General features: G+C 44.6%; 5 protein-coding genes, 2 long non-coding RNA genes and 1 pseudogene across 11 annotated transcripts; 5 read left to right on the plus strand and 3 right to left on the minus strand.

Annotated features, from left to right (window-relative positions):
* Positions 1-1,082: 1,082 nt before the first annotated feature.
* On the minus strand, positions 1,083-4,032 carry LOC308470262. Its single transcript, XR_013982314.1, has 3 exons — positions 3,826-4,032; positions 2,542-2,683; positions 1,083-1,704 (listed from the first exon to the last, which is right to left on the minus strand). It is a non-coding gene; the product is annotated as an uncharacterized lncRNA (long non-coding RNA).
* Positions 4,033-4,824: 792 nt separating this feature from the next.
* On the minus strand, positions 4,825-13,037 carry LOC308469559 (uncharacterized protein). Of its 4 annotated transcripts, none has more exons than XM_080992188.1 (5): positions 13,015-13,037; positions 10,396-10,573; positions 10,140-10,266; positions 8,784-8,867; positions 4,825-7,977 (listed from the first exon to the last, which is right to left on the minus strand). In XM_080992188.1, exons 2-5 carry the CDS (start codon positions 10,468-10,470, stop codon positions 6,359-6,361), a joined length of 1,905 nt encoding a protein of 634 aa, XP_080848314.1. In that variant the 5' UTR covers positions 10,471-10,573; positions 13,015-13,037; the 3' UTR covers positions 4,825-6,358. The 4 variants fall into 4 exon arrangements, with proteins under 4 accessions (XP_080848314.1, XP_080848315.1, XP_080848316.1 ...); XM_080992189.1 differs by lacking the exon at positions 13,015-13,037 and adding an exon at positions 11,022-11,097; XM_080992190.1 differs by lacking the exon at positions 13,015-13,037 and having other exon boundaries at positions 8,784-8,864; positions 10,396-10,793.
* A 7,224-nt stretch (positions 13,038-20,261) lies between these two features.
* On the minus strand, positions 20,262-20,486 carry LOC308470823. Its single transcript, XR_013982671.1, has 2 exons — positions 20,368-20,486; positions 20,262-20,326 (listed from the first exon to the last, which is right to left on the minus strand). It is a non-coding gene; the product is annotated as an uncharacterized lncRNA (long non-coding RNA).
* Positions 20,487-23,599: 3,113 nt separating this feature from the next.
* On the plus strand, positions 23,600-31,292 carry LOC308465587 (vomeronasal type-2 receptor 26-like; the record flags this gene model as incomplete). The annotated part of the gene is made up of 6 exons (XM_080985578.1): positions 23,600-23,808; positions 24,475-24,766; positions 25,487-26,275; positions 27,351-27,581; positions 28,329-28,455; positions 29,401-31,292. The coding sequence occupies 6 exons, from the start codon at positions 23,600-23,602 to the stop codon at positions 30,297-30,299; spliced, it is 2,547 nt and encodes an 848-aa protein (XP_080841704.1). The 3' UTR covers positions 30,300-31,292.
* Positions 31,293-35,918: 4,626 nt separating this feature from the next.
* On the plus strand, positions 35,919-45,252 carry LOC308465597 (vomeronasal type-2 receptor 26-like; the record flags this gene model as incomplete). Its single annotated transcript, XM_080985587.1, has 4 exons — positions 35,919-35,945; positions 39,247-39,477; positions 40,485-40,611; positions 44,354-45,252. 4 exons carry the CDS (start codon positions 35,919-35,921, stop codon positions 45,250-45,252), a joined length of 1,284 nt encoding a protein of 427 aa, XP_080841713.1.
* A 3,990-nt stretch (positions 45,253-49,242) lies between these two features.
* LOC308465605 (vomeronasal type-2 receptor 26-like) lies at positions 49,243-60,687 on the plus strand (annotated as a pseudogene). Its single transcript has 6 exons — positions 49,243-49,451; positions 50,096-50,387; positions 53,103-53,891; positions 57,179-57,404; positions 58,086-58,212; positions 59,789-60,687. The product of its transcript is annotated as a vomeronasal type-2 receptor 26-like (transcript).
* Positions 60,688-64,975: 4,288 nt separating this feature from the next.
* On the plus strand, positions 64,976-90,751 carry LOC308465607 (vomeronasal type-2 receptor 26-like; the record flags this gene model as incomplete). Its single annotated transcript, XM_080985622.1, has 6 exons — positions 64,976-65,184; positions 65,791-66,082; positions 81,499-82,287; positions 84,017-84,247; positions 85,001-85,127; positions 89,853-90,751. 6 exons carry the CDS (start codon positions 64,976-64,978, stop codon positions 90,749-90,751), a joined length of 2,547 nt encoding a protein of 848 aa, XP_080841748.1.
* Positions 90,752-92,624: 1,873 nt separating this feature from the next.
* On the plus strand, positions 92,625-103,704 carry LOC308465611 (vomeronasal type-2 receptor 26-like; the record flags this gene model as incomplete). The annotated part of the gene is made up of 7 exons (XM_080985629.1): positions 92,625-92,754; positions 93,729-93,906; positions 95,317-95,608; positions 97,055-97,843; positions 98,621-98,851; positions 99,596-99,722; positions 102,806-103,704. The coding sequence occupies 7 exons, from the start codon at positions 92,625-92,627 to the stop codon at positions 103,702-103,704; spliced, it is 2,646 nt and encodes an 881-aa protein (XP_080841755.1).
* Between the last annotated feature and the right edge of the window lie 20,308 nt (positions 103,705-124,012).

Consider the following 124,012-nt stretch of genomic DNA (forward strand, 5'->3'; position numbering starts at 1 on the left):
CCTTCCCGGCTAGCTTTTATAAGCCAGGATGGGCAAGGATCCAAGAGACAGGTGGTTGGTTTCACTCGTCCAAGCAGCCTGTCCACATCCTCGGAGGTAACAGATTGGAATTGATCCCACTCAACTTGACTAGACAGAACTCTAGCACTCTCCCGCCCCGGTCCTGCTCCCACGGTGGAGTCTACTTCTTCCCGAATCTGAGCGATTTTATCTGCAAAAAACTTTGCAAAATCATTGCGGGAGAACATGTGGCCCGTACTGGGCCCCGATGTTGCAGGTGGTTCTGCTAAATTGTGAACCACCTGGAAAAGTCTCCTGCTGCTGTTTTCTGCAGATGCAATAGAGGCGGTGAAGAAATTCTTCTTCGCCGTCGCTATCGCCACTTGGTAGGCTCGACGTTGAGCTCTAACCTGTGTCCGGTCAGATTCGGAATGAGTTATCCGCCACCGGCGCTCTAGCCGTCTCAACGATTGTTTCATTGCCCTCAGATCCGTGGAAAACCACGGGGCTGTCCGGGCTCCATGCAATCGGAGAGGGCGCTTCGGAGCCAAACAGTCAATAGCCCTGGTTAACTCCACATTCCAGCGGGCCACCAGGGAATCAGCTGAAAGGCCATCAACATGGGATAAAGCATCCCCTACCACTCTCTGGAAACCATTTGGATCCATTAAGTGGCGGGGGCGGACCATCCGAATTGGTCCCACCTCCCTGCAGAGGGGATGGGTCGCAGAGAAGTCCAGTTGCACCAGGAAGTGATCTGACCATGGCACTTCTTTCGTTTCGCTTTTACTTAGTGTCAGATCACCAACATCCATAGAGGTAAACACCAGGTCCAAGGCATGTCCACGGCTATGGGTTGGGCCAGACTTATTCAGGGACAGCCCCATGGATGCCATGCTTTCCACGAAGTCCCGAGCGGCCCCTTGTAAGGTCGTGTCGGCATGGATGTTAAAATCCCCTAGGACGACCAAGCTAGGTGTCTCCAGGAGAACATCTGCCACGACCTGAAGCAGCTCGGGCAGGGAATCCTTGGTGCAGCGGGGAGGGTATCCTCAAGACAGGATGGCCAAGTATCAGATGCCTGATTATCGTCTTTGAAAGCAACTACTCTATTCCCAACTTAAGAATGGAAAGAGAAATACCGGAGGACAAAAATGAGGTTTCAGAATGCTCTCAAGGCAAATCTAAAAAAATGCAGTATAAGCATAGAAAATTGGGAAACACTGGCCAGCGCGAACTCCAATTGGAGAATAACCTTTACCAAAGGCATTATGGACTTTGAAGAAGCACAAACTCAGGCCAAAAGGGAGAAACAAGCTAAGAGGAAAACACGTTTGGCAAACCCTCGCTGTGATTAACATCTCCTCGGAAACCTATGTCCCCACTGTGGAAGGATGTGTGGATCTAGAACTGAACTCCAGTGTCCCTTACGGACACACTGGTAAGATCATGTTCATGGAAGACAATCTTACTCGGCTACGAGGAATCGCCAAAGAAGAAGACACAACATGAATAAATGGCTCAAACAGGAGATTCACAACATTGAACAGCCAGGAGGAATAAAAATCTGCCCTTACCTAGAGAGGCCACCATCTCATAATTCTCCTCCATGACTTCCTTGTGCAGAGCTCGTTGGCCAGGATCCAGCAGAGCCCACTCCTCCTCCGTGAAAAACACAGCCACCTCCTCAAAGGTCAAGAGGGCCTGGAAGAAGAGGAGGAAGAAGACAGAGCTGCTCTTAGATCCCCATCATCCCCACTCAACACAGAGGGAAGCTGGGTGGTCCCATACAAGATGGGTGACACCTGGCTTGAGAGCAGTACATGTGAAAAGGATCTAGGAGTCTTGGTTGACCACAAACTTGACATGAGCCAACAGTGTGACGCGGCAGCTAAAAAAGCCAATGCAATTCTGGGCTGCATCAATAGGAGTATAGCATCTAGATCAAGGGAAGTAATAGTGCCACTGTATTCTGCTCTGGTCAAACCTCACCTGGAGTACTGTGTCCAGTTCTGGGCACCACAGTTCAAGAAGGACATTGACAAACTGGAACGTGTCCAGAGGAGGGTAACCAAAATGGTCAAAGGCCTGGAAACGATGCCTTATGAGGAATGACTAAGGGAGCTGGGCATGTTTAGCCTGGAGAAGAGGAGGTTAAGGGGTGATATGATAGCCATGTTCAAATATATAAAAGGATGTCACATAGAGGAGGGAGAAAGGTTGTTTTCTGCTGCTCCAGAGAAGCGGACACGGAGCAGTGGATCCAAACTACAAGAAAGAAGATTCCACCTAAACATTAGGAAGAACTTCCTGACAGTAAGAGCTGTTCGACAGTGGAATTTGCTGCCAAGGAGTGTGGTGGAGTCTCCTTCTTTGGAGGTCTTTAAGCAGAGGCTTGACAACCATATGTCAGGAGTGCTCTGATGGTGTTTCCTGCTTGGCAGGGGGCTGGACTCGATGGCCCTTGTGGTCTCTTCCAACTCTATGATTCTATGATCTGTGCCTCTTCCCTCCTCCCTGCTCCCGTTGCTCTTTCCCTACCTGAGGAAGCTGCATGGCTCCTCTTTCCACTCCACCTTTAAGAAGAGACAGTGCAAACGATGGTGCCCCTGAGGCCATTGCGCTGCCAGTTCTGCGACCCTCTCAGCTGTTGCCACGATGCACTTCAATGCAGGGAGCAGCTCTTTTAGGAGAACAATGAAGAAATAATAATAGTAATAATAATAAATTGAATTTATATACTGCCCTATACCTGGAGGTCTCAGGGCGGTGCACAGACAGATGGATTTAATTAGGGTGGGATACATTTACACAGATAGCATACCTGTTACAAACTGCAAATATTAATACCAATAAATTAATACAGTACTCATAAATTCTAATTACAAAGGCAGGAACTGACAGGAACTTTATAATACTGTAAGCTGCCTCAGTCTTTGGTTTGTAAAGTTATAGGATCAAATCCCAAACTCTTAATGAAGCTTTGCAGAAAGCATTACAGTCCCAAGAGGAAATCAGGAGAAGCCTCTCTTTGGAAAGAAAAAGCATGAAAAACTGTTCTCCCTTCTCCTTTCCCCAAGTCCAGCTGGGGAGGGGGCATTTCTTTAATTCCTCCAGTCTTTGCCTTGAACATATTTGAAGGGCTTCTCAGACCTTGATCAGTTTCAAATCCTGCCATCCATGGGCCCATTTCCCTTGCCAAGCAGGAGGAAAACTGACAGGTGCTTTTTCATGCTTCAGGAAATGAAAAATGTGCCTCTTCCCTCCAGTTTTGGGACACAAAAGCAGCACAGCAACCCCCACCCCCAACATGGGAAACCCAACAAGGCTCTTTCCTTTGTGCCAAAGCAACCTCAGCCGGCCAGACTAGGATTTCTGAAAGGGGAGCTGGGGGGGGGGGGAGAGGCAGACCGGCTCCCTGACGCAGGATGCTAAGGGAGGGGGTGTTCCAGGCTCAGTGTGAAGAAATACATAAAAATGGGTTAGGAGGCTGGGTCTAAGATGGGGGGGGGGGGGGAATGTCACCTGGTGACTTGCAGTGCATAGGTGCCAGCTCCCTGGGTCCCTGAGCACCCACCCATTTCCCCATGAAGGGGCCGGGCACCCATAAATTTCGGTGCCAGGGCCATGCATACTGAATGGCACCCACAGCCCCAGGGGTCCCACGGTCGTGGGGTGAAACTGGCACAACTGGTTCCGTGTCCCAGTCAGGTTGCATGGGGGGTGGGAGAACCCTTCTCTGGTTCGTCTCGGGAAGCAAAATGTCTCCCCCCCCCCGGAGTCTGGTTGATCTCTCCGCTTCCAAGAGGATCCCGCAATGCAAACCTTGTTTGGGGGAAGAGGACGCCCCCCCTTTTGCAGCCGATTGCAGACTGGCTCTCCTGGTTCCCAGAGGGAAAGGGGGGAGCCCTTCCTTGCTTTCACCCCCCCCTTCATCCTTCCCCCCTCCCTGCTGCCATGATTGTAGATTCAGGTGGAAGAAAAGCAAATTCTTCTCCCTCCCTGCACCCCAAATCACCCCCATCCGAAATGTTGCACCTTTTCCCTCCTCCTTTGCAGGCCTCCTTCTCTTCCGGGGGTGCGGATGGAGACCCCACCCCTCCAACATTAACTCTACCCCCCCGCCCTGCTCCGTCACTTCCTGCCTCTCTAGGAAGCGAGTTCGTTCACCCAGGGTGACCCCCCTCCCTGCAAGCAGAGACCTAGGAATGTAGTGGGAAGGGACTCTCCCCCCCCCCCATGCTTTGGATGCAGGAGGTCCCAGGTGCAATCCTGGCAGGCAAAGAGCACCCTGCTGGCATCAGTCTGTCTCGGGAGGCGATGGAGGAGGGGGCCTTTGGGGGTGAAGTCCAACTCTGGGCATCTTGCATCACCAGCTGTGGCCGCTTCATGTCATGGGCAAATGCTCAATGCCGGCAGAGGGAGGAGCAGCTCCAGATGAACTCTGCTTTTGGCCTCCTGTACTGCCTGCTCTTTCTACAGATTTCTGAAACATGGGCCAGTTATGGGGGAAGATTCCTCTCTCCGCAGGGAAATGACTCTCCTGAAATCACTGGCAATGCCCACATTCCCCTGTGCCATCTTCCCTCCGTATATTGTTTGTCCCCCTCAGCACCTCCTTTATTCCGACTGCCACCTGGGATTTTATCCCCTTTGCAGTTAATGTACCCATGAATGAGAAGAGAACGTAAAACAATGAATTTATAAAATATAAACAACGTAGGATATTTTAAAGATTACTTTCCAGTCTTTCTGTGTTTTCATTGTTCCTTTATTGCAACTATAAAAATGTGATTTATGCTGCTGTTCTAATAATAATAATAATAGTAATTTATTTATTTGTACCCCATCCATCTGGCTGGGTCCCCCCAGCCACTCTGGGCGGCTTCCAACAAAACACTAAAATAACCTATTAAACATTAAAAGCTTCCCTAAACAGGGCTGCCTTTAGATGTCTTCTAAAAGTTTGGTATTTTTCTCTTTGACATCTGGTGGGAGGGCGTTCCACAGGGCGGGCGCCACTACCGAGAAGGCCCTCTGCCTGGTTCACTGTAACTTGGCTTCTCGCAGTGAGGGAACCGCCAGAAGGCCCTCGGCGCTGGACCTCAGTGTCCAGGCATAAACTGGGAGTTGGACTAGAAGACCCTGGACTCCATTTAAACTCCACAGTTCTAGGATTCCAGAGCCAACCCTGCTTCCTAAACACCACTGTTGTGCTCTACTTTCCCCAACTCTGGATTCCCAATTCTCTCTGCCAAAGATCAAGTATCAGTGGATTCTCAGCCCACGTTCACACACAATGAGCCCTCGAGAGTCACATTCTGCACATCCCTAACAGTACATTGCATCTTTCATATACAGTGGTACCTGAGGTTAAGTACTTAATTCGTTCCGGAGGCCCGTTCTTAACCTGAAACTGTTCTTAACCTGAAGCACCACTTTAGCTAATGGGGCCTCCTGCTGCCACCACGCCGCCAGAGCACGATTTCTGTTCTCATCCTGAAGCAAAGTTCTTAACCTGAGGTACTATTTCTGGGTTAGCGGAGTCTGTAACCTGAAGCGTATGTAACCAGAGGCACCACTGTATGAGACATTACCTTCATGTATGTACAACTTTCCATACAAACATCAGAAAATCAAAATTACTCCATGCATTTACAATTGATTTTTCCTTATATGAGTTTGCTGATATGAGGGACAAAGTGAACTCTGTGGGGAAAACATGACATACTCTATAAAACTAAATGGGTTCTCCCCTGTAACACTATGTAAGTGCTTATTAAGAACTTCATTATAACTGAAATACTTTCCACACTCCTTCCATTTAAACAGTTGCTTCTCTGTGAGATCGTTGATGTCTTCTAAGAGATCCATTTCCATTGAAGCCCTTTCCACACTCTATACATTTAAATGGTTTCTCCCCTGTATTAGTTCATTGATGTCTTTTAAGAGCTCCATTCTGATTAAAGCACTTCCCACAATTCATACATTTAAATGGTTTTTTCCCTTTGTGAGTTCGTTGATGTGTAGTAAGGCTTGCACTCTGACTTAAGCTCTTTCCACATACCATACATCTAAATCAGGCATGTCCAAAGTCGGTTTATTCTGGCCCCTGTGGCAGTTTATTTCCTGGGATAAAATCCTAAAAAAACCTCAAAAACCTTGGGGAGAAATCCCGCCAAAAGCTCAACAATCTCAATCCTAAAAAAATAACTTTGGTCAGCCCCCACGCATATTCACTTCATCAAATCTGGCCCTCTTTGAAAAAAGTTTGGACACCCCTGATCTAAATGGTTTTCTCTGTGTGAATTCGTTGATATTAGATAAGTCTTCCATTTTTACTGAAGCTCTTTCAGTACTACAAACATTTAAAGGGCTTCTCCACTGTGTGAGATCGCTGGTGTCTTCTAAGAGTTCTACTATCACTGAAACCCTTCCCACAATCCATACATTTAAATGGTTTCTCTCCTGTATGAGTTCGTTGATGTGTTGCAAGAGCTCCACTATGACTGAAAGCCTTCCCACAAATACATTTAAATGGTTTCTCCCCTGTATGAGTTCGTTGATGTGTTGCAAGAGCTCCACTATGACTGAAAGCCTTCCCACAAATACATTTAAATGGTTTACTCCCGGTGTGACTTTGCTGGTGCACAGTGAGTCTTCCACTACAAATGAAGCTCTTTCCACACTCCAAACATTTATATGGTTTCTCCCCTGTATGAGTTCGTTGATGTAGAGTAAGGCTTCCACTGGTACTGAAGCACTTTCCACAAACAGTACATTTGTATGGTTTCTCACCTGTGTGAGTTCGTTGATGTCTAGTAAGTGTTCCATTGTGACTGAAACTCTGTCCACACTCTAAACATTTAAAGGGTGTCTCCCCTGTGTGAGTTCGTAGATGTATGGTCAGTTTTGAAGCTTCACTGAAGTTCTTTCCACACTCAATACATTTAAATGGTTTCTCCCCTGTATGAGTTCGTTGATGTGTTGCAAGAGCTCCACTATGACTGAAAGCCTTCCCGCAAATACATTTAAATGGTTTACTCCCGGTGTGACTTTGCTGGTGCACAGTGAGTCTTCCACTACAAATGAAGCTCTTTCCACACTCCAAACATTTATATGGTTTCTCCCCTGTATGAGTTCGTTGATGTAGAGTAAGGCTTCCACTGGCACTGAAGCACTTTCCACAAACAGTACATTTGTATGGTTTCTCACCTGTGTGAGTTCGTTGATGTCTAGTAAGTGTTCCATTGTGACTGAAACTCTGTCCACACTCTAAACATTTAAAGGGTTTCTCCCCTGTGTGAGTTCGTAGATGTATGGTCAGTTTTGAAGATTCACTGAAGTTCTTTCCACACTCAATACATTTAAATGGTTTCTCCCCTGTATGAGTTCGTTGATGTGTTGCAAGAGCTCCACTATGACTGAAAGCCTTCCCGCAAATACATTTAAATGGTTTACTCCCGGTGTGACTTTGCTGGTGTAGAGTGAGTTTCCCACTACGAATGAAGCTCTTTCCACACTCCAAACATTTATATGGTTTCTCCCCTGTGTGAGTCCGCTGATGATTTCTAAGCCCTCCACTCTCAGTGAAACTCTTTCCACAATCCATACATTTAAAGGGCTTCTCCCCTGTGTGAATTCGTTGATGTATAGCAAGTTTTCCACTCTCACTGAAGCTCTTTCCGCACTCCATACATTTAAAAGGTTTCTCCCCTGTGTGAGTTCGTAGATGTATAGTAAGGTGTGAACATTGTCTGAAGCTCTTTCCACACTGCATACATCTAAATGGTTTGTTCCCTGCGTGAATTTGTTTATGTACAGTAAGGTTTCCATTTTTACTGAAGCTCTTTCCGCATTCCATGCATTTAAAGGGTTTCTCTCCTGTGTTAGTTTGTAGATGGGTGCTAAGGTGTTCACTCACACTTAAGTACTTTGCAGATGGCCCTTCAATATTCTGATTGCCTCCTCCATCACCTGGTTTAAAGTGGGAGATAAGAAAATATTGCTAAGTATTTAAGGAAGAAGATCAAACCTATCCATTCTTAAGGAAATCAGCCCTGAGTGCTCACTGGAAGGACAGATCGTGAAGCTGAGGCTCCAATACTTTGGCCACCTTATGAGAAGAGAAGACTCCCTGGAAAAGACCCTGATGTAGGGAAATATTGATGGCACAAGGAGAGGGGACGACAGAGGACGAGATGGTTGGACAGTGTTCTCGAAGCTACGAACATGAGTTTGACCAAACTGCGGGACGCAGTGGAAGACAAGTATGCCTCGGACACGACTAAACAACTAAACAACAACAATTTAAGGAAATGAACAAGAGAACTTAACACACAGCAAGACCAATCAGCACATTCTCTTATTTTAACACTTCTAGCATACCTCCCTCTCCTATGTACTAAAGTTTCAGGAAAGGAAAGGAAATCTGAAAATAGCCTGAAGAACCCTTAGTATCCAGTTCTACCTTCAACTCCCATGTAGCACTGAACACCAAGAAAACCCTTCTATATACAGATGAGGCATCTATGGCCCATTCTTCATCTCCCCCCCCCCCCAAAGTGAAAATGCTTTGCGTCTGTATTGGGTTTTCTCCTTCCTCCCGGATCTGTAATATCTTGCTGATACATTCCAACCCACTGTATACATCACCTAAACCTGCACCAGGATGCTGGAAAAGATGGGCCCTCATTCTGATGCAAAAGGGCTCTTGTTATATCCCTACACACTGAAAGGAGACATACAAAGGTACAGCCTCACAGCAAAGTGGAAGTATGTACCTCTCAATTGGTCCAGGACAACATCCCTGTATTTTTCTGTTCCAAGCGAGGAGGTGAGCTCAGATCTGAATATTAGAGTCTCTGCTATGTGGAATAAGTAAAGCAGAAGCGTTGTTTATGTCATATGTGACTGTAAAAGTATCCAAAGTAACAATATTTTGTTACAGCAAAGTATCTGGTGGCCCATTAAAAGCTAATAATGACTTCCACCAGAAAACCTCTTTGTAGATTTTACAGAGGTTTTTGTGGGGAATTCATACCACAATATCAGCTTATGAAGAGTTTCCTACAGACAAAAGTACAGTGCTGTCAGGATTTACCATGCTCCTCTCATACCAAGAAGCGGCAAGCTGGCAGGTTTATTACTCTTAGATTTATTGAGTATTTACACAGTAGCTTCAGTCCGAGCCCTCGCAGCTCAGTCCTCTCCCAATGAGACAGTTGGACCCACTGGATGACACTGTTGACACCAGCAGGATATCCTCCACCGGTTGACCCACCTCCTGTTGGGCTGGCGTTGTGCCTCTCCTCTACTCTTCTGCCTACTCTGAGGAGACTCGGGGACAGCTGACCTTCCTCCTCCTCTTGAGCCGGATCTAACAGCGGCAGTTGCCCTGAAGCAGGCTCTGTCTGCCCTGTGCTGTCTTGGGAATTTATAGCCTGCATTCCAGGATGGGACAGACTTCCATCACTCTCAGTGTGAGCAGGATTCAAGCCTCTACCCTCCTTAGCCTGCCCAGCCTTCTTCCCTGGAGTCTACACAGTCTCACTCTGGGAAGGGACGTCCCTGAGAAGTATTGCTATACACGACTATCTTCAACATCAACTTCATTGGACTGGTCATGTTGTTCAGATGCCTGATTATTGCCTTCAAAACAACTATTCTATTGCCAACTTAAGAATGGAGCTTAAGAATGGACAACAAAAGAGGTTTCAAGATGGTCTCAAGGCAAATCTAAAAAAAAATGCAGTATAAGAACAGAAAATTGGGAAACACTGGCCAGTGAGTGCTCCGATTGGAAAATAACCTTTACCAAAGGCATCATGGACTTTGAAGAACCACAAACTCAGGCCAAAAGGGAGAAACAAGCTAAGAGGAAAGCATGTTTGGCAAACCCTCACCGTGATCAACTCCCACCTGGAAACCTATGTCCCCACTGCCAAAGGATGTGTGGATCCAGAATTGGACTCCACAGTCCCTTACGGACACACCGTTAAGATCATGTTCATGGAAGACAATCTTACTCGGCTACAAGGGGTCACCAAAGAGGAAGACACGGCATGAATAAATGGTTCAAACAGCAGATTCCCAACTTCAATGTCTAACAGCCAAGAGGGGGGAAAAAGTGCCCTTACCTAAAGAGGCCACCATCTCATAATTCTCCTCCATGACTTCCTTGTGCAGAGCTCTTTGGCCTGGATCCAGCAGAGCCCACTCCTCCTCCGTGAAAAACACAGCCACCTCCTCAAAGGTCAAGAGGGCCTGGAAGAAGAAGAGGAAGAAGACAGAGCTTCTCTTTGGTCCCCATCATCCCCACTCAACACAGAGGGAGGCTGGGTGGTCCCATCTGTGCCTCTTCCCTCCTCCCTGCTCCCGTTGCTCTTTCCCTACCTGAGGAAGCTGCCTGGCTCCTCTTTCCACTCCACCTTTAAGAAGAGGCCGTTCAGAGGGGGTCTCAGATGCCATTGCCTTGCCAGTGGAAAGGACGGAGGAGGAGGAGGCGTAAACTGGGCCACTTCTGGGACTCTCTCAGCTGTTGCCAAGATGCACTTCAAAGCAGGGAGCAGCTCTTTAAGGAGAACAATGCAGAAATTATTATTATTATTGACTGAATTTATGTACTGCCCTAGACTACGAGGTCTGAGAGTGATTCATAGAAAGGCAGATTTAATTAGGATGGGAGACATTTACACAGATAGCATTCCTTTTACAAATTACAAATACCAATTCTAAAAAATTAATACTCATAAATTCTAATTACAAATGCAAAATAGAAACACATATGAAAAATATATGAAATAGTTAGTGAAAGAAATGCACCATGTACCCCAAATTTGGGATTGTTAACAATTTTCATTGATTAAAATGCTGATTGGAGATATCAGGAACTCATCCTCTATGTTTTAATAGCTGTTCAGAAACTCATTGCTCAAAACTGGAAAGCTCTGGAACACTTGAGATTTTCACACCAGAAATAGAAAGTATTGAATCTTGGAGTAAGAACTGGAAAAACCTACTCCTTTCTACAGGAACTTTATAATACTATAAGCTGCCTCAGTCTTTAGGGGACATTCAGCTTCGGTTTGGAAAGTTCTAGGATCAAATCCAAAACTCTTAATGAAGCTTTGCAAAAACTCTTAATGAAGCATTATGGTCAGTAGCAGAGGTCGCTTTTCCTTTCCTCCAAACAGGCATCTAGGAAACCAGTTTCTGACCTTTTGATACATTTAGAATAAAGAAAGTAAGGGAAACTCCTAAATTATGGGCAGAATTTGCAGTCAGAGGAAAAGCAACACCTGGGGGGCACCAGGATGCAGAAGTTCCATCCAAGCGGAGCAGATGGAAATATGTAGAGCCCTCTATGCGCTAACATGGACTGTAGTTTAGGAGACAGAGATATGAAGTTCTGTGGCTTATGGCCCCCTAGTCCTTCCTCTTAGGAACCTGTGTCTGTGTGTGTGTGTGTGTGTGTGTGTGTGTCCCCTTTTATCTTCCCTACACTGTGAGGAAGGACAGGAGGAGAAATAATCAGGGGGTCCAAACTGGGCACAGGGCATCCCTCCTGAGCAGGGGGATGGGAGACAGGGTCTCCCTGGTGGAAGCCCAGCACCCGAACTGCAGGGTGAGAAACCTCAGACCCAGGGGCTGAATTGGCCCTCAAATCCTTTCTGTCTCTCTCTCTGGCCCTCAGGAATTTCCCCAGCACCACACCTTCTTTCCAACGCTTCCCAGCTGCCTCCTGATGTTTTTCTGTGGGGCTGGGAAAAATCCCTGGAAGGCAAGCAGCTCCTGGACAAAGCTCAGAGTCAGCCCCATAGCCCCACCAACTCTGTCCTCTGTCCCGCCCATCAATCTGGCTGTCATCCTGGCCCACCTTGCAGGGTTCTGGTGTGAGTATTGCCCAGGTGGTGGGTTTTAGATCACCTACAGTATTATAAAGGCCCTCCTGGCAACCTGGATGGGGACAAGGCAGGGAGGAGTGAGGCTGCCAGAACCAGCAGAGAAAGTCCCTCAGCACCTCTGCGCTGGGCCAATCCTGCAAGACAGGCCAGATCTCCCACCCCTGGGAGCTTTGATTCTCCTTCCCGACAAAGTCCCAAGAGGATATCTGGAGAAGCCTCTTTTTGGAAAGAAACAGCATTAAAAACTCATCCCCCTTCCTCTTTCCCCCAAGTCCAGCTGGAGAGGGGACATTTCTTTAATTCCTCCAATCCTTGCCTTGAAGCTGTTTAAAGGGCTCCTGAGACCTTGATTAGATTTAAATCCTGTCATCCATGGGCCCATTTCCCTTGCCAAGCAGGAGGGAAACTGACAAGGTGCTTTTTCATGCTTCAGGAAATGGAAAATGCGCCTCTTTTTGGGGCACAAAAGCAGCACAGCAAAGCCTCCCCCCCAACATGGGAAATCCAACAAGGCTCTTTCCTTTGTGCCAAAGCAACCTCAGCAGGCCAGACTAGGATTTCTGAAAGGGGAGCTGGGGGCCCTCCCCCTTCCTTCTCACATCAGCCTCCGGAGGCCGATTTTCCCTTGACAATGTCCACTTCTCACTCCTCCCACTCGAAATCTCTCCCACTCCAGAGGCGACTCTGTTCTCCAGCTGCTTCCCCTGCACCAAAGCAGACTCCCTCCCACCCTCCATATCTCCCCCCGCCCCATACAGGGATGCCAACTTGAATAAAATAGTGGGGGCAGCCCTCTCAAATATCTTATGGGGAGGGGAAAAGACCCCTCGGGCTCCTATGAGTTGGCTCCTATCCTTTCATGATCCCGACTGAGGCAGGGGGCGGCAGTTCAGGGTTCTGGGGTTCATCCTGCAAGGCAAACCTTGTTTGGGGGAGAGGCGCCCCACCCCCGCAGCCACTTGCAGAGGGAAAGGGGGAGCCCTTCCTTCTTTCACCCCCCTTCATCCTTCCCCCCTCCCTGCTGCCCTGTTTGTAGGTTCAGGGGGAGGGAAAGCAAATTCTTCTCCCTCCCTGCACCCCAAATCACCCCCCTCCCGAAATGTTGCACCTTTCCTCTCCTCCTTTGCAGGACTCCTTCTCTTCCGGGGATGTGCATTGGGACCCCACCCCTCCAACATTAACTCTACCCCCCCCCGCCTTCCTCCGTCACTTCCTGCCTCTCTAGGAAGCGAGTTCATTGACCGAGGGGGACGGGGGAGGGGCAGGAGATTGGCCCCCCTCCCTGCAAGCGGAGACCTAGAAATGTAATGGGAAGGGACCCCCCCCCCCAAGGAGCCCAATGTCCCTCAGCCTTTTTCTGACCATGCCCCCCCCCCCCCCGCTGGTAGAAAGGTAGCTGTTTAAATATTTTGCTTGTAAATAGAGCATGTTTTATTTATAAATCTACTGTGTTACTGGAAATTGGAGAGGGGGTTGAGACCTTGCCCCCCCCCCCCCATGAGGCAAAGTGTCTCCGTTGCACATTCCCAAATGTAACAGTTCATTGATAAATGTGTCTATGTACTGGCTCCATGGGAAAACCTTTAGAATTTCATATAAAATCACTCCGGTGATGCATTTACACTATTCCAACATTGTTCCAATCAGAAGGGAAAAGCCTACAAGAGGAGAAGTTTGGGATATAGCTAGAGACAGCCCTATCCCTTGTTGCAGGAACCGCCCCCCCCCCAATCATTCAGTTTGTACAAATTCGACATGCACACACAACATACACAACACTTCTGTTATAAATTAATAGAAAATCAACTGTACATCGGATTTACACCGGTCCACTTTTATTTTGCTCCATGAAGAAAGGACTATCAAAGGGGATGGGTTTGATACAGGACAGCCATTATCCCTTGAGCGTACCAACACGTACACAGGAGCCCTGCCCAGTTGTTATGCCAACCCTGATGGTCCTAGACAGAAGACCATCAAGGTCACAAAGAACTTGCATATAGGAGTGGATTCAGCACGGACTGGAACAAAGGACAATGATCAGCTCTTCCCTCTGGGGGCAGGAAACTGCAAATTCCCCTCTGTCACCTGGAAAGTACTCATGGGGAGGAGGAAAGGGGGAACCAGCCAGGTGGCAGGACACTCAGGTTACCACCACAACTCCTCCCTCAACCCCTCCTTTTTGTGATGTAGTTGTGATGTAGTTTTAGGGGTGTAGTTTTGGGGATTAGTAACTAATAAAAGTTGGGGTCTTATTTTGTTTAGGGCTTCCATCTTGCTTCATCTTGCAGTGGGTGGGAGTCCTGTCACAACAGTCTTAAATAAAGACCAAGCCTACTGGCTGCTGTTTTGCTCTGGTATTCCTAGCTGGTAGACAACTCTGGGGTTGCGCTCTCATCTTGCTCTATAGGCCGAAGGAGCTGGCATTTGTCCGCAGACAGCTTCTGGATCATGTGGCCAGCATGACTAAGCCGCTTCTGGCGAACCAGAGCAGTGCACGGAAACACCATTTACCTTCCCGCCGGAGTAGTACCTATTTAACTACTTGCACTTTGATGTGCTTTCAAACTGCTAGGTTGGCAGGAGCTGGGACCGAGCAACGGGAGCTCACCCCATCACGGGGATTTGAACCGCCAACCTTCTGATCGGCAAGCTCAGTGGTTTAGACCAAAGCGCCACCCGTGTCCCTTTAACCCCTGTCTACCCCTCCCCTTTTGTGACATGTGATGTAGCAATGATGTATCAATGATGCTGTACAAATTGTATTCTGGGATATGGTGGGAAACTTGTCACCCCATCCTCGGGGTTCAAAATTCCTCTTTGAACCTGTTGCGCAATAAACTTTGATCTTCAGCTACTTGCTCCAGTTGGTGGCTGGACTCCTTCCTTTATTCCACAGAGACCCGCAGGCTCTGCCTGACAAGCTGGGTGACTGAGCAGCCTCACACCTAGATTTTTCCATAACACTTACCTTGGTTTCACCTAAAGGGCGGGAGGTGGAGGTCAGGTGAGGGAGGGGGCAAGCCTGGTGCTCAGGTTTCTACCAGAAGACCCTTTCCCAATTTATGACACAGTTATGACAAATGTATGTTGTTTTACTAAGGGTGTTATGGGTAATTTGGGAAACTTATAAAAATGGGGAGCCATCCTTTGTTTGGGGCTTCTTTCTGCTTCTTCCCTTTGGTAGTTTGAAGTTTTGTTGCAACAATAAAGGTCAGGCCTACTGGCCGCTGTTTTCCTTCTATCTCTTGGCTGGAGCCTCTTCAATCTTAACCTTCATAGTAAAAGTTGAGTATTTCTAAGAGTATCAGCAGAGAGGGTCAAATTCTGTTTCCAGGAGTCATGCCTCAGCTCATCATCAGGCACCAGCACAACTCCAGATCTATCCCAGCCCATATTTACAGCATCTTTATGATCCCCACCTACGCAGAGCTCTTTCCCTTGCAAGATTTAATGTTTTGCTGTCTGCAGTGTTGCAAGGTAGATTTTCGAAAATCCCATATTCTGAAAGGTGCCACAAAACAGGTAAAATCCATCACACACAGTTTATTTTGCTGCCCATTTTATGCAAAAATATATTGTGGCCCCCTCTATTGAAGGAAGGAATCTATCGCGCAGACTCTACCTGGGTGTCCTTTCTGTTGAATAAGTGCAGGAGTGACGTTCTAGAGAATATGGCAAGATTTCTGAATGATGCCATGAAACTATGCCGCTATAGGTCCTAAGAGCCACCTGGGTATCTCACAATGCCAGGACAGTTTTATTCAATGGTATCTCATTTTTAACTTTTTTTTTTTAAAAAAAAACCAGTACTTTTCAAGAAGGTATGCTTACCCTCTCAGTTCTTTCTTATAGGCCAGAACTGCAAAGTCAATGTGGAGTCCACATGGCAGAAAGGGACACAAAACCCTTTCCAACAAAGACCCTTTTTCTGGTAGCACATTCTTAATTCTGGTAGCAGAAGCCTCAGTAATGGAATGTGGCTGTGATGCCACCATCAAGGATTCTTTAGATCACCTTTGGATCCTCTCCAATGTTACAATTCTATGGTCCTGTCTTCTTCTTAGGAAACGCAGGAACAATCCTTCATAGGCACGGCTAGCATTTAAAAAAACACTTTCTACAACATGCATGACTTGGAAACCAACCCTGATTTCTGAGAGAGAAAAATATCAAGTTCCTGCACACCCTGGCCGGCACTTTCTTGATCTCCTGCCCTCAGGCAGAAGACATAGAAGCATGATTAGTCGCACCAGCAGGGTAAAGAACAGCTTCTATCCGTGGGCTGTTAGGCTGCTGAATGAAAAGATAACAACAGGGCAACTGACTTTCGGGTTTGGTGGGTGTGCGTCGGTAAACGAGGGGAATTAAGACTAAGAGAGCTGAGTGGGGGCGTGCTCGTATAATCTCACTGTATACAAGTTGTACAAGTGACAATAAAGTATTTCAATTTCAATTATTTCAATTTTGTTGCACTACCCAAAGGCGTGGTGTTGGTGATAACACACACACACACACACACACACACACACACACACAGTGGTACCTCTAGTTACAAACACCTCAGGTTACAAACGCCTCAGGTTACAAACTCTTCTAACCTGGAAGAGTTACCTCGAGTTGAGAACTTTGTTCCAGGATGAGAATGGAAATCGTGTGCCAGCAGCGCAGCAGCAGCAAGAGGCCCCATTAGCGAAAGCACGCCTCTAGTTAAGAACAGTTCCAGGTTAAGAACGGACCTCCGGAATGAATTAAGTTCATAACTAGAGGTACAGTGGTGCCCCGCAAGACGAATGCCTCGCAAGACGGAAAACTCGCTAGATGAAAGAGTTTTCCATTTTGGAGATGCTTCGCAAAACGAATCTCCTATGGGCTTGCTTCGCAAGACGAAAATGTCCTGCGAGTTCCTGCGGGGTTTTCCCCCCTCCCCCCTTTTTCTAAGCCGCTAAGCCGCTTATCAGCTGATCCGATAAGCCGATAAGCAGCTAAAAGCCGCTAATAGCACTAATAGCGCTAATCCGCTAATCCGTCAATGGGCTTGCTTCGCAAGATGAAAAAACCGCTAGACAAAGAGAATCACAGAACGGATTCTTTTCGTCTTGCGAGGCACCACTGTACCACTATATATATATTCCGTATTTTTCGCCCTATAGGACGCACCGTCCCATAAGGCGCACCTAGTTTTTTTTGGGGGGGGGGGAAATAAAGGGGGGGGAATTATTTTTTTCCCCCCGGCACGGGGCTGGGGCGGGGGAAGCCCAAGCTTCCACCGACACCAGCCCCCAGAACAGGCAACTCTCCGCAAGCCGCGGGAGCCCAGCGCCAGGCTCCCATGGCTTGCAGAGAGCTGCGCAAAGCCCGAAGCCTGGGGGGTGCTGAGCTCAGCGCGCCCCCAGGCTTCGGGTGCAGGCAGCTCTCCACAAGCCATGGGAGAGCTGCACAACTTCCCACGGCTTGCGGATAGCTTCCTGAAGCCTGGAGAGTGAGAGGGGACAGTGCGCACCGACCCCTCTCGCTCTCCAGGCTTCAGCGAAAGCCTGCATTCACCCCATAGGACGCACCCACATTTCCCCTTCATTTTTGGAGGGGAAAAAGTGCGCCCTATAGGGCGAAAAATACGGTAACTATCTACACACACACACACACACACACACACACACACACTGCAAAGCAAATCCACAGCCCTCCCATAAGCGAAGGGAACTATGGTGGAGAGGTGGCAGCTGCAGAGCTCCTGTCTAGACCTTCCTGATTCTCTGACCACCTAATTCAAAAAGCCACTTCATAAGTGGGGACCTCCCCCTCAGCCCCAGCCCTACATCTTCCAAGAAGCAGCTTTGTCTCCCCTCCTGAAAGACCTACATTGGCTCCCAGTTCGTTTCCGAGCACAATTCAAAGTGTTGGTGCTGAGCTTTAAAGCCCTAAATGGCCTCGGTCCTGTATACCTGAAGGAGCCTCTCCACCCCCATCGTTCAGCCTGGACACTGAGATCCAGCACCGAGGGCCTTCTGGCAGTTCCCTCACTGCAAGAAGCAAGGTTACAGGGAACCAGGCAGACGGTCTTCTCGGTGCTGGCGCCCACCCTGTGGAACGCCCTCCCATCAGATGTCAAGGAAATAAACAACTACCTGACTTTTAGAAGACATCTGAAGGCAGCCCTGTTTAGGGAAGTTTTTAATGTTTGATGCTTTATTGTGTTTTTAATATTCTGTTGGGAGCTGCCCAGAGTGGCTGAGGAAACAGAAGAATAAATAATATCCATTCTGCCACCACATGGCAGCTTGCACCAAAGCTGCCGTGGGGGCAATTGCGGTGGGGAGGGGCAGGAAAGGGGCACTCTGCTTTTAGCTATAAGCAGCAGTAAGGAGAGGGGTGGGCACTTGCAACTGCCTTAGGTAAAGGTAAAGGTACCCCTGACTGTTAGGTCCAGTCGTGGACGACTCTGGAGTTGCAGTGCTTATCTTGCTTTATTGGCCGAGGGAGCCAACATTCGTCCACAGATAGCGAACCAAAGCAGTGCACGGAAACGCCATTTACCTTACTGCCAGAGAGGTATCTGTTTATCTTCTTGCACTTTGCTGTGCTTTTGAACTGCTAGGAGGGCAGGAGCTGGGACCGAACAACGGGAGCTCACCCCGTTGCGGGGATTTGAACCGCCAACCTTCTGATCGGCAAGCCCTAGGTTCAGTCAGTGGCGTAGCGTGGGGGGTGCAGGGGGGGCCGGCCGCACTGGGCGCAACATCTGGGGGGGGGCGCGCTTGCACTCGCAGCTCTCTGCCCCCTGCTAAAATCCACGGGTTAGGGGGCGCAAATTACTTGCCTTGCCCCGGGTGCTGACAACCCACGCTACGCCACTGGGTTCAGTGGTTTAGACCACAGTGCCACCCACGTCCCTCAATTGCAACTGTCTTAGGCGACAGCAATAAGAAGTAAGGTGCTGGGATTTTTTAAAAACCACTTTATTTTAAATTAGAAATGGAGAGAAGTGTGGGGAGGGTAGAAGAGGATTTCTAGACAAAGGAGAAATGACTGGGAAATGTGTGAGCCTAAGCCTCTTCTGGTGAACCAGAGCAGTGCACGGAAACACCATTTACCTTCCCGCTGGAGCAGTACCTATTTATCTACTTGCACTTAGCTGTGCTTTCAAACTGCTAAGTGGGCAGGAGCTGGGACCGAGCAACAGGAGCTCACACTGTCGTGGGGATTCAAACCGCCGACCTTCTGATTGGCAAGTCCTAGGCTCTGTGGTTTAACCCACAGCACCACCCATGTCCTGTAGATGGTGGTTAGCAAGTGTTTTATCTGGAGATAGTGTCATTGGGCATTTGTAGGTAATCTGTATTTGTCTCTTAAGATGGAATATGTATAAAATTCATCCTCTTCATTTATTCACTGGTCTAATGTTAATATACCCAAATTCATCCACCTCTTCCATACGACCATTTATTTCCCAATTTTTAAAGACGGGTTTCCCCATAAAGTCATTTTGTCGTGGGAGAAAAGGTCAAATATGTATTTTTTGGACATTTGGTGTCATATTGTTCAAACTGATGTTATTGTTTCAATAGCATCTTGAGAATTAATGTATTTAGACCCAAGTGCTGCCTGTCTTTCTAAAGGTGCTACTTAAGAATATTCCAACGTAGCCCAATTTGGACAGTTGTTTTCAGTTATGGGTCTTCAGAATTGTGTACCTGACAGAAAATATGCTTGATGATACAATTCTAAGTTTGGGATCCCAAATCCTCCTTCTTTTATCAGTATTTGCAATTTTTGCATAGATATTCTTGGAACCGAAGAGCTCCAAAGGTATTTTCTGAACAAAGATTCAATTTTGAGAAAGTATTTGCTCAGTATGTGAATTGGAATGCCTCTTAAGATCTAAACTAGTCTAGGTATTATGTTGATTTGAAGAGCATTGACTTTCCCCCAAAGGGTCAGGTTCAATGACTCCCACCTGTCGATGTCTATTGATACCTCATGATATATTTTGTTGATGTTTAATAACACAAGTCTCATGGTATTAATATATATAGGAATTTAATGTTGTCTTTGCAAATTTGAAATTGGTATTGTTTAAACGGTTGAACCAAAAAGTTATTTCCTATTAATATCAACTCCAATTTGGACCAGTTTATAGTGTATCCAGATATATTACCCAAAAATCTATATTTTGCATTAATTTTGGAACAGTACTGTGAGATTTTGTGATAAACAGAAGAATATCATCTGCAAACATTACCAATTTGTTTACAAGTGAGTTATGAATTACACCAAAGATTTCCTTATGCTGTCTAACAGTACATGCCAGGGGCTCCAAACAGATATTAATAATAATAATAATAATAATAATAATAATAATAATAATAATATCTTTATTGTCATTGCCCCCTCTCGGGGACAACAAAATTACTTGGCTGCTCCATCCACCCAGGTAGGGCACTCCAGACAAAATCAAAACAACTATAAAAACACTAATTAAAACAATACAGTATAATACAGCAAGGAAGATTAGATGACTTTCAAAGTCCAGGCTTCCCATTCAGGGCCGAGATCGCTCTGGGGAAGAAGCTGTTCTTAAGACGGCTCGTTCTTGTCTTCATCGTCCTGTATCTCCGTCCCGACGGCAGGACGAGACAGTGACCAGGATGCGATGGATCTTTTACTATGTCCAGTGCCTTCCTATGGCACCTTGTGGCATAAATCTGCTCTAAGGTGGAGAGTGGGCAGCCAACAATGCTCTCTGCTGCCTTAACAACTCTGCACAACCCGCCCCGAAAAGACTCAACATGGAGGCCAATTGGCCGAAATATTGGGAAATACTAGAGAAGGAAGGAGTCACTTGGAGATTGCAGAGTTTTGAGAAATTAAAGGAGAAATTGGATACACTACGCTCAGATTAGAGAGGTCTTTAAGCTAGACAAGAAAATAGGTTTCCAGGTGGAAAAATCGAAATTAGAAACTGAACTGTTAGAACCAAAAACTAAGGTACTCTCAAAAATGTATAACTTGCTGTTGAAATGGAATACGCAGGATGAAACTGTCAAATCAGCTATGATAAAATGGGCACAGGATATTGGGTATAACATTATGTTTGCTGACTGGGAAAAGTTATGGACCACCGGTGTGAGGTTCACGGCATGTAATGCCTTGAAAGAAAATATTATGAAAATGATATACAGGTGGTACATGACCCCAGTCAAGCTGGCAAAAATATATCATTTGCCTGACAATAAATGTTGGAAATGTAAGGAAACTGAAGGAACATTCTTTCACCTCTGGTGGACGTGCCCAAGGATCAAGGCCTTCTGGGAAATGATTTACAATGAGTTAAAAAAGGTATTTAAGTATACCTTCCTTAAGAAACCAGAGGCCTTCCTTCTGGGCATTGTAGGCCAAGGGGTGTTAAAGAAAGATAAAACTTTTTTTATGTATGCAACAACAGCAGCAAGAATACTCATCGCAAAGTATTGGAAGACCCAAGATTTACCCACACTGGAAGAATGGCAGATGCAACTGATAGAATACATGGAGTTGGCTGAAATGACCGGCAGTATTCGAGACCTGGGAGAAGAGATGGTGGAAGAGGACTGGAAAAAATTTAAGGACTATCTACAAAAACATTATAAGTTGTATGAATGCTAGGAGAATGCACGATTGAAAGAAACATGGCAGCAGTAATCTTATTGTAAGACATATGAAAATAAGTGAAAAGGACGTAATTTGAAGTAACACTATTGGAGATTTATATAACAAGAATGGAAGTAAGGTAATAAATTGCTGCATGTAACGATAAGATTGAGAACGCAGGGAAGGGAGATGTGAGGAAGTCTGAAGATTATGAAACTATGATTTGTGAACAACATTTACTTTAATCTGTATCTTTTTTTCTTTTCTATCTTTTCTTTACTCTAACTTTATTTTATATTCTTGTATGTTATATGGTGATGGTAACTTATATGTTTGGTGTTTTTTAAAAAAATTGCAATAAATATCTTATAAAAAAAAAACAACAACAACTCTGCACAACCCCAACCTGTCCCGGGTAGTACAGCTTCCGTACCACACACATAAGCCATAAGTGAGCACGCTCTCAGTGGCACAGTGATAGAAGGCAAGCAGCAGTTTCTGCGGAAGATGGTTTTTCCTTAGAATTCTCAAAAAGTACAGTCTCTGCTGTGCCTTCTTCACAAGCCCCCTTGTGTTGACACTCCAGGACAGATCCTCTTGTAATTCAATGCCCAAAAATCTGAACGTTGCTACCCTCTCCACACAGACCCCATCAATCAAAAGTGGCTGGACATTGCTCTTCTGTCTCCTGAAGTCCACCACAAGCTCCTTTGTCTTCCTTGTATTTATGAGCAAGTTGTTAGCTGTGCACCACTCTTGTCAGCCGCTCCACCTCATCTCTATAGTCCGTTTCACCCTCCCTTTCAGAGATGAGCCCAAAGCAAAGGCGAAAGTGGGCAGCCTTGCCTAGTACCTCTGGATAATGTGAAAGGTGCAGACATTATGCCGTTTGTCTTAACACTAGATGTAGGGAAGCAATATAATATGTTTATCCATTTTATAAAGACTAATGGAAAACCAAATTTTTGTAGTACTTTTTCTATATATAGTTTGTAGACCTTATCAAAAGTTATTTCTGCATCTAGAGATATTATAGCTAAAGCTTCACTGTTCCTGTTTAAATATATCAAATCCACTACCAGCCTGATGTTATCTGCAGCTTCTCTCATCTTTATAAAGTTTATTTATTAATCCTAATGAAATTTCAGATGGCCCCCCTGTTGAGGGTTTTGGACATTTGTTTTCAGAAAACTGTCTTGGTAAGTTTCTACATGTAAGATGAAACTCTGGCTGTGAAGCTGGATTGTTTGCACAGGTGCAAAGATAAGACACTGGTGCTGGCCCAACCACAGTTGCTGCCAGTTAGCTTCCAGACCCAATTCAAAGTCCTGGCTTTGACCTATAAAGCCTTAAACGTCTGAGGCCCACAATATCTCAGGACCACCTTTCAGTTTGATCCAACCTCAGGGCTTTTCTGATGTCAATCATGTTTTGCCAAAGTCACCTTTACCTTGATGATCTGTGGCAGCCTATTGAGTAAACATGTTTTCTCCTGCTCTGCACCTGCTCCTACAAAGTTTCAGGGGAGATCTTTCTTCCCTTTGCAATCATCAGAATCACAGTGATCTATTTTTATTCTTTCCTGAGTCCAACTAGCTCCCACCCCACTGCTTGAATATTGCCTTTGCAAGCAATAAGGTAAATATCGCAATTAAGGGCAGAAGGAAGATTTTTATTCCACTGTGCCTGAAAGGTTGGGTGTATAAAATATATATTGTGCCACAAAATCCTGGGGGCCAAGACATAGAGCAGGTGAAGTGAGAAGGTACATCTGTGTGATGCTGCCTTCTAGATCAGTAATTTAGACAGACTGGCTTTCCTGGAAGGGAACATCCTCAGCTTTGCCTGGAACAGGGAGCAGAGATGACAACCTCACACCTTCTTGATGCAGAATAGATGCTCCACTTCTGAACCATCACCCTTCAGCTCTGAGACCAGAGCTGGACACCACCCTGTATTTGTCAGTTCACTGCAATCCCTGATTTGCAATAATTTGGGGCATATTATGAGCAGCTAGTATTGGGTGGAACAGCTACAAGGAAAGTGTAGCAGGTAGACCCAGAATGATAACACTCCTCCTGTTGCTGCCTCTAGCAACCAACGAGGTGCAGCTGACGGGAAAATGCCCACTGAATCCAATCGAGGAACAAGTTTTGGCTGCAAATTTTTACCGCCTAGCAGACTACCTCATTAGTGGAGTCATATATCCAATATTCTTTCATGAACAATCTCCTTTCACCTTTTCCAGCACCCCTGTCAGCAGACTTGAGACGTAAGTAATGATGCATTGATGTAGTTCTGCTTCCTATCTACTCTCCATTTCCCGTAATACACTTGTTTTCTGATAAACTTCAAAATGTTAATTACATTACATTTCATTAATTTATTTAAAGAGTTCTTTGTTCTGTTCAATTAGTGAAAAACCATGTTTCAAAGTGTTTTATAATGAATTTTAAATAATTAGTAGTAGTTTTGACATGTACTGCTCTCCAAAGCATGACTTGTTTTCTAAAGGGTAGGAAGTGCTTTGGGATGTGTTTGAGTTGCAAGTTTTCTGTAATAAATAAAATGTGAACACAATTCTTTTCCCCCATGCACAACATATTCCATGCAACTTCAAATTATAAATGTCGACTTTGCTTCCCTTCACCCTCCTCCCTTGCAAAAATACTGCAGACACAGGTACAGGTAGACCTCTGTCTCACTTTGTTCTACCTCCTGGCCCTCAAGGGAGTTTTGGTAGGTCACCAGAAATGTGACTGATTTGTGTTATTATCTTCCCTCCCTTGCAAAGATACTACAGGTACAGGTATACCTCTGTCTCCCTTTGCTTTACTTCCTTGCCTCTTTTCCTACTTGCTTTGATTAATACAAAAAAGAATGTGACTTTCATTTTCACTGAATTAAGGATGACTATGTGACACACCTTTTTTCGCAGCTGGGTGGATAAGAAGAACTCACACATTATTTCCTTCTCCCTTGCTGTTCGGGATATTAATCATAACCCCAGCCTCTTACCCAACATCACCCTGGGCTACAGCATCTATGATACCTATTCTGAGGGAAGACTGACATCTGACTCCATGACAGACCTGCTTGCTGGTGGGAAAATCAACATTCCAAACTACAGCTGTGGGAAGCAGAAAAGGCTGCTAGTTGTTCTTGAAAAAAGTGAATTTGACATCTCCACACACATTGCAAGCATGTTGGGCATCTACAAGATCCCACAGGTAATCAATGGGTCCAAGTGAAACACACCTGGCAATATTAGCCACCTTGTTGTTGTTGTTTCTGCTGCCATCTGTCTGTCTTGAAAGACGATGGCGTGAGCCTCTGGGATGAAGTCAAACCACTGTGTAAGTAGTATCAAAGTGACCTCCACAGTGCACAAGCCTAGGCAGTGGGTACGGAGGTCCTGGGCTGCCCAGACAACAAGACCTCCCTCTCAGCCTCACCGCTGTGATCCAAAGGAAAGAAGAGCAATGCATTTGGCACAAGCTTGGCTGCAGGAGTTGCTGGAAGGAGGCAAACAAAGCACCACTCAGCTGACCTAGGATTTGTGCAGGGTTTACTCCTTAGACTTTTCTTCTCCCAGATGTTGGAGGGGATGAAAGGTTATGGAACTCCCTTGCAGTTGAGAACAGACAGGCCCCTTTCCTACTATCTTTCTAGGGCTTACTCAAAACTTTTATTTTATTGCAGCAGGCATTTTCATTTAAGTTTGGTTATAGTGTTTTACCTTTTTGATTGTTTTTTAAAGAATCTTTTTTAACTGGCTAGAGAATTTTGCCATTAATTGGTATAAGGATTGCTTGATTTTTAAAAAAATATTGTTTTACTTCCAAAAAAACAGTGATGTTTGCACTAAATCTGTCAGCATCCTTCACATAGACGTATCGGGTCTTAATCCTGAAACACAAGCCATCAATCTCTTTCCCTTTTCTCACCAGCTCAGTTATGGCTTTGCTCTTACTGATAAATTCCAGTCCCCTTTTGTCTACCGGATGGTCCCAAACCAAGAAATGCAGTACCAAGGCATGGTTCAACTCCTTCTACATTTCAGGTGGACGTGGGTCGGCCTCTTTGCTCCAGACAATGACAATGGAGAAAGGTTCCTGAGTACCTTGACACCTCTAATGAACAAAAGGGAAATTTGTGTTGCCTTCACACAAAGAGTACAACGAGAAACTTGGCTATGGATACCCCATGAAGCACCTGTCCTATGGAGACAAGTCAATGTATTTGTTTACTTTGCAGACTCTCAAAGTGGACTTTACATAATCATAGAGGTACAGTCCTTACTGGAAAGGATACAGACTGAGGGGAAAGTCTGGATAACCACACTTCTTCAGAACAAAATGTTGTTATGTGACATTGACTGCTTCCAGTATGCTCATGGCTCTTTGTCCTTTGTAGTGAAGACCAAAAAAAGGATGAAGAAGGACTATTATGGGCCAATGTCCTTGGCTAGTCAATGGTATTCAGAAGAAGCATTTGATTGTTCTTATTCCAGGCATGCCTTGTCTGTGAGGGGTATGACCAAATGCAGAGAGAAGGATAATGTGAAGATGCTGCCCCAGGAAGAGATTGAAAGAATCCAGTCCCAAGACAGCTATGTGAACTACTTGAGTATCCAAGCTGTGGCTCAGGCCTTCAATGCTGCATATTCATCCAGGTCAAAAAGGATGTCGATTGTGGGTGGAAGCAGTTGGGATCTTCAAAAGCTACAGCCATGGCAGGTAAGTCCTTTTCCTCTTGCAAACTGGAATTTGTTGTCCCTTCTCTGGAATCACCATGATAACACCATCAGAATCAGTCTTGAAATGAGTCAGAACATTGGTTGGTATTGTCTACATTGACTGATTGGCCGTTGACATTGTTTTCACCTGCTTACAGAAATCCATCAGAATTTCTACTACCCAGGTTCCCAGGGGAAGGGAATTCTACACGAGTTACAGGTGGAGCACAACAGAAATGGCCCATCAGTGTATGGGAAGTCAAGATCACAGATTCAGTGCAATGTTCCTGCAGACAGAATTATTTGCAGGCAGCAACTCATAGAGATGGAAGTGGAGCTCACTGAACCAATGCTCTGATTCAACAGTTATCTACTTCGTAGCAGCCTCCTACACTGCATAGTTTGGGAATCCACAAAAGGTCTAAACATGTAGAATCTAGATCTAATATGAATATTAGGAATTACTTTTCACAAAATGTAACAAAAACACTAGGATTAGACACTACCATATTACACTGTCATTAGACAGCAATACTCTTGAATGCTTTTGTCTTCCAATTATAACCACACTTCTGCGTTATACGTAGGGCTGCCTCTGAAAACTGTTCAGAAACTTCAGAAGATGCAGACTTCGACCATCATGTTGTTCACTGGGACAACACTGTCTGAGCATATTACACCAATCCTCGTCCAACCACACTGGCTGCCAATAAGTTTCCAGACTCAATTAAAAGTTCAACGTTGACCCTATAAAGCCTTAAATGGCTGAGGACCAAAATACCTTAAGGACCATCTCTCAGACCTTGATTTCATAATCTGAGACCCTGCTGCAGTGGCTCCCATTTTATCCCTCCAAATCAACCTTTCCTAATATATGTAACAATGTTGATTTTCATCACCCCCAAAATTTTTGAAGTTGATTGAGGGTGTCTAATAATCTAGAAGAGTCACATGGTTCCAAATGAGAAATACAGTGGTTCTTATTCAGAGAAGATCAGGATGCAGGGAGAACATGAAACCATGTTACATAATTCAGCCCTGCTAACTCATTGCTGGATTTTCCTCTGTCATTCTAGCTTCATCGTTTCTTGAAAGAAGTCCAGTTCTACTCTAATACTTCAGCTGATGGACAGTACTTGGATGAGAATGGGGCACTGGCCATTGGCTTCGATATCGTGAATTGGGTGCTGTTTCCTAATAACTCTCATGATAGAGTGAAAATTGGGAGAATAGAGAAACAAAAGTCCTCAGATCTGAAGTTCACCATTAACCCAGAAGCAATTGTGTGGCCCAAGCTATTTAAGAAGGTAGGGGGAAATGGATCTGTCATTTTATTAACTATGACATCTGCTATGCTGTAATAACATTTTGAATAGTACATATGAGGCTTCGTCTGCAATCTTGTGGGAGCTTTCCTAGAGCTAAGTCCCACTGAGTTTAATGGACCCTGCTCTTGAGTAAACATGTAAAAAATGTCAAAGTAAGTAGGAGACTTCCAAAACAGAGCAGAACACATTTCCCCAACTTGGTGCCCTCCAAATATTGTGGACTACATCTCCCATGCACCCCAGCCAGCATTGTGCAAAGATATCTGAGGGGCACCAGGTTGGGTAAGGATGGAGTATAGTAAGGTATTCCACTTCTGTTTGGGCATAGAGACATGATACACAAGCAAACTGGGCACCAAAGTCTACACTGGGTGCAGACTTTGGAAGCAACACCAATGACTCCGTTGGCAGATGTGATGGCAACAGAGGGAACACTTGTTTTATTGCTAATGTTCATATGATGGTTTATGCCATCCTCCTGTTTGTTGTTAACTGTGAGATATCAATGTCAAGGGGGTGGGTGAGGAAGCAGAAGCACCAAAATGGTTTCTCTGCCATGCAGATCTGCAAAATGTAACTGCCCAAAATATGATCTGTGGTCACTTGAGGTTATCGGAAGCAAATATCTCTTCTCTGGGATCCTTCCAAAATTCCATTAGCTGTGTCCAAAGGCATAAACACACCTACCACTTTCTCCTTAGTGCTCAATTTTCTCTTCATGCCTAGACCGTACCTCGATCAAGATGCACAGAAAGCTGTCTCCCTGGATATTCCAGAAAAGTTCAGGAAGGGAAGCCACCCTGCTGCTATGATTGTTCTCCCTGCTCAGAAGGGACCATCTCCACTCAGGAAGGTAGGAGAGGAACTTGGAGAAAATGGCCTTTGATGGGAAGATGGGACAAATATTTGAGCCACTGCAAACATGATATTAGTAATGGCTAGTTCTGTCATCTGTCAGGTGGGCACCATTGGCATTCCAAGAGAACAATGGAAGCATTGATGGTGGGTTCTGGCCAGTGGGATTCCCATGGGACCCCAGAAGCTGCATAGACAGAACAGCCCACCCACCCCCATGTGATCTCCAGCAACTAGTGTTCAAAGGCATTGAAAGGCCACCTCCAATGATGCAGGGAGGACATGTCAGTGATTCTGGTCCTGGGGTCTATCTTGGTGAGTGATGGAAAAGTGGGCAAGAGAGCCAGGGCGTATTGGGTTCACCAACTCAGTAGCCTGAGGAGGGTTGTTGTTCTGCCATGGAGTCAGGAAGCACTAGGGCCAGAGAGACCACCTGACTATTTCTGAGAGGTCCCAGCAGTTCAGGAATGGAGGCAGTGCCACACAATAATACTCCTCCGAGTTCCTTGGAGGAATCATGGAATTCTACTGAAATATGTGATTTTAGAAAGTATCATTCTAGCATCAGTATATTATAAAATAAGTTTAGGCTTAACACCTCTGTTTCTCAATATTCGAACATGACAAGTTGCCTTTATCAGTCAACCTATTGATCCATTTAACCCACGGTTGTCTAATCCCGGGTCCAGAATTTTTTCTGGCCTTTGCACTAGATCTAAATTTTCTAGGTGAAAAATAGCAGTTGGGTGCTACTGCCAACCTGTCAATCACCAAATGCAATAGTGATGCCAGCTGATTTCATGCTTTAAAGCCTTGATTGCCAGCACTTCAAAGAACAGTGTGGGCCTTTTTGAAAATCCTGTACGAGCAGCTCCCCAGCATTCAGACTATTGTAGGTTTGTGACTGATGTTAGTATACAGAAGTGTGTTTTTCTCTATGCAGATGCTGATGAATGCACCAAATGTCCAGAAGATCAGCATCCAAATGAGGATAGACAACAATGTGTCCCCAAAATATCTACCTTCCTTTCCTATGAAGAAAGTTTGGGGAGCCTCCTGGCTTCCCTTGCACTCTCCTTATCCTTAACCACAGGCTTTGTGTTAGGAATCTTCACTAAATACAAAGAAACTCCAATAGTCAAAGCCAACAACAGGGACCTCTCCTACATCCTCCTCATGTCTCTACTGCTCTCCTTTTTGTCCTCCTTCCTCTTCATTGGGAGGCCAAGGAACGTGACCTGCCTTCTCCGCCAAACAGCCTTCTGCATCATCTTCTCAGCTGCTGTCTCTTCTGTCTTGGCAAAAACCATCACAGTGGTCCTTGCCTTCCTGGCCACTAAGCCAGGGAACAAGGTGAGGAGATGGCTGGGGAAGAGTTTGGCCCACTCCATTGTCATTTCCTGCTCCAGTGTGCAAGTTCTCATCTGCACCATCTGGCTGGGGATCTCTCCTCCATTCCCAGACTTTGACCTCAGCTCTCAGCTTGGAGTAATCATTGTCCAATGCAATGAAGGCTCTGTTGCTATGTTTTACAGTTCTCTTGGCTACATGGGCTTCCTAGCTGCCATCTGCTTCACAATGGCTTTCTTAGCAAGGAATCTACCTGGGGCCTTCAATGAAGCCAAGCTGATCACCTTCAGCATGCTGGTCTTCTGCAGTGTTTGGGTGTCCTTTGTGCCCACCTACCTGAGCACCAAGGGGAAATTCATGGTAGCCGTGCAGATCTTCTCTATCTTGGCCTCCAGTGCTGGGCTCCTGGGCTGCATTTTCATTCCCAAATGCTACATTATTATATTGAGGCCTGATCTGAACATGAGGGAGCACCTGACAAGAAAAAAATAAACATGACGTTTGATCCTTAGCTCTAGGTATAGCATAAAATTGTACAGTTGGAAGTCCCAGCCAGAATCTCAACTGGAGTAAAACTGTTCATGACCCATAGCAGGATTTCATAAGCTGCTTAAGAAGTTGCAAACTGAATGGTTAAAGTACAAAAAGAACTTAGCTGAATTAGGAAGAAAGTGACTACGTAAGGGATATAGGTAAAAGGTATTATGGGGAATAACAACAACAACAACTGGGCAGCCATAATGTTGGGTGGAACTTGGCGCACCTGATTTTGAACTCCCTTTTGGATTTTTATGTTGTGAACTGCCCTGGGATCTTTGGCTGAAAGATGGTATACCAATGTAATAAACAACAACAATGACAACTTGGATGTGTAAGCTGCCTGGGCCTCATCGAATGCATCTCAATACTGGATATAAGGTTGACTGGGGGTTCAAAGGGCTGAATGTTGGTTGTTTATAATAGTTTTAGAAGTAATGGTGCAAAGAATAAGATGTAATCAAGATATTAAAGGCGTAAGAGTGGGACAGAGACAATATAAATTGAAAGCATTTGCAGATGATGTGGTGATTTCTGTGGAAGAACCAATAGAGTCAATCCCGAAAGTATTACAAGAGATAAAAAAATTTGGTGAGGTAGCAGGTCTTAAGATTAATAAAGATAAAACCAAACTCTTTGTTTAAAATATGAATGGTGAGAGTAAAGAAATAAAGAATACAAGATGTATCTGGAGATCGAGAGAAAGATTAAGCATTTAGGTGTTTGGGTAACAGCAACATTTGTAGAAAAACAACATCCCAGGAGCTTTCATTCTGGGAATTATAGGGACAGAAGTATCCAAACTGTACAGAAATTTATTCATGTATGCGACTACAGCAGCAAGAATGTTAATTGCCCAAAAATGGAAAGATGAAGTCCCAGCAAAAGAAGAATGAATACAAAAACCTATGGAATATGCAGAAATGGCAAACTTACCAGAAAAATAAGAAACCAAGATAACAACTTTTTATAAAAGAATCGGAAATGTTTTATTGAATATTTACAAACAAATTGTAAACAGATAAGAACATTGGCAGGGTAGTTATAATAACCTGCAGTTTCATAAGAGTGTATATTTAAAGTAGATGAAGAAATGAAGTTAATCTGGATAGGCAGAAAATATTGAAAATAAATGTAAGGAAGCACAGAAAGAGGGGAAATGACGTAAAGTTTTGAAATGTTAAAATGACCGTGAAATTAATGAAATGAATAAACCTGAATATCATAAATAAAATATATAAAAAAGAAAGTTTTTCCATATGCCTAGTCGGAATCTCCTTTCCTGCAACTTGAAGTCATTGGGTCGATTCCTACTTTCCAGGAGAAAACAAGCTTGCTCAAAATTAACAAATTGTAGAAATATGAAAAGCATAATTTTTTTTAAAAGAAAGAAAGAAAAAGAAAACTAGGTTGCTTTATCCTCCATGTGACAGCCCTTCAGATATTTGAAGATGGCTATCCTATCTCCTCCCAGTCTCCTCTCTCCCAGGCTAGACATACCTAGGTCCTTCAACCATTCCTCATAAGCAGGCACCCCCCAACTTGGCCCTCCAGATGTTTTGGGACTACAATTCCCATCATCCCTGACCACTGGTCCTGTTAGCTAGGGATGATGGGAGTTGTAGTCCAAGAACATCTGGAGGGCCGAGGTGGGGGGGGGGCTGCTCATAAGGCTTGGCTTCTAGACGCCTTGATCATCCTAGCTGACCTCCTCCTGCCATTGAGTAAATTGATATGTTATTGCTCTTCTGTTGGAGGTTGGAAAATAGCATGTAGGGGAAGTTCTGCTCTCATCTCTGGCTTGTGGGCTTCCCTTTGTGTCAACTGGTTGGCCATTGTGAGAACAGGATGCTGGACTTTGGCCTGATCCAACCTCAGGGCTCTTCTGATGTCAATCATGTTCTGCCCAACTCACCTTTACCCTTGATGATCTATGGCAGCCTATTGAGTAAACATGTTTTCTCCTGCTCTGCACCTGCTCCTATCAAGTGTCAGGGGAGATCTTTCTTCCCTTTACAATCATCAGAATCACAGTAATCTATTTTTATTCTTTCCTGAGTCCAAGTAGCCCCCCCCCCCCCGGAATATTGCCTTTGGGACCAATAAGGTAAATATCACAATTAAGGACAGTAGGAAGTTTTTTTATTCCACTCTGCCCGGAAGGTTGGATGTATAAAATATATATTGTGCCACAAAATCCTGGGGGCCAAGACACAGAGCAGGTGAAGTGAGAAGGTACATTTGTGTGATGCTGCCTTTTAGATCAGTAATTTTGACTGACTGGCTTTCCAGGAAGGGGACATCCTCACACTTGCCTGGACCAGGGAGCAGAGATTGCACCCTCTCACCACCTTGGTGCAAAAATAGATGCACCACCACTGAGCCATCATGTTTCAGCTCTGAGCCCAGAGCTGGACACATGCCTGTATTTGTTGATTCACTGCAATCTCTGATTTGCAAGAATTTGGAGATTATTATAAACAGCAGCTAGTGCTGGGTGGAACAGCTACAGTCATACCTCAGGTTGAGTGTTTTCAAGTTGCGTCCCGCAGTGACCCGGAAGTACCAGAAAAAGTTACTTCTGGGTTTTGCTGCTCGTGCATGTGCAGACGCTCAAAATGATGTCATGCATATGCGCAGAAGCGGCAAATTGTAACCCTTGCAGCACAGACGCACAGATGCGGGTTGCATTCTGCTCATGTTGCAAATGGGGCTCCGGAAAGGATCCCGTTCGCAAGCAGAGGTACCACTGTACAAGGAAATCGTAGCAGGTAGACCCAGAATGATAACACTTCTTCTGTTGCTGCCTCTTGCTACCAATGGGATGCAGCTGAGGGGAAAATGCCCACTGAATCCAATCAAGGAGCAAATATTGCCTGCAAATTTTTACTGGCTAGCAGACCACCTCATTGGTGGTGTCACATCTCCAAGGCTCTTTAATGATCAACCTCCTTTCACCTTTTCCAACACCCCCATCAGCAGACTAGAGATGTAAGTAATGATGCATTGATGTAGTTCTGCTTCCTATCTACTCTCCATTTCCTGTGATAAACTTGATTCCCGATATACTTGAAAATGTTCATTTCGGACTTCCGGGTTGGCGCCATCGCCGAATGGCGGACTCCCTCCGAGCTCCGGAGGGAGCCTGCTCGGCAGGGGCTGGGTCCTACCGCACCGGCGATGCGGGGACCCTTAAAAACCACGGCCACGGAGGCCGTGGACATGGAGACTCGGCTGGCACCGCTAGCGCCCTCCCGACTCGTGAAGGAGCCTTTTTAAAGGCTACGGATCGGGTGCCGGGGAGAAGCGTGGTGCTTTGAGTCCTCTGCTATCCCTGCCGAGCGCAGCCGCATGCCATCCGGCGGAGAGCGCTGACTTCTTCTATTGAAAATTCGGACTTCTTAACAACAACCCCTGAGTAATTTGGAAACCGGGTTCAAAAGGAGAAAAAAAAAATTTTTTTTTCGGATTGGACACGAGCGGGGGGGGATCCAAAAAGGAAGTCAGTCCCCCTCCCTACTGTAAACCTTCCAAAACAAGGACGGGGAAACCAAGGTCCAAAAAGATTTGTATTGCGGATAAAAACTAAGAATTCCACGATGGGGAACTACAAGAACTGTGCTGGAGGAAGAATTGAGGGAGAAGGGAAACGTGACCCCCCCCCTGGGAACCGGGGTGATTGAAGAGAGAGCCTGGTGAAAAGAGTCGGAGATTTTGACAGCTGTCAAAGTAGCTGTCAAAGTCGGAAAGCAGAGAGGATTTTATTATGAGAACTTTGCTGGTTAAATTTGTTACAATTTGCTATAACCCGTTAAAACTTGGATACAAAATGGCGAAAACATGGATAACAATCGGACTTTTGGACTAGAGAAAACAAAGTTACAGCAATCCCCCTAGAGGAGTTTTGGGACATTACAAAGATGGTCGTAAGTGGAAAAATACCATTGGAATTTTACAGGACTGGTTATCTTCTGGGAAAGCTGCAAAACGGAAATAATATTTTGTCTACAGGGTGTTCAGCTAAAGGAGACAATAGAATTTTCTATTGAAGAAAGGAAGGGACTGAACGCAAGTTTTTGTTCCTGAATAACAATAATCCCTGCAGAGTTACTAAACTTCTGAATTAGAACGTTTTAGCAGCGGAACAAGAGGAAATTGGACTACAACTTGGAAAGAACAATGGGGGGAGTTTTATTAAAGATTTGAAGTTAAATGTTTTAAAAAATAACTATAAAAAGAAAAAGCCAGCAAGGAGTTGGGGGAAATAGGTGATTTATGGATTTTGAGAATTCCAGGCAGATAACATGGTTTGCTGGTCAGGGGGAAATTAAACCGGGGACAGGGGGGGGAGAACTAAAATCCAAAGGCTTGTCAACTTTTTTTTCTGAACTGGCTCTTTTTCACCTACTATATTTTTTATTTCTTATTTCTTATATTTCTATTGTGTGGGGTGTCCTTATCTTTAAAAAAAGGGAAATTGTGGAATGAAAATGGGGTGGGCCCTGGGGAGAGAACTTTTGTCTTTTATTAAGGGTATTGGTGAGGAGTGTATAAATTTTAAATTCGAATAATGGTCTAAACAAATTAAGTTTTAATTGGAACTGAGAGCTTGTGGAGCCAACAATATGAAAGGGGAATATGGTAGGGGTGGGGGAAGGGGGGAGTCCCGGAAAGTGGATGTATGAAAATAAGGCTTTGAATGTACTTTAATCTTTACTTTCTGTATCTTTGAAAATCTTAATAAATATCATTTAAAAAAAAAAAAAGAAAATGTTCATTTCATTTCATTAATTCATTTAAAGAGTTCTTTGTGTCTGTTCATTTAGTAAAATGCCATGTTTCAAAGTTTTTATAATGAATTTTAAGTAATTAGTAGTAGTTTTGACATGTACTGCTCTCTAAAGCATAACTTGTTTTCTAAAGGGTAGGAAGTGTTGTGGGATGTTTTTGAGTTGCAGGTTTTCTGTCGTAAATAAAATGGGAACCCAATCCCCCCCCCCATGCACAACAAAATCTATGCAACTGCAAATCATAAATGTCTACTGTGCTTAATCACTTGCAATACAGCCTGGGGGTCAATGTGGCTCAAGGGAGTTTTGGTAGGTCACCAGAAATGTGACTGATTTGTGTTCTGATCTTCCCTCCACACTCCTCCCTTGCAAAGATACTACAGGTACAGGTATGCCTCTGTCTCCCTTTGCTTTACTTCCTTGCCTCTTTTCCTACTTGTTTTGATTAATACAAAAAAGAATGTGACTTTCATTTTCACTGAATTGAGGATGACTGTGTGACACCCTTTTTTTTTGCAGCTGGGTGGATAAGAAAAACTCACACGTTATTTCCTTCTCCCTTGCTGTTCGGGATATTAATCATAACCCCAGCATCTTGCCCAACATTACCCTGGGCTACAGCATCTATGATAGCTATTCTGAGGGAAGACTGACTTCTGACTCCATAACAGACCTGCTTGCAGGTGGGAAAATCAATATTCCAAACTACCACTGTGGGAAGCAAAAAAGGCTGCTAGCTGTTCTTGAAAAGAGTGATTTTGACGTCTCCACACACATTGCAAGCATGTTGGGCATCTACAAGATCCCACAGGTAATCAATGGGTCCAAGTGAAACACATCTGGCAACATTAGCCACATAGTTGTTTTTCTTACCATCTGTCTGTCTTGAAAGACAATGGCGTGTGTCTCTGGAATGAAGTGAAACCACTGTGTTGACAATATGAATGTGATCTCCATAGTGCACAAGCCTAGGCAGTGGGTACGGAGGTCCTGGGCTGCCCAGACGACAAGACCTCCCTCTCAGCCTCACTGCTGTGGTCCAAAGGAAAGCAGAGCAATACATTTGGCACAAGCTTGGCTGCAGGAGTTGCTGGAAGGAGGCAAACAAAGCACCACTCAGCTGGTGCAGGATTTGTGCAGGGTTTACTCCTTAGCCTTTTCTTCTCCCAGATGTTGGAGGGGATGAAGAATTATGGAACTCCCTTGCAGTTGAGGACAGACAGGCCTCTTTCCTACTGACTTTCTAGGGCCTACGCAAATCTTTCCTTTTTCTTTTCTTTCTTTTTCTTTTCTTGTTGTAGGCATGTTAATTTAAGTTTGATTATAGAGTTTTACCATCTTGATTGGTTTTTAATGAATCTTAATCCAGTCTTAACCCTGAAACACAAGCCATCAATCTCTTTCCCTTTCCTCACCAGCTCAGTTATGGATTTCTTCCTACTGATAAATTCCAGTCCCCTTCTGTCTACCAAATGGTCCCAAACCAAGAAACGCAGTACCAGGGGATGGTCCAACTCCTCCTACATTTCAGGTGGACGTGGGTCGGCCTCTTTGCTCCAGACAATGACAATGGAGAAAGGTTTGTGAGTACCTTGACACGTCTGATGAACAAAAGGGAAATTTGTGTTGCCTTCACACAAAGAGTACTACGAAAAACCTGGCTATGGATACCCCATGAAGCACCTGTCCTGTGGAGACAAGTCAATGTATTTGTTTATTTTGCAGACTCTCAAAGTGGACTTTACACAATCATAGAGGTTCAGACCTTACTTGAAAGGATACAAAGTGGGGGGAAAGTCTGGATAACCACACTTCTTCAGAACAAAATGTTGTTATGTGATATTGACTGCTTCCGGTATACCCATGGCTCTTTGTCCTTTGTAATGAAGACCCAAAAAAGGATGAGAAAGGACTACTATAGGCCAATGGTCTTGGCTAGTCAACGCTATTCAGAAGATGCATTTGATTGTTCATATTCCAAGCATGCCTTGTCTGTGAGAGGTATGACCAAATGCAGAGAGAAGGATAATGTGAAGATGCTACCCCAGGAAGAGATTGAAAGAATCCTGTCCCAAGACAGCTATGTGAATTATCTGAATATCCAAACTGTGGCTCAAGCTTTAAATGCTGCATATTCATCCAGGTCAAGGAGGATGTCAATTGTAGGTGGAGGCAGTTTGGTACTTCAAAAGCTACAGCCATGGCAGGTATGTCCTTTTCCTTTTGCAAACTGGAATTTGTTGTCCTCACCCTTGAATCACCATTATAGGATCAGCTGAATCTGTCTTGCACTGTGTCAGAACACTGGTTAGTATTGTCTACATTGACTGACTGGCCGTTGACATTGTTTTCACCTGCTGGCAGAAATCCATCAATGTTTCTCCCGTCCAGGTTCCCAGAGAAAGGGAATTCTACACGAATTACAGATGGAGGACAAAAGAATTGGCCCATCATTGTACGGCAGGTCAAGTCCACAGATCCAGTGCTATATTCCTGAAGACATAAGTATCATCCAATAATTTGCAGACAACAACTTATAGACTGACTTCAAAGGCCCCACCACATAGAGATAGAAGTTGAATGCTCTGATTCAGCAATTATCTACTTCTTATCAGTCTCCTACACTGCATAGTTTGGGAATCCACAAAAGGTCTAAACATGTAGAATCTAGATCTAATATGAATATTGAGGATGACTTTTTACAAAATGTAATAGAGACACTAGGACCAGACCCTGCCATATTAGACTATCATTAGACAGCAATACGCTTGCAAGCTTTTGTCTTCCAATTAAAGCCACACATCTGCATTATACGTAGGGCTGCCTCTGAAAACAGTTCAGAAGTATCAGAAGATTCAAAATTCAGTAGTCTTGTTGTGCCCTGGGACAACACTGTTTGAGCATATTACACCGATTCTAATCCAACCGCATTTGCTGCCAATTAGTTTCCAGACCCAATTCAAAGTCCTAGCTTTGATCTATAAAGCCTTACATGGTTGAGGACCACAATACCTCAAGGACCACCTCTCTCCATATAGACCTACCCAGACTCTGAGGTCATCATCTGAGACCCTTCTTTGTGTGCCGCCACCTCAAGAGCTCCAGAGGGTGGCAACACAAGAGCGGGCCTTCTCTGAAGTGGCTCCCCATTTGTGGGATGTTCTCCTCAGGGTAGTTTGGCTGGCACCTTCACTATACAGCTTTTGGTGCCAGGCAAAACTTTTCCTCTTCAACCTGGCCCTTGTCTGAGTAACATTCTCTACCCCTTTTTAATGTGTTTGTGTGAGGGGATGGGGAAGGATAGTTATTGGTTGGTGGGGTGTGTGTGTGTGTTTTAATGTGTATTTGTGATATTATATTCTCATTTTCCTTATATATCTGTACATTATCTGATTCTCAGTGTGCCACTCAATAGCCTTCTTTACAGTTTCATCGTGCTGCAGAAAGATGACTTCATCCTTCATAGAACTTAATGTTTTTCCTTTAATAAAGCCAAGTTCATCATGTTTTACATATTTCCCCAAACATCTTAGAATCATAGAATTGTAGAGTTGGGTGGGTCATGAGGGTCATCTAGTCCAATCCTCTGCAATGCAGGAATATTTTGCCCAACATAGGGCTCAAACTCATGACCCTCAGACTAAGAGCCTTATGGTCTAGCGACTGATCTGTCCCTCCAAATCAACCTTTCCCTATATATAATAATGCTGGTTCTTATTTATTATTTATTATTCAAAGAAGATTAGGATGAATAGAGAACATGAAACCATGTTGCATAATTCAGCCCTGCTTATGAACACTGTTTTTATTGTATTATGCGAGCTGGTCTTTGACCGTAATAAATTATCTATCTATCAAAGTCCAACTTTGATCTATAAAGCCTTAAATGGCTGAGGACCAAAATACCTTAAGGACCACCTCTCAGACCCTGATTTCATAATAAGAGACCCTGTTGATTGAGGGTGTCTTATAATCTAGAACAGTCAGATGGTTCCAAATGACAAATACAGTGGTTCTTATTCAGAGAAGATTAGGATGCAGAGGAAACATGAAACCATGTTACATAATTCAGCCCTGCTAACTCATTGCTGGATTTTCCTCTGTCATTCTAGCTTCATCGTTTCTTGAAAGAAGTCCAGTTCTACTCTAATACTTCAGCTGATGGGCAGTACTTGAATGAGAATGGGGCACTGGCCATTGACTTCGATATTGAGAATTGGGTGCTGTTTCCTAATAACTCTCATGATAGAGTGAAAATTGGGGGAATAGAGAAACAAAAGTCCTCAAATCTGAAGTTCACCATTAACCCAGAAGCAATTGTGTGGCCCAAGCTATTTAAGAAGGTAGGGGGAAATGGATCTGTCATTTTATTAACTATGACATCTGCTATGCTCTAATAACATTTTGAATAGTACATATGAGGCTTCGTCTGCAATCTTGTGGGAGCTTTCCTAGAGCTAAGTTCCACTGAGTTTAATGGAACCTGCTCTTGAGTAAACATGTATAGAAGAAGAAGAAGAAGAGTTTGGATTTGATATCCCGCCTTTCACTCCCTTTAAGGAGTCTCAAAGCGGCTAACATTCTCCTTTCCCTTCGTCCCCCACAACAAACACTCTGTGAGGTGAGTGGGGCTGAGAGACTTCAGAGAAGTGTGACTGGCCCAAGGTCACCCAGCAGCTGCATGTGGAGGAGCGGAGACGCGAACCCGGTTCTGCAGATAACGAGACTACCGCTCTTAACCACTACACCATACTGTCAAAGTAAAGAGGAGACTTTCCAAAGCAGAGCAGAACACATTTCCCCAACTTGATGCCCTCCAAATATTGTGGACTACAACTCCGATGCACCCCAGCCAGCATTGTGCTACAATATCTGAGGGGCACCAAGTTGGGTAAGGCTGGAGTATAGTAAGGTATTCCACTTCTGTTTGGGCATAGAGACATGATACACAAGCAAACTGGACACCAAATTCTACACTAGGTGCAGTCTTTGGAAGCAACACCAATGACTCCGTTGGCAGATGTGACGGCAACAGATGGAAGACTTGTTTTATTGCTGATGTTCATATGATGGTTTATGCCATGCTCCTGTTTGTTGTTAACTGTGAGATATCAATGTCAAGGTGGTGGGGGTGGGGAAGTAGAAGCACCAAAAAGGTGTCTCTGCCATGCAGCTCTGCAAAAAACAAAGAAAAATGTAACTGCCCCAAAATAGGGACTGGGGTCGCTTGAGGTTATCAGAAGCAAATATCTCTTCTCTGGGATCCTTCCAAAATTCTATTATCTGTGTCCCAAGGCACAAATGCACATATCACATTCTCCTTAGTGCTCAGTTTTCTCTTCATGCCTAGACCGTCCCTCGATCAAGATGCACAGAAAGTTGTCTCCCTGGATATTCCAGAAAAGTTCAGGAAGGGAAGCCCCCCTGCTGCTATGATTGTTCTCCCTGCTCAGAAGGGACCATCTCCACTCAGGAAGGTAGGAGAGGAACTTGGAGAAAGTGTCTTTTGATGGGAGGATGGGGCAAATATTTGAGCCACTGCAAACATGATGTTAGTAATGGCTAGTTCCGTCATCTGTCAGGTGGGCACCATTGGCATTCCAAGAGAACAATGGAGGCATTTATGGTGGGTTCTGGCACCTCTTTTTCTAGAAAATAGCACAGGTATGTTACCCCATGAATGAAATGTCCTCTTCGGGGAGGGTTCACCTATTGCCAGAAACCTCAAGAATATGATAAAAGCAATGCTCAGCAACTTGTTCTAAGAGAGGCCAGTGGGATTCCCATGGGACCCCAGAAGCTGCATAGAAAGAACAGCCCTCCCACCCCCATGTGATCTCCAGCAACTAGTATTTAAAGGCATTGAAAGCCACCTCAAATGTTGCAGGGTGGACATGGCAGTAAATCTGGTTCTGGGGACTATCTTGGTGAGTGATGGAAAAGTGGGCAAGAGGACCAGGGTGTATTGGGTTCACCAAAGCTGTGGCCTCAGGAGGGTTGTCGTCCGGCCATGCAGCCAGTCAGCACTAGGACCTGAGAGACCACCTGACAATTTTTTAGAGGTCCCAGCAGTTCTGGAATGGAGGCAGTGCCACACGATAATACTCCTCCAGGTTCCTTGGAGGAATCATAGAATTTTAATGCAATATGTCCCCTTCATGGATCACTGCTTGCCGTGGCAAAGGGGCTTGAATAACTCAGAGAAGCTATGAACTATGCCAAGCAGGGCACCCAAGGTGAACAGGTCATAGTAGAGAGTTTTGACCAAACGTGATCCACCTGGAGGAGGAACCGGCAAGCCACTCCAGTATCCCTGCCAAAAAAGCTCCATGGACAAAGACAACAGGCATATAAAAGTTATGACTCTGGAAGATGAGCCCTTCAGGTCGGAAGGCGTCCAACATGCTACTGAGGAAGAGCAGAGGACAAGTACAAGTAGATTCAGAGCTGATGAAGCGGCTGGGCCAAAGCCGAAAGGACGCTCAGTTGCGGATATGCCTGGAAGCAAAAGGAAAGTCCAATGCTGTAAAGAAAAATATTTCATAGGAACCTGGAAAGACGACTCTACGCATGGACATCACCAGATGGGCAGCATCGAAATCAGACTGATTCTCTGCAGCCAAAGATGGAGAAGCTCTATACAGTCAGCAAAAACAAGACCTGGAGCTGGCTGTGGCTCAGATCATCAGCTTCTTATAGCAAAATTCAAGCTTAAACTGAAGAAAGTAGGAAAAATCACTGGGCCGCTAAGATACAATCTAAATCAAATCTCTTATGAATACACAGTGGAAGTGAGGAACAGGTTTAAGGATTTAGATTTGCTGGACAGAGTGCCAGAAGAACTATGGATGGAGGCTCGTAACATTATACAGGAGGCAGCAACAAAAACCATCCCAATGAAAAGAAAATGCAAGAAAGCAAAGTGGTTGTCCAACGAGGCCTTACAAATAGCGGGGGAGAGAAGGCAAGCAAAATGTGAGGGAGATAGTGAAAGATACAGGAAATTGAATGCAGATTTCCAAAAAATAGCAAGGAGAGATAAGGAGGCCTTATTAAACGAGCAATGCAAAGAAATAGGGGGAAACAACAGAATGGGAAGAACCAGAGATCTGTTCAAGAAAATTGAAGATATGAAAGGAACATTTCGTACAAAGATTACCATAATAAAAGACAAAAGTGGTAAGGACCTAACAGAAGCAGAAGACATCAACAACAGGTGGCAAGAATACACAGAGGAATTATACCAGAAAGATATGGATGGCTCATACATCCCAGGTAGTGTGGTTGCTGACCTTGAGCCAGACATCCTGGAGAGTGAAGTCAAATGGGCTTAGAAAGCACTGCAAATAACAAGGCCAGTGGAAGTGATGGTATTCCAGCTGAACTATTTAAAATTTTAAAAGATGATGCTGTTAAGGTGCTACACGCAATATGCCAGCAAGTTTGGAAAACTCAGCAGTGGCCAGAGGCTTGGAGAAGATCAGTCTACATCCCAATCCCAAAGAAGGGCAGTGCCAAAGAATGCTCCAACTACCGCACAATTGCACTCATTTCACACGCTAGCAAGGTTATGCTTAAAATTCTACAAGGCAGGCTTAAGCAGTATGTGGACCGAGAACTCCCAGAAGTGCAAGCTGGATTTAGAAGAGGCAGAGGAACCAGAGACCAAATTGCAAACATGCGCTGGATTATGGAGAAAGCTAGAGAGTTCCAGAAAGACATCTACTTCTGCTTCATTGACTATGCAAAAGCCTTTGACTGTGTCGACCGCAGCAAACTATGGCAAGTTCTTAAAGAAATGGGAGTGCCTGATCACCTCATCTGTCTCCTGAGAAATCTCTATGTGGGACAAGAAGCTACAGTTAGAACTGGATATGGAACAACTGATTGGTTCAAAATTGGGAAAGGAGTACAACAAGGCTGTATATTGTCTCCCTGCTTATTTAACTTATATGCAGAATTCATCATGCAAAAGGCGGGGCTGGATGAATCCCTAGCCGGAATTAAGATTGCCGTAAGAAATATCAACAACCTCAGATATGCAGATGACACAACCTTGATGGCAGAAAGTGAGGAGGAATTAAAGAACCTTTTATTGAGGGTGAAAAAGGAGAGCGCAAAATATGGTCTGAAGCTCAATATCAAAAAAACGAAGGTCATGGCCACTGGTCCCATCACCTCCTGGCAAGTAGAAGGGGAAGAAATGGAGGCAGTGAGAGATTTTACTTTCTTGGGCTCCATGATCACTGCAGATGGTGACAGCAGTCACGAAATTAAAAGATTCCTGCTTCTTGGGAGAAAAGCAATGACAAACCAAGACAGCATCTTAAAAAGTAGAGACATCACCTTGCCAACAAAGGTCGTATAGTAAAAGGTATGGTTTTCCCAGTAGTGATGTATGGAAGTGAAAGCTGGACCATAAAGAAGGCTGATCGCCGAAGAATTGATGCTTTTGAATTCTGGTGCTGGAGGAAACTCTTGAGAGTCCCATGGACTGCAAGAAGATCAAACCTATCCATTCTTAAGGAAATCAGCCCTGAGTGCTCACTGGAAGGACAGTGGCTCCAATACTTTGGCCACCTCATGAGAAGAGAAGACTCCCTGGAAAAGACCCTGATGTTGGGAAAGATGGAGGGCGCAAGGAGAAGGGGACGACAGAGGACGAGATGGTTGGATAGTGTTTTCGAAGCTACCAGCATGAGTTTGACTAAATTGCGGGAGGCAGTGGAAGACAGAAGTGCCTGGCGTGCGTGCTCTGGTCCATGGGGTCACGAAGAGTCGGAGACGACTAAACAATAACAACAATGCAATATATCATTTTAGAAATTATAATTCTAGCGTTAATATATTATAAAATAAGTTTAGGCTTAACACCTCTGCTTCTCAATATTCGAACATGACAAGCTGCCTTTATCAGTCAACCTATTGATCCATTTAACCCACGGTTGTCTAATCCCGGGTCCAGAATTTTTTCTGGCCTTTGCACTAGATCTAAATTTTCTAGGTGAAAAATAGCAGTTGGGTGCTACTGCCAACCTGTCAATCACCAAATGCAATAGTGATGCCAGCTGATTTCATGCTTTAAAGCCTTGATTGCCAGCACTTCAAAGAACAGTGTGGGCCTTTTTAAAAATACTCTATGAGCAGCTCCACAGCATTCAGACTACTGTAGGTGTGTGACTGATGTTAGGATACTGAAGTGTGTTTTTCTCTATGCAGATGCTGATGAATGCACCAAATGTCCAGAAGATCAGCATCCAAATGAAGACCAAGATCGATGTGTCCCCAAAGTAATAATCTTCCTGACTTATGAAGAATGTTTGGGGAACCTCCTGGCTTCCCTTGCTCTCTTCTTATCCTTAACCACAGGTTTTGTGTTAGGAATCTTCACTAAATACAAAGAAACTCCAATAGTCAAAGCCAACAACAGGGACCTCTCCTACATCCTCCTCATCTCTCTACTGCTCTCCTTTTTGTCCTCCTTACTCTTCATTGGGAGGCCAAGGAACATGACCTGCCTTCTCCGGCAAACAGCCTTCTGCATCATCTTCTCAGTTGCTGTCTCTTCTGTCTTGGCAAAAACCATCACAGTGGTCCTTGCCTTCCTGGCCACTAAGCCAGGAAACAGGGTGAGGAGATGGCTGGGGAAGAGTTTGGCCCACTCCATTGTCATTTCCTGCTCCAGTGTCCAAGCTCTCATCTGCACCATCTGGCTGGGGATCTCTCCTCCATTCCCAGACTTTGACCTCAGCTCCCACCTTGGAGAGATCATTGTCCAATGCAATGAAGGCTCTGTTGCCATGTTTTACAGTTCTCTTGGCTACATGGGCTTCCTGGCTGCCATCTGCTTCACAGTGGCTTTCTTAGCAAGGAAGCTGCCTGGGGCCTTCAATGAAGCCAAGCTGATCACCTTCAGCATGCTGGTCTTCTGCAGTGTTTGGGTGTCCTTTGTGCCCACCTACCTGAGCACCAAGGGGAAATTCATGGTAGCTGTGCAGATCTTCTCTATCTTGGCCTCCAGTGCTGGGCTTCTGGGATGCATCTTCATTCCCAAATGCTACATTATTATACTGAGGCCTGATTTGAACATGAGGGAGCACCTGACAAGAAAAAACTAAACATGAAATTTGAGCCTTAGCTCTAGGGGTATCATAAAATTGTATAGCTGCATAGCTCAGTTGGTTAGAGCATGGTGCTGATAACACCAAGGTTCGATCCCTGTATGGGACTGCTGCATATTCCTGCATTGCAGGGGGTTGGACTAGATGATCCTCAGGGTCCCTTCCAACTCTAAAATTCTATGGATGTCCCAGCCAGAATTTCAACTGGAGTTAAACTGATCATGACCCATAGCAGGATTTCATAAGCTGCTTAAGAAGTTGCAAACTGAATTGCTAAAGTACAAAAAGAACGTAGCTAAATTAGAAAGAAAGTGACTACGTAAGGGATATTGGTTAAAGGTCTTATGAGAATTTTATCGTGGACGCGGAGAAAGCCTTTGACAATATCTCTTGGAGTTTTATGAAGAAAAACTTACATGGGATGGGGGTAGGCCAAGGTTTTGAAAATGGTATAGGTGCAATATATTCTGAACAAATGGCCAAATTAATTGTAAATAATGTGGTCACGGAAGAATTTAAGATAGAAAAAGGGACACGACAAGGGTGCCCAATTTCCCCACTGCTTTTTATATCGGTCCTGGAGGTCCTGTTAAACATGATTAGAAAGGACCGGTTGGTTAAAGGTATACAGGTCGGAGCTAAACAGTACAAACTGAGAGCATTTGCAGATGACTTAGTATTGACGTTACAGGAGCCAGAATCTAGCACTAAAAGAGTTTTAGAATTAATTCAATAATTTGGTCAAGTGGCAGGTTTTAAATTGAACAAGTTAAAAACTAAGGTTTTAGAGAAAAATTTAACACCGATTGAAAGAGATAGGTTTCAGAATGAGACAGGATTGACTGTGGTAAAGAAAGTGAAATACTTGGGGATTAATATGACAGCCAAAAATGGGAACTTATTTAAAGATAATTATGAAAAATGTTGGACCGAAGTGAAAAAAGATTTAGAAATCTGGTCAAATTTGAAGCTTTCACTGCTGGGCCGTATTGCTGCAATAAAAATGAATGTATTGCCTAGAATGTTGTTTTTGTTTCAGACATTGCAAATTGTGGACAAGATGGACTGTTTCAAGAAGTGGCAGAGAGATATTTCTAGATTTGTCTGGCAGGGCAAGAAGCCCAGAATAAAATTTAAGATGTTAACTGATGCAAAGGAAAGAGGTGGATTTGCCCTGCCAGACTTTAAACTTTATTATGAATCAGCAGCTTTTTGCTGGTTGAAAGAATGGCTACTTCTTGAAAATACAGACATTTTGGACTTAGAAGGTTTTAACAACGTATTCGGATGGCATGCATATTTATGGTATGATAAGGTCAAAGCACATAAAGCATTTAAAAATCATATTGTCAGGAAAGCATTGTTTAATGTTTGGACAAGATACAAGGATTTATTGGAAAATAAAACTCCAAGGTGGTTGTCACCAATGGAAGCGAAAGCTCTGAAAAGGCTCAATATGGAGGCGAAAATGGCCGAAATATTGGGAAATTTTGGAACAAGAAGGAGACAAATTGAAATTGCAGAGTTTCGAGAAATTAAAAAATAAAGTGAGAGATTGGCTTCATTATTACCAGATAATGGAGGCATATAATCTGGATAAGAAAATTGGCTTCCAGGTGGAAAAATCAAAATTAGAAACAGAACTGTTAGAACCCAAAACTAAAAATTTGTCAAGAATGTATAACTTGCTGTTGAAATGGAATACTCAGGATGAAACGGTGAAATCTGCTATGATTAAATGGGCACAAGATGTTGGACACAATATTATGTTTGCTGACTGGGAACAGTTATGGACCACAGGTATGAAGTTTACGGCATGTAATGCCTTAAGAGAGAATATTATGAAAATGATATACAGGTGGTACATGACCCCAGTCAAGCTTGCAAAAATCTATCATTTGCCCGATAATAAATGTTGGAAATGTAAAGAAACTGAAGGCACATTATTTCACCTTTGGTGGACGTGCCCAAGGATTAAGGCTTTCTGAGAGATGATTTATAATGATATAAAAAATTTATTTAAATATACCTTTCTGAAGAAACCAGAGGCCTTTCTTCTGGGCATTGTCGGCCAATTGGTGCCAAAGAAGGATAGAACTTTTTTTATGTATGCCACAACAGCAGCAAGAATACTCATTGCAAAGTATTGGAAGACACAAGATCTACCCACTCTGGAAGAATGGCAGATGAAGGTGATTGACTGCATGGAATTGGCGGAAATGACTGGCAGAATCCGAGACCAGGGAGAAGAGTCAGTGAAAGAAGACTGGAAGAAATTTAAAGATTATTTACAGAAATATTGTAAAATTAAGGAATTTTAGAAGGATGTTGGATAGAAATTAAGTGGTTTCCACCTGTGATGCTTTAAGAGATACGAAAAAAGGCTTACAAATGGGTAAAAGCTTAATGGTAAGGATTTGCTGAACTAACAAATTGAACTGGAATACAAAAAAGGGAGGTACGAGGAGGTTTGGGGAAATAAGTGCAAGGAAGATAGGTTATGGAAAATTAACGTGTTTTTAACTGTTTTATTTTGTATGTTTCTTTTTATTTTTTATTTTTTTGTTATATCTTAAAAACTTTATACTTTTTTTCTGTATTCTGTATTTTCCTTTGAAACTTTAATAAATATCATTTTTTAAAAAAATATGAGAATTTTATCTATCTATCTATCTATCTCTCTATCATCTATCTATCTATCTATCTACCCATTCTGGGTGGCTTACAGCACATATTAAACACAATAAAACATATATAAAACATAATATTAAACATATTAAACGTAATAAAACATAATAAAAATCAAACATTCAAAACTTCCCGATACAGGGCTGCCTTCTAAAAGTGATGTAGTTCTTTATATCCTTGTCATGTGAAGGGGGAGGTTCCACAGGGAGGGCACCACAACCCAGAAGGTTTTCTCACAGTGAGGGAGGGGGACCTCAGTGTTCAGGCGTTGTGATGGGTCGAGTCCTACTTTCCAGGAGAAAACAAGCTTGCTCAAAATTAATGAATTGTATAAATATGAAAAGCATAAATAATTTTTTTTTTTAAAAAAAGAAAGAAAAAGAAAACAAGTTATCTCCTCTCAGACTCCTCTTTCCCAGGCTAGACATATGCACCTCCTTCAACCGTTCCTCATAAGGCTTGGTTTCTAGACCCTTGATCATCATAGTTGACCTCCTCTTGCAATTAAGTTGATATGCTACCACTGCTCTGCTGGAGGTAGGAAAATAGAATGTATGGAGAGTTCTGCTCTCATCTCCAGCTTGTGGGCTTCTCTTTGTGTCACCTGGTTGACCATTGTGAGAACAGGATGCTGGACTTTGGCCTGATTCAACCTCAGGGCTCTTCTGATATCAATCATGTTCTGCCCAACTCACCTTTACCCTTGATGATCCGTGGCAGCCTATTGAGTAAACATGTTTTCTCCTGCTCTGCACCTGCTCCTATCAAGTTTCAGGGGAGAACTTTCCCCCTTTACAATCATCAGAATCACAGTGATCTATTTTTATTCTTTCCTGAATCCAGGTAGCCCCCACCCCACCACTTGAATATTGCCTTTGGGACCAATAAGATAAATACCACAATTAAGTACAGTTTTTTATTCCACTCTCCCTGGAAGGTTGGATGTATAAAATATATATCATGCCACAAAATCCTGGGGGCCAAGACACAGAGCAGGTGAAGTGGGAAGCTACATCTGTGTGATGCTGCCTTCTAGATCTGACAATTAGGCTGACTGGCTTTCCAGGAAGGGGAAATCCTCACGCTTGCCTGGAACAGGGAGCAGAGATTGCACCCTCTCACCACCTTGGTGCAAAATAGATGCTCCACCACTGAACCATCACCCTATAGCTCTGAGACCAGAGCTGGATTTGTCAGTTCACTGCAATCTCTGATTTGCAAGAACCTTGGGGCTTATTGAGACCAGCAGCTAGTGTTGGGTGGGACAGCTTCAAGGAAAGCGTAGCAGGTAGATCCAGAATGATAGCACTGCTTCTGCTGCTGCCTCTTGCAACCAATGGGATTCAGCTGAGAGGAAAATGCCCACTGAAGCAGATCAAGGAGCAAATATTGCCTGCAAATTTTTACTGGCTAGCAGACCACCTCATTAGTGGAGTCACATCTCCAAGGCTATTTAATGATCAGCCTCCTTTCACCTTTTCCAACACCCCCGTCAGCAAACTAGAGATGTAAGTAATGATGCATTGATGTATTTTTGCTTCCTATCTACTCTCCATTTCCTGTGATAAACTTGTTTCCCGATATACTTGAAAATGTTCATTTCATTTCATTCATTTATTTAAAGAATTCTATGTGTCTGTTCAGTTGTGGGAAAGCCATGTTTCAAAGCATTTTATAATGTATTTTATGTAATTAGTAGTAGTTTTCACATGTACTGCTCTCCAAAGCATAACTTGTTTTCTAAAATGTAGGAAGTGTTGAGGGATGTTGTGGGTTGTATTTTTGGTTTCTATGGAAGCCGCCCAGAGTGGCTGGGGAAACCCAGCCAGATGTGCGGGGTACAAATAATAAATTATTATTATTATTATTATTTATTTGAGTTGCAGTTTTTCTGTCGTAAATAAAATGGGAACACAATTCTTTTCCCCATGCACAACAAAATCTATGCAATTGCAAATTGACAATGTTGACTGTGCTTCCCTCCATCCTCCTTCCTTGCAAATATACTGCAGATACAGGTACAGGTTTACCTATGTCTCACTTTGCTCTACCTCCTGGTCCCTTTTCCAAGTTGCTTTGATTAATACAAAAAAGAATGTGGCTTTCATTTTCACTGAATTGAGGCTGACTGTGTGACACACTTTTTTCGCAGCTGGGTGGATAAGAAGAACTCACACGTTATTTCCTTCTCCCTTGCTCTTCAGGATATTAATCATAACCCCAGCATCTTACCCAACATCACCCTGGGCTACAGCCTATATGATAGCTATTCTGAGGGAAGACTGACTTCTGACTCCATGACAGACCTGCTTGCTGGTGGGAAAATCAATATTCCAAACTACCGCTGTGGGAAACAGAAAAGCCTGCTAGCTGTTCTTGAAAAGAGTGAATTTGACATCTCCACACACATTGCAAGCATGTTGGGCATCTACAAGATCCCACAGGTAATCAATGGGTCCAAGTGAAACACACCTGGCAACATTAACCACCTGGTTGTTGTTGTTGTTGGCATCTGTCTGTCTTGAAAGACAATGGAGTGTGTCTCTGGGATGAAGTCAAACCACTATGTTAGCACTATCAAAGTGATGTCCACAGTGCACAAGCCTAGGCAGTGGGTACAGAAATCCTGGGCTGCCCAGATGACAAGACCTCCCTCTCAGCCTCACTGCTATGGTCCAAAGAAAAGCAGAACAATACATTTGGCACAAGCTTGGCTGCAGGATTTTCTGGAAGGAGGCAAACAAAGCACCACTCAGCTGACTTAGATTTGTGCAGTGTTTACTCCTTTTCTTTTTAAATAATTTTTTATTAACACGCCAATCACATCACATTAATTCCAAATCACATTAGTTCCAAATTACACAGCCAAATTTTAAAATTTTTGTTGGGGGTACCCATACTTAGTGGTCCGAAAGGGATCCAAACATCTCTCTTGCTGCTGCTTTAATGTACCTTCTCTTTGTTGTTTTCCTCATCTTCTTGTTGTTATCATATATTCCTTTCTTTGTGATCTCTGATAGTCTCCACAAGTGGGTTGAAAACAAACGTTGTTATATCCTGTGTGGATTTTACACTCCTCCAAGAGCCATATCAAAAAGAAAAAAACAGACGCCATTTCCGCACATCCGTACAAAACCTTCCCACAGTCTGTCCGTTGATTTCCACAGGTCTACCAGTCTCTCATCAATTTTCTCAGGGGGCCCTGCCAGGTCCAACTCACATTCCGATATAGTAACAAGCCATGGTCCTCCTCCCCCTCGTCCTCCTGTAGGCAGGCCTGCCATAATAAATCTCTTTTTATTGCTGCGTCACACAGAACTTTCATTCCTTCCCGATCTTCCCACCAGCCATGTCTTTGATTAGCAATTTAATTCCACACATTTCTTAATCCTCCTGCTTGTGATCAGTAATTGCAATGATTCCTTTCGGGGGGGGGTGTATTAGGTACTCACATAAGACAAAAAAAGAAAAGTTCCCCCCCTCCCCTGTGCATGTTTACTCTTTAGCCTTTTCTTCACCCAGATGTTGGAGGGTATGAAGAATTATGGAACTGAAGTGAAAAAAGATTTAGAAATTTGGTCAAATTTGAAGCTTTCACTGCTAGGCCGTATTGCTGCGATAAAATGAATTAGAAACAGAACTGTTAGAACCCAAAACTAAGATTTTGTTAAAGATGTATATCTTGCTGTTGAAATGGAATACTCAGGAAGAAACGGTGAAATCTGCTATGATTAAATGGGCACAAGATGTTGGACATAACATAATGATGGCTGACTGGGAACAGTTATGGACCACAGATATGAAGTTTACGGCATGTAATGCCTTAAGAGAGAATATTATGAAAATGATATACAGGTGGTACATGACACCAGTCAAGCTTGCAAAAATCTACCATTTGCCCGATAATAAATGCTGGAAATGTAAAGAAACTGAAGGTACATTCTTTCACCTTTGGTGGACGTGCCCAAGGATTAAGGCTTTCTGGGAGATGATATATAATGAAATGAAAAAGGTATTTAAATATACCTTCTTGAAGAAACCAGAGGCCTTCCTCCTGGGCATAGTCGGCCAATTGGTGCCAACGAAGGGCAGAACTCTCTTTATGTATGCCACAACAGCAGCAAGAATACTTACTGCAAAGTACTGGAAGACACAAGATTTACCCACTCTGGAAGAATGGCAGATGAAGGTGATGGACTATATGGAACTGGCGGAAATGACTGGCAGAATCCGAGACCAGGGAGAAGAGTCGGTGGAAGAAGATTGGAAGAAAGTTAGACTATTTACAGAAATACTGCAAAATTAATGAATGTTAGAATGATGACAGAATGAAGTTAAGTGGTTTTAGCAGCAATGTTATAAAGATGTATGTAAAAATGGATTGTTAACAGGTGAAAATCTAAAGTTATAATATATTAAGTTTAAGGATTAAGATAAAAACAAAGAGGGAAAGGAATTGCTGAATTAACTAATTGAACTGGAATACAAAAAAGGGAGGTGAGAGGACGTCAGGGAAGCAAGGAAATGAAGTGTAAGATATGAAAAATTGATTTGTTTTTAAGTGTTTTTTTATCTTTTTTCTGTATTTGGTACTTTGTATTTTTTCTCTTTTTTCTCTTTCTTTTTTTGTCTTTTCTTTTTATCTGTGTAATTTTTCTTTTCTTTTGAAACCTTAATAAATATCATTTAAAAAAAAAAGAGAGAACAGACAGGCCCCTTTCCTACTGTCTTTCTAGGGTCTATGCAAATCTTTTCTCTTTTTCCGCTCCCCCCCCTTCCTTTCCTTTCTTTACAACAGGCCTTTTAATTGATGTTTGATTATAGAGTTTTACCATCTTGATTGGTTTTTATTGGTTCTTTTTTAACTGCATAGAGAATTTTGCCAATAATAATAATAATAATAATAATAATAATAATTTATTATTTATACCCCGCCCATCTGGCTGGGTTTCCCCAGCCACTCTGGGTGGCTTCCAACAAAATACTAAAATACAATTAATCAGTATAATAATTGCTTATTTTTAAATACTACTAATAATATTGTTTTACTTCCAAAAAATGGTGAGGTTTGCACTAAATCTGTCAGCATCCTTCACATAGACGTATCGGGTCTTAATGCTGAAAAACAAGCCATCAATCTCTTTCCCTTTCCTCACCAGCTCAGTTATGGCTTTGTTCTTACTGATAAATTCCAGTCCCCTTTTGTCTACCGGATGGTCCCAAACCAAGAAACGCAGTACCAGGGGATGGTCCAACTCCTCCTACATTTCAGGTGGACGTGGGTCGGCCTCTTTGCTCCAGACAATGACAGTGGAGAAAGGTTCCTGAGTACTTTTACACCTCTGATGAACAAAAGGGAAATTTGTGTTGCCTTCACACAAAGAATACTACAAGATACTTGGCTGTGGATACCCCATGAACCACCTGCCATGTGGAGACAAGCCCATGTATTTGTTTACTTTGCAGATTCTCAAAGTGGAGTTTTTATCATCATAGAGGTACAGTCCTTACTGGAAAGGATACAAACTGGGGGGAAAGTCTGGGTAACCACAGGTCTTCAGAACAAAATTTTCCTATGTGATATTCACTGCTTCCAATATGCCCATGGCTCTTTGTCCTTTGTAATGAAGACCAAAAAAAGGATGAAGAAGGACTACTATGGGCCAATGTCCTTGGCTAGTCAACAGTATTCAGAAGAAGCATTTGATTGTTCCTATTCCAAGCATGCCTTGTCTGTGAGGGGTATGACCAAATGCAGAGAGAAGGATAACGTGAAGATGCTGCCCCAGGAAGAGATTGAAAGAATCCTGTCCCAAGACAGCTATGTGAACTACTTGAGTATCCAAGCTGTGGCTCAGGCCTTCAATGCTGCATATTCATCCAGGTCAAAGAGGATGTCGATTGTGGATGGAGGCAGCATGGAACTTCAAAAGCTACAACCATGGCAGGTATGTTGTTTTCCTTTTACAAACTGGAATTTATTGTTCCTGCTCTGGAATCACCATGATAGGATCATCTGAATCTGTCTTGAACTGCGTCAGAACACTGGTTAATATTGTCTACATTGACTGACTGGCCATTGGCATTGTTTTCACCTGCTGGCAGAAGTCAGTCAGAGCTTCTTCCATCCAGGTTTCCAGGGGAAGGGAATTCTACATGAGTTACAGATAGAGCACAACAGAATTGGCCCATCACTGTTCGGCAGGTCTAGCCTACAGATTCAGGCTATATTCCTGCAGACAAAAGTATCATCCAATGATTTGCAGGCAGCAACTTATAGACTGACTTGAAAGGCAGCAACTCATAGAGATGGAAGTGGAGCTCGTTGGACCAATGCTCTGATTCAACAGTTATCTACTTCTTAGCAGCCTCCTATACTGCATTGTTTGGGAATCCACAAAAGGTCTAAACATGTGGAATCTAGATCTAATATATGGTTACCCGATGTCTCTGTTTTCCCCGGACACTCCCTGGATTTACAAATATGTCCCTAGACAAAATCTGTCCCCGGAATGTCCCCGAATTTCATTTAATGTTCCCAGATTTATATTTTAAGTGTTGTAGATTTATTAGTAGGGAATGAATGTTGCGTGATTGGTTCAATGGCAGAAGACACATTATATGGGGACTTCTAGCGAGGCAAAATGGCGGGCGCCACGGCAACGAGCAGCTCCTGAAGCCAGCCAGTGCCAACTGCGCTACCATGCTGGCTCCGGGCTGCTGACACTGACACTGCCGCTGCCGCTGCCACTGCTGAGGGGGAACAGGATGCCTGGGGTGTCAACTGGGGGAACTGCTGACCCCCCCACGACCCAAATCGAGATGGGAGCGAGGGTACCCGTCCACGCGGTCTACTGCCCAGTGGTGCTCCGGGGCCAGGAAAACCCCGGAGCCGATGTAGGGAGAAGGAGGAGAGGAGAAGAAGAAGGAAGAGAAAGAGGAAGGAGAAAGAAGAGGGGAGCCCCGACTTTGTCACACCACTGCTGCCGCTGAGGAGAAGAGATAGGAGAGCACCAGGAGGGCAAAGACACGTGGCTGAGCCTAGGCCTGACCTGAGCCTACTCCATGGTGGCTAGTGCTCCAAGAGAGGAGGCTGGGGCACAGAGGAAGGCCGCACGACAGAGGAGACCACAGAAGAGAGGATATTACTTCTTAATTATTATTTTTAAATAACTTTTTAAATAACTTTTTTTCTCTTTTCAAAAAAAAAAAACTGTCCCTGGATTCTTTGAAAAAAATCTGGTAACCTTAAATTAATATGAATATTAGGAATTACTTTTTACAAAATGTAACAAAAACACTTAGGATTAGATACTACCATATTAAACTGTTATTAGCAATACTCTTGAAAGCTTTTGTCTTCCAGTTAAAATCACACTTCTGTGTTATACGCTGGGCTGCCTCTGAAGACAATTCAGAATCTTCAGAAGATTCAGACTTCGACCATCATGTTGTTCACAGGGACAACACTGTTTGAGCATATTACACCGATCCTGGTCCAACCACACTGGCTGCCAATAATTTTCCAGACCCAAGTCAAAGTCGAACTTTGGCAGACAGCAGTCTTAAACACTCTTCAGAAACTGGGCCTTGCTTCTCAAACCCTCATAACTATGGGCCTGGGCCAAGCTAGATCTGTGGTTCGGCAAAGAATCATGGACACAGAGAGACAACAGGACTGTACAAGGGTCCCCGATTATAAAATAATAGAAAACGGGAGATACATAGCCGCTCCAGCAACATATCTCTATTTCCTCGCATCCAGAAATGCAAGAAGGGCTTTCACTCTTGCTAGAAGCTTGGCCTTGCCCTCACCGGTTCTGGAAGGTTCCTATAGAAGAGTCCTGTATGCACAGAGACTTTGCGCCTGCCCATTAGGGGAAATAGGAAGCCCTGAACATGTATTTTTTGTCAGTATATGGAAACATCACCGCTGCAGACAGACAGTTTGTTGACGAAACATGATGTGCTTATCTGTGGGAAAGAAGAATTTCCCAGGAAGTTCACAAGCTGGATAAGTCTTTGTGAAGAGTGTAACTTGAAACCCTCTGACTGCTCATGTTCAGGAAGTTTGTCTGACTTGCTGGAAGAGCTGAACTGAAAGGATGTGTTTTTCTCTAGTGCTGTAATGTCAGAAATAAAAGCATGTAAATAGATTTCTGACTTATTTTCTTTCCCCTGCGGAAGCAGGAGAGGGGTTGTGCATTTTACCCACGCTTGGGAAAATGTCACCTATTAAAATCTCCCTGGTCTGTCCGAGATATCAGCCAGAGGAGGTTACCGGTAAGCAAGCTCCGAGGACAGTGAGAGGGGCCAGCCTATATGGAGGGGGCTTGCAAATCGACATTTTTTAGATGTCCTTTTTATGCTGAGATTGACACCATTGATGCTTTGCTGAAGAGGCTCGCTGATCTTTCAGACAAGTCTAAACCTAATTTTCTCCTCTTAGGCAAAGACCATAAGACGACCTGGCTGGTAGCCAGATTCTGCGCCCAGATTTGTAGGCACAGATCATCCTCTAGAACAGCCTTTCTCAACCTGTGGGTCCCCAGATGTTGTTGAACTACAACTCCCATCACCCCTAGCTAGCAAGGCCAGAGCTCAGGGATGATGGGAGTTGTAGTCCAACAACATCTGGGGACCCACAGGTTGAGAACCGCTGCTCTAGAATAAAATAGCTTACTAGCAAAAAGCTGGAGTCGCCCTTTGGGGTGCCTCAGGGTCAATTTTTATGGTAGCCCAAATCTCAGTTGTACAGGTGTATGTATATATCTCAATTTTAACTTATGAACTATTGCTTCAATCTGCTCTAATTGTATATTTTATCTTTATGAATGCTGTTTTTATTGTGTTATGTGAGCTGGTCTTTGACCGTAATAAATTATCTATCAAAGTCCAACTTTGACCTATAAAGCCTTAAATGGTTGAGGACCAAAATACCTTAAGGACCATCTCTCAGACCTTGATTTCATAATCTGAGACCCTGCTGCAGTGGCTCCCATTTTATCCCTCCAAATCAACCTTTCCTAATATATGTAGTGATGTTGATTTTCGTCACCCCCAAAATTTTTGAAGTTGATTGAGGGTGTCTAATAATCTAGAACAGTCAGATGGTTCCAAATGAGAAATACAGTGGTTGTTATTCAGAGAAGATCAGGATGCAGAGAGAACATGAAACCATGTTACATAATTCAGCCCTGCTTACTCATTGCTGGATTTTCCTCTGTCATTCTAGCTTCATCGTTTCTTGAAAGAAGTCCAGTTCTAATACTTCAGCTGATGGACAGTACTTAGATGAGAATGGGGCACTGGCCATTGACTTCGATATTGTGAATTGGGTGCTGTTTCCTAATAACTCTCATGATAGAGTGAAAATTGGGAGAATAGAGAGACAAAAGTCCTCAAATCTGAAGTTCACCATTAACCCAGAAGCAATTGTGTGGCCCAAGCTATTTAAGAAGGTAGGAAAGATTGGATCTGTCATTTTATTAACTATGACATCAGCTATGCTCTAATAACATTTTGAATAGTACATATGAGGCTTTGACTGCAAACTTGTGGGCACTTCTCTGGAGCTAAGTCCCACTGAGTTTAATGGAACCTGCTCTTCAGGAAACTTGTATAAAATTTCAATGTAAATAGGAGATTTTCCAAACACATTTCCCCAACTTGGTGCCCTCCAAATATTGTGGACTACATCTCCCATGCACTCCAGCCAGCATTGTGCAAAGATATCAGAGGAGCAACAGCTTGGGTAAAGCTGGAGTATAGTAAGGCATTCCACATTTGTTTGGGCATAGAGACATGGCACACAAGCAAACTGGACACCAAATTAGGTGGTCTTTGGAAGCAACACCAATGACTCCATTGGCAGATGTGATGGCAGCAGATGGACGACTTGTTTTATTGCTGATCTTCATACGATGGTTTATGCCAGGCTCGAAAAAGGTGTCTCTGCCATGCAGCTCTGCAAAAAAACACAGAAAAATGTAACTGTCCAAAATATGGTCTGGGGTCACCTGAGGTTATCAGAAACAAATATCTCCTCTCCGCGATCCTTCCAAAATTCTATTATCTATGTCCAAAGGTATAAATTCACCTATCACTTTCTCCTTAATGCTCAATTTTCTCTTCATGCCTAGACCGTGCCTCAATCAAGATGCACAGAAAGCTGTCTCCCTGGATATTCCAGAAAAGTTCAGGAAGGGAAGCCGCCCTGCTGCTATGATTGTTCTCCCTGCTCAGAAGGGACCATCTCCACTCAGGAAGGTAGGAGAGGATCTCAGAGAAAATGGCCTTTGATGTGAGGATGGGGCTAATATCTGAGCCACTGCAAAGAAGATGTTAGTAATGGCTAGCTCTGTCACCTGTCAAGTGGGTACCATTGGCATTCTAAGAGAACAATGGAGGCATTCATGATGAGTTCTGGCACTGTCAGGCGTGGACAGTCCTCCTCTCCCTTTGGTAATTTTACAGACAAGAATTAATGAGCAGTTTATAATTTATACTCTTTTTATTCAGTCATCTGGTTGCAAGCAAAGATCCGCATAAGGAGAGCAGTTGGCTACTCTAAATCCTTCCCCTTCTAACCCCCCCCCACGACATCCTGGCACCAACGGGAAGTTCCTCCTGCTCTCTGCATCCTTTGTTCTCTATGGACTTCCTAGTTTGTGGGGAGGGAGGGTCTCCCAGACTCTCCTATGACATCCTTGCTCGCTGTTCCCTCCCTTCTGTTCTTTCCATTATCTCATAGCTAGGTAACTCTGGTCTAATCTGCTTGGTGTCCTGTGTCTCTCCCTCTTCAGAGAGGAGCTGATCTGCCTGAGAACGCATTCCCCAATCCTCTGATTCAGACCATTCGCTGACAGGCACCTCTGTTTCTAGAAAATAGCACTGAAAATGTCACCCCATGAATGAAATGCCCTCTTCAAGGAGGGTCCACCTATTGCCAGCCTGTAAAGGTCAGGGGTCCCTTTACCTTTTTAATGTCCCCACAGCACCAGGAAACTTAATTTGCCCATCTGTTGAGAATTTTTCAGGATTTAATTATGTTAGCTCCTCTACAGAATTTTGTCTTATGGTTTCGACTACATCACCTGTACAGTTTTACTCATGGATAGGTGGAACTTTCTTCCAAATCTATCCATTAATAAAAAGCAACTCGTAAGAAAAATCGAGGATATAAGAAAGGCCTTGTTGCATAGAAAGAACAGCCCTCCAACCCCCATGTGATCTCCAGCAACTAGTATTCAAAGATCACTTCCAATATTGTCAGGTAATCTTCTCCTGGGGAAGATCTTGATGAGTGAAAGGAAAGTGGGCAAGAGAGCCAAGATGTATTGGGTTCACCAAACCTGTCACCTCTAGAGGGTTGTTGTTCTGCCATGGAGTCAGTCAGCACCAGGGCTAGAGAGACCACCTGACTATTTCTGAGAGATCTCCAGTAGTTCAGGAATGGAGGCAGTGCCACACAATAATACTCCTCCGAGTTCCTTGGAAGAATCATAGAATTCTAATGCAATTCATGATTTTAGAAATTATTATTCTAGCTTCAATATATTATAAATAAAGTTGGGGCTTAACACATCTGCTTCTCAATATTCAAACATGACAGGAAGCTGCCTTGATACTGAGTCAGCCTATTGCTCCATTTAACCCACAGTTGTCTAATCGAGGGGTCTATAATTATTTCTGGCCTTGGCACTAGATATTAATTTTTCGAGGTGAATAATAGCAAAATGGGTGCTGCTGCCAAAATGTCTATCACCAAATGCAATAGTGATGTCAGCAAATTTCAGGTGTGTAACTGAAGTTAGGGTACTGAAGTGTGTTTTCCTCTATGCAGATACTGATGAATGCAACAAATGTCCAGAAGATCAGCATCCAAATGAGAATAGACAACAATGTGTCCCCAAAATATTGACCTTCCTGTCCTATGAAGAATGTTTGGGGAGCCTCCTGGTTTCACTTGCTCTCTTCTTATCCTTAACCACAGGCTTTGTCTTAGGAATCTTCCTTAAATACAAAGAAACCCCAATAATCAAAGCCAACAACAGGGACCTCTCCTACATCCTCCTCATCTCTCTACTGCTCTCCTTTTTGTCCTCCTTCCTCTTCATTGGGAGGCCAAGGAACATGACCTGCCTTCTCCGACAAACAGCCTTCAGCCTCATCTTTTCAGTTGCTGTCTCTTCTGTCTTGGCAAAAACCATCACTGTGGTGCTGGCCTTCCTGGCCACTAAGCCAGGGAACAAGGTGAGGAGATGGCTGGGGAAGAGTTTGGCCCACTGCATTGTCATTTCCTGCTCCAGTGTGCAAGTTCTCATATGCAGCACCTGGCTGGGGATCTCTCCTCCATTCCCAGAATTTGACATGAGCTCCCAGCTTGGAGAAATCATTCTCCAATGCAACGAAGGCTCTGTTGGCATGTTTTACAGTTCCCTTGGCTACATGGGCTTCCTGGCTGCCATCTGCTTCACGGTGGCTTTCCTAGCCAGGAAGCTTCCTGGGGCCTTCAATGAAGCCAAGCTGATCACCTTCAGCATGCTGGTCTTCTGCAGTGTTTGGGTGTCCTTTGTGCCCACCTACCTGAGCACTAAGGGGAAATTCATGGTAGGCGTGCAGATGTTCTCTATCTTGGCCTCCAGTGCTGGGCTTCTGGGCTGCATCTTCATTCCCAAATGCTACATTATTATATTGAGGCCTGATTTGAACACAAAGGAGCACCTGACAACAAAAAACTAAATATGACATTTGATCCTTAGTTCTAGGTATATCATAAAATTGTACAGTTGGAAGACCCAGCCACAATCTCAACTGGAGTAAAACTGCTCATTACCCATAGCAGGATTTCATAAGCTGCTTAAGAAGTTGCAAACTGAGTTGTTAAAGTACACAATGAAATTAGCTAAATTAGGGGGGAAATGATATTAAACTAGCTACATAAGAGGTATTGGTAAAAGATCCTATGGGAATCTAATAATAAGAATAAGAATAATTTATTATTTATTTCTCCAGCCACTCTGGGTGGATTACAGCACATATCAAAACATAATCAAACACCAAACATTAAAAACTTTCCAATACAGGGTTGCCTTCAGATGTCTTCTAAAAGTTATGTTGTTCTTTATCTTCTTGACATCTTGGGGGGGGGGGTGCCACTACTGAGAAGGCTCTCTCGGTAGACTCGTAATCTGGTGAACCGGGTTCGTGTTTCCGCTCCTCCACCTGCAGCTGCTGTGTGACCTTGGGCTAGTCACACTTCTCTGAAGTCTCTCAGCCCCACTCACCTCACAGAGTGTTTGTTGTGGGGGAGGAAGGGGAAGGAGAATGTTAGTCGCTTTGAGACTCCTTCGGGTAGTGATAAAGCGGGATATCAAATCCAAACTCTTCTCTTCTTCTCTGCCCTGGTTCCCTGTAACTTCACTTGTTGCAGTGAGGAAACCAGCAAAAGGCCCTCAGAGAGGGACCTCAGTGTCCAGGCAGAATGATTGGGTGTAGATGTTCCTTCAGGTATACATGGCAGAGGCCAGTTCGGGCTTTAAAGTTCAGCACCAACACTTTGAATTGTGCTCAGCAATGTACTAAGAGCCTTTGAAGATCCTTTAGGACCGATGCTATATGGTCTTGGCGGCCACTCCCAATCAACTAGTCTAGCTGCCGCATTGTGGATTAGTTGTAGTTTCCAAGTCACCTTCAAGGGTAGCCCCATGTAAAGCACATTGTAGTAGTCCAAGTGGAAAATAACCAGGGCTTGAACCCCTCTGGGGAGACTGTGGGCAGTTAGGGTCTCAGCCAGTATCTTTAAAAGTTCATACACATTTACAAATAGTTTATGAGAAGAGAGATGATTTTGGCAGGTGATTCTTGATGAGGATGAAAAATGCAAGACTAGGAGAAAACTTAGAATATGGAAGGACTTGACTGAAGTTTTGGTTTTGGACTGGACATTGATTTTACATACTCAGATAAGAGATGAATGGTCCCAGAAAATTAAAGTTGTCAGACTTGTAGATAAAGAGAACTTGGTAAAGTTTTGTGCCATCTACAGAGTATCGTAATGCATGTGATAATGGCCTCATGTAGGCATTTTCTATTTTCTATGCTAACAATTTCAAAGTATAGCACCAAGTGTTTTTAAGTCAGGCGATTGTCTGCTCTTCAGAAATAGCTGCACCTGGGCAGACTCCGTCTCTCTGGAAATACCTTTGCTGCTTTGCATGTGTCAGTTTATATTGATCTCTCGTGCTGTTTCCTTCAGATTTCTTTCCTGTATTACGGACACTAATTCTTGAAGTAAAATCTCCTTTTATGACATTATTTCTGGTGTCTTCCTTTATGATCTTAATAACTGACAAGCCCCTCACCCATCTAGAATCTGTACGATTGCTGCCTGCAGTCAGACATCTCAGTTTGATTAATCCTAAACCATCAGAGGGGTGACCCTAAATGAAAATCCTGCACAACAACAAAAAAGGCCTTCTCCACCATAGCCCTCAATGAGGCTGCTTCAGTAAAGAGAAACTGATAGGGATTAGGAGTGTAACATTGTGTTACAACCATATAAACACAAATTCTGGTGCTAAAAATAAATTCCTGATGTGAGCATGTGCTCAGAAGTATCCTGGGCCTTACTTCTGAATTATGCATTGGGAGAGTGCTGCAGAAATCAGCTCCAGTGTGCTTACAGGCATGCTTTGTGTATCTGTTTGGCTGATGTGAGAACAGGATGCTGGACTACATTAGCCTCATTCATCCCAACACAGGTGCAGGACTCATCTGATGCCCCTCCCCATAGTCATTATTTTGCGCTAGAAGCTTGGGCTTCTAGTTAAAAGCAAATTAGTCCCTGAGATTCTAATAGTGATAGAAGCGGCAGAGTTGAGAATTTCATCTTAACTGGCAGCTCCCATTTTTGGTTGCTTGGCCCACCCGCTTTATCCAGCAGCACAGGTGATAATGGTTGGGTCCAAAAGGGATGCTCAATGCCCAGAATGAAGAAATGGCACCTAGTGGTCAGCAGCAGAACAAGCAGCTTAATGCAGAGCCAAACAGCAATGGCTTTCTCCTCCCTTTAAAGGACCAGGGTGTTTACCATATGAATGTTTACAATAGGTGGTCAATTTTCCAAGGAATGTGAAATGGATCCAAGTCCTGGTTACTGGTCAGATACACAAAAATAAGAGATGGCATGTTCACACCTGATTAAAATCCATTACCTCGGGACAAAGGAGGAAGAATGTGGGCAGATTAGGATGGTCCAACACTGAAGATGTCAGACCCTCCTGCTTGAGGAGACGATGTGTGATAGCACAAGCACACGTGACGTCACCAGTGTGCAGTAGGCTCCCATAATGTCGGGTGGTACTCGGCATGCCTGATTTTGAACTCCCCTTTGGGATTTTTATGTTGCGAGCTGCCCTGGGATCTTTGGATGAAAGACAGTATACAAACCACAACAACGTGTATGTGTAAGCTGGGTAGACCTCATCGAATTCATTGGGATACTGGATAAAAGCTTCAATGGGGCTTCAAAGGGCTGAATGTTGCTGCAATTGTCCATGGAAGCATTATTTCCTTTACAAAAATTTCTCTAGTTCTTGGAATGTATTTGTTGGGCTGGAGAGACATATAGGGGATGCCGGTGGTGTATTAACTACGCTGTTGCCCAGGGGCACCACAGACTGAGATGGCAGAGGTGGTCTCTGGCACGGTTTTGGAGGACCATAGTCATGCAGAACTTGCCATTGGGGCCACTTGGGACTTAATGGCTTCCATGACAATCATTGGACTTACTCAAATGGGTGCACACTTGAATTCAAGATTGGGTTGCTGCAATGCACTTTCTCTGGTTCTTTTATTGAGAGATTCAGTGCTTTTGTTTGTTTTTTAAATTCATTGTGTAGGCCTATCTGTCAGAAAGTTTTTCCTTATGTCTAGTTGGAATCTTGTTTCCTGCAACTTGAAGCCATTGGTTCAAGTCCAACCTTCCAGTAGAAAACAAGCTTGCTCAAAATTAACGAATTTTATAAATATGAAAAGCATAATTTTTTTTTTTGAAAAAGAAAACAAGCTTGCTTCGTCCTCCATGTGACAGCCCTTCAGATATTTGAAGATGGCTATCCTATCTCCTCACAGTCTCCTCTCTCCCTGGCCAGACATACACAGCTCCTTCAACTGTTCCTCATAAGGCTTGGTTTCTAGACCCTTGATAGTTGACCTCCTCTTGCAATTGAGTAAGTTGATATGCTATCGCTCCTCCTTTGGAGGTAGGAAAATGGCATGTAGGGAAAATTCTGCTCTCATCTCCAGCTTGTAGCCTTCCCTTTGTGTCAACTGGCTGGCCATTGTGAGAACAGGATGCTGGACTTTGTGGGCCTTTGGCCTGATCCAACCTTAGGGCTCTTCTGAGGTCAATCATGTTCTGCCAAATTCACCTTGATGATCAGTGGCACCCTATTGAGTAAACATGTTTTCTTCTGCTCTGCACCTGCTCCCATCAAGTTTCAGGGGAGATCTTTCTTCCCTTAACAATAATCAGAATCACAGTGATCTATTTTTATTCTTTCCTGAGTCCAAGTAGCCCTCACCCCACCTGTTGAATATTGCCTTTGGGTTCAATAAGGTAAATATCGTAATTAAGGGCAGCAGGAAGATTTTTATCCCACTGTGCCTAAAAGGCTGGATGTATAAGATACATATTGTGCCAAAAAATCCTGGAGGCCAAGACATAGAGCAGGTGAAATGGGAAGGTACATCTGTGTGATGCTGCCTTCTAGATCAGAAATTTTGATTGATGTCCTCAGCCTTGCCTGGAACAGGGAGCAGAGATTGCACCCTCTCACCTTCTTGGTGCTAAAGACATGCTCCACCTCTGAACCATCACCCTTCAGCGCTGAGACGGGACCTGGACACCTCCCTGCATTTGTCAATTCACCGCAATCTCTGATTTGCAATAATTTGGGGCTCATTGCAAACAGAAGCTAGTGTTTGGTGGAACAGCTACAAGGAAAGCATAGTAGGTAGACCCAGAATGATAATACTACTTGTGTTCCTGCCTCTTGCAACCAATGGGTTGCAGCTGAGGGCAAAATGCCCACTGAACACGATCAAGGAGCGAATGTTGGCTTCAAATTTTTACCAGCTAGCAGACCACCTCATTAGTGGAGTCACGTCTCAAAGATTCTTTAATGAGCAACATCCATTCACCTTCTCCAGCACCCCTGTCAGCAGACTTAAGTCGTAAGTAATGATGCATTCCTGTATTTCTGCTTCCTATCTACTCTCCCTTTCCCATAATACACTTGTTTTCTGATACCTTTGAAAAAATTTCTTTTGTTTCATTCCTTAATTTATTTAAAGAGTTCTATATGTCTGTTCAGTTGGGGGAAAGCCATTTTTCAAAGCATTTTATAATGTATTTTATGTAATTAGTAGCAGTAGTTTTGACATGTACTGCTCTCCAAAGCATGACTTGTTTTCTAAAAGGTAGGAAGTCTTGTGGGATGTTTTTGAGTTGCAGGTTTTTTTGTAGTAAATAAAATGGGAACACAATTCTTTTCCCATGCACAACAAAATCTATGCAACTGCAAATTGTAAATGTCAACTGTCATTTGCAATGCAGTCTGGGGGTCAATGTGGCTCAAGGGACTTTTGGTAGGTCACCAGAAATGAGGCTGATTTGTGTTCTGATCTTCCCTCCATACTCCCCCCTTGCAAAAATACTGTAGACACAGGTACAGTAGACCTCTGTCTCACTTTGCTCTACCTCTTGGTCTATTTTCCTAGTTGCTTTGATTAATACAAAAAAGAATGTGAGGCTGACTGTGTGACACACTTTTTTCACAGCTGGGTGGATAAGAAGAACTCACACGTTATTTCCTTCTCCCTTGCTGTTCGGGATATTAATCATAACCCCAGTCTCTTACGCAACATCACCCTGGGCTACAGCATCTATGATACCTTTTGTGAGGGAAGACTGACTTCTGACTCCATGACAGACCTGCTTGCTGGTGGGAAAATCAACATTCCAAACTACAGCTGTGGGAAACAGAAAAGCCTGCTAGCTGTTCTTGAAAAGAGTGAATTTGACATCTCCACACACATTGCAAGCATGTTGGGCATCTACAAGATCCCACAGGTAATCAATGGGTCCAAGTGAAACACTCCTGGCAATATTAGCCACTTAGTTGTTGTTGTTGTTGGCATCTTTGTGTCTTGAAAGACAATGGAATGACCCTCTGGGATGAAGTCAAACCACTGTTTTAGCAGCATCAAAGTCACCTCCACAGTCCACAAGCCTGGGCAGTGGGTACGAAGGTCCTGGCCTGCCCAGATGACAAGACCTTCCTCTCAGCCTCACTGCTGTGCTCCAAAGGAAAGCAGAGCAATACATTTGGCACAAGCTTGGCTGCAGGAGTTGCTGGAAGGAGGCAAGCAAAGCACCACTCAGCTGACCTAGGATTTGTGAAGGGTTTACTCCTTAGACTTTTCTTCTTCTATATGTTGGAGGATATGAAGGGTGATGGAATTCCCTTGCAGTTGAGGACAGACAGGGCCCTTTCCAATGTCTTTCTAGGGCCTACTGAAAACTTTTCTTTTTTTTTAATTGCAGCAGGCATTTTAATTGAAGTTTGTTATGTAGTTTTACCTTCTTCATTGTTTTTTATTGAATCTTTTTTAACTGCATAGAGAATTTTGCTTTTTTTGTTTGTTTGTTTTAAAATATATTTTTATTATTTTATTATTGCTTCGTAAGCACTTCCAACCTGACCTGGAGATCCCTGTAGGCGGCAGCTGCGTCCTCCTCTCTCTTCCTGGATGCAAGAGCCTCGGCATTCAGTCGTGTCACTGCTTCCCTGAGTTCCACTATCTGCTGTTCGGCCGTCATGTTGTCTGCCGTTCGTGAGCTCGCTAGTAGGCACCCGCTTTCTCTCCTCTCCGCGAGGACGTAGATGCCCACAATCTGGGGATGGAGCTTACTGTCAGAGCTGCTTCCAGATCCTAGCTCACAGAGGATCACGCTAGCCAGCGATCATTAAATAAAAGTCTTTATTGAGTTACAGTTTCCATTCTCAAGCTGCTGCGTGCAACTCTACGTCTCATGGTTAGATCGGCGAAGCTCCATCTGAGTCTCCGCCCCTTGTACACCAACTTAATATCCTAGCCTTGCTCCACCTTTTCCGCCTGACTGTTCTTCTCTGGGTCCCTCTGCCCCCCGGGGTCTCTTCCTTCCGGGATTCCTCTGACGCTGACGCTGACCCCCCTGACTCTTCTCCCTCCTTTCGGCGGGCTTTAGGACCTGGCTCCCTTTCCGGGCTGCCTACTGCGCCACCTTCCTGTGCATTTGAACTTGGCACGCGCGCCCAACCTTCCACCTTCCGTCTGACCGTTTCTTCGCTCCCCGATGGAGGTGTGGCCACTCCTGACTCGTGCCCTCCCCCCTGTTGTGAGCTGCCAGCGCTTGATCCCTGGCGCCCTTCCTCCTCCCTGCTCTCTGGCGGTGACGCTGGTCCTGATTTCCAACTGCTCCCCTCTGAGTCCCCTCTGGCCCTATCTTCCTGGGGTGTCCCCCTAGGCTCCCCCCTTGCCCTGGCCACTGGTGCTCCTTTCTGTGAATCTTCTGATTCACTGGAAAGACTCGGAGATCTCGGGTCGTCGTCATCACTCATCTTTTCTTCTGCCTCCTCTCCCTCGCTCTCTGTTTCCTCCCTTGCCCTTGCCTCTGCTCCTGAACCCCTGACATCCATCCCCCCCTCGAAGCCCCCTCTTCCCCCCTCCCCTCCTTCCGGTGCGGGATCTGGGTGCTGCCGTGTCAGGGGGACGAATGTCGGATACAGTTCGCTTCCCGTGGCGGGCCGCCATCCGAAGTCTTCCGGTTCTTCCTCCCTGCTCTCGTTGACGACGGTCACCTCCGCTTCCATCTCTGTGCCGCCGTGCTCGAAACCCGGGTCGTCCCCGAAAACGTCCATGTCCGTCTCTCCCTCGTTGCCTTCTGGAGACGTTGCTCGTCCTGGACCCTCCAGCCACCTTCTGCGGAACTGCTCCTCTGGTCGATCATCCCACCAATACGAGGGTTCTGAAGCAGATCCCGAGGGTGACCCCTCTGGGGAACGGGCGTCTCGTGTCGGTTCCTCGTCCGAGTCGAACCCCCGGAACGTGCTGGCTGAAAGCGTGGGCGTGAAAAGCCAGTCGTCGAAAAAGTCTGCTGGCATTGGCCTATGTGGGAAGAGGGCATGAAACTCTTCTTTGAGCAGAGGTTCGTCTAAAGCGTAGCCCGGCACCCAGCTGTTGGCACTGGCCGGGGTGCCCTCCTTGGCGAGAAGGTATTCTACCCCCTCTTCCCCCCATCTGGAGTCCAAAATCTCCGTGACTTCGTTGATGCGCTCCTCCTGTGCCACTCCCCCTTGCCCGGTTCTCTCTCGGAGCGGACCCGGTGCCGTTCCTGGTTCCTGAAACCTGTGAGGTGCCTTGTAGGGAGTGAGCACCGATCTGTGGAACACCGGATGCATTCTGGAACCCTCCGGAAGAGCCAGCCTGAAAGCCACCGGGTTGACCTGTTCGTCGACTTGGTAGGGCCCCAGTTGTTTATGCCCTAGTTTCTTCTTCGCCAACGACCTGGCCGGCACTGCGTGGGCTGCTAACCAGACCCAGTCTCCCACATGGATCTCTTCGCCAACCCTTCTGTGTTTGTCCGCTTGTACCTTGTATGCGTGTTTAGCCAGCTCCAGGTGCCGCCGCAGCTGATCGTGGACCTCCTGCAACTCCGACGCGAACGCATCTGCTGTCTGCGGCTCCCCCTCCCCCATTCTTTCCAGTCCCGGGAAGGTTCTAGGGTGCCTCCCGTTGTTGGCGAAGAACGGCGTGACCCCCGTGGACACGTGCTTCGTGTTGTTGTAGGCGAACTCGGCGAGAGGCAGGTAATCCACCCACGTCGCAGGCTGTTGATTCGCATAACATCTCAGGTACTGCTGCATGATGGCATTGACCCGCTCCGCTTGCCCGTTGGTCTGCGGGTGTCTAGCCGACGCCAGGTTGATCTTGACGTTCAGGAAGCCCATCAGCCTCTGCCAGAAGTTTGAGATGAACTGTCGCCCTCGGTCGGACAGAATAGACCGCGGCAGACCGTGAACCTTGAACACGTGGTCTATGAACAGTTTGGCGGTTTGTTCCGCCGTGGCCACCTTCGCACACGGAATGAAATGTGCCATCTTGGAGAACAAATCCACCACCACCAGCACAGCCGTCTTGCCCCTCGAGCTGGGCAGATCCGTGACAAAGTCCAGGGCCACTCTCTCCCATGGCTCGAACGGAGTTTGCAGCGGTTCCAGCAGTCCGGCCGGCGGTCTGTGCACTGGTTTGGACCTCTGGCAGGTGTCACACCTCGCCACGTAGTCCGCGACTTCCCCTCTCATTCCGGGCCACCAGAAGTCTCTGGCTACTAATTCCACCGTCTTCTCCTTGCCAAAGTGCCCGGCAGTGGGCGCGTCGTGCAGCTGCTGCAGTACCTTGGCGCGAAGTTCGTCTCCCGGCACGTAGATGGCCCCTTTACGGATAAGCAAACCATCTCGCAGCTGGAACTCGTCGGTCGCTGCCGTGCCCCTGTGCACCTCTGCCATCTTTGCTTGCGCGAAGGAGTCATCCTGCAACGCTCGTCGCACCGCATCCAGGTCAACTGTCGCCGCCGCGCACGCCCACACTGTCGGTGCGAAGATGTGCATGGCGGCCGCTGGCGTTGCCTCCTCCAGATACTGTGGCTTACGGGAGAGAGCATCCGCCATGATGTTGGTGTCCCCCGGGACATACTCTATTCGGAAGTCGAAATTCGCAAAGAACTCAGCCCAACGTATCTGCCTCTGGTTCAGGAACTGTGCCGTGCGCCAGTGCTCTAGATTCTTGTGGTCCGTGCAGACCTGCACCGTGTGCTTGGCGCCGATCAGGAAGTGCCTCCACGCTTTGAACGCTGCATGAATGGCCAGCAACTCCCTGTCCCAGATGGTGTAGTTCTGTTCGGACTTGCTGAGCTTCCTTGAGTAAAACGCTCCCGGCCTCCAAACCCCCTGCGGGTCTTTCTGCAGCAGGACTGCTCCCACGGCTCTGTCCGAAGCGTCTGTCTCCACCCTCATCGGCCTGCTGGGGTTGACATGAAGCAGCTGCTCTTCCGACGCGAAGAGACGCTTGAGTGCCTGAAAGGACTGCTCCGCCTGCTCTGTCCAGATGAACTTCTTTTTCTTGGAGCTGAGCGTGTCCGTGATGGCCGCTGTCTGCATCGCAAAGCCTTTGATAAACTTGCGATAGAAGTTCGCGAAGCCGACAAACCGTTGGACCTCCTTCCGGTTGCGTGGGCTTTTCCAATCCAACACTGCTCGGACCTTGGCGCTGTCCATGGCGAGCCCTTTATCAGACAACTTGTAGCCCAGGAAATCCACCTCCGTCACGTCGAATTGGCACTTCTCCAGCTTGGCGTAAAGCCTATGTTGCTGTAGCCTGCTCAGCACTTCCTTGACGTGTCTGTCATGCTCCTGCTGCGATTCCGAAAAGATCAGGATGTCATCCAAGAAACAGACGCACGTCTTGTAGAGGAGCCCCGCCAACACGTGATGCATGAAAGCTTGAAAAACGTGGGAGCCATTTTGCAATCCAAAAGGCATAACTCTATATTCGTAGGTGCCCAGGGGCGTGAACATGGCTGTCTTCCACTCATCTCCCTCCCGCATGCGAATGAGGTTGTATGCCCCTCGCAGGTCCAACTTGGTGAACACTCTGCCCTTCCGTACCTTTGCGAGGAGGTCGTCGATTCGGGGCATGGGGAAGTCCGATGGCTTGGTCATACTGTTCAAGATGCGAAAGTCCACTACAAGTCTTTTTTGGGGCGTGTCCCGCTTCTTAACAAAGAATACCGGACTGCCCCCCGCTGCCTTGGACTCTCGGATGAAACCGCGCTCCAAATTATGATCTATGAACTCTTTGAGTTCCTGCAGTTCGTCCTCAGACATGGAATACAGCTTCCCTTTGGGCAGCGCCGCCCCCGGCAGCAGGTCAATTTTGCAGTCATATGGTCTGTGGGGGGGTAGCCTGTCTGCCTCTTTCTCGCAGAAAACCTCCAAAAATTCTGCGTACTTGTGGGGAACCGCTTGCAGCGTGCCTAGCTGCAGCTGTGACTCCTCTTCCCCTCCTTCCTGCCTGGGCACGATGCAGTGTTCAGCGCAAAAGGAAGAGCCGAAGGTCAGCTGCCTCTGGTACCAAGCCAGCGTCGGGCTGTGCTTGTCCAGCCAACTCATGCCCAATACAATGGGCGTGTCCGATAGTTGAGTGACATTGAAGCTGATGATTTCCCTGTGATTCCCAAGTCGCATCACCATTGGTGGCGTCTGCTTCACCACTTGCCCCCCTAGCAGCTCCCTGCCATCCACCGTGACAACCTGCAGGGGCAGCGTGGCAGGCAGCAACTGTATAGCGTGCCGGTCGACAAAGTCCTGCCCTATAAAGTCCGCATTGCTTCCGGAGTCAATGGTGATTGGCACGTCCATGGTGATTCCATTGGGCAGCTGGAGCGACGCGGTGAGCCTCACTACCGGTTTGGGCGGGAGGGGGTCCATGGGCTGTAAAATCTCTGGGGACTGCTTCACTGACACGTCTGGCTGGGCCCCAGTGCCTCTTCTTCCAACCAGACTCCTTCGTTTCCCTGCTGTGGTTGTCCTTGCTGCGTTGCTGCAGTTACCATTGCTGAGGCTGCAGTGTGCTTGTGGAGCCTCTGGGGACACTCTTTCGCCATATGCTGTGGATCATCGCAGATGTAACACTTCCTGTTCCCTCTAGGAGGCTTCGCTTTCACTGCTGCCGGTGCTAGGGCTCTGGCTGCTGACTGAGCCCTTGCACCTCCAACCTCCATAGGTTCCGCTCCTCCTCCTGGCGGAGGCGTGGATTGCGCACGCGCTGCTTCTCTGGGAAGGAAGGAGGAGCCCCTGGCTGGTTCGCGCCCTCCACGCCCTTCGTCCCTGCTCCACGGACGTCCTTCCAGCCGCACCCCCACCGCCAGCGCCCTCTGAACGATCTCCTGCGTGGTCCGGGGTCTCTCCCCCCTCGCAATTTCATCTTTAACCGAGCCGTGCAATCCCTCCCAAAACAGGTCTCTTACAGGAGCCGAATCTCTGTCCCATTCCAGGGCACTGACCAAAGCGAAAAAGCGGGCATGGTACTGCCTTACGCTGGCCCTCCCTTGCTTCAGTCCATGTATCTCCTGCCGAGCAAGATCCACGTCAATGCTTGATAAAAAGCACCCATCCATCGCTTTAATAAAGGCATCCGCATTTTGGAGCGCCGGATCCTTATCTCTCCACAAATTGCGCAGCCATGCTTTAGCATCTCCATGCAAATGGGACATGATGAATCCCACCTTCTCTTGCTCATCTCTAAAGTCTTTGTTCAGCAGTTGCAGTGCACACATTACATCTGCTCTAAAGTTGGGGTACTGTTGCAAATTCCCATCGAAGTGAGAGACCAGACCGCCTGTTCGTCTCCCCAACCCAATCCCCTCCGGTTTGGGTGTCAGTTGCCCTTGCTTCGTAAGCACTTCCAACCTGACCTGGAGATCCCTGTAGGCGGCAGCTGCGTCCTCCTCTCTCTTCCTGGATGCAAGAGCCTCGGCATTCAGTCGTGTCACTGCTTCCCTGAGTTCCACTATCTGCTGTTCGGCCGTCATGTTGTCTGCCGTTCGTGAGCTCGCTAGTAGGCACCCGCTTTCTCTCCTCTCCGCGAGGACGTAGATGCCCACAATCTGGGGATGGAGCTTACTGTCAGAGCTGCTTCCAGATCCTAGCTCACAGAGGATCACGCTAGCCAGCGATCATTAAATAAAAGTCTTTATTGAGTTACAGTTTCCATTCTCAAGCTGCTGCGTGCAACTCTACGTCTCATGGTTAGATCGGCGAAGCTCCATCTGAGTCTCCGCCCCTTGTACACCAACTTAATATCCTAGCCTTGCTCCACCTTTTCCGCCTGACTGTTCTTCTCTGGGTCCCTCTGCCCCCCGGGGTCTCTTCCTTCCGGGATTCCTCTGACGCTGACGCTGACCCCCCTGACTCTTCTCCCTCCTTTCGGCGGGCTTTAGGACCTGGCTCCCTTTCCGGGCTGCCTACTGCGCCACCTTCCTGTGCATTTGAACTTGGCACGCGCGCCCAACCTTCCACCTTCCGTCTGACCGTTTCTTCGCTCCCCGATGGAGGTGTGGCCACTCCTGACTCGTGCCCTCCCCCCTGTTGTGAGCTGCCAGCGCTTGATCCCTGGCGCCCTTCCTCCTCCCTGCTCTCTGGCGGTGACGCTGGTCCTGATTTCCAACTGCTCCCCTCTGAGTCCCCTCTGGCCCTATCTTCCTGGGGTGTCCCCCTAGGCTCCCCCCTTGCCCTGGCCACTGGTGCTCCTTTCTGTGAATCTTCTGATTCACTGGAAAGACTCGGAGATCTCGGGTCGTCGTCATCACTCATCTTTTCTTCTGCCTCCTCTCCCTCGCTCTCTGTTTCCTCCCTTGCCCTTGCCTCTGCTCCTGAACCCCTGACAATTACGTTTTACATAACAAATTTAAACAAATCATTCACCTCTTCATTTAGGATTCCCTGAATCCTTTGACTTCCCTCCACCTTTCCATTATCAATCTTTTTTTCCAACTGTTTATCTTATTTTCTTTAATTTGTTAAATGAATAATAATCCAATTTTCCATGGCTTTTCGTACATTGCAAGCATTACTCAAATCGTGCCAAAGTTTTTAGTTGTTTACAGTCTTCTCTTAAATTCATTATAATTTTTTCCTATACCTTCTTAGAATTCTTCTCTTCCTGATTTCTGATTTTCCCAGTCAATTTTGCCATCTCTGCAAAGTCCATCATCTTCACCAGCCGTTTGTCTCTGGTTGGAACTTTCTCTTCTTTCAATATCTGGGCCAGTAACATCCACGCTGCTGTCGGCGCATACATGAATAGTCGTTTCTGCTCCTTCAGAATCTCTGTACCTAGAATGCCTAACAAAAAAGCCTCTGTTTTTTTCACAAATATTGTTTTAAACATTTTTTTTCCAACTCATTGTAAATCATTTCCCAGAATGTTTTTGTTATCTTGCACATCCACCACATATGGTAGAACATGACACCTTTTTCCTTATATTTCCAGCAAACATTGGGAGCAGTTCTCTATATTTTTGATAATTTTACAGGTGCTAAATACCACCAATATATCATTTTCATATAATTTTCCTTCAACACACAGCACACTGTAAATTTTGTCTTCCCTCCATAGTTTTTCCCCAAGATGAAAATTGGATATTGTGCCCAATATCTTGTGCCTATCGTAGCACTACTGATTTGACTTCATCTTTAGTATGCCACTCTAGCAACAATTTATACATTTTAGAAAGTAACTTCACATCATTTCCCAATAATTCTTTTTCAAACCTTGAAATTTCTGTACTAAATCCATTTTTCTTATCTATTTTTTGTCAGCATCGCCCTAGAGCCAGTGCGCCGACTGGACTCATGTACCTCAACCCCGACTGGGCTAGGCGAGCTGGGTAGCACCGCCAGAGACCTCCTTTCTCACAGGAACAGGTCACAGTGCTGTGGACTCACAGCTTAGAGCTGAGAGCACCGGACTCACTGTCTCAATAATACAGTCGTTGCGCAGCAGAGTTTTGCAGAGTATAAACCACTCAGAGAGCAGCTCTGTAGAATATCTTCCTTTTATTCTGTAACTACAACTATGATACAAAACTATATACAGAGCTGAATATTCTAAGCATAAATCAATGCTACACTGAGAGTCTGCAGCTGCTCTAACAGCAATCTTATCTCTAGGATCTCTAACACTCTCACTCTCTCCGATACACTGACTGACTGACTCTCTCTCACACACACAGATATGTTGCTGGGCAGAATAAGTAGATAGGCAGGACACGCCTCCTTCTCTCTGGAGAGTCAGCAGAGACCATCAGGAGATCATCAGGAGATTCTTGGGTATGGGAGGGGTGAAATCTCCTCATTTTTAACACATCATTTACTTGGTGATATTGCAACTAGTCGGTAACTAACTGTCTTGTATCTTCAAAACTTTTCTATTTCAGTTGGTGTTCTACTTCTATGAGCAACTCTATGTACCATATTTTTGGCTCTATAGGACACACTTTATCCCCTCCAAAAATGAAGGGGAAATTTGTGTGCGTCCTATGGAGTGAATGCAGGCTTTCGCTGAAGCCTGGAGAGAGAGAGGCGTCGGTGCGCACTGACCCCTCTCACTCTCCAGGCTTCAGGCAGCTATCCGCAAGCCTTCGGAGCACTCCGACTGCCACTGCGCTCCCCGGGCTTCAGGCAGCTATCCGCAAGGTCTAAGATATGGCTATTTTTCAAAGTTATCCACTCTCGCAGCCAGCAGAGACATGACGCCTCATAATATAATTTCAGATCTGGCAAAGAGAAGCCACCTCTTTCTTTGGTATCATTTCCATAGATTTTTTTCATGAAAGTCCAAGACACATTGTCAAAGGCCTTCTCTGAACCCACAAACATAAATGCAGCCTGCTTTTCATTCCTGATCTCCAGGTATTCTATTATATTAATTATATTCCTTATATTGTCCATCTGTCGTCCAGGTAGAAAGCCTGCTTGATCATGATAAATTAGCTCTTTTAACACCAATTTCAAATGGTTTGCCATATTATGTTATACAGTGGTACCTCAGGGTACATACGCTTCATGTTACATATGCTTCAGGTTACAGACTCCGTTAACCCAGAAATAGTACCTCGGCTTAAGAACTTTGCTTCAGGATGAGAACAGAAATTGTGCTCTGGCGGCACGGCAGCAGCAGGAGGCCCCATTAGCTAAAGTGGTGTTTCAGGTTAAGAACAGTTTCAGGTTAAGAACAGACCTCCGGAACGAATTAAGTACTTAACCCGAGGTACCGGGATTGCCTCTTTCCATCAATCTGGGATTTTCCCTGTGTTCAATATTTTATTCATTACAACCTTGAGCGGTTGTATCAGAAAGTGTCAGGGGACTGCCATCAGAACAGGGGAAGGAGGCAGGGTGGCTGCTGGGATACAGAGAGTCTCCGAAAACTCCTGAGGAGCAGCTCCTCTTCCAGTGGTGGGAAAAGCCACACCTCCAGTGAAGAAGAGAGGGAAGGGGCCAGCCAAGCGAGGAAAGGGCTCGAGGGTGCTGCTGAGAGCCCCAGCGCCTCACCTCGCCAGGCTGGCCAGGAGGGATGCACGCCACTTCCGTCGCCCAGCTTGCACAGAGGGGTGAAATGCAAGGAGGGGAGGAGGAGGCCTGGGGTGCCAAAGCTCTTATTTTGGGGGAGAAGCCAGAAGGGGCCACTCCCAGATTCTGCAAGTGACTAAGACAGACATGGATCTGCACTGAAAATAGTTTGCACAATAAAACCTGTAAAAGACAGGTCAGAGTCCTGCCTGCTTACTCACGAGCAACCACCACCAGCATCTGACAGAAAGTCTTGTTGTTTTATATATGTGGCTGATAGACCATCTGGCTCTGGCGATTTATCTAATTTTGAATGTTTAATTCCTTGCTGCACCTCTTGTATCATTATTGGTACTCGATTATTGGCTCGATATAGCTCTGTGTAGAAAACAGGAGTGCCTGGCGTGCTCTGGTCCATGGGGTCACGAAGAGTCGGACACGACTAAATGACTAAACAACAAGCTCTGTGTAATATTTTACCAATTGTCTTTTCATATCTATCTATTATTTTACCTTCTATTTTCAATTTGTTTATTACATTTTGTCCCTTTTTCTTTTTTAATTGCCAAGCAAGCAGTTTTCCTGGTTTATTTGCGAATTCAAAATTTTTCTGCCTTAACATTTTATTTTATTTTTTTAAAGAATATTTATTGAGATTATACAAAAAATTACACATAAAGAAAAAACATACAAAAACAAACAAACACAAGCTAACGAAAAAGTTAACAATAAAGCAACCTAAAAAGAAAAAAGAAAATGATACAAAATACAAAAAACAGATAACTAAGAAATAGGAAAAAGAAGAAGGAAAAAATATTTTAAAAAAGAATAAATCCATTTTTCAGCATCTTTGAGCTCATTTGCTTATTTCCTTGACCTCCTCACACCTCCCCTTTTGTATTCCCGTTTTCCAAGTCTTTTCAGCAAATCCTTACCCTCTTTAATTTATCTTTGCTCTATAACTTAACCTATTATAACTATACATTTTCATCCGTATAACTATCTATATTTACCTATTCTTATTAACCTTATTACCAAAACCACTTCTTTTCAGTCCAACATCATTTTAACATTCATTAATTTTACAGTATTTCTGCAGATAGTCTTTAAATTTCTTCCAATCTTCCTCCTCCATTTCTTCTCCCTGGTCTCGGATTTTGCCAGTCATTTCTGCCAATTCCATATAGTCCATCAGCTTCATCTGCCATTCTTCCAGAGTGGGTAAATCTTGTGTCTTCCAGTACTTTGCAATAAGTATTCTTGCTGCTGTTGTAGCATACATAAAGAAAGTTCTATCCTTCTTTAGCACCAATTGGCCGACAATGCCCAGAAGAAAGGCCTCTGGTTTCTTCAGGAAGGTATATTTAAATACCTTTTTCATTTCATTATAGATCATTTCCCTGAAAGCCTTAATCTTTGGGCACGTCCACCAAAAGTGAAAGAATGTACCTTCAGTTTCTTTACATTTCCAACATTTATTATCGGGCAAATGATAGATTTTTGCAAGCTTGACTGGGGTCATGTACCACCTATAAATCATTTTCATAATATTCTCTCTTAGGGCATTACATGCCGTAAATTTTATACCTGTGGTCCACAACTGTTCCCATTCAGCAAACATAATGTTATGTCCAACATCTTGTGCCCATTTAATCATAGCAGATTTAACTGTCTCGTCCTGAGTGTTCCATTTTAACAGCAAGTTATACATTCTTGAAAGCATCTTTGTTTTAGGATCTAACAGTTCTGTTTCCAACTTTTTCTGTTTCCAACTTTTAATCTTCCATTCAATTTCTTGGTTCACCAACATCGAGAATTGTTCCAGTTACAGATAGGTAGCCGTGTTGGTCTGCCATAGTCAAAATAAAAAAATTCCTTCCAGTAGCACCTTAAAGACCAACTAAGTTAGTTCTTGGTATGAGCTTTTGTGTGCATGCACACTGTGTATCTGAAGAAGTGTGCATGCACACGAAAGCTCATACCAAGAACTAACTTAGTTGGTCTTTAAGGTGCTACTGGAAGGAATTTTTTTATTATCGAAAATTGTGTCTGTCACATTTTTATATTCTGTTTTATTGAGTTTTTTCCAGGTTTTTTTATTCAATTATTTTTCATTTCTAATCAGTTCTTCCAAAATTTCTTTCTTTTTACCTTCTCTAACTTTTTGGGGTACAGATAGGTAGCCGTGTTGGTCTGCCATAGTCAAAACAAAAAAATTCCTTCCAGTAGCACCTTAAAGACCAACTAAGTTAGTTAAAAATCCTCTCATCACTGCTTTACTTGTATCCCAGACCGTATTAAGTTCTGTCTCTTGATTCAGATTTAATACAAAATAGTCTTTCAGAATATTTTCTCCTTTTTGCAAAGTTAATTGGTTATCTATAAGACCTTCATTTTACCCTGCACTTAAATGTGGAGTTTTCTTCTCCTTTCAATTCCAGTAACACTGGATTATGGTCTGAGAGTGTCCTTGGTTGTAAAGTGGTACCTCGGGTTACATACGCTTCAGGTTACATACACTTCAGGTTACAGGCTCTGCTAACCCAGAAATAGTACCTTGGATTAAGGAATTTGTTTCAGGATGAGAACAGAAATCGTGCTCCAGTGGCGCGGCGGCAGCAGGAGGCCCCATTAGCTAAAGTGGTGCTTCAGATTAAGAACAGTTTCAGGTTAAGAACGGACCTCCGGAATGAATTAAGTACTTAACCCAAGGTACCACTATATTTCTATTCTTTTTTGTTCTCCGTGTTAGTTCATTTCATGTCCATATTGAGTCACTTCTTCCAGCAGATTCATTTGGTTCTGAAAAATGAATATAATCTCTTTGAAATAGATGTCTAAATCTTCAGACATCAATCAATTTTAGGTTCTCCACCATACTGAAAAAAAATTACAGGTAGCATTCCTTCTTTTGAGTCCGTTTTTCTTATTGTCCTGTCCATTTCTAAAGAGACTGCTCCATTTAAATCACCTATTAATATAATCTTTTGATCCATAAACTCAAACAATTTTTCTTCCAATTCTTAAAAAAAATCTTTTTTGTCATTTGGTGCATAAAATATATAAATAAAATAGAAAAGATGAATCTGAAAATTTTAACTTGGAATGTTAATGGACTAAACAATAAATTAAAAGGGAATAAAATTGAACATGTATTACAAAAAGAGAATTTGGACATAATATGCTTGCAAGAAACACATGTAGCAAGAAAACATAGAAGAGTCTTGATAAATAAATGATTGGGGATGGACTTTATAACATCAGATAAAACAAAAAAAAGAGGTGTGGTAATTTATGCTAAAAATAGATATAACCTGAAACAGTTATTTAAAGATGAGGATGGAAGGATGATAGCAACAGAAATAACTTTACAAGGCAAATGTTTTTTTGTGATAATTGGAAACTATAATTAAAAAGGTCTAATTAAGGGTCCTGTTTATCTTCTTCTTAATTTTCGTCCTCTTTTTCTGCCGGATCTGTTTCTCCTTCTGTACCTACTGCTTCAGGCTTTCCTCCTCAAAGTTCTTTTTTGTATTTTCTCCAGAACTTCTCCACATCTTGTACATTTTTACATCTTTGCTTTTCCCCTTTATATGTAAACAAGACACCTTCGGGGAACTCCCATCTATATGGAATTGTGTTGTTTTTCAATACTTTAGTCAAAGATATATAATTACTCCTTTTCTTCAGCAATCTCATCAGGAATTCTTTAAGAATTATAGTGTTCTTTTCATCAATTGTAAGTCTTTTTTGGTAGTTCAGCTGTAATACTCTATCTTTAACCATTCATGAATTGAAAATCACCAGGCAATTGTTGAATGGTCATTGTAAAATGTGAAGGTTCATTATTGTTTCACAAGTTGTGTATGTCTTTAAGGGCCAGGGCCAGGGGAAATAATGAGACCCAGTCTTACAGCTGTGAAACATAGCAGGTGCTGCTAGGGTGTGTTAATTAAGCTGTGTCAGCATTTGGGCATAGTATATAAGGAGCAGCACCTAACTCTCTCATTACCCTGGGGGATGGGTTGGTGGTTGGGTCTGGGTTGTTGTTATCTTTAGTGTAAAAGGAGTTTTTGTTTTTGTTATTAAAACCTTGTTAAAGTTATTTTTGAGTTCCTTGTCATGCATGGTCTCCCCAGCAAGCTCTCTGCAGCGCTACTAACCTGCAAATAGCCAACAGCAATCCCCTCGTAGTTTGTTTGTTTTTGCAAAACTTTATTTTACCCTAAAGGCTTTGTCAATCAATTGACCCAATCCTTCTCCTCCTACCCCCAACCAGCTAGCCAATCCTGCTATAATTTTCTCTTATGTTTTCCTCTGCCTCCTCAGGGATCCTCCTGAGATGTAGAGTTAGTTCCTCCTGCTGCATTTCCAGAATTGCAATTGAGTCCCATGTTGCTCCCTGTGTCACTAATTCCATCGTTTCCTCTCTTATTTTTTCTGTTCTCTTTTCTGTTCTCTTTCTTCTGATTGAGTCTTTTTTGTTGTTTCCTCTAAACCCTGTGCTTTTTTACTCAACTCTTGCATGGATTTTCCCCAGTCTGATGTTTTTGTTGTAAATTCTTTAATCTATCCCATTAAGCCCTGCACAGTTTTGATGCTTTGTTCTATTTTCCCAGACATTTTCTCCAATATATCTGTATTCTCTCTTAAGTCTTTTTTCCCGATCCATTAAGATATCTGCAATAACTACCTAGTTCTGTCTCTACTTGTCTGTGTGGTAGTTGTAGCTCCAGCCTCCAACTGTGGCTTCTTTGATGCCATATTTCCAAAATTGTAAAATTTATTCATATGTCCTACTTTCATTTCTCCCAAAACTACTATATTTCCCACCCTCAAATATTACTTCCACTCTCCCTTAAAAGGTATGAAGGACAGAGAAAGAACAAAAAAAGAAGAAAAAATTTTCCCCTCCTGTAATTGCCTCTTTTTGCCACTAGGTATCCTTTCTTTTCCTCTCTCCTCCTCACCCCCTCCTACCTTCCCCTTCCAACTCCTCTTTGTTTTCCCTTTGCATTCCATTTCAACTTGTTTAGTCTGCTTGATGTTTCCTGCTGATAAGGTGAGCTCTCAAAGCAAAGTCATCTTTTTAAAACAAATCTCTGCTTCTCTACCACTCCTTGCGCCATTGCATTTTATAATCCACAAAAGGCAGTGGGGGGGGGGACTGATGGAAAAAGGGGAAAGACCAGTTCCAGGAATTGAAATAACCATCCATGTCCCCCCTCCCTAGCAAGATAATCGGTGAAAGAATTACATTATTTTTTTTAAAAAAATGTTTTATTTCCAAAATCTCTTTCCATTTCCTCAATAGCTCAGTTATGGGTTCGTGCTTACTGATAAATTCCAGTCCCCTTTTGTCTACCAAATGGTGCCAAACCAAGAAACGCAGTACCAAGGGATGGTCCAACTCCTCCTGCATTTCAGGTGGACGTGGGTCGGCCTCTTTGCTCCAGACAATGAAAGTGGTGAAAGGTTCCTGAGTACCTTAACACATCTGATGAACAAAAGGGAAATTTGTGTTGCCTTCACACAAAGAGTACTACGAAAAACTTGGCTATGGATACCCCGTGAAGCACCTGCCATGTGGAGACAAGTCAATGTATTTGTTTACTTTGCAGACTCCCAAAGTGGGCTTTACACAATCATAGAGGTACAGTCCTTACTTGAAAGGATACAGACTGAGGGGAAAGTCTGGATAACCACAGTTCTTCAGAACAAAATGTTGTTACGTGATATTGATTGCCTCCAGTATGCCCATGGCTCTTTGTCCTTTGTAATGAAAACCAAAAAAAGGATGAAGAAGGACTACTATGGGCTAATGTCCTTGACTAGTCAACGGTATTCGGAAGAAGCATTTGATTGTTCCTATTCAAAGCATCCCTTGTCTGTGAGGGGTATGACCAAATGCAGAGAGAAGGATAATGTGAAGATGCTGCCCCAGGAAGAGATTGAAAGAATCCTGTCCCAAGACAGCTATGTGAACTACTTGAGTATCCAAGCTGTGGCTCAGGCCTTAAATGCCGCATATTCATCCAGGTCAAAGAGGATGTTGATTGTGGGTGGAGGCAGCATGGAACTTCAAAAGCTACAGCCATGGCAGGTATATCGTTTTCCTTTTACAAACTGGAATTCATTGTCCCTGCTCTGGAATCATCATGATAGGATCATCTGAATCTGTCTTGCACTGTGTCAGAACACTGGTTAGTATTGTCTACATTGACTGACTGGCCGTTGACATTGTTTTCACCTGCAGACAGATATCCATCAGAGTTTCTCCCATCCAGGTTCCCAGGGGAAAGGAATTCTACATGAGTTACAAATGGAGCACAACAGAATTGGCCCATCACTGTACGGCAGGTCTAGCCCACAGATTCAGTGCTATATTCCTGCTGAGAGAAGTATTATCCAATAATTTGCAGGCAAAGACAGCAAAACACACAGAGAGATGTGGAGCTCACTGAACCAATGCTCTGATTCAACAGTTACCTACTTCTTAGCAACCTCCTACACTGCAAAGTTTGGGAATCCACAAAGAATCTAGATCTAACATGAATATTGAGGACTTTTTACAAAATGTAATAGACACACTAGGACTAGACACTGCCATATTAGACTATCATTAGACAGCAATACACTTTTAAGCTTTTTGAGGAGCCCCAGGGGAGTCATGTTGCTCACTGGACTCCCCAGGGGAGTCATGTTGCTCACTGGGACAACATAGGGCTTAAACTCAAGACCCTCAAATTAAGAGTCTCACGGAGTACCTACCCAGACCCTGATATCATAGTTTGAGACTCATTTTTGTGTGCCGCCTCCTCAAGAGCTCCAGAGGGTGGTAAGACAAGAGCCAGCCCTCTCTGCAGTGACTTCCTATTCGTGGAATGTTCTCTTCAGGGAAGTTCGGTTGGCACTTTCACTATACAGCTTACTGTGTAATAATTCGGATTTTGGCCATCCCAAAAATGATGAAGCAGATTGAGGCTGTCTAATAATCTAGTACAGTCAGATGATTCCAGGTGAGAGATACTTTAGTTCTTATTCAGAGAAGATTAGGATGCAGAGGGTCTTGAGTTTAAGCCATGTTGCATAATTCAGCCCTGCTTACTCACTGCTGGATTTTCCTCTGTCATTCTAGCTTCATCGTTTCTTGAAAGAAGTCCATTCGTGGAATGTTCTCCTTATGGAAGTTTGGCTGGCACCTTCACCATACAGCTTTTGGTGCCATGCAATACTATTCCTCTTCAACATGGCACCTATCTGATTAACATCCTATACCCCTTTTAAATGTGTTTGTGTAAGGGGTTGGGGGAATGTTGTTATTTGTGTGTGGGGTGTGTGTGTGTTTTATCGTGTATTTGTGATATTATATTCTTATATTCCCTATATATTCGTATATTATTTGATTCCCAGTGTGCCACTCAATATCCTTCTTTACACTGTTTCATCCTGCTGCAGAAAGATGACTTCATCCTTCATAGAACTTAGTGTTCTTCCTTTAATAAAGCCATGTTCATCATGTTTTACATATTTTCCCATCCTTGACCACTGGTCCTGTTAGTTAAGGATGATGGGAGTTGTAGCCCAAAACATCTGGAGGGCTGAGTTTGCCTATGCCTGTCTTGGAATCATAGAATTGTAGAGTTGGGAGGGCCATGAGGGTCACCTAGTCCAACCCCCTGCAATAAAGGAATATTTTGCCCAACATAGGGCTCAAATTCATGACCCTCAGACTAAGAGTCTTATGGTCTACTGACTGATCTACCCCTTCAAATCAACCATTCTAATTCAGCCCTGCATACCCATTTCTGGATTTTCCTCTGTCATTCTAGTTTCATCGTTTCTTGAAAGAAGTCCAGTTCTACTCTAACACTTCAGCTGATGGGCAGTACCTGGATGAGAATGGGGCACTGGCCATTGACTTCGATATCGTGAACTGGGTGCTGTTTCCTAATAACTCTCATGATAGAGTTAAAATTGGGAGAATAGAGGGACAAAAGTCCTCAAATCTGAAGTTCACCATCAACCCAGAAGCAATTGTATGGCCCAAGCTATTTAAGAAGGTAGGGGGAAATGGATCTGTCATTTTATTAACATTTTATTAACAACTGCTACGCTCTAATAACATTTAGAATAGTACATACAAGGCTTTGACTGCAATCTTGTTGGGGCTTCTTTGGAGCTAGGTCCATTGAGTGCAATGAAACCTGCTCATGAGTAAACATGTATAAAATTTCAAAGTAAATAGGAAACATTCCAAACACATTTCCCCAAATTGGTGCCCTCCAAATATTGTGGACTACAACTCCCATGCACCCCAGCCAGCATTGTGGTAAGATATCTGAGGGGCAGCAGGTTGGGTAAGGCTGGAGTATAGTAAGGCATTCCACATCTTTTTGGGCATAGAGACATGAGACACAAGCAAACTGGGCACCAATTTCTGCACTAGGTGCAGACTTTGAAAGCAACACCAATGTCACTATTGGCAGATGTCATGGCAACAGATGGAGGACTTGTTTTATTGCTGATGTTCGTATGATGGTTTATGCCATGCTTCTGTTTGTTGTTAACTGTTATCTTAGTACTGCAGTTTGCAATACTATTGTAGCATAGAAATGTGAGATATCAATGTTAAGGGGGGTGGGGATGGGGGAGCAGAAACACCCCCAAAAATTATCTTCCGTGCAACTCTGCAAAATATAAAGAGAAATGTAACTGTCCCAAAATAGAGCCTGGGGTCAACTTGGGTCTGTGTCCAAAGGCATAAATACCCCTATCACTTTCTCCTTAGTGCTCAGTTTTCTCTTCATGCCTAGACCGTACCTCGTTCAAGATGCACAGAAAGCTGTCTCCCTGGATATTCCAGAAAAGTTCAGGAAGGGAAGCCGCCCTGCTGCTATGATTGTTCTCCCTGCTCAGAAGGGACCATCTCCACTCAGGAAGGTAGGAGAGGAACTTGGAGAAAATGGCATCTGATGAGAGGATGGGGCAAATATTTGAGCCATTCCAAATAAGATGTTAATAACCATAATTAATGAGCAGTTTATATTTTATAGTCTCGCTGCATTATTTGTTCTCTAATACAGATGGACCTTCTAGTTTGTGGGGAGCGAGCCCCCCCCCCACTCTCTTATGACGTCCTTGCTGGCTGTTCCCTCCCTTCTGTTTCTCTTTCCATTATCTCATAGCTAGGTAACTCTGGTCTAATCTGCTCGGTGTCTGTGTCTCTCCCTCTTCAGAGAGGAGCTGATCTGCCTGAGAATGCATTCCCCAATCCTCTGATTCAGACCATTCCCTGACAGGCACCTCTTTTTCTATAAAATAGCACTGAAAATGTCACCCCATGAATGAAATGCCCTCTTCAAGGAGGGTTCACCTATTGCCAGCCTGTAATGGTCAGGGGTCCCTTTACCTTTTTAATGTCCCCACAGCACCAGGAAACTTAATTTGCCCATCTGCTGAGACTTGTAGAATTTTTCAGGTTTTAATTATGGTAGCTCCTCTACAGAATTTTGTCTTATGGGTTCGACTTCTACTACATCACCTGTACAGTTTTACTGATGGATAGGTGAAACATCTTCCAAATCTATCCATAAGAAAAAGGAAGGCCTTGCTGCATAGAAAAAACAGCCCTCCCACCCCCGTGTGATCTCCAGCAACTAGTATTCAAAGGACACCTCCAATGTTGCAGGGAGTACATGTCAGTGAATCAGGTACTGGGAACTTTCGTGTTGAGTGAGGGGAAAGTGAGCGAGAGCACCAGGGTGTACTGGGTTGACCAAACCTGTGGCCTCTGGAGGGTTGTTGTCCTGCCATGGAGTCAGTTAGCACTAGGGCCAGAGAGACCACCTGACAATTTCTGAGAGGTCCCAGCAGTTCAGGAATGGAGGCTATGCCACACAATAATACTCCTCCGAGTTCCTTGGAGGAATCATATAATTCTAAAGCAATACGTGATTTTAGAAACAACAACAACAACAACAACAACAACAACAACAACAACATAATTTATTATTTCTACACTACTTACAAGAGAAGGTTAAATATACATTAAAACATCAGTCGTTAAAAACTTCCCTAAAGAGGGAATAATTGTAGCTTCAATATATTATAAAATAAGTTGGGTCTTAACACATCTGCTTCTCTGGGCGATGGGCTTTGTGGGGTGGTGAATGCTTCCCTCCGTGAGGGAGCCTTCCCAGACCCGCTGAAAGAGGCGGTTATTAAACCGCTTCTTAAAAAACCATCTTTAGATGCTGCCACGATGGCCAACTATCGCCCAGTCTCAAATCTTCCATTCTTGGGCAAGGTGATTGAGCGAGTGGTTGCTGAACAACTCCAGGCACGCCTGGAAGAAGCGGACCATTTGGATCCCTTCCAATCGGGATTCAGGCCTCATCACGGGACTGAAACTGCCTTGGTCGCACTGGTTGATGATCTCCGGTGGGCTAGGGACAAAGGTGAGAGCTGTTTCCTAGTTCTGCTGGATCTCTCAGCGGCGTTTGATACCATCGACCATAACATCCTTCTGGACCGTCTTGAGGGGCTGGGAGCTGGGGGCACTGTCATACAGTGGTTCCGCTCCTTCCTCCTGGGCCGTGTTCAGAAAGTGGTGGTGGGGGATGAGTGTTCAGACCCTTGGGCTCTCACTTGTGGGGTGCCTCAGGGTTCTGTCCTCTCCCCCATGCTTTTTAATATCTATATGAAGCCGCTGGGAGAGATCATCAGGGGGTTTGGACTGGGTGTTCATCAGTATGCAGATGACACCCAGCTCTACCTCTCCTTTAAATCAGAACCAGTGAAGGCGGTGAAGGTCCTGTGTGAGTGTCTGGAGGCGGTTGGAGGATGGATGGCGGCAAACAGATTGAGGTTGAATCCTGACAAGACAGAAGTACTGTTTCTGGGGGACAGGAGGCGGGCAGGTATGGGGGATTCCCTGGTCCTGAATGGGGTAACCGTGCCCCTGAAGGACCAGGTGCGCAGCCTGGGAGTCATTTTGGACTCACAGCTGTCCATGGAGGCACAGGTTAAATCCGTGTCCAGGGCAGCTGTGTACCAGCTCCATCTGGTACGTAGGTTGAGACCCTATCTGCTCGCAGACTGCCTCGCCAGAGTGGTGCATGCTCTGGTTATCTCCCGCTTGGACTACTGCAATGCGCTCTACGTGGGGCTACCTTTGAAGGTGACCCGGAAACTACAACTAATCCAGAATGCAGCAGCCAGACTGGTGACTGGGAACGGCCGCCGAGACCATATAACACCGGTCTTGAAAGACCTACATTGGCTCCCAGTACGTTTCCGAGCACAATTCAAAGTGTTGGTGCTGACCTTTAAAGCCCTAAATGGCCTCGGTCCAGTATACCTGAAGGAGCGTCTCCACCTCCATCGTTCTACCCGGACACTGAGGTCCAGCACCGAGGGCCTTCTGGCGGTTCCCTCACTGCGAGAAGCCAAGTTACAGGGAACCAGGCAGAGGGCCTTCTCGGTAGTGGCGCCCTCCCTGTGGAACGCCCTCCCACCAGATGTCAAAGAGAACAACAACTACCAGACTTTTAGAAGACATCTGAAGGCAGCCCTGTTTAGGGAAGCTTTTAATGTTTGATGTATCATAGTATTTTAATATTCTTTTGGAAGCCGCCCAGAGTGGCTGGGGAAACCCAGCCAGATGGGCGGGGTATAAATAATAAATTATTATTATTATTATTATTATTATTATTATTATTATTCTCAAATTTTTTTTTAAAATGCTTTTTATTGAATTTTTCCACAAACAAAATAAAACAATATTTACAGTCATTCTTAGTGTCATCTTATTTACATTGCGTAGAATCACGCCTCGACTTCCTTCCTTCCCAGTTACGGTTTTCTTAATATAAATCTTCTCTTACAGTTTCTTCTTCATTTCTATACACGTCACAAGAATTATATTAACCTTGCTGTAGTTTTTAAACTTCTACAATTCCTATATATGTTACAAATTTACCCCATTCTTCTACAAACTTTGCCCCTTTTTGGTGTTGGATTTTATACGTCATTTTCGCTAATTCTATGTATTCAAAAAATTTAGCCTGCCATTCCATAACCGTTGGGATCTCTGGTGACTTCCATTTTTGGGCTACAAAGATCCCAGCTGCTACCATGGCTTATTGAAATAATTTATGATCCTCCTTTTTCACTTCCTCTCCTATTATCCCTAGTAAAAAAGCCTCCTTTTTGGGGGGGAATGTGTACCTAAAAAGTTTCTTGAGTTCATTATATATTAAGTCCCAGAATTTTTTCATCTTTTCACATTCTCACCACATGTGGTAGAGATCCCCATCCTTAAGTTTACATTTCCAACAGGCTTTGTTACCCAGTTTGTACATTTTCGCCAATTTGACCGGGGTAATATACCACCGGTACATCATTTTTTCTAAGTTTTCCCTTAAGGTGGAACACGCAGTAAATTTCATTCCTTCGTTCCATAGTTTTACCCATTTATCATATTCTATGTTGTAACCAAAATCAAAATTTCTTTATTTCCTTCGGGTCTTCTATTTGGTATTCTCCTACTTTTATTTAATTTATCACATTCTGTTTTTGTCTTTTTCTTAATTGCCATGCGAGAAGTTTCCCTGTTTTATTAGCCGATTCAAAGAATTTCTGTCTCATTAATTTGATTTACCATTCAACTTCTTGGTTTACCAATATCGAAAACTGAGTTTGTAACATTTTAATTACTTGCTTGATCTGTTCATCTTTGGGTTTTATCGTTAATTTCTTTTCACACTCTTCCAATTGGCCAAAAATTTCTTCTTTTTTCTTTTCTCTCAACTTTCTCCTATAATTATTTTGCTGAATCAGGAAACCTCTCATGACGGCTTTACTCACATCCCAAACAATGTCCAGACTTGTTTCTTTATTTAAATTCCATTTAAAATATTCTTTCAAAGTCTCCTTAGCTTTTTCAATCACTCTAAATTCTCAAAAGGGTTTTCATTCATCCTCCATCTGAATGAATTTTGTTCATTACTTTTAACCTCTAAAATTATACGGTTATGATCTGATAATGTTCGAGGCAATATTTCACATTTCGATGTTCTTGGAATTAGATCCCTTGAAACCCACATTAGAACTATCCTTCCCCAACTTTGGTGTGGCTCAGAAAAAAAGTAAATTGCTTTGTGGTTGGATGTTTGAGTCTCCAAACATCTATTAAATCAAAATTTTCAACAAGATCGAAGAATGTCCTTGGTAATTTACCTTGTTTAACTTTTTTCTTTTTTGTTAGTCTGTCCATTTCTGGCATCACCACACCATTGCAATCTCCTATTAATATTATGCTTCTCAATATTCAAACATAACAAGAAGCTGCCATTATACTGAGTCAACCTATTGATCCATTTAACCCAAGGTTGTATAATCCAGCGATCCAGAATTTTTTCTGGCCTTTGCACTAGATCTCAATTTCCCAGGTGAAAATAGCAGCTGGGTGCTGCTGCCAACCTGTCGATCACCAAATGCATAAGTGATGTCAGCTGATTTCATGCTTTAAAGCCCTGATTGTCAGCATTTCAAAGTACAGTGTGGGTCTTTTTGAAAATCCTGTACGAGCAGCTCAACAGCATGCACACCATTGCAGTTTTGTGAATGATGTTAGGATACTGAACTGTGTTTTCCTCTCTGCAGATGCTGATGAATGCACCAAATGTCCAGAGGATCAGCATCCAAATGAGGACCGAGATCAATGCGTCCCCAAAGTAATAACCTTCCTGTCCTATGAAGAAAGTTTGGGGAGCCTCCTGGCTTCCCTTGCCCTCTTCTTATCCTTAGCCACATGTTTTGTGTTAGGAATCTTCATTAAATACAAAGAAACCCCAATAGTCAAGGCCAACAACAGGGACCTCTCCTACATCCTCCTCATCTCTCTACTGCTCTCCTTTTTGTCCTCCTTCCTCTTCATTGGAAAGCCAAGGAACGTGACCTGTCTTCTCCGTCAAACAGCCTTCTGCATCATCTTCTCAGTTGCTGTCTCTTCTGTCTTGGCAAAAACCATCACTGTAGTCCTGGCCTTCCTGGCCACTAAGCCAGGGAACAGGGTGAGGAGATGGCTGGGGAAGGGTTTGGCCCACTCCATTGTCTTTTCCTGCTCCAGTGTCCAAGTTCTCATCTGCACCATCTGGCTGGGGATCTCGCCTCCATTTCCAGACTTTGACTTCAGCTCCCAACTTGGAGAGATCATTGTCCAATGCAACGAAGGCTCTGTTGCCATGCTTTACAGTTCCCTCGGCTACATGGGCTTCCTGGCTGCCATCTGCTTCACAGTGGCTTTCTTAGCACGGAATCTACCAGGGGCCTTCAATGAAGCCAAGCTGATCACCTTCAGCATGCTGGTCTTCTGCAGTGTTTGGGTGTCCTTTGTGCCCACCTACCTGAGCACCAAGGGGAAATTCATGGTAGGCGTGCAGATCTTCTCTATCTTGGCCTCCAGTGCTGGGCTCCTGGGCTGCATCTTCATTCCCAAATGCTACATTATTTTGCTGAGACCTGATCTGAACACAAAGGAGCACCTGACAACAAAAAACTAAACATGACATTTGATCCTTAGCTCCACGGATATCATAAAATTGTACAGTTGGTCCCAGCCACAATCTCAACTGGAGTTAAACTGTTCATGACCCATAGCAGGATTTCATAAGCTGCTTAAGAAGTTGCAAACTGAATTACTAAAGTGCAAAATGAAATTAGCTAAATTATAAAGAAATGACATTAAACTAGCCACATAAGAGATATCAGTAAAAGGTCTTTTGGGAATATAAGAATAAGAATAATTTATTATTTATTTCTCCAGCCACTCTGGGCAGATTACAGCACATAACGAAACATTATAAAACACCAACCATTAAAAAATTCCTGATACAGGCTTGACTTCAGGTGTCTTCTATAATTTATGTCGTTCTTTATTTCCTTGACATCTGAGGGGACATGTTCAAAAGGGTGGGTGCCGCTACCGAGAAGGCCCTCTACATTGTTCCCTGTAATTTGCTTCTCATAGTGAGGGAATTGGCAAAAGGCCCTCGAAGGGGGACCTCAGTGTCCAGGCGGAACGACTGGGGTGGAGGCATTCCTTCTGGTATACAGGGCCGAGGCAGTTTAGGGCTTTAAAGGTCCGTACCAACACTGAATTGTGCTCAGAAACGTGCTGGGAGCCAGTGAAGAACCTTTAGGACCAGCACTATACAAAAAGTTTATGAGATGACAATAAAGATATTATTATTATTATTATTATTATTATTATTATTATTATTATTATTATGTTTTTGGCAGATGATTCTTGATGAGGATCAAAAATGGAAGACTAGGAGAAAACTTAGAATATGGAAGGACATGACTGAAGTTTTGGTTTTGGACAGGACATGGACATTGATTTTAGATGGTCAGAAAAGAGATGAGTAGTCTCAGGAAAATTAAAATTGCCAGACCTGGACATAAAGAGAACTTGGCTAAAGTTTTGTGCCATCTACAGAATATCAGGATGCATGTGATAATGGCCTCATGTAGGAATTTTCTCATTTCTATGCCAGCAATTTCAAAGTATAGCACCAAGTGTATTTAAGTCAAGCGATTGTCTGCTCTTCAGAAATAGCTGCACCTGGGCAGAATCCGTCTCTCTGGAAATACCTTTGCTGCTTCGCATGTGTCAATTTATACTGATCTCTCATGCTGGTTCCTTCAGATTTCTTCCCTGTATTTCAGACTCTAATTCTTGAAGTAAAATCTCCTTTTATGACATTATTTCTGGTGTCTCCCTGTATGTTCTTAATAACTGACAAGGCATTCACCAGTCCAGCACCTGTACGATTGTGCCTGCAGTCAGACATCTCAGTTTGATTAATCTCACACCAACAGAGGGATGACCCTGCACAACAAACAACAAAAAGGCCTTCTCCACCATACCCCTCAATGAGGCTGCTTCAGTAAAGAGAAATTGATGGAGATTAGGGGTGTAACATTGTGTTACAACCATATAAACCCAAATTCCGGTGCTAAAAATAAATTCCTGATGTGAGCATGTGCTCAGAGGTATCCTGGGCCTTAGTTCTGAATTACGCATTGGGAGATTGCTGCAGAAGTCAGCTCCAGTGTGCTTACAGGTTTCCTTGGGGTATCTGTTTGGCTGATGTGAAAACAGGATGCTGGACTACATTAGCCTCATTCATCCCAACACAGGTGCAGGACTCATCTGATGTTCTTTTGATGCCCCTCCCCATAGTAGTCAATTTGCACCAGGCTCTGGTTGAGCTAGAAGCTTAGGTAAAGCAAAGTAGGCCCTGAGAGTTTAATAGTGATAGAAGGGGCAGAGTTGAGAATGTCATCTTAACTGAGAGCTCCCATTATTGCTGGCTTGGCCCACCTGCCACATCCAGCAGCACAGGGGTTAATGGATGGGGTCCAAAAGGGATGCCCAATGCCCAGAATGAAGAAATGGCACCTAGTGGTCAGCAGCAGAAGAAGCAGTTTAATGCAGAGCCAAACAGCAATAAGAGAAGGGGAGAGAAAATGTTGGACCCTCCTACCGTGGCGGCGATGTGTGACGTCTTTTATTGAAAGATTTAATACTCTTGTTGGTTTTTGAAATTCATTGTGTAAGCCTATTTCATAGAATCATAGAATGTTAAGAGTTGGAAGGGACCCAAAGGTCATCTAGTCCAAATCCCCTAAGGCAGTCAGAACATGTGGCCCTCCAACCTCTGCTTAAAAACCTTCAGTGAAGGAGAGTCCACAACCTCCTGAGGGAGACCTTTCCACTGTCTAACAGCTCTTAACAAAAACCGAAATGACCTTGTTAATGTTCCCAGACAGACTGCTCTCCAGAGAGAGCTCAGCCCCCACAAAGCCCCCCCCCCGTCACCTTTACCCTTGAAGATTTGTGACAGCCTGTTGAGTAAACATGTTTTCTCCTGCTCTGCACCTGCTCCTATCAAGTTTCAGGGGAGAACTTTCTTTCCTTAACAATAATCAGAATCACTGTGATCTATTTTTATTCTTTCCTGAGTCCAAGGAACCCCCACCCCTCTGCTTGAATATTGCCTTTGGGACCAATGAGGTAAATATCATAATTAAGAGCAGCAGGAAGTTGCTTATTCAACTATGCCTGAAAGGTTGGATGTATAAAATATATATTGTGCCACAAAATCATGGGGGCCAGATATAGAGCAGGTGAAGTGAGAAGGTACATCTGTGTGATGCTGCCTTCTAGATCAGAAATTTTGACTGACTGGCTTTCCATAAAGGGTATATCCTCATGCTTGCCTGGAACAGGGAGCAGAGATTGCACCCTCTCACCACCTTGGTGCAAAATAGATGCTCCACCACTGAATGATCACTCTATAGCTCTGAGACCAGAACTGGACACCTCCCTGTATTTGTCAATTCACTGCAATCTCTGATTTGCAAGAATTTGGGGCTTATTAAAACCAGCAGCTAGTGTTTGGTGGAACAGCTATAAGGAAAGTGTAGCAGGTAGACACAGAATGATAGCACTTCTTCTGTTGCTGCCTCTAGCAACCAACGGGGTGCAGCTGAGGGAAAAATGCCCACTGAATCCAATCAAGGAGCAAATATTGGCTTCAAATTTTTACCAGCTAGCAGACTACCTCATTAGTGGAGTCACAGCTCCAAGATACTTTAATATACAATATCCTTTCACCTTTTCCAGCACCCCTGTCAGCAGACTTGACTCGTAAGTTTGGTTTATTTCTGCTTCCTACCTACTCTCCATTTCCCATGATAGACTTGTTTTCTGTCACCCTTTCACATTTTCATTTCATTTCATTAATTTTTTCAAAGAATTCTTTGTGTCTGTTCAGATGGAAGGAAGCCATGTTTCAAAGCAATTTATAATGTATTTTATGTAATTAGTAGTAGTAGTTTTGACATGTACTGCTCTCCAAAGCATAACTTGTTTTCTAAAGGGTTGGAAGTGTTGTGGGTTGTTTTTAGAATCATAGAATCATAGAATTATAGAGTTGGAAGAGACCACAAGGGCCATCGAGTCCAACCCCCTGCCAAGCAGGAAACACCATCAGAGCACTCCTGACATATGGTTGTCAAGCCTCTGCTTAAAGACCTCCAAAGAAGGAGACTCCACCACACTCCTTGGCAGCAAATTCCACTGTCAAACAGCTCTTACTGTCAGGAAGTTCTTCCTAATGTTTAGGTGGAATCTTCTTTCTTGTAGTTTGGATCCATTGCTCCGTGTCCGCTTCTCTGGAGCAGCAGAAAACAACCTTTCTCCCTCCTCTATGTGACATCCTTTTCTATATTTGAACATGGCTATCATATCACCCCTTAACCTCCTCTTCTCCAGGCTAAACATGCCCAGCTCCCTTAGCCGTTCCTCATAAGGCATCGTTTCCAGGCCTTTGACCATTTTGGTTGCCCTCCTCTGGACACGTTCCAGTTTGTCAGTGTCCTTCTTGAACTGTGGTGCCCAGAACTGGACACAGTACTCCAGGTGAGGTCTGACCAGAGCAGAATACAGTGGCACTATTACTTCCCTTGATCTAGATGCTATACTCCTATTGATGCAGCCCAGAATTGCATTGGCTTTTTTAGCTGCCGCGTCACACTGTTGGCTCATGTCAAGTTTGTGGTCAACCAAGACTCCTAGATCCTTTTCACATGTACTGCTCTCAAGCCAGGTGTCCCCCATCTTGTATTTGTGCCTCTCATTTTTTTTGCCCAAGTGCAATACTTTACATTTCTTCCTGTTAAAGTTCATCTTGTTTGTTTTTGAGTTTCAGGTTTTCTGTCGTAAATAAAATGGGTACACAATTCTTTCCCCCACGCACAACAAATTCTATGCTACTGCAAATTGTAAATGTCAGCTGTGCTTAGTCACTTGCAATGTAGCCTGTGGGTCAATTTGGCTCAAGAAACTTTTGATAAATCATGAGGCTGATTTGTGTTCTGGTCTTTCCTCCATCCTCCTCCCTTGCAAAAGAAATACTGCTGACACAGGTACAGGTAGACCTCTGTCTCACTTTGCTCTACTTCCTCGACTCTTTTCCTAGTTGCTTTGATTAATACAAAATAATAATAATATGACTTTCATTTCACTGAATAACTGTGCGACACACTTATTTCACAGCTTTGTGGATAGGAGGAACTCACACATTATTTCCTTCTCCCTTGCTGTTCGGGATATTAATCATAATCCTAGTCTCTTACCCAACATCACCCTGGGCTACAGCATCTATGATACCTATTCTAAGGGAAGACTGACTTCTGAGTGCATGACAGACCTGCTTGCTGGTGGGAAGATCAATATTCCAAACTACCACTGTGGGAAACCGAAAAGGCTGCTAGCGGTCCTTGAAAAGAGTGAACTTGACATCTCCACACACATTGCAAGCATGCTGGGCATCTACAAGATCCCACAGGTAATCTATTCTAGCAAATCTTTCTGCTTCCTCCACCATCTTAAACCTTCATCTCTTTCCTTTGTAAGTGAAGGTTATTCCTTCTGGTAGTTCCCACCTCTTCTTCTTGAGTGGATTGGTCAGAAATTTATAATTCTGCCTTTTTTAAAGCAACCTCTCTGGGACTTCTCTCAGAATAATTATATTTTTCTTGTCTATGCAGAGCCTTTTTTGTAGTTTGTTTCGAGGCTCCAATCTCTTAAAGCTACAGAGTTTAGACATACCAAACAATCATCTGGCCACTTGTTTGCCTTTGCTATGTTGGAGGTGACTCTGAAAGCATTATCAATCATACTATGCTATGAAACTCCAACCACTGTGCTATTTCTTTTATCAGTCTCTCAGTAATGTCCTCATTCTGCTCTTCCTCTATCCCTCTAAAATGTAGAGTCATCTGCCTTTGTTGGAGTTTCAGAATAGCTTTTGAATCTAGGGTTGCTTCCTGAACCTCTCTCAATTCTCCATTTTCTTCTTTAAATTTATCTTGAAACTTCTTCCTCCCAAATTAGTAACTGGAATGCAAGCCCCTCCACATCACCGCCACAGGAATAAAGTACAACATACACTCTCAGAGTGTCCTTTTAAGTCCACCTTAGGTTGCTCATGTCAACCTTTAGTCCTCTTCAACCTCTTGGATGGTCTAATCCAAATAGCCATCATCTTATTTTCCCCCTTTTGCCACTCCTCTCTCTGTCACTACTTTTCCACTCAGTTCTTTGCCCTTCACTTCACACCTTTCTTACAGTTTGTTGTCTTCTTGCCAAACTGTTTTCCTCTTCGTTTTCCTCTCCCACACTTTTGCTCTCACAGTCCTCCCTTTGGCATCTTGTCTTCTGTTGTCTGCTTTTTCCTTGCCAATTGTTTCCAGCCCTTCTGGCTCTCCCTGTTTTCCCTAATGTGGGTCAAGCTGAGCCTGCTTTGATATGTTGAATCACTTTCTTGCTTCACCTTTTCTTTCCTCCCCCTGTGGACATTGTTTCGGTTGTATTCTGTTGTATTGTCTCTAGTACGGCCGCTGTCTTATACACTTTCACTTTAACTGTTCCTCCAGGGTTTGTTTTTTTCTGTCTTTCACTTTTGACATGTTCTTTAACCTCAGCTTTCATTTCCTTTCGTTTATCCTGTATCTATAGTCCAGGCAGAGTACGTTTTACCAAGTAATAGAGGGCTTCCTTTTCACCCCCTTTCTTGATGCCAAATATATTTGTTCAGTTGTAGTTTCTTTTGTAAGGTTCCCTTTTTCGCTCTATTACATTATGGGGATATGGAAATTTACCGCTTAAAATAATATTGTTTTATTTCCAAGAAAACATTGAGGTTTCCACTGAATCTATCATATTTCACATAGAAGTATCCAGTCCTAATCCTGAAACACAAGCCATCAATCTCTTTCTCTTTTTTTACCAGCTCAGTTATGGCTTTGTTCTTACTGATAAATTCCAGTCCCCTTTTGTCTACCAAATGGCCCCAAACCAAGAAACGCAGTACCAGGGGATGGTCCAACTCCTCCTGCATTTCAGGTGGACATGGGTCGGCCTCTTTGCTCCCAACAATGACAATGGGGAAAGCTTCCTGAGTACCTTGACACCTCTAATGAAAAAAAGGGAAATTTGTGTTGCCTTCACACAAAGAGTACAACGAGAAACTTGGCTATGGATACCCCATGAAGCACCTGCCCTGTGGAGACAAGTCAATGTATTTGTTTACTTTGCAGACTCTCAAAATGGACTTTACATAATCATAGAGGTACAGTCCTTACTGGAAAGGATACAAACTGGGGGGAAAGTCTGGATAACCACACTTCTTCAGAACAAAATGTTGTTACGTGATATTGACTGCCTTAAGTATACCCATGGCTCTTTGTCCTTTGTAATGAAGACCAAAAAAAGTATGAAAAAGGACTACTATGAGCCAATGTCTTTGACTAGTCAACGGTATTCAGAAGAAGCATTTGATTGTTCTTATTCCAGGCATGCCTTGTCTGTGAGGGGTATGACCAAATGCAGAGAGAAGGATAACGTGAAGATGCTGCCCCAGGAAGAGATTGAAAGAATCCTGTCCCAAGACAGCTATGTGAACTACTTGAGTATCCAAACTGTGGCTCAAGCTTTAAATTCTGCATATTTATCCAGGTCAAAGAGGATGTCGATTGTGGGTGGAGGCAGTTTGAATCTTCAAAAGTTACAGCCATGGCAGGTATGTCGTTCTCATTTTGCAAACTGCAATTTGTTGTGTCCCCCCCCCCCCCAACACACCTCTGGGATCGCCAAGATATGGTCATCGGAAATTGTCTTGCACCAAGTCAGACCACTGACTGGCCATTGACATTGTTTTCACCTGCTGGTAGAAATCCATCAGAGTTTCTCCCATCTAGGTTCCCAGGGGAAGGGAATTCTTCATGAGTTACAGATGAAGCACAAGAGAATTGGCCCATCACTATACGGGAGGTCAAGCTCACAGATTCAGTGCTATATTTCTGCAGACAGCAGTATCATCCAGTAATTTGCAGGCAAAGACAGCAAAACACAGAGAAAGATGTGGAGCTCATTGAACCAATGCTCTGATTCAACAGTTACCTACTTCTTAGCAGCCTCCTACACTGCAAAGTTTGGGAATCCACAAAAGGTCTAAACATGTAGAATCTAAATCTAATATGAATATTGGGGATGACTTTTTACAAAATGTAATAAACACACTAGGACTAGACATTGCCACATTAGACTATCATTAGACAGGAATACTCTTGCAAGCGTTTATCTTCCAATTAAAACCACACATCTGCATTATACGTAGGACTGTCTCTGAAGACAGTTCAGAAACTTCAGAAGATTCAAAATTCAGCAGTCATGTTGCATACTGGGACAACACTTTTTTAGCATATTACATCAAGATTAGGATGTAGAGAGAACATGAAACCATGTTACATAATTCAGCCCTGCTAACTCATTGCTGGATTTTCCTCTGTCATTCTAGCTTCATCATTTCTTGAAAGAAGTCCAGTTCTTCTCTAATACTTCAGCTGATGGACAGTACTTGGATGAGAATGGAGCACTGGCTGTTGACTTCGATATTGAGAATTGGGTGCTGTTTCCTAATAACTCTCATGATAGAGTGAAAATTGGGAGAATAGAGAGACTAAAGTCCTCAAATCTGAAGTTCACCATTAACCCAGAAGCAATTGTATGGCCCAAGTTATTCAAGAATGTAGGAAAAATTGGATCTGTCATTTTATTAACTATGCTCTAATAAGATTTTTGAATAGTACATATGAGGCTTTGTATGCAATCTTGTGGATACTTTCTTGAAGCTAAGTTCCACTTTTAATGGAACCTGCTCTTGAGTAAACATGTATATAATTTCAAAGTAAATAGGAGAATTTCCAAACTAGAGCAGAACACATTTCTCCAACTTGGTGACCTCTAAATATTGTGGACTACAACTCCCATGCACGCCAGCCAGCATTGTGCAAAGATATATGAGGTGCACCAGGTTGGGTAAGGCTAGAGTATAGTAAGGTATTCCACATACCTTATGTACATAGACACATGGCACGCAAGCAAACTGGGCACTAAATTCTGCACTAGGTGCAGACTTTGGAAGCAACACCAATGTCTCCGTTGGCAGATGGGATGGCAACAGATGGAGGATTTTTATTGCTGTTCATATGATGGTTTATGCCATGTTTATGTTTGTTGTTAACGGTGAGATATTAATGTCAAGGCGGTGGGGGTGGGGAAGAAGAAGCACCAAAAAATTTTCTCTGCCTCGCACTTCTGCAAAAAACAAACAAAAATGTAACTGCCCCAAAATATGGTCTGGGGTCACCTGAGGTTATCGGAAGCAAAAATCTCTTCTCGGGGATCCTTCCAAAATTCTAATATCTGTGTCCAAAGGCATAAATGCACCTATCACTTTCTCCTTAGTGCTCAATTTTCTCTTCATGCCTAGACCGTCCCTCGGTCAAGATGCACAGAAAGCTGTCTCCCTGGATATTCCAGAAAAGTTCAGGAAGGGAAGCCACCCTGCTGCTATGATTGTTCTCCCTGCTCAGAAGGGACCATCTCCACTCAGGAAGGTAGGGGAGGATCTCTGAGAAAATGGCCTTTGATGGGAGGATGGGGCTAATATTTGAGCCGGTCCAACCAAGACGTTAGTAATGGCCAGCTCTTTTTTTCAGCCGGAACTCTTCAGAACTCATCTGTTCCGTCATCTGTCAGTTGGGCTCCATTGCCATTCTAAGAGAACACTGGAGGCATTCATTTATGTTTTTAAAATTTTAAAATTCATTTTCCATAAAGTTGTACACAATAAACATAGCCTTTTAAAAAATAAAAAGAGGTTCTTTCGAATCTTCAGACCTGCTTGCCTACCTCCATGGGCTCCATTTCTAAAGGTTTTATTCCTGCATCTTTTACCATTATCCACCTTTTATATAATCACAGTAACTAAAGTTCATTTTCCTTTTAAGTGTCCTTGTATCCCTGTCAATTATTCCAACTGTCTGCAGTGGTCTTTCAGCTATATTAAAAAGTTATTCCAGTCTTTTAAAAATACTTGGTCTTCCTGGTTTCTGATCTTTCCCGTCAGCCTTGCCATTTCTGCAAATTCCATCAGCTTGGTCTGCCACTCTTCTCTGGTCGGTCCTTCTCCTTCTCCTTCTTTCCATATCTGGGCCAGAAGCATTCTTGCTGCCACCGTTGCATACAATCTTTTATTTTCTTTTGGTAGTTCCTAACCTGTTATTGGGGATGCGGGTGACCCTGTGGGTTAAACCACAAAGCCTGGCACTTGCCAATCAGAAAGTCGGAGGTTCGAATCCCCGCGACGGGGTGAGCTCCCGTTGCTCAGTCCCTGCTCCTGCCAACCTAGCAGTTCGAAAGCACGTGAAACTGCAAGTAGATAAATAGGTACCGCTCCGGTGTGAAGGTAAATGGCGTTTCCGTGCGCTGCTCTGGTTTGCCAGAAGTGGCTTAGTCATGCTGGCCACATGACCTGGAAGCTGTACGCCAGCTCCCTCGGCCAATAAAGGGAGATGAGCGCCGCAACCCCAGAGTCGGCCACGACTGGACCTAACAGTCAGGGGACCCTTTACCTTTACCTTTAACCTTTTATAGCTACCAAAAAAGCCTCTGGTTTTTAACAAAAGTTTTCTTAAACATTTTCTTTAACTCATTGCATATCATTTCCCATAAAGCTTTTACCACCCCACAGGACCACCACATATGATAAAAAGTACCCTCTTTCCTTTTACATTTCTAGCACAGATTTGAGCTGATTCTATACATTTTTTCAGGTTTAATGGGTGTCAAATACCAACGGTACATCATTTTCATGTAATTTTCTTTCAACAAACAGCAAGCTGAAAACTTTGAATAATCTTTCCAGAGCTTTTCTTAAGATGAAAACTGTATGTTATAACCAGAATCCCTTGCCCAGTGAATCATTACTTGTTTAACTTCTTCATCTTTAGTAAACCATTCTAAGAGTAATTTGTACATTTTTGAAAGTAATTTCACATTATTTTCCAACAGATCTTTTTCAAACCTTGACATCTCTGGATCAAAACCCTTTTTTGAAGACATCATTTAATTGATGATACTGGAACCAATCTGTTAATAGCTCTCTAATGTCGTCAAACTTTTACAGTTTTAATTGATCTTCTACTTAGCAATTCTTTATAAATTGCCCAATCACCTCTCATATTAATTTTTTAACCAATATTCCTTCTAGCGGGGGGAGCCACCATGGTATCCTCCACTCTAGTAAATTTTTATATCTCTCCCAAACCTTGTAGATTGATTTTCTTATCAAGTGGTTCAGGAATCCCTTATGTACTTTGGTTTTTCCATACCTTAAATATGCATGTCACCCGTACCTGTTATAATGACCTTCTAATATATCAGTATTTTTTAACAGTATCCATTCCTGAAACCAGCATAGGAAGGACGCTTCATAACATAACTTTGAGTCTGGCAGGGAGAAGCCACCTCTTTCTTTGGAGTCTACCAACAGTTTATATTTTATCCTTGCTTTCCCCCCCTGCCAGATAAATTTAGATATCACTTCTTGCCATTCTTTAAAGTGCCTTGCGCCACTGATCATGGGTATTGATTGAAGCAAAAATAACATTCTTGGTAGCACAAGAGAAAACTGAAGCCATTCATGGTGAGTTCCAGCATATCTTTTTCTAGAAAATAGCACAGGTTCACATATTGCCAGAAACCTCAAGGGTATAAGAAAAGCCTTGTTCAGCAAAGCAACTTGTTCTAAGAGGGGCCAGTGGGATCTCCAGGGGACCCCAGAAGCTGCATAGAAAGAACAGCCCTCCCACCCACCCCATGTGGTCTCCAGCAACTAGTATTCAAAGGCATTCAAAGGCTACCTCCAGTGTTGCAGGGAGTAAAAAAGGTAAAGGTACCCCTGCCCGTACGGGCCAGTCGTGTTCGACTCTAGGGTTGCGTGCTCATCTCGCTCAAGAGGCCGTGAGCCGGCGCCGTCCGAAGACACTTCCAGGTCACGTGGTCAGCGTGACGAAGCTGCAGCTGGCGAGCCAGCACCAGCGCAGCACATGGAAACGCCGTTTACCTTCCCGCTATAAAGCGGAGGAGTACAGGTCATTTAATCTGGTCCTGGGAACTATCTTGATGAGTGAGGGAAAAGTGGGCAAGAGGACCAGGGTGTATTGGATTCAGCAAAGCTGTGGCCTCAGGAGGGTTGTCGTCCTGCCCTGGAGTCAGTCAGCACTAGGGATAGACTATTTGACTATTGACTATTTGACTATTGACTATTGACTAGACACTTAACTATTTCTGCGAGATCTCCAGCAGTGAGGCAGTGCCACACAATAATACTCCTCCGGGTTCCTTGGAGGAATCATAGAATTCTAATGCAATATGTTGTTTTACAAATTATAATTCTAGCTTGACACATCTGCTTCTCAATATTTCAACATTACAAGAAGTGCCTTTATAGTGAGTCAAACTATTGATCCATTTAACCACAGTTGTTTAATCCAGGGGTCCAGAATTTTTTCTGGTCTTTGCACTAGATCTTAATTTCCCAGGTGAAAAAAGCAGGTGGGTGCTGCAACAGTGATGTCAGCAAATTTCAGGTGTGTGACTGATTTTAGGATACTGAAGGGTGTTTTCCTCTCTGCAGATGCTGATGAATGCACCAAATGTCCAGAAGATCAGCATCCAAATGAGGACCAAGATCAATGTATCCCCAAAGTAATAACCTTCCTGTCCTATGAAGAATGGTTGGGGAGCCTCCTGGCATCCCTTGCTCTCTCCTTATCCTTAACCACAGGATTTGTGTTAGGAATCTTCATTAAATACAAAGAAACTCCCATAGTCAAAGCCAACAACAGGAACCTCTCCTACATCCTCCTCATCTCTCTACTGCTCTCCTTTTTGTCCTCCTCCCTCTTCATTGGAAAGCCAAGGAACGTAACCTGCCTTCTCCGCCAAACAGCCTTCTGCATCATCTTCTCAGTTGCTGTCTCTTCTGTCTTGGCAAAAACCATCACTGTAGTCCTGGCCTTCCTGGCTACTAAGCCAGGGAACAAGGTGAGGAGATGGCTGGGGAAGAGTTTGGCCCACTCCATTGTCATTTCCTGCTCCAGTGTCCAAGTTATCATCAGCACCATCTGGTTGGGGATCTCTCCTCCATTCCCAGACTTTGACCTCAGCTCTCAGCTTGGAGTAATCATTGTCCAATGCAACGAAGGCTCTGTTGCCATGTTTTACAGTTCCCTTGGCTACATGGGCTTCCTGGCTGCCATCTGCTTCACAGTGGCTTTCTTAGCAAGGAATCTGCCTGGGGCCTTCAATGAAGCCAAGCTGATCACCTTCAGCATGCTGGTCTTCTGCAGTGTTTGGGTGTCCTTTGTGCCCACCTACCTGAGCACAAAGGGAAAATTCATGGTAGCCGTTCAGATCTTCTCTATCTTGGCCTCCAGTGCTGGGCTCCTGGGCTGCATCTTCATTCCCAAATGCCACATTATTATATTGAGGCCTGATTTGAATACAAAGGAGCACCTGGCAAGAAAAAACTAACCATGACATTTGATCCTTAGCTCTAGGTATAGCATAAAATTGTACAGCTGGTCCCAGCCAGAATTTCAACTAGATTTCAACTACTCCTTACCCTTAGCAGGAGTTCAAAATATGCTTAATAAGTTGCAAACTGAATTGCTAAAGGGCAAAATGAACTTAGCTATATTAGAAGAAAAATGATACTAAACTGGCTACATAAGGGATATCGGTAAAGGTCTTATGGGAATCTGATGCTGCTGCTACTACTACTACTACTACAACTATTTTATTTATTTCTCCAGCGACTCTGAGCGTCTTACAGCACATATTGAGACTTAATAAAGCATCAAACATGAAACATCCCAATACAGAGTTGCTTCTGGTGTCTTCTAAAAGTTATTTAGTTCTTTATCTCCTTGACATCTGGGGGGGGGGGGTGTTCCACAGGGAGGGTGCTACAACCGAGAAGGCCATCTGCCTTCTTCTCTGTAACTTTTGCTTCTTGCAAAGAGGGACCCAGCAGAAGGTTCCTCGGAGGAGGACCTCAGAGTCCAGGTGTTGCGATGGGGGAGGAGACACTCCTTCAGGTATACAGGGCTGAGGCTGTCAAGGGCTTTCAAGGTCAGCACCAACACTTTGAATCGTGCTCAGAAATGTACTGGGAGCCAGTGAAGACCCTTTAGGACCGATGTTACATTGTCTCGGTGGCCACTCCCAGGCACCAGTCTAGCTGCCGCATTGTGGATTAGTTGTAGACACTGAATCTCCTTCAAGGGTAACTCCATGTAAAGCACATTGTAGTAGTCCAAGCGGGAGGTCACCAGGGCCTGCACCACTCAGGGGAAACAGTCTGCAGGCAGGTAGGTTCTCAGCCAGTATCTTAAAAAAATGATACACATTTACAAAAAGTTTATGAGAAGAGAGATGGTTTGGGCAAATGACTCTTGATGAGAATCAAAAATGCAAGGCTAGGAGAAACTAAGAACATGGAAGTATATGACTGAAGTTTTGGTTTTGCACTGGACATAGACATTCATTTTAGATAGTCAGAGGAGAGATGAGTGGTCTCAGGAAAATTAAAGTTATCAGACTCGGACATAAAGAGAACTTGGCTAAAATTTTGTGTCAGCTACAGAATATCGGTATGCATAATGGCCTCATGTAGGCATTTTCTTGTTTCTATGGCAACAATTTAATATCACAAATGATGCTTGATAAAGGCAATTGGAAAGTATAGAAAGTGTTTAAGTCCATCAATTGTCTCCTATTCAGAAATAGCTGCAGAAGAAGAAGAAGAAGAAGAAGAAGAAGAAGAAGAAGAAGAAGAGGAGGAGGAGGAGGAGGAGGAGGAGGAGGAGGAGGAGGAGGAGGAAGGGGAGGAGTTTGGATCTGATATCCCGCCTTTCACTCCCTTTAAGGAGTCTCAAAGCAGCTAACATTCTCCTTTCCCTTCCTCCCCCACAACAAACACTCTGTGAGGTGAGTGGGGCTGAGAGATTTCAAAGAAGTGTGACTAGCCCCAGGTTTCGAGTCTACCTCTCTTAACCACTACACCACACTGGCTCTCCTCTTCGGAAATAGCTGCCTGGGCAGAATCTGTCTCTCTGGAAATGCCTTTGCTGCTTTGCATGTGTCAAATTATACAGTGGTACCTCAGGTTAAGAACTTAATTCGTTCCTGAGGTCTGTTCTTAACCTCAAACTGTTCTTAACCTGAAGCACCACTTTAGCTAATGGGGCCTCCTGCTGCTGCCGCGCCGCTGGAGCACAATTTCTGTTCTCATCCTGAAGCAAAGTTCTTAACCCGAGGTAATATTTCTGGGTTAGCGGAGGCTGTAACCTGAAGCGTAGGTAACCTGAAGCGTATGTGTCAGAGCTGCTTCCAGATCCTAGCTCACAGAGGATCACGCTAGCCAGCGATCATTAAACAAAAGTCTTTATTGAGTTACAGTTTCCATTCTCAAGCTGCTGCGTGCAACTCTACGTCTCATGGTTAGATCGGCGAAGCTCCGTCTGAGTCTCCGCCCCTTGTACACCAACTTAATATCCTAGCCCTGCTCCACCTTTTCCGCCTGACTGTTCTCCTCTGGGTCCCTCTGCCCCCCGGGGTCTCTTCCTTCCGGGATTCCTCTGACGCTGACGCTGACCCCCCTGACTCTTCTCCCTCCTTTCGGCGGGCTTTAGGACCTGGCTCCCTTTCCGGGCTGCCTACTGCGCCACCTTCCTGTGCATTTGAACTTGGCGCGCGCGCCCAACCTTCCACCTTCCGTCTGACCGTTTCTTCGCTCCCCGATGGAGGTGTGGCCACTCCTGACTCGTGCCCTCCCCCCTGTTGTGAGCTGCCAGCGCTTGATCCCTGGCGCCCTTCCTCTTCCCTGCTCTCTGGCAGTGACGCCGGTCCCGATTTCCAACTGCTCCCCTCTGAGTCCCCTCTGGCTCTATCTTCCTGGGGTGTCCCCCTAGGCTCCCCCCTTGCCCTGGCCACTGGTGCTCCTTTCTGTGAATCTTCTGATTCACTGGAAAGACTCGGGGATCTCGGGTCGTCGTCATCACTCATCTTTTCTTCTGCCTCCTCCCCCTCGCTCTCTGTTTCCTCCCTTGCCCTTGCCTCTGCTCCTGAACCCCTGACATCCATCCCCCCCTCGAAGCCCCCTCTTCCCCCCTCCCCTCCTTCCGGTGCGGGATCTGGGTGCTGCCGTGTCAGGGGGACGAATGTCGGATACAGTTCGCTTCCCGTGGCGGGCCGCCATCTGAAGTCTTCCGGTTCTTCCTCCCTGCTCTCGTTGACGACGGTCACCTCCGCTTCCATCTCTGTGCCGCCGTGCTCGAAACCCAGGTCGTCCCCGAAAACGTCCATGTCCGTCTCTCCCTCGTTGCCTTCTGGAGACGTTGCGCGTCCTGGACCCCCCAGCCACCTTCTGCGGAACTGCTCCTCTGGTCGATCATCCCACCAATACGAGGGTTCTGAAGCAGATCCCGAGGGTGACCCCTCCGGGGAACGGGCGTCTCGTGTCGGTTCCTCGTCCGAGTCGAACCCCCGGAACGTGCTGGCTGAAAGCGTGGGCGTGAAAAGCCAGTCGTCGAAAAAGTCTGCTGGCATTGGCCTATGTGGGAAGAGGGCATGAAACTCTTCTTTGAGCAGAGGTTCGTCTAAAGCGTAGCCCGGCACCCAGCTGTTGGCACTGGCCGGGGTGCCCTCCTTGGCGAGAAGGTATTCTACCCCCTCTTCCCCCCATCTGGAGTCCAAAATCTCCGTGACTTCGTTGATGCGCTCCTCCCGTGCCACTCCCCCCTGCCCGGTTCTCTCTCGGAGCGGACTCGGTGCCGTTCCTGGTTCCTGAAACCTGTGAGGTGCCTTGTAGGGAGTGAGCACCGATCTGTGGAACACCGGATGCATTCTGGAACCCTCCGGAAGAGTCAGCCTGAAAGCCACCGGGTTGACCTGTTCTTCGACTTGGTAGGGCCCCAGTTGTTTATGCCCTAGTTTCTTCTTCGCCAACGACCTGGCCGGCACTGCGTGGGCTGCTAACCAGACCCAGTCTCCCACATGGATCTCTTCGCCAACCCTTCTGTGTTTGTCCGCTTGTACCTTGTATGCGTGTTTAGCCAGCTCCAGGTGCCGCCGCAGCTGATCGTGGACCTCCTGCAACTCCGACGCGAATGCATCTGCTGTCTGCGGCTCCCCCTCCCCCATTCTTTCCAGTCCCGGGAAGGTTCTGGGGTGCCTCCCGTTGTTGGCGAAGAACGGCGTGACCCCCGTGGACACGTGCTTCGTGTTGTTGTAGGCGAACTCGGCGAGAGGCAGGTAATCCACCCACGTCGCAGGCTGTTGATTCGCATAACATCTCAGGTACTGCTGCATGATGGCATTGACCCGCTCCGCTTGCCCGTTGGTCTGCGGGTGTCTAGCCGACGCCAGGTTGATCTTGACGTTCAGGAAGCCCATCAGCCTCTGCCAGAAGTTCGAGATGAACTGTCGCCCTCGGTCGGACAGAATAGACCGCGGCAGACCGTGAACCTTGAACACGTGGTCTATGAACAGTTTGGCGGTTTGTTCCGCCGTGGCCACCTTCGCACACGGAATGAAATGTGCCATCTTGGAGAACAAGTCCACCACCACCAGCACAGCCGTCTTGCCCCTCGAGCTGGGCAGATCCGTGACAAAGTCCAGGGCCACTCTCTCCCATGGTTCGAACGGAGTTTGCAGCGGTTCCAGCAGTCCGGCCGGCGGTCTGTGCACTGGTTTGGCCCTCTGGCAGGTGTCACACCTCGCCACGTAGTCCGCGACTTCCCCTCTCATTCCGGGCCACCAGAAGTCTCTGGCTACTAATTCCACCGTCTTCTCCTTGCCAAAGTGCCCGGCAGTGGGCGCGTCGTGCAGCTGCTGCAGTACCTTGGCGCGAAGTTCGTCTCCCGGCACGTAGATGGCCCCTTTACGGATGAGCAAACCATCTCGCAGCTGGAACTCGTCGGTCGCTGCCGTGCCCCTGTGCACCTCTGCCATCTTTGCTTGCGCGAAGGAGTCATCCTGCAACGCTCGTCGCACCGCATCCAGGTCAACTGTTGCCGCCGCGCATGCCCACACTGTCGGTGCGAAGATGTGCATGGCGGCCGCTGGCGTTGCCTCCTCCAGATACTGTGGCTTACGGGAGAGAGCATCCGCCATGATGTTGGTGTCCCCCGGGACATACTCTATTCGGAAGTCGAAATTCGCAAAGAACTCAGCCCAACGTATCTGCCTCTGGTTCAGGAACTGTGCCGTGCGCCAGTGCTCTAGATTCTTGTGGTCCGTGCAGACCTGCACCGTGTGCTTGGCGCCGATCAGGAAGTGCCTCCACGCTTTGAACGCTGCATGAATGGCCAGCAACTCCCTGTCCCAGATGGTGTAGTTCTGTTCGGACTTGCTGAGCTTCCTTGAGTAAAACGCTCCCGGCCTCCAAACCCCCTGCGGGTCTTTCTGCAGCAGGACTGCTCCCACGGCTCTGTCCGAAGCGTCTGTCTCCACCCTCATCGGCCTGCTGGGGTTGACATGAAGCAGCTGCTCTTCCGACGCGAAGAGACGCTTGAGTGCCTGAAAGGACTGCTCCGCCTGCTCTGTCCAGATGAACTTCTTTTTCTTGGAGCTGAGCGTGTCCGTGATGGCCGCTGTCTGCATCGCAAAGCCTTTGATAAACTTGCGATAGAAGTTCGCGAAGCCGACAAACCGTTGGACCTCCTTCCGGTTGCGTGGGCTTTTCCAATCCAACACTGCTCGTACCTTGGCGCTGTCCATGGCGAGCCCCTTGTCAGACAACTTGTAGCCCAGGAAATCCACCTCGGTCACGTCGAATTGGCACTTCTCCAGCTTGGCGTAAAGCCTATGTTGCTGTAGCCTGCTCAGCACTTCCTTGACGTGTCTGTCATGCTCCTGCTGCGATTCCGAAAAGATCAGGATGTCATCCAAGAAACAGACGCACGTCTTGTAGAGGAGCCCCGCCAACACGTGATGCATGAAAGCTTGAAAAACGTGGGAACCATTTTGCAATCCAAAAGGCATAACTCTATATTCGTAGGTGCCCAGGGGCGTGAACATGGCTGTCTTCCACTCATCTCCTTCCCGCATGCGAATGAGGTTGTACGCCCCTCGCAGGTCCAACTTGGTGAACACGCTGCCCTTCCGTACCTTTGCGAGGAGGTCGTCGATTCGGGGCATGGGGAAGTCCGATGGCTTGGTCACACTGTTCAAAATGCGATAGTCCACTACAAGTCTTTTTTGGGGCGTGTCCCGCTTCTTAACAAAGAATACCGGACTGCCCCCCGCTGCCTTGGACTCTCAGATGAAACCGCGCTCCAAATTATGATCTATGAACTCTTTGAGTTCCTGCAGTTCGTCCTCAGACATGGAATACAGCTTCCCTTTGGGTAGCGCCGCCCCCGGCAGCAGGTCAATTTTGCAGTCATATGGTCTGTGGGGGGGTAGCCTGTCTGCCTCCTTCTCGCAGAAAACCTCCAAAAATTCTGCGTACTTGTGGGGAACCGCTTGCAGCGTGCCTAGCTGCAGCTGTGACTCCTCTTCCCCTCCTTCCTGCCTGGGCACGATGCAGTGTTCAGCGCAAAAGGAAGAGCCGAAGGTCAGCTGCCTCTGGTACCAAGCCAGCGTCGGGCTGTGCTTGTCCAGCCAACTCATGCCCAATACAATGGGCGTGTCCGATAGTTGAGTGACATTGAAGCTGATGATTTCCCTGTGATTCCCAAGTCGCATTACCATTGGTGGCGTCTGCTTCACCACTTGCCCCCCCTAGCAGCTCCCTGCCATCCACCGTGACAACCTGCAGGGGCAGCGTGGCAGGCAGCAACTGTATAGCGTGCCGGTCGACAAAGTCCTGCCCTATAAAGTCCGCATTGCTTCCGGAGTCAATGGTGATTGGCACGTCCATGGTGATTCCATTGGGCAGCTGGAGCGACGCGGTGAGCCTCACTACTGGTTTGGGCGGGAGAGGGTCCATGGGCTGTAAAATCTCTGGGGACTGCTTCACTGACACGTCTGGCTGGGCCCCAGTGCCTCTTTCTCCAGCCAGACTCCGGCGTTTCCCTGCTGTGGTTCTCCTTGCTGCGTTGCTGCAGTTACCATTGCTGAGGCTGCAGTGTGCTTGTGGAGCCTCTGGGGACACTCTTTCGCCATATGCTGTGGATCATCGCAGATGTAACACTTCCTGTTCCCTCTAGGAGGCTTCGCTTTCACTGCTGCCGGTGCTAGGGCTCTGGCTGCTGACTGAGCCCTTGCACCTCCAACCTCCATAGGTTCCGCTCCTCCTCCTGGCGGAGGCGTGGATTGCGCACGCGCTGCTTCTCTGGGAAGGAAGGAGGAGCCCCTGGCTGGTTCGCGCCCTCCACGCCCTTCGTCCCTGCTCCACGGACGTTCTTCCAGCCGCACCCCCACCGCCAGCGCCCTCTGAACGATCTCCTGCGTGGTCCGGGGTCTCTCCCCCCTTGCAAATTCATCTTTAACCGAGCCGTGCAATCCCTCCCAAAACAGGTCTCTTACAGGAGCCGAATCTCTGTCCCATTCCAGAGCACTGACCAAAGCGAAAAAGCGGGCATGGTACTGCCTTACGCTGGCCCTCCCTTGCTTCAGTCCATGTATCTGCTGCCGAGCAAGATCCACGTCAATGCTTGATAAAAAGCACCCATCCATCGCTTTAATAAAGGCATCCGCATTTTGGAGCGCCGGATCCTTGTCTCTCCACAAATTGCGCAGCCATGCTTTAGCATCTCCATGCAAATGGGACATGATGAATCCCACCTTCTCTTGCTAATCTCTAAAGTCTTTGTTCAGCAGTTGCAGTGCACACATTACATCTGCTCTAAAGTTGGGGTACTGTTGCAAATTCCCATCGAAGTGAGAGACCAGACCGCCTGTTCGTCTCCCCAACCCAATCCCCTCCGGTTTGGGTGTCAGTTGCCCTTGCTTCGTAAGCACTTCCAACCTGACCTGGAGATCCCTGTAGGCGGCAGCTGCGTCCTCCTCTCTCTTCCTGGATGCAAGAGCCTCGGCATTCAGTCGTGACACTGCTTCTCTGAGTTCCGCTATCTGCTGTTCGGCCGTCATATTGTCTGCCGTTCGTGAGCTCGCTAGTAGGCACCCGCTTTCTCTCCTCTCCGCGAGGCCGTAGATGCCCACAATTTAAGAGACGGAGCTTACTGTCAGAGCTGCTTCCAGATCCTAGCTCACAGAGGATCACGCTAGCCAGCGATCATTAAACAAAAGTCTTTATTGAGTTACAGTTTCCATTCTCAAGCTGCTGCGTGCAACTCTACGTCTCATGGTTAGATCGGCGAAGCTCCGTCTGAGTCTCCGCCCCTTGTACACCAACTTAATATCCTAGCCCTGCTCCACCTTTTCCGCCTGACTGTTCTCCTCTGGGTCCCTCTGCCCCCCGGGGTCTCTTCCTTCCGGGATTCCTCTGACGCTGACGCTGACGCTGACCCCCCTGACTCTTCTCCCTCCTTTCGGCGGGCTTTAGGACCTGGCTCCCTTTCCGGGCTGCCTACTGCGCCACCTTCCTGTGCATTTGAACTTGGCGCGCGCGCCCAACCTTCCACCTTCCGTCTGACCGTTTCTTCGCTCCCCGATGGAGGTGTGGCCACTCCTGACTCGTGCCCTCCCCCCTGTTGTGAGCTGCCAGCGCTTGATCCCTGGCGCCCTTCCTCTTCCCTGCTCTCTGGCGGTGACGCCGGTCCCGATTTCCAACTGCTCCCCTCTGAGTCCCCTCTGGCTCTATCTTCCTGGGGTGTCCCCCTAGGCTCCCCCCTTGCCCTGGCCACTGGTGCTCCTTTCTGTGAATCTTCTGATTCACTGGAAAGACTCGGGGATCTCGGGTCGTCGTCATCACTCATCTTTTCTTCTGCCTCCTCCCCCTCGCTCTCTGTTTCCTCCCTTGCCCTTGCCTCTGCTCCTGAACCCCTGACAGTATGTAACCCAAGGTACCACTGTATTGAGTTCTCGTGCTGTTTCCTTCAGATTCCTTCCCTGTATTACGCTTTCTGATCCTTGAAGTAAAATCACCTTTTATGACATTATTTCTGGTGTCTCCCTGTATGTCCTTAATAACTGACACGCCATTCACCAGTCTAGCATCTGTACGATTGCACCTGCCATCAGACATCTCAGTTTGATTAATCTCACACCAACAGAGGGGTGACCCTAAATTAAAATCCTGCACAACAAACAACAAAAAGTCCTTCTCCACCATACCCCTCAATGAGGCTGCTTCAGTAAATAGAAATTGATGGAGATTAGGGGTGTAACATTGTGTTACAACCATATTAATCCATATTCTGGTGCTAAAAATACATTCCTGATGTGAGCATGTTCTTAGAGAAATCCTGGGCCTTAGTTCTGAATTACACTTTGGGAGACTGCTGCAGTAATCAGCTCCAGTGTGCTTACAGGCTTCTTTGGGGTATCTGTTTGGCTGCTGTGAGAACAGAATGCTGGACTACATTAGTCTCATTCATCCCAACATAGGTGCAAGGCTCATGTGATGTTCTTTTGATGCCTCTCCCCATAGTCATTATTTTGCACTAGGCTCTGGTTGAGCTAGAAGCTTGGGCTTCTAGTTAAAAGCAATTTAGACGCTGAGAGTCTAATAGTGATAGAAGGGGCAGAGTTGAGAATTTCATCTTAACTGAGAGCTCCCATTAGTGCTGGCTTGGCCCACCTGCCACATCCAGCAGCACAGGGGTTAATGGATGGGGTCCAAAAGGGACACAAGATGCACAAAATGAAGAAATGGCACCTAGTGGTCAGCAGCAGAAAAAGCAGTTTAATGCAGAGCCAAACAGCAATAAGAGAAGGGGGGAGAAAATGGCTCTCTCCTCCCCTTAAAGAACCAGGGTGGTAAGGGTACGAATATTTACAATAGGAGGTCATGTATCCAATGAATGTGAAATGGATCCAATTCCCTTTTTAAAAAAATATTTATTTATACAACAAGAAAAAAAACACACACAAAAACACAAATACCAAATTACACACAAATTACAAAAATAACCATAGACACATAATTTTCTTGGCAAACAATAAAACATCTATTGGTCTTAACACTAAAGACCCAACTTCCCGTCTATTCCATATTTCAAATTCATATTACTTATTGCCAATACACTTCCCCCCCCCCATAATTAAACTTATTCTCAATAAATCTAATTATCTACCTAGCAACTATTACTGAAGTTCCTCGAATGCTGCAACAGAATTTAAACTACTATATTTATTTTTCAGATATTCTTTGAAAACCTCCCATTTAGAAACAAATTCCTGTTTTGATTTATTCTTTATTTTTTCTGATAAACCATCTAATTCGGCATATTCTGTCAGCTTTTGGATCCAATCTTATATAGAGGGGATTTCATTACTCTTCCATTTTGCTGCGATCAAAACTCTTGCTGCCGCCGTCGCATATAAAAAGATACCCTTCCTCTTTTGTGGAATATCCAAATCTGTTATTCCCAGGAGGTAGGCCTCTGTTTTTTTATTGAAAGAGATCTTTAGCATTTTTTGCAGTTCTGCATGTATACTCTCCCAGAATACCTGTATTTTCCTACATATCCACCACATATGGCAGAATGTTCCTGAATCTCCGCATCTCCAACAATTACTTGACACATTTTGATACATTTTTGAAAGTTTCCATGGTGTTAGATACCATCGATGCTGCGTTTTTTGAAAGTTCTCTCTAATTGTGTAACAGTTTGTGAATTTCCAATTGATCTTCCATAAATTTTCCCATTGGGCCGTGATTATTGAATGGCCAAAATCCTGGGACCACCTCACCATTGCCACTGTTACCTCCTCCTCCTTGACTGTCCAGTCAAGGAGGAGTCGGTAAGTTTTGGAAAGAGTTTTTCTTTTAGAATTTACAAGATCAGATTCGAATCGGGAAATTTCTACTGAGAACCCCTTTTGTTTGTCAGATTTAAATTTTTCAAATAACTGATGGTATTGGAACCAGTCTGAAATGTGGTCTCTTATTTCCTCAAATTTTTTTAATTTTATTTGGTTATCCTCATTTTTTAGAAGTATTTTATATGTTGGCCAGCTTTCCTGAGTATTTTTCCGTTTTACTGCTATGGCTTCTACTGGAGAAGTCCACCACGGGACTTTAGGCTCCATCAGGTCTTTATATTTTTCCCATACAGCAAAGAGTGACTTTCTTATTATATGGTTGGTAAAATTTTTATGAATTTTCGCTTTTCCATATATTAGGTAGGTGTGCCATCCCCAACGGTTGTCAAAACCTTCCAGGTCCAGGAGGTCCCGATCCTGCAACGTGCACCAATCTTTTAGCCAGGTGAAACAGGCTGCCTCGTAGTAAAGTTTTAGGTCAGGTAGGAAAAGCCTCCTCTCTCTTTTATGTCTATTAAGATCAGGTGTTTAATCCTAGGTTTCTTCCCTTCCCACAGGAATTTGGAAATTTCTCTTTGCCATATCTTGAGACAACCTGCTTCACCCAGTATCGGAATCATTTGAAATAAAAAGATTAATTTTGGAAGCACATTCATCTTTATAATGGAAATCCTACCCAGAAATGTTAATTTTAGTTTACTCCAGGTTACCAAGTTTTTTCTAATCTCTAACCAAGTTTTGGTGTAATTATCCTGAAATAAGTTTATGTTCTTGGGGATGATCCAAATACCCAAGTATTTCGCTTTTGAAGAGATTTTCAGGCCCAATATTTTTTCTAAGTCGTCCTTTTCTTCTGTGGTTACATTTTTAACAAGCATTTTTGTTTTTGTTATATTCAGCTTAAAGCCTGCCACTTCTCCAAATTCTTTCATCAGTTCCAGCACTCTTTTCAGACTTTCTTTAGGGTTTTCAGTCATAACAAGTAGATCGTCCGCGAAAGCTTTAATTTTATATGTTTTGTTTCCCAGAGTGATGCCTTTAACAAGCTGATCCCTTCTTATCTGATTGTTCAAGACTTCCATCATCAAGATAAATATCAGTGGTGACAGTGGGCAGCCCTGTCTGGTTCCCTTGTTTATTTTGCACTCCTTAGTAATTCTTCCGTTGATGATCAATTTTGCATATTGTTCTGAATAGATGGCATTTATTCCTTTACAAATATTTTCTCCCAGTCCGATTTCTTCCATTAATTTTTTCATAAACTTCCAGGACACGTTATCAAAAGCTTTTTCAGCGTCCACCAACATAATAGCTGCTGGTTTATCAATTTTAATATCCAAATATTCTAATACATTAATGACACATCTAATATTGGATTGCATAAATCGTCCGGGAAGAAATCCGGTTTGATCTTTATGAATTATCTCTTTCAGTACCATTTTTAATCTATTTGCAAGAATGTCTGCGAATATCTTGTAATTGTTATTTAGCAGTGCAATGGGTCTGTAATTGGCCATGTTTGAGGCATCTGTTCCCTGTTTATGGATAAGAGTAATAAAGCTGTCCTTCCAGGTTTTCGGAAGCTTTCCATTTGCCAGAATATTATTCATTAGGTCTTTCGTGGGAAGAAATAATGCTTGTTCTAACTTTTTATAGTAATTAGCTGGAAGACCATCTGGGCCCGGTGTCTTTCCTAGTTTTGATCTCTGTATAGCTTGTCCCACCTCCATAGCTGTTATTGGTGAGTTCAAGATTTCAGTTTTTTCCTTAGGTATTATTGGTAGTTTATTTTTGCCCAAATAATCAATTATTTTTTCTAGAGTCTCTGGACCTTCTTTATATAGTTTTCCAAAAAAACTAGCAAAGTTTTTACTAATTTCCTTCGGTTCTTGAATCCATTTGTCTTCAATTTTAATTTTATTGATAATTCTATCTTCCTTTTTCTTCTTTAATTGCCAGGCCAGAAGTTTGCCAGGTTTATTTGCAAACTCAAAATTTCTATGTCTCAACCATTTTATCTTCCATTCTATCTCTTCATTTATTATCATGGAGAATTGCGTCTGTAAAATTTTTATACTTTGCTTAATTAGTTCATCATCTGTTTTTTAGAAAAGGATCATTTCCTTTTTTCTAATTTCCTCCCAGATCTCCATTTTCTTCTTCTCCTTTATTTTCCTTTGGAATGCGTTTTGTTGTATAAAGAAGCCTCTTATGACGGCTTTACCCGCGTCCCAAACTGTCTCTTGATCTACTCCTTGATTTAAATTAAACTTAAAATATTCTTCTAAGATTTGCTTGGCCTTCTGTACAATTTTTTCATCATTTAGCATACTCTCATTAAGTTGCCACCTTTTAACCTTTTCTTCTTTTCCTTTAAAGTTAACCCAGGCCGCGCTGTGATCTGAAATTGTCCTTGGATGGATTTCTGCTTTTGTAATATTATTTAATAAATCCTTTGTTGTCCAGATCGCGTTGATTCATCCCGCCGATTTATGTGGCTCTGAGTAATGTGTAAATTCTTTCCCTGTTGGATTCTTAAACCTTCAAGCGTCGAACAAATTCAGGAGTTCTATTAATTGGAAAAATGTAGTTGGGAGTTTGTTCTGCCTCTTTTCTTTCTTCTTTATTGTTCTGTCCATGTTTGGATTGACTACTCCATTAAAATCTCCTAATAATATAATTTTCCCTCCTAAATATTCTATGACTTTTTCTTCCAGGAATTGATAGAATTTGGATTTTCTTTCATTTGGTGCATAAATTCCAATAACTATCACTTTTTCATTATTGATCTTAACCTCTATAATCACTGTTCGACCTTTTTCATCATTGTAAAGCAGTTTTGGCTCCAGCTGAGGTTTTACATAGATTACCACCCCTCTCTTTTTTTCTTTACTTGATGCAATAAACTCAAGCCCCAATCTCTTATTTATTAATACTCTTTTATGTTTTTCCGCTACATGAGTTTCTTGCAGACAGATTAGATCATATTTTTGCTTAACCAGAATATGTTCCACCTTGTTCCTTTTTGATTTTTCATTTAAACCATTTACGTTCCAAGTAATAAATTTATAATCCATACTTTATTTCTTATGATACATCAACGGGTTAAAAAAAATTAAAAAAAAATTTACACATTCAAGGTCTCAGTATACATTTAATAAATTCCCTTCTTAGATCTGTCTCCTAACTCTCAACTGTTTGTTCAGTTTCCTCTGATTCTCCCAACAATTGCCTTTTTCCTCCGAGGTCTTTCCGGTACTTTCTCCAGAACTTGTCCGCATCTAATGCCGACAAGCACTTTCTACATTTCCCTTTAAAGAAAAAAGAGATGCCTTCCGGGTACTCCCACCTATAGTCCACTGCCTTTGCCTTTAGTGTCTCAGCCAGAGGTCTATAAGCTTCTCTCTTTTTTATCAACCGATTTGGAATAATCTTGTGGACGATAATATCATTTCCTTCCGATTGGAATTTCTTCTTGTTACTAGCGTGTAAAATTCTATTTCTGAAATCCACAGAGTTAAAAGAGACTAAATAATCAGCCGGCCAGTTGTTTGCTTTTGCTACATTAGATTTGACTCTGAATGCTTTTTCTATTTTTTGTGCTACTTCTGCTTCTTTTAGGTCTAACCAAGTTGCTAGCTCTTTTGAGATTTTTTTCTCAATTATTTCCTCTGCGTCCTCTGTTAGTCCTCTGAATCTTAGGGTATTCTCCCTTCTTTGCATTTGCAACATCGCAATAGAGTCCAAAGTTGAATCCTGCTGTGCTTTCAGAGAAATGGATCCTATTCCAAGTTACTGGGTCAGATATACAAAAACAAGACATGACATGTTTGCACCTGATGAAAACCCATTCAGCAAAAGGAGGAAGAATGGTGGGCAGATTAGGATGGTCCAAAATTGGAGATGTCGGACCCTCCTACTGCGGCGGTGATGTGTGACGTCTTTTATTGAGAAATTTAGTATTTTTGTTGGTTTTTGAAATTCATTGTGTAGATCTATTTTATAGAATCTTAGATTTGGAATGGACCCAAGAGTCATCTTGTCCAACCCCCTGCAATGCAGGAATATCAGCTAAGGCAGTCAGTGTTGGGATACTGCCAGGGAGACAAAGTCCATCATGACTCCACGTCACCTCCGGACGTCCATCGATCTCCCGTAGACACGCAGTACCAACAATTAGCGACACGAGCTCCAGAAATAGCTTGCCACATTCCAGAGCTGATGCACGCTCTATCAGCAGATAATGCACAGCGAAAGATGCACTCAGGAGAGCATTATTTACAAGTTTATTCAGCATTGGTCAGAACAAAGAAGACATGACTGCCTGCTTCGGTGTCTCAAGCACAGAGAGAGAACGAAAGCATAGACACAACAGAAACATCCTGTGAACAGGAAATACGCAGGCTGTGACACAAACATCCTGCTCCCTTTTAAGGTGGAACGGAAATATCCTAACATCCTCCCCCTTTCCGTGTAACCTGTAGTACTTGTGGTTCAACCCAATTGCAACCTCTGTACATAAACCTTAAGCTGTTCTCTGTTAACAACCTTAGACAACAGATCTGCAGGAATTTCATTTCCTGGCATGTAGGACACCTGAATGAGTCCTTTCTGAATACATTCTCTTGCACGATGTAGCTAAATCTGCAAGTACTTGGTTCTTTGCTTGCAACTCTCTGAAAGCCAAACAGGATCTATTGTCTTGATACACTTGTATAGGACATTTCACAGAAACTCTGATGTCCTTAAACAGTTGCATCAACCATTCACAGTCCATGAGTGAAAATGACAGAGCATTGAGTTCTGCTTCACAGGAACTTAGGCTTACTGTCATCTGCTTCCTGCACAGCCAGTCAAACAGACAGTGGTTGTACATGTAGCATACTCCAGAAGTGCTTGTACCATCCGTGGTGTCACTTCCAAAACTAGCATCTGCGAAGATTTCAAGACCTCAGCCTGTAGTGCAAAGTCCCTTTCAAATAGCGGGCTATGCGCTTCAGAGCTTTCCAATCCTGAACAGTAGGATTATTAGCATGTCTGCTAAGCAGGTTAGTGCTTACAGCTATGTCAGGTCTTGAGCATCTAGCAATGAAATTCAACTTGCCTAGAATGCATCTGTACAGCGTTATGTCAGAAAACGCTTCAGCAGTACTATCTACCTGGTAACCTGTCACCATCGGTGTGTCTGCTGGGTTTGCATCAACCAAATTCAACCTGGTTAATACATCAGCAATTTTCTGTGTTTGGTATACCAGAAAATTACCTGCTTGGTCCCTCTCCACCTGCAGAGAAAGATAGTTGGATACCTCACCAAGATCCTTCATGTCAAAGTGCTCCTTCAGCTGAGCTAGGGTGCTTTGGTACAAAGCCTGATTCTTCCAAAACATCAGAAGATCATCAACAAAACATAAACAATACAGTTTGTTTTGCCCCTCCTCCTTGACAAACACACGTGGATCAGCTTTGCCCTGGTGAAAACCTAGAGAAAGCAATGTCTCAGTGAGTTTTGTGTTCCAACACCTGGCACTCTGCTTGAGACCATACAGTGGTGCCTCGCAAGATGAAATTAATCCGTTCCGTGAGTCTCTTTGTCTTGCGGTTTTTTCGTCTTGCGAAGCACGGCTATTAGCGGCTTAGCAGCTATTAGCGGCTTAGAGGCTATTAACGGCTTAGCGGCTTAGCGGCTATTAACAGCTTAGCGGCTTAAAGAAAAAGGAAACAAACTCGCAAGAACTCGCAAGACGTTTCGTCTTGCGAAGCAAGCCCATAGGGAAATTCGTCTTGCGGAACGACTCAAAAAACGCAAAACCCTTTCGTCTAGCGAGTTTTTCGTCTTGCGAGGCATTCGTCTTGCGGGGCACCACTGTATAAGGATTTCCGAAGTTTACAGACCATTCCCTTCTGTATCTGCATCCCGTCAGGTGGAAGCATAAACAGCTCCTCCCCCAAAACCCCGTACAAAAAAGCTGTATTAATGTCATGATGGGAAACATGCAGTTTCTCCTCTGCAGCTATCTTGAGCATCAGCCGAATGCTGTCATATTTGACGGTGGGTGAGTAGGTCTCGTGGTAATCCTGTCCTGGTACCTGTGAAAAACCTCTGGCAACCAATCTGGCTTTGTATCTGACAACCCTGCCATTCTGGTCTGTCTTGGCCTTGAAGACCCATTTGCTGCCAACCAGTCTCATTCCTGGGACTACCGGTACCAGCTCCCAAGTTTGGTTCCTGTTCAAGGAATCAACTTCAGCCTTCATGGCATTAAGCCAAGGCTCAGCATCTTTAGAGGTTAACTCCTGAACCTCTTTGAAGCTTGAAGGTTCCCATACCTTCTCTGAGCTACTAAGATCAGCAGTTGCCGTCTTAGCAAACTCATCAGCAAATCTCTTTGGAGGTCTGCCTTTGGTCGCCCTTTCAGATCTGCGTAATAGACGCAAGTCTTCTGGACTCATCTCCTCCTTCTTAGGAGAAAAGGGACCAATGGTGAACAGTGGTTCTTCCAGTTCATTGTCAGACGCATCAGATGGTCTGACTGAGGCCTTTGCGCTCTTGTAGTCTGCTGTGTCATCACTGTTGCTGACAGCAGCAGCGCCACCCACTGAGCTGGAATCCGAACTCTGATCATCATCATCATCCTCAGCTTCCTCAACATAATCTGCTTTTTTCACATCACCTTCATCGTCCTCTGGGTAACTCTGGAAAATTCCCACATTTCCCCCCCACTTAGGATTGTACTCAACACTCTTTGTGAACTAAATGGACTTAGAATCAGTCATCCATACCCTGTATGCACCTTTTTCATACCCCATGAACAAACCATGTGCCCCATGCTTCCCAAGCTTGTTGCTCTGTGGGGTGTGTACCCACATGTCAGAACCAAAGATTCTCATGTGCTTGACGTAAGGTTTCTTACCAAACATCTTCTCATAGGGAGTACAACCAATAGGTGATGACAGTCTGTGATTATAAGTGTAAACAAACGTGGACAGAGCCTCCCCCCAATACTTCTCAGGGAGATTGGCATCATGCAACAAGGTTTTTAGGCCTTGAAGCAAAGTTTGGTTTGCTCGCTCAGCAAGTCCATTCATCCATGACGATCTAGGTGTTGACAAGTCATGCTGGATTCCCTTCTCAGTCAGGCAAGCTTCAAACTGCTGAGAAGTGAATTCCCCGCCTCGATCAGTAAAGAGACAGCCGATACGTTTACTGTGAACATTCTCCAACCAAGCACAGAATGCCTTGAACCTAGGAAACGCTTGCGATTTCTGCTCGAGCATAAACACATGAATGTACCTGGAAAAAGAATCAATTAGAACCATGAAGTACCTTGCTCCACCCAAAGAGGGCGCAAGTGGACCAACCAGGTCTGCGTGGACTAGCTGATAGGGTTTGGAAGCCTGCCTGCTAGACTCCTTGCCTTTTGGAGCAACCTTCACCTTGTTCTCTGCACAAGATACACATTTCATGTGAAACTTACAGGGTTTGATGTTCAAACCCTGAACCAATCCAGGCATCTTGGCCAGCGCTTGCCAAGATATGTGACAAAATCTTCGATGTGCCTCATGAATGCATCCTGCATGAAGAACTTTGTTAGTTTGTGCAACACAACAAGAATCAACATTAGACACAACAGCACCATTGTCATCAAAAGTTATACAGAACAATCCATCTATAAACTTTGCATGCAAAATGTCCTCTTTGCCTTTCCTGATGACACAGACGCTCCTCTTGAAGGAAATCTCAAAACCACGCCCAGTCAGCTGTGGGACACTGAGCAAATTGTCTGCAGCACCTGGAACATAAAGTACATCTTTGATGGTTGTGTGCAGACTTGCCAGTCTCACAGTCCCTTCTCCTGCGATTTGCAACGTCTTTCCATCAGCCTGGTGGATCTCTCCATCTTGAGGCGTGAAGGAGATAAACAGATGCTTATCTTTTGCCAGATGGCGGGTGCATCCAGAATCTACAATAAATCTGGCCTTGGCCTTTGGAGCAGCTTTTCTGGCAAGCAAAACCTTGTCTTCCACTGGCATGGGCTTTTGCTGCTTGCCCCCCTGCTCCTGGCCATCAAACTTGCCTTTAGCCTTTGGAGAAGCAGTGCCAACAAACAAAGCCTTGTTTTTCCCTGGCGTGGGCTTTCCAACCCCCCTCTGCTTCTGGCCATCTGCAGGCATCTGTCTCTGTTTACTTCTGGCCTTCTGGCCTCTGCAAAGATGACCTTGGCTCTCATGGGAATCAGAGCTCTCAGCTGTCGACTCCTTGGCTCCCCCTGGAGGCTGGAATGCTGCCTGGGATGACATCACAGTCAGCTCCCCCTGCAGCTTGCAACCGGTGCCCTCGGCATCCCTGCATTCACTCGCATTCTGGGAAATAGCCAGACCTCCGATGCAGTCAAACTATGGGCTGGGATGACTGGCAGATCTTCAAAGCATTCCACATCTGACATGCAGTCGTGTTGCCAGCTAGCGTGCCAATTTCCTCCAGAGAGACGGATAAGACAATTACGTCTATGGCCGTTGAATCTTGGGCCCTCCATCTATCTGTCAGAGGAACTGGAGGGGCTTCACACACAGTATGCCACACTCCAAACTGACGGAGCAAACTCTCACAGCAACTTGCCCAAGTCTCATAATTGTGCCGATTTAACTTTGGGCACTCAGTGCCATCATCTGAGGCTTGTAAAAACTCCATTCCAGGGTTTTACTTGAGCGTGAGCCTTTTTCACTTCAGAGGCTCCTTATCTTGGCTACTCATAAATCTTGAGGCCTGCTTGGCTCGACTCCCAGGCCAATTAGCCGGCCAAAGTTCAAAGAGACTTTGCCGCGGCAATGAAAAGCCTTGACTTTTTCACACATACCTCAGCAATCTGTCGCAGTCTTACTCTCCTGTAAGTGCTGTGAATCTGGGCCCATAACCTGTTGTTGGGATACTGCCAGGGAGACAAAGTCCATCATGACTCCACGTCGCCTCCGGATGTCCATCGATCTCCCGTAGACACGCAGTATCAACAATTAGCGACACGAGCTCCAGAAATAGCTTGCCACATTCCAGAGCTGAGTGCATCTTTCGCTGTGCATTATCTGCTGATAGAGCGTGCATCAGCTCTGGAATGTGGCAAGCTATTTCTGGAGCTCGTGTCGCTAATTGTTGATACTGCGTGTCTACGTGAGATCAATGGACGTCCAGAGGTGACGTGGAGTCATGATGGACTTTGTCTCCCTGGCAGTATCCCAACAGTCAGAACATGTGGCCCTCAGACCTCTGTTAAAAAACCTTTTAACAGTCTCCTCTTTCCCAGGCTAGACATACTCAGCTCCTTCAACCGTTCCTCATAAGGCTTGGTTTCTAGACCCTTGATCATCATAGTTGACCTCCTCTTGCAATTGAGTAAGTTGATATGCTATCGCTCCTCTGTTGGAGTTGGAAAATAGCATGTAGGGAAAGTTCTGCTCTCATCTCCAGCTTGTGGGCTTCTCTTTGTGTCACCTGGTTGACCATTGTGAGAACAGGATGCTGGACTTTGGCCTGATCCAACCTCAGGGCTCTTCTGATGTCAGTCATGTTCTGCCCAACTCACCTTTACCCTTGATGATCCATGGCAGCCTATTGAGTAAACATGTTTTCTCCTGCTCTGCACCTGCTCCTATCAAGTTTCAGGGGAGATTTTTCTTCCCTTTACAATATTCAGAAACACAGTGATCTATTTTTATTCTTTCCTGAGTCCAAGTAGCCACCCCCCTTGAATATTGCCTTTGGGACCAATAAGGTAAATATTGTAATTAAGGGCAGCAGGAAGATTTTTATTCCACTGTGCCCGGAAGGTTGGATGTATAAAATATATATTGTGCCACAAAATCCTGGGGGCCAGATATAGAGCAGGTGAAGTCAGAAGGTACATTTGTGTGATGCTGCTTTTTAGATCAGTAATTTTGACTGACTGGCTTT

This window comes from Podarcis pityusensis (genome assembly GCF_964106645.2).
Source record: "Podarcis pityusensis genome assembly, chromosome: 2".
Lineage (NCBI taxonomy): Eukaryota > Metazoa > Chordata > Lepidosauria > Squamata > Lacertidae > Podarcis > Podarcis pityusensis.

Excerpts from the sequence above, each read along its gene's own strand:
- LOC308469559 (XM_080992188.1), bottom strand. The coding sequence starts at position 10,470 with ATGGCATCTGAGACCCCCTCTGAACGGCCTCTTCTTAAAGGTGGAGTG. Across the intron at positions 10,267-10,395 it reads GAGCCAGGCAGCTTCCTCAG|GCCCTCTTGACCTTTGAGGA; the intron begins GTAGGGAAAGAG and ends TTCTTCTTCCAG. Across the intron at positions 7,978-8,783 it reads TGTCCTGGACCAATTGAGAG|GTGATGGAGGAGGCAATCAG; the intron begins GTACATACTTCC and ends ACTTTAAACCAG.